Raw genomic sequence first — 106,777 nt, 5'->3', positions numbered from 1 at the left:
CCCTGGGTCTGTAAGGCCAAAAAGGCCTGGCGAGCAGGAGGGTGCAGGGATAGCCCCCGGGGGCCAGGGGCACCCCAAGTGGTGCTGGTGGCCCCAGGGCCTCTGGTCCACATTAGCCAAGCCACCCTCACTAGCCAAGTGACACTCAATAGCCAAGTGGGGCTCCAGTCCTGGAGAGGGACCCACTCTGCTCTGCGGGGCTGGCAGGAGCTTGGGGCTGGCGAGGGATGCCCGGGAGGGTGCAGAGTACCGGGGTGAGGGGCCGCGTGGGTGCGGGGGTACGCGGGTGCCCACCGTTCCGTGGGAGCCTGGTGCCACCTGGTGGCCACGGTCCGTGGCGAGCGGGTCTCGCCTGTGCTGGCCCCACGGCAACAGGCTCTGGGGCGGCTGGGGATGCTCGGGCAGCGACCTGCCCAGCCCCTCGGCTGAATTTATTTCCCATGCCGGCCAGTGCGAATAAATCAAACTGCACGAAAATGCCTCTGCGCTGGCCCTGAAAGGCGTCCCGAGAGCAGAGCCTGTGCCTCTGCCACAACCCAAAGACAAGCAGAAACCTCGCACTGACAGCCTGCCTGGGGCTTAGGGCTAACGCACAAAGTTTTTCGTAGCCTCCCCAGGCCGGGGAGACGGTGGGGAGACACCTGATCAGGGCTTGGCAGGAGGGGTTTTACTCCTGTTTCCCAAGCCCCAGCACGGCTGGGTGACCGGCACTGTCTGCCTCGGGCACCCTACGATCGCCGATTCGTGAGAGCGGTGGGGAAGCCTGGGCACGGGGCACCGACACATCAGCTTGGAGGCAAATCAGCCCCGTGACGAGCTGGGTCATGACAACGCCTGAGCAAAGCTTTGACTGAAAGAAATATATCATCCAGGGCTTGGAAAAGATTAGCAGGAATGGTTTGCAAGGGGGAATCCCTTCCAGCTGGAGATCCCTGGAGCATCCCACCATCCCTTTCCATTTGGGATGGCAATGCTGACCCGCGGGGTCAGCAGCGATGCCCCGTGGAAGCAGGGAGAGTCTGGGCTGAGGCTGTGAATGAGTGTGCCCTTGGGTCAATTAATTCTGTTTTGGAGCAGAAATGCCGCCTCACCCCCTATAGATAGGGTACAGCCCCGGCCCCGAGAGCTGGGGGTGGGCATTCCCAGCCCCTCTCCTATAGCTGGGGTAGAGCCAGCTGCATCCTGGCCCCTATAGCTGGGGAGGGGGAAGAGTGTTTCCCACCCTCTCCTCCAGCTGCTATAGCTGGGGACATCCCCAGTCCTCTGCCCTATAGCTGGGGCCCAGCCAATGTCTCAGCCCCTATAGCTGGGGACAAAGGTCCCGGCTCCCTCCCATAGGGAGTCAAGGAATAACTCTGTGCCAGTCCCTATAGCTTGGGGGACAGGGGTCTCATCCCTCTTCCTACAGCCTGGGTCTGACTGTCCCAGCCCCTATAGTGGGGGCTCCCACATCCCCTCCCTATAACGGAGTCTGGCTGTGTCCCACCCCTTATACCCACAGGGGAGTCTCAGCCCCCTCAGCTATAGGCAGGGCACACCTATACGGCCCCTATAACCAGGGGGGTCACAAATCCCTCCCCTATAGTGGAGGCACATCTGTACCCCAGCCTCTGTAGCTGGGAGGTGGGGTGACAGCCCCCTCCCCTATAGCCGGGGCTCACCTATACCCCAGCCCCTATAGCCGGGGGGGGTCACAGCCCCCTCCCCTATAGCCGGGGCTCACCTATACCCCAGCCCCTATAGCCAGGGGGGGTCACAGCCCCCTCCCCTATAGCCAGGGCTCACCTATACCCCAGCCCCTATAGCCAGGGGGGGTCACAGCCCCCTCCCCTATAGCCGGGGCTCACCTATACCCCAGCCCCTATAGCCAGGGAGGGTCACAGCCCCCTCCCCTATAGCCGGGGCTCACCTATACCCCAGCCCCTATAGCCAGGGGGGGTCACAGCCCCCTCCCCTATAGCCGGGGCTCATCTATACCCCAGCCCCTATAGCCAGAGGGGGTCACAGCCCCCTCCCCTATAGCCGGGGCTCATCTATACCCCAGCCCCTATAGCCAGAGGGAGTCACAGCCCCCTCCCCTATAGCCGGGGCTCATCTATACCCCAGCCCCTATAGCTGGGGGGGTCACAGCCCCCTCCCCTCTAGCCGGGGCTCACCTATACCCCAGCCCCTATAGCCAGGGGGGGGTCACAGCCCCCTCCCCTATAGCCGGGGCTCACCTATAACCCAGCCCCTACACTCAGGCCTCTCCGGCCGCGGCTGCAGGCGGCGGCCCCGTCCCGTCCCGCCTGGGCCGGGCCCTCCCCGGGGGAGGGCGCTCGGGGGCCGTGGTCCCGCCGGCAGCGCCCGCCATGTTTCCCGGCAGCCCGCCCTGTCCGCCGCCCGCCTGAGCCTCCCGGCGGCCGGCTCGGCCCGGCCCGGCGGCCGCCCGCCTCCGCCGCCGGTGAGTGTGGCCCGGCGCGGCCCAGCGGTCCGGCCCGGCCCGGCCCGGCCCTGCCCGCCGCCGCGTAGGCCGCAAAGCCTCGGCCTCGATTTCCACCGCGGGCGGGGATCGGGGCGCGGGGCCCGGCCGCGGGATGAAGGGAAGGGGGGGGGCGGGGACGGGCACGGGCACGGGCAGACGTTCCCCCCGGGACAGCCGCGGCCTTCGAGCGGGCAGCGGCTTGGGGCAGCGCGGCCGGAGGGTGACGGGGCGGGCGGGCGGCCTGCGGTTTTCCCGGGCCGAGGGGGTGGGTTACCCGGCTCGCCCCGGCCTGCCCGGCCTCGGGGTGCGGGGGCAGAGCAGCGGGAGAGGAGCGGTTCGGTTTCCCCCGCGGGTCGTTTCCCCCGGTGTTGCGGTACAGCCGTGTGCTGCTGGGCTCCCGCTGCGGGTCACCCCTGGGCTGCTGGCTGAGGGAGAGCTGAACTCGCCCAAAGTTGCAGCAGTCGTTGCCTTCTCTCTCCAGGGACACTCAAAATCAGAAGCAACTCCTGGAAATTTGTCAGCGTGTGGCAGCGGTTACCCACCCGTTACCTCCGCGGGATTCAGCCTGCCAGGTCCACTCCCAGAGAGAGGTCGGTTTGGGCTGGGAAGGACTCCTGGGCTGGTAATGGGAACACTGGTCTGAGCTCTGCAAGGGGACCCTCGAGCGCAGAACAAGAGATTCATATCGCCCAGCTGAGGACGAGGAAGAATAAACCAGAGCTGATCCACTTCCATCCCACGGGAGTGCTCCTGGGAGGGTAATTATTCCATGTTCCCATTGTTTTATTCCCTCAGCGAAGCAAGTTTTGTAGGAGTGTGAAAGAAAGCGGCCGAGTTAGCTGTGAAGTGGGGGATACTTTGTGCATCTGCCCTGCTGGGAGAAGGGAATTGCTGTTGGGGACTCCCAGTAGGAACTTCGTGTCTTTGTGCCCGAGCTGGAGCCACCTGCACCGCGTGGTCCCACAAACGACCTCTCCCCTTGTCCTCCACCAAAGCTGGCCTCGCTGCAGCCACGTTGTTCACACACAAAATTGGGGTTTGCTGTTGGGAGTTAATGCTTACGGTTCTGGTTGAAAGGGGTGCAGTGCAGTTTGGCTGGGTAAATGCTATAGCACAGGGGGCTGGAAGGGACTGGTTTCTGGGCGTGCGATGCAGAGAGAAATTATTAAGATTCGTTTTAAAAGTAGGTTTCACTGTGTCTGCTCTTTCCCCTGGGAAGGTGTTCCAGAATCACAGGATAAGAAACCTTATCCAGATTTCCAGCCTAACTATGGTAACGTTCCCCTTTATACACCAGCATATGTCGGGAAATATATGAGTATGTCAAAACTGAGAGTCAGTAGGGGTTTTTTTTGCATCACTTACATCATCTTCCTGAAAACTAAAAAAGTAAAACAGGCTTGAAATGAAAACAAATGCTGCTAAGTGCGAAATGTAACTAATTAGGCTGGCTGCTGGCCGTTTGAGTGGCATTCTTTGTTTCGGTGTTTGCAGGAGTCATTAGTTGTGCTACAATGGCACTTCTTGTTACCCTTGGAGAGCGGATCATTCGGATCTTACGTGCTTGTCTTTCACCAGGAGTTTAGGGAGCCTCGTGGTGTGAGGAGGGAGGTCCGGGAGCTGGTTCCTGTCAGCTTTTCAGCCTGGTTCTGGGGCAGCCTTTTGGCCGCTGAGCTCTGGGTGGCTCAAGGCCCCAGGACCTGGATCCTTGACTGCTTACGAGCCCTGAGTATCCCATGCTCAAGGGACTCAGGTTGCGTTGTCATGCATGTGCAGGAACTGGACTCTCTTGGGATCCTTTGTGCTCCTTCCCGATCAGCTGCAGCGTACAATGAACGAGCTCTCCGGCCCTAACAGCTGTCTCATTTTTATTCCTGTTTGTAGCTTGTCGCCTTGCAGGAGAGAGGATGGCTCAGGAAACAAACCAAACCCAGGTGCCTCTGTTGTGTACCACAGGCTGTGGATTTTATGGCAGCCCCCGGACCAACGGGATGTGCTCTGTTTGCTATAAGGAGTTTCTGCAGAGACAACAGAGCAGTGACCGGATAAGCCCTCCAGGTAGAGGATTTTTGTCTGAGAAATCTGTCTTTAAATGGGTGCCTCAGTGCAAACTGTGTTAAGCAGATGGGATAGAGCATGGTACTGGACAGGCCGCCAGCATATTTACTCCCTCCTAGAAAACTCATGTCTTTCTCTTTTCATGTAGACCCAAGCCTCTAAATCAAAGACCCGAGCCTTTGCACGCTTCTGTTCCCTGTAAGGGGGTCAGTTGTTTTCTTCCCAGTACCAGATGTTTGTGAAGTCCCATCCCAGTCAGCACCTTCCAGTGAGCTGTACAACTTCATTTGTGCTAACAGTGGCCCAGATTTTTAGCTATTACTTGCTCCCTGAGTTACATGCTGACTGCTGGGAACCATGACAAATCCCTGAAGTGAAATTTTACTTGGGAAGAATTTGGCCTTTTGGGTTTGTATAATTTTCTTAACAGCATTGACAATCAAAAGCAATGACATAAAAGGTTTGTTTCTTGCAGCCAAACATAGCTGACATATCACTGAGCTGGGAGGCAGCTAGGTACACAGAAAGGGTGCTCTTCCCGTCATTAGTAGGATTTTCTTTTGCTGAGAGTTTGTGCAGATGCCCTGTCTACAGACTTTGCAAAATCAGTGAGAAATGCCTTCTAGAGATCTTCCGCAGTTTTGTTCCTGAGTCTAATAATGGCTTTCCTTGAATTACCCACCCAAAATCTATATTAGGAACACAGCTCTTCCTGACAAAGGGTTTTTCCTAAAGACCCTGACTTAGATCCTTGGCTGACATAAAACAACATTTTTCTATTGAAGCCAGTTCCTTTCAGCAGATGGGGGTCTTGTTCTTGTACCTTGGAGAAGTTGCAGAGTAACGCTTGGTTCAAGGTTCTTTGGTAACTGCAGCACTTTCATTTATACTGATAGGAGGATATTTATGCTGATGCAGAGTTTGCTTTGCAATGCTGAGGAAGAGAAGGAGAATCAAAGAATGATGGAGGTGTCATGGGTGTCTGAAGTCAGGTTTTACCAGATGTTAAAAAAAAACATGCAGTAGTGGAAGGCATTTAGCGTGTAACTCCTGTGAATAAACCCTCATCCCTCAAAATGGAGCTCGCAGATCCTGAGGAGCTGAACAGATCCATAAACAAGGCCCGCAGTTCTCAGGAAGACGAGCAGCTGATTTCAGAGGGATGTTATGATCCTGATACAAGGACTTGTTCCTGATCTAATGTAAGAATAGCTGTACTGGGTCATGGGGAGATCCATCCAACCTTGGTGTGTTATCCCCACAGAGACCTGTGCACAAATTTGGAGGGGAGAGTACAAGAATAGAGGAACTGGGAGTGATCCCAACAGGGGTGTGCCCTACCAGCTCCTGGTAGGGAGCAGGAGGTTAACGCCTGCTAAAAGTGTTCATCCTGTGTTCTCCTTGGCTGTCAAGCACTCGAGGAAGTTGTTGACATTTTTAAGAGACTGTGATCTTCTTTCGTAGCACCCAGTGGTCCCAACAGCAGCCCCATGGCTTCAGATTCAATTGCAGGGCAGCATGCAGAGGGAGACTCCACACCTGAGGATGCGAAAGCCAGGTAGGGGCATAGTCTGGGGGAGAGGATCTGCCACCATACTAAAAACGAGCTCTGTGACACAGGGGTCCCAGAGAGGACCAGAGACTCATCCTTTGTCTGGCCAAGGGGATCTGTAAAGTGGGCTGGATCAAACATTGTTCATTGTGACCCTGGTTTGAAAGATTGAAATGTCCCTGATGATGATGACTGATGCATAGAGTCAGGTACCGGAGGGTCGGAAGTAAATTAAAACCTGTAGTAAATTCAGTGGCATCCTGGTTCTCTTGGAGCCAGAGCGTGTCTGTCACTAGCTGTGTTAAACTGTTTGGTTTCAACTCGGTCCTAAGTGAAAGCACCTGGAGATGATCCAGTCTGGAAGCTGTGACAGCAGGATTAGGGACCTCGGTCATGTTTGATAGGAAGGAAGGTAGTACTGCATTGAGCTCTACCATTGCATTGCAGTCCTGACTCATAACTCCGATTTCCTGTCCCTGGACTTGTTTGGATAGGCTCTTGCCTTGGCTTTGAGTTATAATTGGGTGGAAAAGGAAACTGAGATCATTACCGATTTATTCCATTTGTGTCTACAAGGAACTTTGATCCCAAATGTTAAGGGGGATTGGCCTGCTGTACTCCTGAGCTACCTCTGAGTATAATGAAATTAATTTTATGGGTTGAAGATCTGTCCCACATAACTGTTCAGCAAGAGAATACTTGTGTCTGCTCTATGATTTATTTGTTTGTTGCAAATGCCCCCAGTGCTCAGACTCCTGTGACCCATCAGATGACGGCCATGAGCATATCCCGAGAAGAAAACAGCAGTGAGACAGAAGAATTCATCAAGACAGAAGAAGCTGCAACAGCATCTTCCTCATCAGGTAGACTGATTGGTTTGGCCTTTGCAGAAGTCTGAATGACACCCGTGTCGCCAGTCGGTTTGAGCAGCAAGCACAATACTGGCCACTAACTCCAGGGGACAGTTGTTACCCCCTGGCAGTAAAGGTACACCTAGCAAAAGGAGAAAACAGTTTGTCTGTTTCTAAAACAGGGATGAGAGAAAATGCTGTGCCTGAGGGCAGGCCGATAGAGATTGCTTTGTGGGTTGAGGGCTGAGTAGCTGCCAGCCCTCGGCTCGCTGGCAGGAGGATAATCTTCCATGACGCCTATCCTAGTGAATGGCAGAGAGCCCGGAGCGGCCCACAGCCTGCTGCACGGCTGTTGCTGCCTGCAGCTCCTGCCGTCTCTCGAGAGAGGAAAGACGGATCCAGTGTAGTCTTGGGAGAGAGGAGACGTGTTTGTGATGATGCCCCGGGGGCAGCTGCTGGCCTGGTTGTTGTCCTCCGGTGTGATGGGGGGGCATAGCTGCCCCTCGGAGGGGAGCGTTAGCGCGGTGGCTTTTGTTTGCAAAGTGCTAAAGGAGCAGGGCTGTCGTTGCCCAGCGGGGTACATCCTCCAGCTGATGAGCTGCAGGGTGAGCCGCTGTGTTGCAGTGGAGCTGTAACCAAGTGACACTGCGTTTGAGACACTCACCTTTAGTTCAGCTGACAATTTACTTGAATTCAAAGCTAAAAAAACCCCAAGAGCCATTGGCTGTTAAAAAAACAGGCTGTAGGCACCGCACATGACTGTGCATTTTGGATTTGGTAATCCCTTGCCTGCACGCCCGGGAGACAATTTACAACAGGCAGGTGAGGGACTGTTTGGTGAAAGAGAGGCTTGGAAGAGCCTGCCCTTTTCTCCTGACTGTGCGATTTTTAGAAAGTTGTTTGGGGTCAGATCTGCAAAGCTCTCTCTGACTGTTTGTCTCCTTAGTCTGATTTTCGGTGGCCTGCATTGCAGGTGTGTATCTGCTAGCAGTTGGAGTTTCTACGTCCTGTTGACTTCTCTAACCTGCTTAGGTACTGTAGGAAATCCTGCTAAGCGTCAGTGACCTTTAACAATCTGGCTTTCAGAGCTCAGTTTTCCTTTTGGTAGATTAGAGACAGCGATGAGTATCTGTGTAAAGCATTCTGAGACCTACATATGAGGAACACTTACATAAGAGTCAGCAAAAATAATTAGTAGTACTTAAAAGGGGTTAACTTTTTTTTTTTTCCTGCAAAGATTAACTCTAGGCTCAGCTGTACAGTTGAGTTACTGTACATCAGCTAAGCCGTAGTGACTATCCAGATGCATGCTTAACCTATGGCAAGCACCAGGTAATTCTACTTAGTGTGACCTTTTCTGAGTGGGAGCTAAATGGCATCACGTTACCTTACCTGTGCCTTAGCTAAATATCTCCTTGGTGTTTCTGAGCCTTGGACTTGAAGAATTTGAAACAGAGAGAAAACATGAGGCTGTTTGAGGTGTAGATCTCTGTGGAACGAGGCAAATCTCACAGATTGGGGTGTGTTGGTGAGGTCAATGTGCACACAGAGGTGTCTGGCACAGACCCAGAATCGTTAGGGCCTTAAGCAGCTCCTGTAATAAACCGAAAGTGTTGCTTGGTTTATCAAGAAGGGTAGCAAAACTCTTGCCTCTCTTTCAGGTACCCTGCTTGAAATATCCCAGAACACAACTGAGGGCAAGACAGCTTCAGAAAAACCGAAACAGAAGAAGAATCGCTGCTTCACTTGCCGGAAGAAGATAGGGCTAACTGGTAAGACCCCTGCCTGTGGGAAAGCTTGCCGGTGGCCTAAGTAGTCTGGTTTCATAGCCCTGCAAACAGATCTGCTTGTGCTGTGGTACTGCCCGGGTGCAGAGGGTCGGTGTGGGTCAGCGGCTGGAGGTACCCCCCCAAAAGTACTTTACATCCGCAAGATGGAGAGCTGCAGGGAGGGTGTGAGGGGAGCTCTGGCCTGTGAACAGCGCTGTCCGAGGCAGGGCCTGGGGAATCTGCGGCTCGCTGTCGGGGTCCCTGCCAGCCCTGGGGTGCAGGGTTGTAGAACTGGATGGAGCCTCTCTGGTTATTTCTGCTGCTTGGCAGAAGCTGCTTCTAGAAGTAAAGGCAGTGCTCACTGTGGATCTAATTCTGCTCCTGTTCGAGTCAACAGTAGAGCTTTCATAATAGTGACATGAACTGAGTTAGACCCACACTGAAAATCCCACTCTGAGACTCATCCCGTTTGTTAATGCTACTTGACTTCCGCCAGTAGCTTCCTGAGAGCATGATGGCTCTCGGCATTCAGCCTGCAAAGCTGAAGAGAGAGGTGCTGGGATGGTGTCAGGTGACTGGTATCAATGGGAAAACTGCCCCTGGAAAGTGAAGCAATTAACTTGGCTGTGGTTTGTTAATAAAAACATTTAGTGTTTCCCTGGAAAAGTTAACTCTGGAGAGGTGCAGGTCACGCTGTTTTAGTGGAGCGCTCGCCTCTTTAGCTTTCTCTGTGTGTTCAGCAGCCAGGGGCTGCACACGCGCTTCTGTTTTCATCGATGTCAGCTGCGTTGGCAGAGTCCGGCCTGGGAGGTTTGCCCAGCGCCTGGCACTGTGGGGCCCAAAGTTGCTTGGAGATTTGAGGATGCTGTCCTAGAATAAATCTGGGGTTTTAAACCCAAGACTGGTCAGGGTACTCTGTGCCCAGCCTCCAGATCTGCAGGGAGGATTGTTTTCCTGGATGAGTGTTTGCTTAAGAGCTTCAAACTGTCAGGTTTCCTCTCCTTTAGGAATCAACTTGTGGAGAACTGTGAATTCAGTGCATTTAGGATAAAATGAGTTTTCTCAAATAGGAGTAAACTGGCACCTTGTAGCAAGGTGTTTGTGGTCTTTATAGCCTGTAGTTGGAAAGATGTGAAAGGAAAGAGCGTGATTCGCTGGTGGGGAGCTGATCTGCTGCCCTGCAGCAAACCCTCTTCCTGCCTTAGTTTCCCTGTGTGCTGTGATAACAGTAGCACTTCTGAACAGCATTGTCTCCAAGTGAAGTGACTAAATTATGAATTTTGAAGCCTAAATAGCTCAGAAGGGATCCTAACGAGGTGAAGGTTTTTCTGCTTTGGTGGCTTACTGCTGGTCAGCCCAGATGCTGCTGCGTGATGTGTGGGGAGCCAGGCTGGCTCAGAGGGCTCAGCTCCAGCTCAGGCTGCTTGCTCGCTGCCTGGGGAGCCTGGTCTGGATTAGCAATCTGGCACTCTGCAGTCCCCGGCATGTCCCTTGTCCCCGGGGAGTGCGGAGAGCAGCTGCTGTCGGAGCATTTCCCACTGCCCTGACAGCTGGGGCTGCCCAGAGCACGCGTGTGCTCACGGGAGCTGCTAAGCCAGAGGAGAGCAAAGAGACACTCGTGAGCTTTCTCCACCCTGAGACTCCCTTTCGCCTGTCAGGGACGGCAGCCCCCTCCCTTTGCTGACCCTCTTTCTGCAGTAGTGGAGTTTCCTGGCCTGGCAGGAAAGAGCGGGGGCCCTGCCGCCTTCCTGTCCGGCTGGACGGGGACTGACATGGCTTTGTCTCTCCGCTCTTCCTCCCCTGCAGGCTTTGACTGCCGCTGCGGGAACCTGTTCTGTGCCATTCACCGGTACTCCGACATGCACGCCTGCCCCTACGACTACAAGGCAGAAGCTGCCGAGAAGATCCGTAAGGAGAACCCCATCGTTATCGCTGAGAAGATCCAGAAGTTGTGAAGGGGGCTGAGAAGCTCGAACTTCAGCCAGGTGGCCTGGTGCTCCTCCCCTTCCTCCCAGCCTTCCTCCTCTTCCTCCCAGCCCCATCGGTGGTGCGATGGGGACTCCAGCAGCACACACAAACCAGCACCCAGACACGGGGACTCCTCGCACTTCTTTGGCAGACAGTTGGCGTTCCGTCTCTCCCTTCCCTCCTGTCCGACAGCCACAGCTCAGCTGATCTGTTCTCAACCGGCTTCCCCAAGAAAAAGGCACTGTCCTGCCCCGCTGCTCCAGTGTTAAGACCTTCAGACTTGTCTTCCGCCGGGGCGGTTTGCACGGCGCGGGCAGCAGGGCTCTGCCGGGCAGCTTTTCCCTTCAGCCAGCAGCTCCGAGCCCTGCAAACTGCCTGGGACTCACGGCTAGAGCCCGTGAGCAGCAGCTGGACTTTTTTCCCCTCCGTCCCACAGTCTCTTTGTGGTGGATGTAAAACCGGGAGCTGGGGAATTCAGGCAGCAATGCTGCCTTCTGCTCCTGGAGAGGTGTTTGCTCTCAGACGCAGAAAAGATGATTCTGTAGTTTTAACGCCCCAAATACCCCTCCTTTCCCTTTGAGACGCTGTTGTTGAAGCACCGGGGTGGTCAAGCAGCAGAATACTGGCACAGTAAAGTTATTTTGTGGCTTGCAGCGACTTAGACGTGCTCCAGCCTCAGGTCAGGACCTTTAGGAAAGTACCACTCGCTGCCTCCCGCCTCTCTCCGCAGGGAGGGAGCCAGCCTGCCGGGTTTGCTGCGCCCAGGGACGTGGCTGGGCTGCGAGACACCCTTGCACCAGCCTCCCGTGCTTCAACACCCCCTGAATAACTGCTGGCTGCTTCCCAAGCGAGGTTTGTTGTAACCCAGCGGTGCCTGCGCCTCTCCTCTCCCCTCTGCTCCCTGCCTTCTGCCTTACACGATTCTTTCTCATCAGGGTTGTGCACAAAACTCAGATCGCCAAACCTCCGCTTTCTTTTCTGTCCCTGCATGCAGGCGGATTGGGGGGGAAACCCTTCCTCCCCCATGGGCTGTGCTGATGCTCAGTGAGATCCTTCCTCCCCTAATGAGCACGTTGGCTCTGGAAAGTCACCCAGCTGCCTGCTCCCCCGCCTCGCTGCTTGTCCCTGTGGGATGAGAGGCAGGGCCTGATCCCCAGGGGACACTCGGAAAGCTGGACAGAGGTATTTGGGGCACAGGGAAAGGCACGTGGGGGGCTGCAGGGTACATGAAAAGTTACAAGGAGGGTCCTGGGGTGCCCAGAAGCATAAGTGGGGGCTTTCAGAAAAGCCCATGGAGAGCCCTGGGGAGCAGGGAGAGGCACTTGCAGAGCTCTGGGCTCACTGGAAGACTCTTGGAGTTCTCAGGGGTGCTGGCAGACTCAGGGAGGGCTCCAGGGTGCAAAGAAGGGCAAAAGGAGAGCTTTGGGGTACAGTGGACATGCTCAGAGGACTTGAGTGCCCCAAAAGACACCTAGAAGGCTCTGGGTGCACATAGACACGCTCGTGGAGGGCTCTGGGCTGCAGGGAAACCCAAATGCCAGGCTCAGTAGTGCTCCAGAAAAAACCTGTGGAGGGCTCTGGGCTGTTGGAAAGGGAAACCCAGGGCTCGGGTGCACAGCACAGGCGGCAGGTCCTGGGGCGCCCCGAAAGCCACCTCCGCCCCGCGCAGTGTCTGCACCTGCCCTGGGGGTTCCCCTCGCTGGGAACAGCTGGAGCGGGGCTGCGGCCACAGGGCTCTCAGCGGTCTCACGAGCAGAGAAACCCGGATGAGTCCCGGGGGAAAAACAGCAGCCTCTGCCCCACTTGTGGCTGTCCCACGCTTTGGAAGCGTTTCCCTCGGCATCGGCTCATCCAAGGGCAGCAGAGAGCGGAGCCGGAGGGACCGAGCCGGCAGCCGGGGGAAATCACAGCAGCTGCTTCCAAGTGCCGAGTTCCTCCCTCGCTTATGGCAGTTCTGCCCCTGTGATTGCGGGGGGGGATCGTGCCAAAGGCTTTGTTTTTCCTATCCAATTTCATCGAAAGCAGTGCTCGCCTACCGCGGAGGGATTTTCCTCAGGTTTTTGCTTCTGGGCAATATCGGTGCCACGGCCGGAGCGTGCGAGTGGCGGCACGTTTTAGTGCTGGGACACACCCGGGCTCTAAGAGCAGGGCCGGTGGCGTGTGACGAGCCTGGGTTTTGCCATCGAGGTTTTGGCTGAGAATGAGCCGTCACTCTCGGGGTGGGGTGGGGGGGGCGGGAAAGAAGCCGTGAGAAATTGCAACCACTCCTTTGCTTTGTGTTCACATGAAGGTCGTGAGCCCCAGGGGAGGGGAGGCAGCTCCCATGGGTGCAGCGGGAAAGCCTGCGTGGCAAAGGGGCAGCCGCCTGCTTCACCACCTACCTGTTCCCTTTTATTTCCTTCCTCTTCATAAGTGTAAATACGAATACAGTCTAGTTTGCTGGATGACGTGGGTGGTTTGTTATGGGCATGGATGTGTCACAGCGGCGCCGGCTCAGCTCTGGGTTCTGGGGTGGCTGTGGGGCTCCGTGTCTTGGTTTCCTCATGGATAATAACTACCCGTGCCTGGTACGCCCTGCTCCTGGCACCCAGACTCCCAGTTTCTCTTCCCATGCAGGCAGTAGCCTGGGGCTGTATCCGGTACCTCTAGACCCTGAAGGACCACAGAATCATCTCGGTTGGAAAAGACCTTGGAGATCCTCCAGTCCAGCCATGAACCGTTCCCAACTCCCCCAGATCCCTCAGCACTGGCTCAGCCCGACTCTTCAACCCCTCCAGGGATGTGGACTCCCCCCCTGCCCTGGGCAGCCCATTCCAACGCCCAACAGCCCCTTCTGCACAGAAATCCTTCCTCAGAGCCAGCCTGACCCTGCCCTGGGCAGCTTGAGGCCATTCCCTCGGGGCCTGGCGCTGGGGCCTTGGCTCCAGAGACTCATCCCCCCTCTCTGCCCCCTCCTGGCAGGGAGTTGCAGAGGGCCAGGAGGTCTCCCCTCAGCCTCCTCTTCTCCAGACTAACCCCCCCGGAGGCCCGAGGGGGCTGGATTCCCCCTTGGGGGGGGGAGCTGCTTTCTCCACCCGCGTTTGCAGGGCTGGAGCGGGGCCCCACAGTGCCTGTGACCCGGAGGGAGGCGGTGGGTTCTCGGCCTGGGCTCAAGCCGCCTCCCCGCCTCCCCCCGCCCCGTATCCATTCTGGGGGCACCCGGGCGGTGTTTGGCATCTGCATCTGGGAGGGGGAAGTGTCGTGGCCAGGCGCGGCCTCCGTGCGTGGGCCCGTCCCGCCGCGTCCCTCGGTGCTGCGCCCGGCAGCCATGGGGGCGGGGCAGCCCCGCGGGAAGGCCGCGCCGTTCCCCTGGCAACGGGAGAGGGGCGGGGCTCAACGTCACTTCCGGGAGAGGCGAGGGCGGGGCGAGGCGGGCCGCTGTGCAGCGCCGCCCCCGCCGCGGAGGTCCGCAGCGGCCGCCCGTCCCTTCGGCAGCCCCGAGCGCGGGGGGGCCCGGGCCGGGCCGCGGCGGAGCATGTCCAGGTACCGGGGGGGACACACGGGTCTGCCTCGGCCGTGGCGGGGGGAGGCACGAGGGTGCTCTGCGGGGGAGGGGGAGGGCGCACACGGGTCGGTGTGGGGGAGGGGACCCCACGCCGGTCAGTGCGTGGGTGCGGGGCGGCCCGCAGCGGCCGGGGGGGCCCGCGCAGGTCAGTGGGGGGGGGTGTGGGCCCACACCGGTCGGGAGGGGCCCACAGTGATCGCGGGGGGGTCCCACCGGTGATTGTGTGTTTGTGGGGGGTCCCACAGTGGCGGGAGTGAGGCCCGCGGCAGTCGGGGGGGCCCACGCCGGTCAGTGTGTGTGTGTGGGAGGCCGGCAGCAGTTGCGGGGGGGCCCGCAACCATCAGTGTATGCGAGGAGGGGTGTCCCATGCCTGTCAGTGCGGTGGGAGGCCCACGCTGGTCAGCGAGGGTAAGGGGGGGCACTCACCGGTCAGTGCTGGAGTGGTGGGGTTCCCCCACGGGTCAGTGTGTGTGTCTGGGTCCAACAGCAGGCAGTGGGGGGGCCCACACCAATCAGTGTGTGTGGGGTGGGGGGTCCTATGACTGTCAGTGGTGGGGGGAAGGCCCGTGCTGGTCGGCAGCTGGGGGGGTCCCACACGTGTCAGTGTGTGTGTGGGGTCCCCCAGCAGTCAGTGGAGGAGGGAGGCCCTTAGTAGTCAGTTGGGGGGGGCCCACGCAGGTCGGGGGTGGGGGGACGGGACACCCATACCAGGCAGTGGGAGGTGAGAGGCCCACCCTGGTCAGTGTATGTGGGGTGGGGGGGTCCCATGCCTGTCAGCGGAGGGGAGAGGTCCACGCTGAAGGGGGGGTGTGTGTGGGGGTCCCACTCGGGTCAGTGAGTGGGCGCAGCGTGGATCCCCCGCTCTGGCTGTGGGGTGTTTGTATGTGCGGCGTGGGGTGGGTGGGGGTGTGGTGTGGATCCGGCCCCCGTGCTGGCTGCGGGGCGAGGGCGGCAGGTGCCCAGGGGGGTGCGTGTCCCCAGCCGGTGTTGGGGTTCAGCCCGGCGCGAGCGTGACACACGGCGTGAGCGTGACACATGGCGCGTGCGCCGCCGCCGGCTCCTGCCTCCGCCTGCGTGGACCCACGCCCCGGCGTGCCCGTGCAGGTGTGCGGTCACCGGACACCCCCATCCGCCCCGGGTACGCCTGGTCCGTGGGACCAAACCCCGGGGGAGTGGGGGTGACCAGGGCTGCCATGTGCCAGGTGCGACGCTGGCCCTGGCGTCACTCTGGGTGGCCACTGGCCCGAGGAAGACCCGAATTGAGCCCTGGGCCCCGACGCACAAGGCCTGCTGCAGGGCCAGGACACGGTGCGTCCCTTCACTCTGAGTATTTCAGAATATCTCGGCATATTTCGGCGCCGCATGCCTTCTCCTCCCGGCTGGGCGGGAGGCCTCCCTCTTCCACCCTTTCCTCCCCTTTCCCAGCCCTTCGGAAGCAGATGGAGCAAATTCCTTGGGGTGTGGGCTGGTTTGACATTCCTCAGTGCGAGCCTGTGCCTAAACTTGCAGAAAATAGTTGCTTTTTTTTTTTTTTCCTCCTCTTTTCTCCCCTCTCCCCTTTTTCTTAAGGAGCTCGGCGCTCCTGCCGCATGCCTGTGCGGCCAGGCCTGTGCCGGCATCTGGGGGGGTCCTGGAGGGGCCGTGTCCTTTGTACCACCGACCGTGCGGCTGTTGCGGAGCGTGTGTGTGCGCGTGTGTATGTGAGCGATCCTGCGCTTGCCGTCCTCGCCTCCCCGGCGTGGGCCTGCGCGCAGGGGCTGCGCTGCCTGTTGTGGGGGTGTGTGGGCTGGGAAGTGTTGAAGGAGGCTTGTTTTTTAAGGGGGGGGGCATTCAGCATGAGTGTGGGGGTTCTGAGAGGTGGGTTTGTGCTCTGTGTGTGTGTTCAAGGCGGGGATGGTGAGCCCCTCGGCTCGGAGGGATGCGGTGCGTGTGTTTGCCGGCACATGGGTGTGGATTTGGGCAGAATTTGAGGACTGGGGGACACCGGGGCAGGATTTGGGGGTACAGAGCCCTCACTGCTGCCTGACCTGCCCGCAGGCCACCGCTGCTGCCCGCAGAGGGACGGATGGCGGCCGCCCCAGCCCTGACCAGCGCCTCGGCCCACGGCGGACTGCCGGCGGCAGCCGTGCCGAGGGCCAGCTGAGGACGGGGCCTCTCCGGGGCCATCTGTCTGATTTGGATACTCCTTCGCTCTGGGCCTTTCACCTCGCCGCCGTCATGAACGGGCTGTCGATCAGTCAACTCTGCTGCCTCTTCTGCTGCCCTCCCTGCCCCAGCCGCATCGCTGCCAAACTGGCCTTCCTGCCCCCGGAGCCCACCTATGCCGTGGTCCCCGAGCCCGAGCCCGTGGGCAGCACCAGCACCGGCTCTCTGCGTGGCGGTGCCACGGGGCGGTGGAAGCTGCATTTGAAGGACCGGGCGGATTTCCAGTACTCCCAGCGGGAGCTGGACAACATCGAGGTGTTCGTCACCAAAAGCAGCCGAGGGAATCGCGTCGGCTGCATGTACGTCCGCTGCGTGCCAGGCGCCAGGTGAGTCGCTCGTCGGCGCCACTGCCAGCAGTTTGACCCTGGTTGGCTCTGTGCTGGGGCAGTGCAGTGCTGGTGGGCATGGTGCCATCCTGCCCTGTCCCCTCCTTCAGCTGAGTGCCACCTCCTTGCCCCGGCCTGACCTGGCGCCTTGCTGAAGGAGCTGGCTGTGCCACGGGGCTCTGGAGGCATCCTGCAGGGCGGGTGAGCTCAGCTCCCAGGACCGGTCTGGCTTGTGACTAAAACTGGGAATGGGGTCAAACATGGAGCAGAGGCAAAGCTGGAGGCTGTAGGGATGTGGGGATTCCCTAGGCTGTCCTGCAGATCCCCCGCCAATGTCACGCCAGTGATGTCATGCTCTGGTTGCGAACTGAGTGTCTGTGAGTGCTGGGGGATCTGCTGGCCCCTCGCCCCGTGGTGACCACATGGATGGGTGAGAGCCTGCGTCGGCCAGGAGACACCTGTGGCAACCCAGGTCTGCATGTTTAGTCTAATTTGTGGGCGCATTTGATTCCTGAAGAGGAGTGAGACGAGTAAAAGCCAGGAGGTATTTAGGCACAACCTGCTACTTGTGACCCGCACGGGTCTGTAAACTGGCAAGCTGGAGAGGGGCAGCCCAGGTGTGGGATGGAGACCGGGGCCCAGCTGCAGGGGGGTATCATGTGGGGACAGGAGCCGCTCTCTGAGCCAGTGGCACGACGTGGGGGTTCAGGTGTGGAGAGAGGTCAGTCCCAAAGCCTGCAGCACCCCATACACACACCAGTATTCCCCCGGGAGCAAGGTGCCCTCCAAGGAATGGAGAGATCTCTGTGCAGGGGAACGCAGCCCACGTCTGCCCTCGGCTGGGTGAGGGCTTCGAACCCACTGAGTGGGCTTGGGGCGAGGGGGGGTGGCTCTCGTGGGGATTGGAGAGCTGCGTTACGGGAGGCCTCTGCGAGCTGCCCGGTGGGGACATCCGCTCCGTCCCTGCCTGCGACGTGTGTCCCCAGAGAGAGGAAACCGTCGGCGGGATTGCTCTGCCTGCGCATCCGCCTGCCTGCGCTCTGCCGCCGCGAGGCTTGGTGCTGGCCCCGCTCCCAGCTGGCCCCTGGGAGCGACTGTTTAGCCCAGGTTGTGGAGCTGGAGGGAAAGGCCTGGGCTGGGGGGAATCCGGCCCTCCCAAACCCCCTGGGGTATCAGGTCAGTCCTCCCTGCAGCTCGTCCTGCCACCACCTTTCTGCTGGGGCTTTCTGGGGCATCCAGGCTGGGACATGGTGGCTCAACCTGGCTGCGGACATCTCGGACCAAACCTCTCAGACCCCCCTCCCAGCAGGTCCTGCTCCCTCCCTCCAGCAGAAGAGAGCCAAGCTTCCATCATTTTGCTATTAGTGTTAATTTTCATGATTAACATTGTTTTTCCCCTTATGGTGGAAATTTCTTGTGCCTTGTCACTCCCACAATTCACTTCTCTCCCAGCATCTGGTGTCTTGCCAGACTCAGGAGAGAAAAAAATCCACTGTCAGAATTCTTGCTTGAAATCCCCATTGGGCAAACGGCCCCAAATTCTGAGCTTTTTACCAAAAATAGGCTCAAAAACTTGAACAGAATAATCTTACCTTCAGGCTGCCTGTTTCTGCTGGGAGCAAGCCCCTGGCCCTGGGTGGTGAGGAGGCTCTGGGTATCTCAGGGTTGAACTGGGGGTGTCACCAGCACCTTCCTTGGTGGCCAGAGGGGTGTTGGCCCTTCATGTCTTGGGGTTCAGTTTTCAGCCTCTGAAGCAGATGGGCTGGTGCTGCCCAGGCACATTCGTCCCCGAGCTGCTGGTGGGGCTGGGCAGCGTGGTGGCACCCGCAGCCGAGTCCACGATTAACCTGCCGTGCCCATCTCTCCCCGGTGCTGCAGGTACACGGTGCTCTTCTCACATGGCAACGCCGTGGACCTGGGGCAGATGAGCAGTTTCTACATCGGGCTGGGCACCCGCATCAACTGCAACATCTTCTCCTATGACTACTCGGGCTATGGTGTGAGCACGGGCAAGCCCTCGGAGAGGAACCTCTACTCCGACATCGATGCCGCATGGCAGGCGCTGCGGACACGGTGAGCAGGGCACCGGGCAGGGGGAAGGGAGGACATCCATGCTGCCGCCAGGAAAACCCTGCGGTCCAGCAGTCTGGAAAACAGGAAATCTCCCAGAGAGGGAACCCGAGCCACTTGTAACGGGAAGGGGTGGCCGGAAGGCAGCTGCAGGGGGAGCAGGCTGGGGGCTGTGGAGGGGCAGGGATGCTATGGGGGTATGACACTGGCACAAGCTGTGCTCCCCGTCTCGCTGTTCCCTGGCTGGGCCCAGCCCTGGTTCCCCAGCCCCTGACAGCTCTGCCTCTGCCCTGCCTGCAGCCAGGCCTGGCTCGCAGCGTGCCCCAGAAACTGGGGGCTGCCCCATGCAGCTGCGATCTGGGGTTCACAAACCCACCTGGAACCCTGCTCCTGGCGAGGGGGAGCCTTGACAGCCCCCCAGCTCATCTGGCAGCTCAGCCTTGGCTGCTGCCTGGTCCTGGTGGGGGTGCAGGGCAGCTGCTTTGGGCAGGAGGGACAGAGCCCCATTTCCCCCCACCCCACCCCAGGAAGCCTTGCAGGGTGCTGTAGCCAGAGCAGGGTGACCCCCTGTGATCTCCTGGCAATGTGACTCCGGTGCTTGGGCGCTGACCTGCCCTCTCCTCTCCAGGTATGGGATCAGCCCGGAGAACATTATTTTATACGGACAGAGCATCGGCACGGTGCCCACGGTTGATCTGGCCTCCCGCTATGAGTGTGCTGCCATCGTGCTCCACTCCCCACTCACCTCTGGCATGAGAGTCGCCTTCCCTGAGACCAAGAAGACCTACTGGTTCGATGCCTTCCCCAAGTGAGTGGCCTGAGAAGGGACCAGGGTCAGCTCTGGGGGAGCAGTGCCCAGACCAACTCTGTCCTGGATGCCAGTCCTGGCCACGAAGAGGGCTTGTGGTGAAAACTGTGGACCTGTTGCCCATAATAGGCTTAAACATGCCCATTGGCATCCTCTTGCCTAGCATTCGGTCCCCTCCGGGGATGTTGTAGCCCTCCCTGGGGTCACCATGCCCCTTCCTGAAGGCCATTCCATGTGTGCACCCTCTTGTCCCTGCATGGCATCACCTCCTGTCCCAGCGTCTTTGCCCACCAGCTTTAGGGCTGTGCCACTGGCCCCTTGCCAGGTATCACAAGCCCTGGGGATTCCCGGGACACCTCTCTACCCCAAGGGTAATTTCTTGGGTTTTTTTCCCCCCTGAGCAGACAGCAGGGGCAGGGAAAGGCAGCGCTGAGGTGGCACAAGCTCTTGCTTCGCCTCTCCCCTGCAGCCAGGCCAGCAGGGCCCGAGGGATGGTCCCTGAGCCGGAAGCTGTGGCTGGGAGCCACCAGCCCCCGCACTGCCCCCCGATGGCCTCACGCAGCCTTTGGGGCCGGCCTGAGAACGGCCCTGCTTCCACTCCACAAAGCCTGGCTCAGCTGATCCCGACGAAGGGAGGGCCTGTGCTCATGCTGTCCTGCAGCGGTTTCCGTCAGCCCCGCCTGGGTCCCTTGGGGCTGTTGTCACTGCTGTCTGGTCCTCGTCTGTCACGCTGGGGGAGGTCTTGTCCTGGAGCTCATCCTTGGCAGAAGCTCCGTGTCCCCATGCTCTGCTGTGATCAAAGAGTGTTTCCTGGTCCCTCTCCCCGAGGGAACGTGTTTGGGTGGGCAGGAGGAATGGGAGTGCCTTGATCCCTGTACTTACCCCCCTCTCTCCTCTCTTCCCCACCCACCTTCTTGGCAGCATTGAGAAGATCTCCAAAATCACCTCTCCTGTCCTCATCATCCACGGCACGGAGGATGAAGTCATCGACTTCTCCCATGGCCTGGCGCTCTTTGAACGCTGCCCCAAGGCTGTGGAGCCGCTGTGGGTGGATGGGGCCGGGCACAATGACATTGAACTCTACAGCCAGTACCTCGAGCGCCTTCGGAAATTCATCTCCCAGGAGCTGGCCAGCCAGCGCAACTAGCTGCAGGGTGCGGGGACGGGCAGGGGGTTCCTGCCTTCCTCCAGTTCTCCCAGTGTCTCTCCCCAGTCCCTGCTGCTGGAGGTGCAATGAGTTTGTACAGTCTCAGCTCCAGGCTCGGAAGAGAGCAGGAGGCCCTGGAGCGGACGGTGCGTTTCCTCCTGGACGCGAGCACAACTCTCCTCCCTCCTGGTGTCAGCCCTGGCGCTGCTGGCACCACCGGCCGGGCTGGCAAGAGATGGCAGCTCCCTCCTTCCCCCTTCCCCAGAAAGATGAGAGCCCACCCTCTCGACGGCATATCCTTGGCTTCGGACATGTCCTCGTCCCCTCTCCTAAAACAGCGAACTCCTGAGTTCCTCCTGGCTGCTCTGCTGCTCTGACTATAGCAATAAGGCGAGTTGGAGAGGGGCTGGGGGCCCGGCCCCCTCCCCGGCATCGCTGTGGGGCAGGATGGAGGAGGTGGCAGTTCCTGCTCTCCACGGAGCTTTCCCGGGATCGGCGCCGGTGGCGGCAGGGTGCCTGGTGTCCACCCCGTGGCTGGGGCAGAGCCGTGTCCCCAAGGGGAGTTTGGGGATACATGGAGGAGGTGCCGCCCCTGCCCTACACCCCCTCCTCCAGTCTGGCCCTGCTCTGCCTTCTCAGAGCCCTCCCTGTGTTCAGGTCACCCCTGGAAAACCTCCTCCGTACCTCTCGCTTGTGGCACGCTCGGCAAACGGGGCGAGGAAACCAGGCACCGAATAAAGAGCAGAGGTTTAACGTTTTACCTGTGTGCGCCCTTTCCCTGGCACCCAGCTGGGGGGGGACCAGTCCCAGCCCCCGTGGGGTCCAGTCCTCAGCTTTCCCCGCTGGAATTTGCACGTGGCCGGATCCCCAACACTTGTCACCCTCCTCTGGGGGCCAGGCAGCCCTGAGTTGCCAGCACGTGGGAAAGGAGCCATTGGCCTCCCCCCCCCCACCCCAGACCAGGCTGTAAAGGTCTGCTGCTTCGAATCAGGCCATGGGGACAACGGGGACCCCGTTCCCTCACCAGCCCATCCCGTTTCATTAGGGGATCCCCTGGGATCGCGGGGGCAGAGGTTGGGGGTGGACTCAGACCCCTTGGAGCTGGGAGGGCTCAGGTGTGCCTGTGGTGGGGGGACACGTCCCCATGGCCTGTCAGTGGACCAGGGCCAGCATTGTGAGGGGGACAGCGTGGTCCTCAGTGGGCAGGGTGGCCCTGGGGGGAGCAAATCATTATTTTTGATCTGCTTCGTGCCCAGATCTGCCCCTCGCTGCATGGGGACCTCTGCCATTCCTGGGGCAGGAGTGTGGGGCATCCCACCGGGACCCCTGTGAGGCTCCCAGGCACTGGCTCCCCCCTCCCTGTCACCCTCCTGTCCCCACCTCCCCTGTGCGAGGCCATGGGGCCCAGCGGGCTCATGTGAGGAGCGATAATCTCCTTAGGCGGCTCTCGGAGGGGCTCAGGGGCCTTGTGGTGGGGCCTCACCGCAGCCCCACGCTTGGAGCTCTCAAATGCGCCCATTGTTTGGGGCTGGGAGCCATGGGGGGGGCCGAGGCGGGGGGCATGGGACCCCACGCCCCTCCCACATCTCTCACCTCCCTTCGGGACCAAGGCAGGGTGCTCCAGTGGACAAGGGGGGACCCTTCCTTGGCACTGGGGCTCCACAGGAGCTAGAAGAAGATTTGGATGTTGGGGTTCTGCGTGGTGTCCCCCCTTTTCCAGGGGCCCAGGAGCCGGGATGTCTGGCTTCTCCCCTAGCATCCCCCCAGCCCTCCTCTCCCTTCCCCAGCTCGCCGCACGCAGCTGCTGGGTGATTTTAGAGCCTTTAGCTCACATGTGTGCGGGAAGCCAAAGCCACCACGGTCACCCAGCCCTGTTCCCCTCTGGCCCCGGCCCCGATTAGCAGGGCTGGAGCAGCCCACGGTGCCCTAATCCTGACATAGAGACCTTTTGTTTGCACCAAGGGTATTTTTATCCTCTTACTGCTGCCTGTTTCCTGTTGAGCTGTGGATGCTTTAGAGCGGCTCTGCATGGCCAGCGGGACGTCTCAGAGCTCGGGTTGAGTTTGGGGGAATGTCGAGGTGGCTTGAGTTTGTATTTATTGTGCCTCTGTTTTAAAAAACAAAACAAAACAAGGTGAAAGGACAGAACAGTTCGCCTGATCCCCAAAATTTAGACCCAGCTGAAGTGTACGAGATCTGGGTGAGCCGAACGTCGCTGGCTGCTGCCTCCATGGTGGGGAGCTGTGACTGTGACCTGTCCGTGTTAGGGATCAGGGCTTTTTGGGTCGGGATCCTCACAGCCCAAGATGGCTCAGGCTCTGTTCTCACCCAGGCACGAGCAGCTGGAGTGAGGAAGGAGGGAGAAGCACTAACCTGTATGTGAGCTGCAGGGTCCCCAGAAGGCATGAGCCAGACCTGCCCTGGTGGTCCTGGGTGCAGCATCCCCCACCAGTGGGGCCAAAATGGGCTGTGAGCCACCGGTCAGCTCTTCTGTCCCCACCACTGGTGCCACGGTTTGGGAGCACCAGGAGGGGATGGGGAAGGAAAGGGGCTGGGTTGGGGCTGGACCTGACAGGGTTTGGTGCCTGGAGGGGAAATCTGCCGAAACTGCAGTCTCAGCAGGGCGTGGAGGAGGGGAAAGGCAGAGTCAGGCCTCAGAGTGTCCCCAAAGTCCCTCCTGCAGCCACAGCAGAGAGGGGACAAGGCAGGTGTCCCCCCGGATAGTTTTAAAGTCCCCAGGCAGAAGAGCTGGACACAGGCAGCTCCTGCTGCCATTGCTACAGAGTCACGGGCACATGGCTGGGCTGGGGGGCATCCGTGTGTGCCTGCGTGTGCCCATGTGTAATGGCTGTGAAAGGGGACAATGTACTGGACTCCCAGGGTCCCATGGATGGGATACCCACTGCGATGAGCCCTACTGAGGCGCGATGCCGGCGTGGATGGGGCTGCAGCCCAGGCCAGGCATGAGGGACATCGGGCTCACTGGGTGACCGGCCAAAAGGGGTTTAAGTCTCTTTTGGGGCATAAATGGGGCTTTTGATGGCTGGGGCCTGTGTGCCACAGTCATGAGACCCCATTCACAGGCCGAGCTCAGTCATGGGATCCAGGAAACTGAATTAAAGCGTCTTAAGGGGCTTTTTTCCGAGCTCTGCCCTGATTTTTCACGTGCTTGTCATATGAACAAAGACGGTATAAAAGGGCAGAGGGGAAGGATCCCATCCGTGGTCAGGCTGGGGCGAGGGGTGGGTGCCGGAGGAGGGATGCCAGGGCAAGGGGCTCTGCACGGCGCCGGCTAAGATGGAGGGAAGGGGCCAGGAAAGGACAAGGAGAGGAGAGGATGCGCTGGCAGCAGCCCCTGGCTCTGCCCTGCCAGGTGAGTGAGGCAGCGACCTGGGGCCGGTGGGGGACAGTGGGGGACAGGGAGGGCACCAGGTCTGGGGGAGCAGAGCTCCTCTGCCCCCGCTCCTCGAGCAGCACAGATGCTGGGAGCATCCCGGTGTGCCCAGGGCTGCGCCCAGACACCCGCCGGCAGTTCCCTGCTGAGAGACGGTGAGTGTGGCATCGCGACACGGGGAGGAGAGAGCGTGGGGTACAGGGGGGCACCCACCACCCTGCCCTGCCGGCTGCGGGGGGAACAGGGGTGGCGGGTGCCCAGTGGGCCCTGGGGTCCCCCTGTGCCAAATTGGGTCCCGGGAAGGTGCCTGGGCCTGGCCTCTGTGGGTGGGCAACGATGGGACAGACCCACCCAGCCCTGTGCACACACATGCACACACCTGCACACGTGTATGTGCACACAGACGTGTGCTGGCAGACATGCACACGCATTCCCACTTGCACACGGACGTCCGCTGTGCACACGCGCACACGTGCGCACACCTGGGCACACGTGGATGTCCACCCCACCCCCGTGCACCCCCTGCACTGCCCTTTCGGACCCACGCTCCTCACCCCTCAGCTTCACACACGCAAATCCACACATCCACCTCCAGCCCCCCGCAAAACCCGGCGCCACCCCAGTGCGTGGTCCCACTCCCACCCTGCGCACCCGCCACCTCCCAAACTGTCCCTGGGGTGGGGAGAAGCAGCGCCGGGGCCGGCAGGTCGCACCAGGGAGGTTCTATGGGCTGGTTTTTACCCCCTGCAGATGCGGTGCAGGTTGGGGCCCCCTCGGGCTCCTGCTCTTTCCTCCCCTCCTGGCTCACGTCTCTCCTCCATCTGCAGGAGCGCTCGGCGGCGGGAGGAGTGTGGGGCCACGGCCCCCCTGCCCCCTGTGAGCTTCCCTTTGTCATCCTATGCCTGAGCGATGCCTGGAGGCTGGGACGGTGAAGGGAGGCCCACGGGCTGCCACAGCCCCGTGGCCACGACGCCTGGACAGCACATGCAGGACCACACACCCGGGGCCTGTCTTGGGGGAGGCTGGGAGCATCCTTGGGGGGCTGGAGCATCCCCTTGGGGGGGGTCAGAAACACCTTGGGGGGCTGGGAGCACCCTGGGGGGCTGGAGCATCCTCCCCATGCTGACCAATACCCAGTGAATTGGGGCTGGGCAGTTGGGAAGCCATGGCCCCAAGATGTGGATGGGGTTATGGGGTGTCATGGGGCACCCCTGGCCATGGGGGGCTGGGGGGTGATCGGGATGTGCAGCAGGGCCAGGGAGGAGTCTCCCGTGGGGGATGTGGACCATGGTGGGGTACCTGTGGGGTGGTACCAGGAGTACTGGGATGGGCATCACCCCACGCCCCGAATAGCCCGTCCCTGCGAAGAGACGACCCTGCGTGAGGACATTTGAGCAGCTCTGGGAAGCCCCTGTTCTCCCACCACCCCATTTCTTTCTCCAGTTTCAAAAACTACTGGCTGACGCCCCATGCTGTGGCCATGCTGGGGGAAAGTTCCTGCATGGATGTAGAGAAAATCTGTAATCACCACTGTGGAGAGTGGAAACTTGCTCCGGGATATGATTTTTTTAGTGATGCAAAGTAACAAACAGGGAGCAGAGGTCTGCAAGTCAGGAGACTCCTGCCACATGAGCATATCCGCCTGGTTTACTTTTTTTTTTTTTGTCTCTTTTACCCTCAAAACTCAACCCAATTCACCTGGCTGCGTGTTTATTGCAGGGTGGGAACTGGCTGCAGGGAGGCAGAGACTCCCCACAGGAACTGCTTTGCCTGCAGCTAGGCCTGTGCTGGTGGGTGGGGGTAAGGTTTTTGGGACACCCTCAAGCCCTGGTCGCCCCAGGGCTGGATCTGGCCTCCTGCCCTGGGGAGCAAACCAGGAGCATCCCCCATGGCAGGTCTGGAACCACGTTTCTGTGCCACATCCTCCGTCCTCAATTCAGTCCCTGCTGTGTTGGGGAGGCCCAGCACAGCATGAGGTCCCCCCCCGGCACAGGGAGCAGGTCCCTGCTGTCACCCAGCAGCAGTAACCGCCTTTGGTGGGGATGGGTTTGGCCCAGATGCGGTGGCATCCCTCTGCCTGGCTCTACCTGGAGAGAAGAGGGGCAAAAACGCACGGGGACATCCCTCTGTGCTTCCCTTGTCCCACGTGGGGACTCGGGGTGCTGTGACAACTCTGCCGTGTGCCCGAAACCTGCCCTGAGGTTGTTCCCCTCCTTAATTTAAATCAGGGCGTGTGGCCGTTGGATGTGAGCTGTGCTGGGAGGCAGAGTGAGCATCCACCGGGCGTCCCAGGGACAAGCCGCTGGGGAAATCACCTCATTTCTCTGCAGAGGGGTCAGGAGCTTTCGTGGGGGGAGATGAGGTCGATCTTGGGGATCATTAGTCAATCTGGGAGGCTGAGATTGGGGTTTTGGTTCTTGGCAGGGTTGGAGGGACTTTTTGGGGTGCTAAGCTGGGCAGGGCAGCTTGGCTTCCACCAGGATGGGTGAATTTGGGGATCCCTGTTCTCAGAGGGGCTGCTTCACTGTGCACAGGAAACCTCGGGACCTTTTCTAGTGCTGTTAACTGGGAGCTGAGTGGGCATCCCAGTTAAACAAGCTGCCCCTTCCCATGGGAGGAAGTGAAAGCATAGCCAAGATCAGCCTGAATCAATTTCGGGTAGTTTTTGCCATGTGGGGTCCTCCAGGTCTGGACAGAAATGAATGGTTTATTTTATATTATTTTATTTTACCAGCTTGTGAGTTCAGTAAGCATGGGGCAAGAATTATAAGGAAGGGAAATAATGTATCTGTGTGCATGGTCTTTCCACAGAATCCTCTCTATTACAGCTGAAGTTATATAAAATATATTTATCTATATCATAAAAATAAATACACTTTCTTTTTTTTGGGAAAGAATAGCTTGCTTTTCTAGCACTCGTGGGAGGCAGGGAGCTGGCTGGCAGGAGCGTGGGTTGGCGATGCTTAGCGCGAGCCCTCCCTGGGTACCTTGCAAAGCACCCTGTGTTGGTTGCGTGTTCCTGCTGGAGGGAAGGCTGTTGATTTCCTGGTGTTTCCTGCTTTTTAAACACTTTTTATCAATTATTCAGGCCTCTCAGGGCCAACAGCTGCTTGCCCCAAAACCTCAGCAGTGCTGGGGCTCCTGCTCACTCCCTGCCTTGTGCTGACCAGGCATGGTGGTGGGTTCCTCTCCTGACATCCTCAGATCCTGGACTCGCTCTGCTGGGACGCCGTGGGGGAGCGATGGGTAGGGAGGAGGCAGCATCATCATCTTTTTGCAGTGCCGTAATTGAAAATAAAGTGGCTTTCTTTTTTTTTAAGACTACTATGAAACATGGCTTTTGTGATCTTTCCCTTGGCCTTCCTTGGGGCCATGGACAACTCCTCCTCGTGCACTTTTCTCTACATCATCTTGTTGGCTCCCTGCACTGCCCCAGCGCTTTCCACCCTCTCCTCTCACAAGTGATGAGGCTTTTCTGGATCATCCCTTCTCTCTGGGCTGGGACTTCTGGCTCCACTTGATGTAGGATTTCTCCTCAAAGGGCTTGGTCGCTCGCTGCTGTCCCAAAACGGCCTCATCTGCTGAAGGTGGAGACTCCCTCCTCTGAAAAGGTAGGGGCAGAGCTGGGTGATTCCCAGGAGCTGTAGACACCGACTCGGCCCAGACAACTTGCTGTTACCACATGCCTCAGTTTCCCCCCAGGGAAAGGAGGGAGGGCCGGCTCCTCAGGGCAGGGGTAGTGCAGAGTTTGCTCCTCTGCGTGGCCTCACGCCCCTCTGCCTAGACCTGGCAGGGTTTCTGCTGCTTTCCAGAAGGCTGAGGCCGTGCTGGGAGCCGTGGGCCGCAGCGCAAGGAGCCCGGGGCCGTTCCTTTGGCTGCAGCGGGAGCGACCTGGGGGTGTTCTGGTGGAGCAGAGAGGTCAGGACGTGGTGGCTGAAGCGCTGGGCCCTGCACCCCCCTTCCCCAGCGTCTCCCCCTCGCTCTGCAGCCGGTCGGGGGGGAGCGGGTCCAGCGGTGTGCCCAAAACCAGCTGAGCTTGGGAGATAATTCTCGACATCTACAAACTGGTCACACGCCAGCTGTGGCTCCCGGAGGGTGACGGGAGCCTGACCTCCAACACCGGGGGCTTGTCCCCCTGCGATTGTGGGAGCCCAGGGCCACCGCAGGCTCCTTCCTGAGGGACACCCGCGCCGGGCTCCTCCCGCGGGCAGGCCGGTGCTCCAGGCCTGCAGCCGCCGGGCAGAAGCCGGACAGGCCCCGGCAGCCCGCGCTGGGGGGAGCGGAGGGCGGGCTGGGCTGGGGCTGGGGCTGGGCTGTGCTCGGGCTGTGCTGGGCTGTGCTGGGGCTGGGCTGGGCTGGGCTGGGCCTGGGGCTGGGGCTGGGCTGGGCTGGGCTGGGCTGGGGCTGGGGCTGGGCTGGGCCTGGGGCTGGGGCTGGGCTGGGCCTGGGGCTGGGCTGGGCTGGGCTGGGCTGGGGCTGGGCTGGGCTGGGCTGGGCTGGGCTGTGCTGGGCTGGGGCTGGAGCTGGGCTGGGCTGGGGCTGGGCTGGGCTCAGCGCTGGCGCCTCCCCCTGGCCGCCATTTTCCCCACACTCCCGCCGTTTCCCCTCCGCCCGCCCCCTCCCTTAGCCCCGCCCCCGACCCCGCCCCCGAGCCGCTCAGGCACGCCGCGGACAGCCCTGTGCGGGCAACGGCGTCGCGGGGGCCTCGTCGCCGGGCCTAGTGGTTTCAAGATGGCGGCGGGGCCGGCGCCGGCGGTGTGAGGCTGGAGCGCGTCGCTGCCGGCCGCGCCTCCTCTTTCTCTCCCCGGCGTCCCGTGCCCCGGCCCCGCTCCCCGCCCTGCAGCCGGCGGGATGCTGAGATCCACCGGCTACTTCCGTGGTATCGACTGCCCTTTCCTCAGCGCCGGGGGGCCGGGGTCGGGCGGGGGCCTGCCCTGCCGCCGGCCCTACTGCCACTTCCGGCACCCCCCGGTGGCGGCGGCGGCGACGCGGTGCGGAGCCTTCGGCGGCCCCGGCGCGGGGGTCGCGCTCGGCCACGGCGCAGGTACGGCCCCGGCCCGGCCCGCCGGGTCGCGGTACCTCCTTCCACGTCTCTGTCCCTCCCCGGCCTCTGCTTGTTCCCGGCCCTGCGCCGCCTTTGCCCCCCGGCCCTGTCGCTTCCCAGCCCGGCACTGCCCCCAGCAGCAGTGTGTCCTCCCCCTGGCTAGGACGGGCCCGTGCTCTTCCTCCTTCTCGTGCTTGCCCACCCTTCAGGGCCTGAATTTGCCGCTGACTCCTCTGCATGCCACCTGCGCCTAGGGCCCAGGGATCTCACCCTCAAGCCCCTCTCGAGTGGGATGTCCCCACGGGGGTCTGTCGGCATCATCCAGGCGGGGCAGGTGGGTCCCCCTTGCCCCTGAGCTATTGTGTCTGTTTCTGCTTGGCCCCACCCGGGGCTTTGGGCCCTCGTTTGTCACCTCTTGTTGCTTCTGAAGGAGGGTCTGAAGAGCCTTTTGTGCCCCACCGGGTGAGGGAGAGATGGGTGTCTCCTCATTGTCGTCGTTGGTGGGGTCCCACAGTTGTCATCTGACACAGGGGTGGTGGGGAGTAGCTTTCCAAAATGTCGGATTGCCCGAGGACAGCCTGTTTCTTGTCACCAGGATGAAGGCTGCAGAAGGGCAGCTCTGTTCTGATGCCTTTCTTTGTCCCTCCAGGCACCCTGGCTCACGTGGCACTGAGGTGTCAGGGCTGTCAAGAGTTGCTGTGCTGTCACTGCCCTTCAAGAGGTGGATGGGTTTGGCAGCTGGAGGGGATGTGTTCTCTAGTCCAGTTGCTGCGAGGCAGGTGCTGCTAGTGAGGTGTCACAGGGGGACTGCGGTGAGCCAGGCCTCCCTCCTGCTGATGAGGGACTTGAGTAAGGCATGGAGTGCTGCCAGGTTTCTCAAATAAAACTTGGCTACAAAAAGCTAGTGAGCTATTGTCCTCCTCTGTTCTTCCAGCAAGTCTTGTCGTTTTACTTACATTATTTACTGATCTGCTTATTTGGAGAGAAAGGCCTTCATTCCTCTCCTTAGAAGAGTGCTGCTTGATTTCTTGTTAAAACTTTGTTATTTCAGTTAGGTATACTTGCTAGTGTGTGTGATCTCTTGCAACCTGAAGCAGAAGTTGTTAAAATAAAGCACAGCTACTGGTTTTTCTGTGCTTGCTTAACCTTGGGTTATTCACAAGTGTGGAAGACTATTAATTTTTCATGTCTCCTGGTTGTCAGGTCAACTTACCACTGTGTTTTAATTCAGAATATTCAGGGCTGTCACAGACAGACAGATACAGTATTAGAAAGACAAAAGGTTTTGCCTCTTTCAGTGTTCTTCTGAATTTGAAAAGCTCCCTAGAACCTTTTAGGATGATCTTCTAGGTGCTTGATATGATAATTATCTTTCAGTATGCTATTCCTGTTTGTCTTTGAATATCTGTAGTGTGTCAGTTTTGGAACTAGATTTGCTCATTTGCCACCTGAAACAGATGCTGCTGCACTAAATAAAAACTGGTGCTGGTTTTGATTTTTGAAATGGGGAAGTGAAGGTTGGTCTTTAGTAAAACCTCCCGATGCACCTGGAAAGTGTGTGCAGCTTCTAATACTGGCTGAAAAGTGTTAAGGTAAGAGCTGAGTGTGAATGACAAGAGAGAAATTGTTAGGCCTGGCTTGGTGACCCAGGAGAAAAAGCTTGTTTTTTGGGGAGTGAGAACAGTTTACTTTCTGTGTTATGGCTCTTAGAGAAGCTCTGGCTTTTGAAAAACAAAAGCTGGAGTGTGGGTCTAATTTTCCTAGGTGAAGAGTCTGCCACTTGCGAAAGGAGCAGGGTTGGAAGGCTTAACTCCCAGACCGCTGCCTCCCACTCCCGCCAGCCGGCTCCGCGGGTGCTCCTGCCCTCTTTCCCAAACTCTTAGCATTTAGTGCATGACACAGCTGTCATAATCATCTGTAAATTCTGCCTCAGCTTAGTGTTGGGCTTCAGCCATTTTTTCTATGTTGATTTTGATTTAGAAATAAAAAATGAGCAATGAACCTGCTGCAAAACACTATCTTTTAGAAAAGACTTTAGCAGGGTTGCATAAGGTGCCTGATTTCTATAAGAGCACAAGATGCTTTGCGGTTCCTTTTTCAGCAGTCCTATGGCTTAGCTTCATCTGAAGGGTTCAGGCTGAAGTGCTCCTGTCTTTTCCTCTGTCTGAAGCTCCTCTAGCCTGGAAGGATGTATTTAAGATTTACACTAGAGGGTGTAGTAGTTTAGCTAGCAACCAGGCAACCATCTTCTCGAAAGCAGGTTCTCATCCAACCTAAGTTGCTCTCTGGCAGTGAAACTGCTTGTCTTGTTTTAAAGTAGCCTTGTAACAGTGCACTGGGGCGTATTTGACCTGTTTAATCACGTCACTTGATAAATAGCTTTAAAAGCATCATTTTTTTTGCCAAAGCAGGTGGTATCTACACCAAGAGCTACAGTGCAGATCTGTGTTTTCTGGGATAGTGCCTAGAAAAAAGGATAACATCTGAAGAATCAGCCTGCTAAACATATTGATTCGAGGCTGAAGTTGACTTTGATGATTTTGGATCACTGTAGTAACCCCAGAACTCTTAGTAGATCTTCTGTAGCCTTGAAAGTAGCTTTTGAAAACTGAGAAGTGGATCTGGCCTTGCCAGGCTGTGGTGGGAGAAGGCCATGGACATGTGCAAGATAGAGCAGAGAGGAGGTGAAAAGAGATTATAGTGGGGCGTAGCACTGTTCTTCTTTTCTTTGCCCCCCTCACTGTTCCAGATTTCTTGAGGAGTGTAATGTTCAGATGTTCATAATAGATGTTCCTTATTTTTCATACAAAGCTCTATGGTCCCAAACACTGGGAGACGGTGGTGGAAAGGCCTCCATGCCTGTTAGGGGATCATCAGCAGCAGGAAGACTGAGTTTTCCCCCGTTTGCTGCTTTTTGCATGTGGCAGGGATTCCTTCCTCATCCCCTCTGAAAGCAGCTCAGTAAATACAAACTTGTTGGGTGAGGAGGGAACCGGTGTGATGTGTCTGGTCCATAGGGCACGTTTGAACTGAGCTCTGAAACGTGTGATACTTCATGTGGGAAATCTTTTCCGGTGTCTTTGCTGCAAGTATCTGCCTGCATGGTAAAAGAGTGTGGCTACCTTGAGACTTGTGGAAATTCAAGACTGTCTGAAAGCTGAGGAAGGTGCTGGGTGGTAGCATGCACCGATGTATTTGCACGGCAGTGTTGGTGGGTTGAGAAATAGGACATGAGCCTGTGCAGGACTGGGAATTTGGAGATTGCAAATTCGAATCCTGCCTTGGCTGAAGTGCTTTTTCCATCTACAAAATGACTAAAACCCACCTGCTTCAGAGCAGGATGAAAAGATTATTGAATGCATGTGAAGTGCTTTGAAAGCATGCTGTGTAAGTAGGAGGGAAAACTGCCTTCAGTCCTAAAAGCATCTCTTCAAGAGCTGCAGAGGAAAAAAATAGGTCTCTCTTTAAAGTCTAGGTCCTGAGTACACTGAAAGACATAAAAGAAGTGTAATACATATCTTTATAAATATCTTAAGGAAATCAGCTCTTTCATTTACTGGGTTTGATAGGAACTGTCAGGAGATGCTTAAGAGTTGGATGTTTTTTGAACCCAGAGCAGAATGCTGCGTCCAGGTCTGGAGGTCTGGGTTCCTCTTTGTCTGCTCTAATTCTCATATTAGCATGAGATGGGCAGAGCAAGGCTTTCAGCACCCTGCCTTGAAATACTTAATTCTAGAGCGGTGCGTACCGACAATTGCTCTGCTGTTTTCTGGTGTGGTCCAAAGTTTGTGGAGCAGTGTTCTTGCTGCTCTTGGTCTTGGTGTGGATTTTCTATTTCAACGGGCAAGGCTTTGCAGATTAGATCTAGATTATCTCTGAAAGGTGACTGGATGAGTTCATGTGGGACCGTCCAGCGATGAGTCTTTCACCTCTGTGTGATTTACACTACCCAACCCACAAGTAAGCTGCTGTAACTCCGTTTGGTGCTTGTTTGCTCAGGTCAGGTGCAGAGAAATCCTTGGGCTTATCTCCCCTGCGTTAATTCTGTTGATCCTGTCACTGATGCAGGAAGACACTTCACCTTTCCCTTCTTCAAAGTCCAGCTGGAAAGCAACCACATGGGATGGCTGCGACTTGTATATAAAACACCATGTAAAAACGATACTCAGTAAAAGTAAAGCGGCTCTTTAAATGTTAAAACCCAACTTTAATCATCCTCAGCCCATGTGTCACCATAGGATCAAGGCTGTTATCTTCTTCACCTGTCAGCACTTTGCTGAGGGGTTGTGCATTAAACCCAGCAGTGTTTGGTGGCAGCAGCCTCTCTGTGCTCTGGGATTGCCTTTGTATTATTTAAACAGTGCTGGTTCACGCCATGTGTAGAAAGGATGAAAAAAAAAGTCTTTAACAGATGCGTTTTCCTTCCTGTAGTTGATGTTGTGCAAGATCAGCATCTTGTAGGAAAGACCTTTTATTACTGTATTTGCTACAGGGAAATTGGATGAGCAGAAATGGAAACTTAGGAACTGCCATCGGGATTTCTTCATTGAGAGAGGAAATCAGGTGGTTCAGTGTCCATCTCTAGTCCCTGAACTGCATGTCAGGGGTGTTGCTAAGGCTGCTCTTTTTTTTTTTTTTCTTCCATGTTTGTTTTTAGGATAGTAATTACCAAAATGTCACTGGTGGATGTTTTTTTTAACTGAGTTTTGAAATGAAGAATAGAAAGCCCACCTGACTGTGAGGTCAGGATGTGTCTTTTCATGTAAATCAGTGTCGTGGCTTTCCAGCGGTTAGGGATTTCTTGTCATTTGACTAAATTGTCAGTTATGGCAGTTTTCCTGTGGGTGGGCAGGTGCAGCCGCTTTATGTGTTGGGATTTCAGTGTGGGCTGGCAGGGTACTTCCGATTCTTACTTTCTGCAAGTGGGTGTGTGGCTGTGGGGAGACTTGGCCCTGAGCTTGCACATGGCTCTTCCTGGCTCCAGTTACAAACTGTGAAAAGCAGGAGGTGGGAACAAATCTCTGTCAAGCCAGAAGGATTCTGAAGGCCAAAGGTGAAGTGACCTGTGTGGGTATTGGAGGCCCTAACCTTGTGCTGGTGTTTGCCAGCTCCCTGGGCTCCCCTCTGTCCTCCCCAGGAGCCCTTTGTCTGCTCTTACAGGTTTTCTCTCTTCAGCGTGAAATATCTTACCTGACATTTAAACACTTCCTCTGATATTTATTTTTTTTCCTCTTGTCAGACACTGCAGTGCTGTGTTAGCACTGGAGAAGTGGGAAGCACAATTCACTAGTCTGGGGTTTCCCAAACTACTTTCCTGGGGGTTCCCTGTGCTGGGCGAGGCGGGTCGGAGGCGCCGGGGCGGCGTGTTGGCTCACGTAATACCGGAGAGGCTGCAGGCAGGCACCGACAGGCAGGGCCAGGCTGTCTGCCTGCCCTGCAGCCTCCTTCTCTGCTGGGACTGAGCGTGGGCTGCGGGGCTGGAGGAGTCGGGTGGCGTTGGGCTCCGGCTGGGGAACTGCCTGCTGGAGGCCCCTGTGGGATGAGGGGATTGCTGTTTGGGAAACCACTGTGCTTGCCAACTTGTGTTGCTCAAATTGAGTAAAAGCAACATGTACAGTTGGAGAGCAGAGGAAGTAAGATGTCAAAAAATCCCCCAAGATGAGAGTAGTAGTTTTAAGCAAGAAAAAAAAAAAAAAAAACGGTCAAAAAGCCCCTGTAGACACTTGAGTAAAACCCAATCCAACTTGGGAGTAAATGAGGGTGAAGGCGGGACTTTGGGTTGGTAAGTCCTGCCCTAATTATCTCTACAGCCCAGAAAGTGCTGTGTCAGCACATGGTCAGCGGTATTGTGCCATAAGCCTTTGCCGGAGTGTCTTAGCAGTACCAAGCAGATATTAAAAGCCTCAAGTACAGCATGAACAAATATCTGCAATATTTATTAACCGCGGGGAGCTCAGGTAATTCTTTGAAGTTTTTGCCTTACTGTGGAGTGAACTTGTGTTTTTGTGTGGGTTGCAGTACGTGAAGAAGCAGCAGTGAGAGAAGTGCCTTCTCCAGAGAGGCTTTCACGTGTTAGCCATTCATTTAACATGAGGCTTTGGTCCTCAGGGTTACATCTGCTTCTGAAATATATGGACTATGCAAAAAAAAAAGCTCTGCTTTGGAGGGTTTAGTTGCACAAGGATTTTCATTTCCCTGTGAGGTCTAGCCTTTTTATTAAAGAGAGGATCGGGGAGTGTGTTGGGTTCACTGATTAAAAGACTCTGCGGAGCTGCAGGTGTCTGAGTCGTAAAGTATTAATTCCTGCTTTTGAGCTAACTAAAGCTGGACATGTCTTAAAGCCAGTTTAATTCTTGGTTTTAGCCCTTCGTAAGTTACAGCTGAAGTTTTTAAGTGTAATATAGCTTGAAAGATGCTTTTCTTTAGTTTTAAACTTTGTTTTTCAAAGTGTCCAGTTGTAACTATTGAAATACTGTTGTGTTTTTTATTCTTAAATGGGAATTCTTCACCTGAAATAGTTAAAGAAATAAGACAGGTGTTGAGAAGATAACTTATCTTGAGCGAGCCAGAGAAAGGCTGGAAAATTAAGGGACTGGTGGGTGAGGAGTAGTGTTATTGCTTGTGATCATGCTGGTCAAAGTAAGTTTTCAAGGTGGAGTTGAATAAAGAGAAGACACCAGAATACTTGAAGTTTTGGGGTGTTTTTTCTTCTGCTTCTTTGAAAAGATTTGCTCTACTAATTAAGTTTGGGAGTATATCCTTAGTTTTACCTGTTTATACAGGAGATGTGGAAATGTTTTCTGGTCTATCTTTTTCTCAGAAACAGAAAAAGTAAGTCTCCGTTAACGTTTTTTTTTTCCCAAACAGAATTTCAACTTTTCTTATATATTAAAGCTAAAATGAGAGAGGGAATGGAAAGATCTCCAAAGAATCCAAACATTGAATATCCAGATTAATGTATCATCGATTTTAAAACGGTGAGACACCTTCTAGCCTGAGTGATGACAGGCTGTGGGGTCGGGGTAGCAGCCTGGGGAGCAGTCATGATATTTTGGGTGCCAGCCTTTGCTTTCTGCCCCTGTCCCTGGCAAATACACCAGTTAGGCTTCTTTCGTTCTTTTCAAGGTTATGGGATAAATGTACCAATGGTGTGATTTCCTCTTAGGAAAACATCACATTTATCACAGATCTTGACATGCTTCTGATGCCCTTTGCCTACTGCTGCTGTTTTAGCACCAGAGCTGGTGGGACTGTAAATCGCTGTGGTGAGAGAGGAATGTAAATGATGGCTTTTGCATGGGCCGGACTGTCTTATTCTGGCTTTTGCATCCTTGGATTTAACTTGGATTTAATATTAGTAGACTTGAGGACCTTTTAGATGCCTCTTCTGCTGCGGCAGAGACAAAACTGCACAAAGTTGTGTTTTCTTGAATAAAGTTAGGAGGTGTGTACTGCTTTCCTTGATGTTGCTGCTTTGAGGGGTGTGCCCTAATGTCCTCCTGTCAGAGTGAGTTTCCTACCCGTGTGAGTTGTTCCCTGATAACGCTGCCTGCTCGGGAGTGACACGACCCAAGCTGGACTGGAGCTGCTCCCTTGCTGGACTGAACGCGCTCGGGCAGGTCCGTGTCTCCTCTCTGACCACGGCGTGTCAGCAGTCTCGGGCGGCTGAGCTGAGAAAACGGTTTATGGTTTGTGTGAGGACGATGTCCAGCTGCTCTTGTCCCTCGGTGTGATCCACCTGTCCCTATGCTGGTTGTCACACCCTCAACCAGTTCAGTCCACCAGGACAGTCCTTTGCTGGTACTGAGCGCTTACCTTGGCTCACGACATCTGGTGAAACCGTACCCCGGGTTTGTCACGGCATCTTTAAAAATACTGCGGTGTGACAGGTGACTGAAATTTTTTCAGCCTTCCTAACATAAGACTTTCTTTTCTCATATTTGCTTCCTTTTTTCCAGTAAAGTAATGACCATGTTGGTTCATGTTGTACTTCGATGCTGTGGCATCAAATACCTCTCATGGAGTAACAGCTGCAAGGAGTGGGGTGCATGAGGAGAGGCCAGCTTGGACTAGACTGGCTGTAATACCTCTCAGACCTTGCTGCCCTGATGTCCTTAGACTAGCACAAGGTTATCTATGCTTTTAATACTTAAAATAGTAAATTCAATTATTAAAATTAAAAGAGAAAGAAGGAGCAAAAAGAAATCATTAGGACCAGGGTTATATTTGAAATTGAATAAACATTTCTCTTAGCTCCTCTTACCTGCTCTCCTAACCCATTTACTTTGGATAATTATTTGAAATGTACTATTTTAAATCTCAGTGTTAATTATTTCCAAGTGGTTGGATATTATATTGTTAAATTAATTATTGGAAATTTGCTGTGGGTACTCGCAAATGGGGTCTGCCATTTCTTTTGCACTGTTTAATTCTGAAGAGTAGCAAAACTCAGCTTGCTGGTAAAGCCTTTTTGAAACATTTTGTTCTTGAGAAACCACTGTCTCTTCTCTGAAGCAGTAAATGAAAAGCTTAAAATAATTTTCCAATGGTGATATTTTTTCTGTAATCGCAAGGTTGTCCATTTGCTAAGTACTGACACTGTAAACACCGGCAAGCTGTTAAGCTAATAAAGCTGTTCTGATGACGTTAAAATAAAAAAGCCTTTTTTTTTCCTCCAAAGAGGTCCCCCAACAGGTTTTACCTTCCCCATCTCCCGATGAATGCACCTTTGTTGCCAGCTCCAGGTGACCCAGGAAAATGGGTGACTTCAGCAGCGGTAGGTGTTGGAAATACTGTTTTCTGGCCTGTGCTGGTCCCTCTGCAGCTTGGCCAGCAAACCCTTCTGTTATGAGATCCTAATTGCCATAAATTTGAAAGTTTCTAATTTTTGCCTCCCTTTTGTTTAGCAGCAGCTGCTGCTGCTTAGTGACTCTATTATATCTGGAAGGAAGGTAGTTGTCATCCGTGTCCCACAAGTGTGCAAGAGCTTGACTCCTCTTCCAAACCCTGCAGATGTACAACGGCCAGTATCTGTCACGTGTTTGGGCTTTTCTGTATTGAAAGTATCTGAAGTATGTGTTCTGGTGGGGTACTTTCAAAAAAAGACATCTTTTTCTCCAGAATGATTCACTGTAAAGTAAGTTTTAACATTAAACAGGTGAGCTTGTACTCCCATTATTCATTTAATGTCAGCCTTTGTTTACTGCCTTTGCCTGTTGCACAAACTAGAAGGACCAGTGTACAGCAAGGAGTCATTAGCTTATAGAAGCTCTGTAATAAAACAGCTCCACCTGTTTCTCAGAACCAACATGACTGAAACCAGGAAAAAAAAAAAGTCAACCTTGTTTTTTTGGAAGAACCTTGTTTTACACTTCTGTATACTCTGCTGAAACGGTTCATTTAAGTGCAGTTCATTTTGGTATATTCTAAAGTAGTTCTAGGTTAAGTAAATTGTTCACTGGGATCCTATGTGAATTTTTAATAACTTGTTTTGTATAGTGTTGATGTTAACTTCACCTTTCTGTGTCTCAGGAGGACACTGAGGTACATTAATTTATTAAAATAGTTTATATTTTTAAAAAGTGTCCTGATAGCAGTTTAGTTCATAATCCTATAAGGAGTTGTCATCTCAAGTCTCATTATCTCGTGATTCTCAAAGGACAGCGTAGACTCTCAGTGTTACATCCATCCAAAAAGAGTTATTTCGCTATGTGGTGCCTCTTATTTTGCTTCAGCAGAAGTATTGTGGACATCTTGTATATCAGAACAGCAAAACCAATGTAGTTCATCTTGTGGTAATCTTTCTTTACGGCATGGGTGTTCATATTAGTGTTTGAAAAGCAGAGGAATAAATGCAAAAGCTGAAGACTACTCCTTTGACTCTTGTATCCAGGTTGTAAGAAGGGGCGTGAGGGTGTAGCTGGGTGCCTGCCTGTGTGGCAGTGGGCTCAGTCACCCCCAGATCCTTTCCTCTCCTTGGTTCCTAGGAGTATAATTAGACGTCAGAAAAGGCAGCCTGATTTCAGATAGTGTATTTAATTTCTCTGACTTTGGGCACTTGTGTGTATACGGCTCACCATATATATATGTGTGTGTATATATATATATAGTTATATATAAAACTCCCTTCTGCTTGTGTTTCCATTATATTATCTGCAAATGCATCATGGCCAAAGGTGACAGTCCTGATTAGTATCGTGGAGCCCACTTAGACAAGTGTCTTTCATGGAAAGGTAGCCTTTGATCAGCGGCGCTTGGGTAATCCATCAGGCCTCCTACACACCTACAAAAGAGCTCTTTCATGACGATAACTCAAAGCCTGCTGGTGTTCTCAGGGTTTATAATGTATTTTTACATCTGGTCATTCCATTGAAAGAAAATGTGCAAATTGGTTTTATACTGTAGATGAACATCAGAATCAGACACCAGCTTAGGTTGTCTTCTACTTTCTCTGTATCCTGATATATTTTAAATAGTTTCCTTTTTTGCATGGACAAGATGTCTTTTGTGTAGTTTGGGGTTGTTTTTTTGGTGTATTAATCGATTGGTTTTTTTTTTTAATTTTGGCAAGTCTTTGGATCCACACTCTGTGTTCTTGCCTCTGTTTGTTTATGGGCCACCTGATACTTTTCTCTGCACAAATTACCAGGCTTTCAGCTGTTCCCTTAACAATGCTTGTGCTAAGTTTTAGGTCTCCATTTTGAGTTAGAGGGTAATAACTGACTCCTCCAGAATTCACTGCACTGGTCTTCTCTACCACTATAGAGTTGATATTTCACAAAGTGGTGAGAAATGAGGTGGTGAGTACGGAGGGCTCTCTGTTCTTTATCAGCTGTTAGGCTAATATTTATACTTAGTTGTTTTGATAATCTGTTTACATATACTAGCCTTGATGGCAATGCTGTTTGCGTCTAGGTTTGTTCCTGTTTTTTCCTTGTTACTTGCATTTCTTTGTGGTTTCTTTTTCTGCCTGGGCTCTGGGTATCAGTCTGTCTGGCATCTGTCATCAGCTGGGATGTTCTGGTTTGCCACCTTCTCCCTCCCTCTTTCCCCCAGGGTGAGAGCTGTGCTGGGTGTTTTAAGGGGGCAGAGCAGATGCTCTTTGTGTCTTGGTTGTAAAGCACCTTGCAATAGGTCATGGGGGGCTAGTTATAGAAATATATCACCTTGTTCCTTTTTCCCCACATTTCTGGTCCTGAGCACAGCTCAGGCTGTCCTTTGGAAGATGGTGACATCATACTGCGATTGCCCAGAGTCCCTGCTCAATCAGGAGCTAATTGGTTTGGAAAGAAACTTTGCAAACCCAAGGGGGTGAAAAGTGTTTTATGAAATCACTGCCTTTATTTTAACCCAGTCTCTATTATTCTGCTTCCTTGGAGGCTAGTTCTGCCAACTGCTAGACAGATTTGTTTCTTATTACCAAAGGGAGCTGTGCATTCATGGATCCTCTCAAAAAAAAAAAAAAATCAGAGAAAAAAGTCAATCTTGTGAGAATGGTAGAAACGGCTCCTGTAAACATTGTTAGTTTCTGGCTTGCAATAAATTCTCTCATCCCTCTTAGACCTGAGAGGGTTTTTGTTTCCCCTGTCTTTTATCTCGCTGCGTATTGTTTTGATCTTCTACATATACATGTTGGAAAGCCAGTTTTACTACTAGCAAAGAACAAAAAGTTCCTCTGGAATAGCAGCATCCAGAGACACTGATAAAACAGGGATTGAAAACTGTTCAAAGTCAAAAAAGCAGTCATTAACTTACCTGTAGCTCCTGTTAGCTTGCTAAATGCAGTCATCTTTATTGCTGGGTTCTTCCATTACTGGTTTAATTTTTCAAGGTGAAGTTATTTTCCTGCCTGTTCTTTGGCACTTTGTCACTGCACACATGTGTGAATGAGATCCTTTTCCCTTTTCACCATGAGTTGGAAAGTAGGTGGAAGAGTTTGAGATACCATGGCAAAAAGTAGAGCGCATTTATGCTTGTGACAGTTGCTCCGATGTCCTTTTTAAGATGCATGTTATGAGATGAGCTTTAAGACTCTCCAGTTGTAAGTTGTCCCTTGGACAGGTTACTTTGGCATTTCCATCCAAATTCCATAGGGAACCATCACTCTCCAAAAGCTCTCCTGTAGAGCTGTGGTTGGCAGAGCTGTGCAGCGTGCTCAGAGCGTATCCTCTGTAGTCTTAGAAATGCCTGGTAAGGGAGGCCACCAAAGGGGCTTGTCTGAAAAGACAAACGTCAGAAAAATGTTCAGGATGTTTCATGTTCATTTCTTGGTAGTGGTTCTGTGTTGGTTGAGTTGTGTTGCCTTTGTACTTGTAGTTTTTTTCTTACTAGCAGCACTCAGTTTGTCAATCCAAATAAGACTGGTTTTCCTGCAGCTGCCATGAGAAGTACTGAGCTTTGAGGAGTATCGGTTGCTTTCAGTGGGCTTTAGGCATTGGCCTCAATAAGTGAGAACCTAATCCACAGTTTTCGTACTGGAATCCTCTTTCCTCCCTTGGTCACTTCCATTGAATTGAACAGATAATTCTGTGCAAACTCGGCTCCTCTTGATCCTAATACACTCATCACTCTTTGGTGCCCTGAAGAATGTTTAATTTATAGAGCTTTTCCATGAGTAATAAAAGCACTTTGTTAATAGATGTTTAGTCCTCAAGACCCAGGAGCAGTGTGTAAAATCTAGTCTAGCCACACACCTGGTGCTGGCCAGAGAACATCACTGGTGGCTTTTGCTATCAAATGCTTATTATGTGGTGACAAGAGCATGGCTTTTGGTAGTGTCTTTCAGTATTGGGTTTTGATGAGAACAGACCTTAAAAAGACCTTATTTTAAATTCTACTCCAAAGAAAATTTTACCTAAATCACTGGTGGTAAATTATATTTTCTTTCTCTTTTACAGAGCGAGGCTATGATCCCTACAATCCAGAGCTTCCGAGGCCCTCGCTGGAGGCAGAGGATGGCACTTTGGCTGACATTACAGATGTGACACCTGGTATTCTGGAGCTGGAGCTGGTCAACAAGGCCATTGAGGCAGTCAAAAACGAAGTTGAGAGAGAACAGAAAAAGTATGAGGAACTGCTAGAAACAACAAAGGAGTTCAGTGCTTCAGAGGCCTCCTCTCTCATTTCAAATACACCTGTGTCAGCTGCTGGGTCACAAAATGATTCATTTACCTCCTTAGAGTATAATCCAGGTAGCTACAACTTTAATAATAACTCAGACTACAACCCTACTCCTCTTGCTGCTGCTAGCCGGTCAAGTAAATACACTTTGGATACTTCCCGATCTAAAGGTAGCCCACTGGAATATGTTCCCAAGGCTGTAGTACAGAATAAAAAATACAGTAGCACTGTCACTAACAATAAATATGTGATTGATGACTCTAAGCCTTCTACAGACTTGGAATATGACCCACTTTCAAATTATTCAGCCAGGCTTTTGAGCAAAGCCACAACAAAGGAGCCAAAGGGGTCTAAAAGGGGTAGGGTGTCTAGTTATGAGGAATCTTACTCTCCTTCACGAAAGAAGCTCTGTGAAGTACCTGATGACTATGAAGTGTATGCCAGATTCTCTTCCTCTGAAGATGAGGCTGATGTGGATTATAAGCCAACTTCCGTTAGTTCACAGTCAAAAGCTGGTTCTGAAAGCGAGTCAAATGACGGGTTTTCTAACAAAGAGCAGAGCACCAAACTGGATGACTTTGCTTCCCAGGATAGCAAAGAAGCGGCAGCGCAATATGGCATGGAAGACCTTCAAAGTTCACAGAAGAATCTTGCCAAAAACTTATCAGACAAGAGTGCAAAAGCAGCAAAATTGTGTTCTGGTAAGAATGACCAGGAAAATGAAAATAAAAACAAAGACTCAAAAGACAAAGCAAAAAGGAAGAAATCAGATGTTAGTAAAACACCTGGCCTCAGTGAGGCTGGTAAGAAGGAGAAAAATAAAAATACAGAAAAAGACAAAGTGCTCAAGAAAGAAGAAAAATTAAAAACCAAGAATGAAGATAAAAACTGTAGAGATAAAAGTGTCAAAGTGAAAACTGATGGGAATTTAAAGAAACCTGAAAAACAAAAGTCAGAAAAAGTGGATGGGCTTAAGAAAGAAAAATCCAAGTCTGCCAGCAGTAGTTCAGGGAAAAGCAAGAGTGAGGGTCTCGTCAAGGGCTCTAGCACAGAGAAGCTGGGGAGCAGCAAGAAAGACTCCAAGCTGAAAACAGCTGATGTGAAAAATGGTAAGGAAACCTCTGGTCATAAAAACAAAGAGAAAGGGACTAAGACTCCAGCACTGGAGCGAAAGAAAGACAAGATCAGTTCTACAGAAAAAGGAGATCCAAAGAAGGGTCGGAAGCAGCAGAGTTTGAGTCATGTTGACCTGTTTGGCGATGAGAGTGGAGATGACGATGACAAAGGCCGGCCTTTGCCATCCACGTTACTTGACGTGAGCTCGGACTCAGATGGTGATGACTGTGGTTCAGACTCTGAGAGTGAAAATGAAGGGACAAAGAAAGTGAAGCGCTCTAAACTGTCAAAGTCATCGTCGTCTTCCTCAACATCTGATGACATTGATTATTCCATCCTTGAGAAGGACTTGGACTTTGAGTCAGATCCAATGGAAGAGTGTCTCAGGATTTTTAACGAATCTACTGATGTGAAAACTGAAGACAAGGGAAGGCTGGGGAAACAGGTAATGCTGGTTTGGGTTGGTTGGTTCTTTCACCTCTTAAGTGTGAAAGGATTCTGGTTTAGTGGTGTTGCTTATTTCAAGTAGCTGAAGAGGGCTATGGAGGGCGAGTCCATATGTTGGGAGAATCTCATCCTTGTCATGAGTGAGTGCTTTGAAGAGTTTGCACCTGAGTTTACTTGCTGGATTGAAAACTGTTGGGAAATGTAAGGATTCAGTGACCTTTTGTGTGGAAGGCCTTTAGCTTTCAGGGTTCTCAGTTATTTCTGTCTCCATCTGGCCTAAGAACTGTGGTGGCCTGGATGGTTGGAGAAAAGGCTTCAGAGAGTATGTTGTGGGTGTTTCAAAGGTAATCCAAGTTTACTAATCTGGGCGATGCCTTCTTGTTGCAGCATAGTTTGAGGAATGTAGTAGCAGGTAGAACCAGGATAACGTGGTGGTGCAAGTAAGTTGATGTAGTTGGCACTGGACTCTTTGGAAACTCCCCAAATTACTGTTAACTTTTTAAAAATTCATACTACAGGTGTCTTATGAGGATCTCTGGATGCCTTGTAGGTGGTGCAAATAAGAAATGGAGGGTAACATTTCTTCAAAAGGTACAAGGAGTTTCAGAATAAGGAGGTAAAAAGACAACATTTACATAAAAAGACTTCGGTCAGTGACTGTGAGTTGGTCCCCGGAGGATGCAAGACCCTCGTTTTTGAAGATTGAAACAGAACAGAGCAAGTGTAAAAGGCTAGAAAGCAGCTGCTGGCAGTGATCCTCTAACAGCATTTGAGGCAGGGAAATAGGAACAGACAAAACTCATCCTTCCTCTGCTGACATCCGGGCTCAACTGGGCAGCAAGAGCAAACCCTCGATGCCAGGAGCGCTGCCTGTGCACGGGCAGGATTGTTTGACTTGCTGTCAAACCCAGCACACCCAGGTTTGTTGGTTGGGATGATTTTACATGTGTACAAAGCAGGTGTTCAGGGAATTGAACTGGAAAGAGCTTTAAAAGCGAAAAAGGTGACAAATTTGGCAGTGTTGAGAAAACACCCCAAACTTGTATCGAGCATTATCCATCTGGCACATCTGACCGCAGTGCAGAGGTATCAGTGTTGCTGAGTCAGCTGTATTACCTGGGAGGCCTAATGAGTCGCGGTGACAAAATGAGGTGCCCTCTGTGAGCTGGGGGAGAGGGGCTACCAAGGGATGTGTGTCTATCCAAGGAATTACTGAGCGGCTTCAGCTGCAGCTATCCTGCATCCAAAAGATAATGGAGGTACTGGGACGCCGTCAGGGCTTCCAGTGTGTTCTAGTTTAGAGCCCTTCAAACACAGCAAGAGTCCCTCTGGGATTATTGATCCAAAGGAGGGGCAGGGGGAGTGCAGCAGGAACCGTGCAACTGCATGGTGGGAAGGCAGGTTCTCCTGGTATGACCGATTGTTGACTTTTATTCTAAGACCAGCGTCAAAAATTGGTGCTGGTTTTCAGGCTTTTATTAGTTGGGTGGGTGAGGTGGCCATGAACAAAATTCTTCCATTCATGACCATCTGTATGTGGAGGACAAAGTGAGCCGGGATCTGCAGCGTGGGGACCAGAGCTCATCTTTTGAAAAGAGTAGCTGGTCTATTAAAGCTTTTTGCTGAACTCTCTTGCAATGATGTCCCCAATCTGTTCAGAGAGAAGTCTGTGTTGCTGACCAGTAAAGACCTTTTTTATGCTCCTATGAAATGCCTTGGTAGAAGAAAGTATATCAAGCAGTTCAGCGTAATGATTTTCTTCTGAACTATTAAGCTTTACTTGATATCACTTGTTTAAAATTCAGCTGTTCTTTCTTCAGTGTTTAGTATAATTCCCAGTGAGGAAGGAGCACTTTATTTTTGGCTTTGTTTCTCCAAATTGCTAAATTTACGTGAAAATAGTTTAAGGGCACACAGTACTAATCCATTTAGAGCTTTCTATATATACAGGGTGATTCAAAATGGACTGAATTCAGAAAGTGCTGAACCAGGGGCTGCCACTCACTGCAAACAGTTAATTCTGGCATGGAATGGCAGTGTTCAGCTGTCAGCAGCCACATGTGTTTCTCTTGCATGTGCTTTACCTTATATCCCTGCACTGAAATTTAATTTCCCTCTGTTTTGGAAAGGAAGGAACAGGCATTGCAGCGCAGGGGTCCTTCTTTGAGAGATGGGTGCTTGTAAGTAGGTATCTGCTTCCTCACTGCATTTCTGGCTGGTGGGATTGGTCACGGGGAATTTTTTTGCTTACAGAATAATTTTTTAGATGCAGTCTGTGTTGTTTGGTCTCAGTAATGTGCTAGTCCAGAGGGAAGGTACGTGTGGGCAGTGCGGTACTTTTCCACCAGGAAGGATCACTTTGTGAGAGAGTTTATTGGGGATGTAACTGAATTAACAGACTTACCGAGTTCCTAGAGAGAGAAGTGATTCAGTGTGAAGTGCTCATCCAGAATGCCCTTGTGGTGATGAACACAAGCTCAGCCTAAGTGGAGCCTGAGCTCATCCCCAAATCCAGCCTTCAGTTCTGTCACTGAATTTCTAAGAGATTGTCAGGCTCGTCTCTGCTCAGAGCTTTGCCAGGGGTTGTGCTGGGAAAGTGAAGGCAAGATTGACTGAAGAGCAGCTAGAGTTCTGAAAAATAAGCTTGTGTGGTGTGTTTTGTATAATTGAACAGCCAAGTCAAATTCAAAGAAGATTTTAAAGTGGTTCTCCCTCACCCCTGGGAGCAAGTCTGAGATGTTAGCTCAGAAGCAGCTTTAGCTGGAGAGGTTCTGTTACTTCCTCCTGGGTTTCTGGCCATGCAAGTGTGTGACCTGGGAATTTGTCACCTCAGTCTTTCTACGGATACGGCTGTATCCAGTTACTGGATGAAACTGTACAGAACACTTCCCTAAATGTGGAGTGGGGGCACTGTGGTTTGGTGTTGAGCAGCTTTACAGGACCTGCTCTGGCAGCACGTTACACAAAGGCAGGAATGAGTCAGCTCCCAAGTTCTTCCCCCAAAAAACCCCTGAAACCCCCTGGGTTTTAAGAATACCCTGAGAGGTGAGGTGTGTGAGTGACTGCTTGGGTGGCAACTGTAATGCTGCTGTTTGTTGGTTTCGTTGGTGGCTTTTAGGTTCAAAACAAGGTTTGTTGTGGTAGTTCATGGCTGACCACATGTTGTTCTCACCTGCCACCTGCAAGGACTTTCTGTTAACCTAAAAGGAGAATTTTCAGAGCTCATTGAGAAGGGATCTTCAAGTCTGTTCAATTTTGGAAGCTTGTTATTTTGTTTTCCAGATGTCCAAAGAGGAAGGAAATGAAGAAAAGGCAGAAGATAACTTAACTACCTTGTTTCCTGGCCAAAAGAGGAGGATATCTCATCTTGTCAAACAAGGAAATGTAAGTGCAGCTTTTAAAAGCAACAGTTTAGATTTTATTTTTTTTTTGAAGTGAGGATTTTCTGTCCTGTTACAACACTGGAAAGTGGTGCAGTCCCAGTTTCAGGCAGCAGCATATGAGTTCTTTGTGCTGGAATCCGTCTGTGTCAGATTTCTTTCCTCCCCTTCCTGATTTCTGAAAAATGTGGTTAGGCATTTGTTACAAGTGGCAGCAAAACTCCAATAAAACCAAAGGTAAGCTGTGGAAGAGTAAATGGATTCTGCACCTTGTAACTCACTGGGATAGATGGAGAATTTCATTTTCTACCGTATAGCTTCATTCAAGCACTTAGTTAAAAATTAGTTGGACACAAGGTCAGTCTGTGTCTGATAGTACTTTGCTTTGCCTTGAGGACCTGAAAGATAGCTGTAGGAATTCTCTCAGATGTTTAAAACCCATTACCTTATCTGTTCTGAATCAGCCAAGCTATCAACAGTATCTTGTTTCACAGTTGCTTTCACAGTTTTGAAAATACTTTCAATACAGAGGAGAAGAATAAAAAACCGACAAGACATCCTGATTTATTTTTTTTTTTCTCACTGGGATTTTAATTCATGTGTTCTCTGAGGGTTTAATGTGTTTCCCTCCAGGTGCTGAGCACAGATTAGTCAGTTTTATGTTCCAGCAGGGTAAGAGTAGAGCCTTATGCACTGATTTGAGCTGGGTAGTCCAAATTAATTGTTCTTCCTTTCCTCTCTGCCTAGAAAAGGCTTCTTTGCTTTTAATAATTTGAAGCCCTGAGGTCAGTACCATGTGTTTTATTTAACTACATATCTTCAGCCAGTTCATGTGTTTTGATAAGGGCCCTTTCTTCCAAAGTGAAGAGATAAGAGACTGAAGCAAATGGGTTGGAAATTCATTAACTCAAATATTTATTGTAAATAGGTGCCTTTTAGACATGTACAAATCTTTAAATACATTTTTCTTAATGTGACAGCTGATCCCAAAATGCTTTCCAAAGTTGTGAGTCCCAGCACAGCCATTGCATGGGCAAACAGAGCCGATCTGGTGTGCTCAGCAGCAGCTGCTGTGAGCACACACCGGGACGTGCGTTCCCTGGGGGACCTCAGCTCGGCGCTGCTGCCAGCTCTGGTCAGGAGGTGCCGTAAGACCTGAACTGCTGCTTTTATGCACGGAGTTGAGACCTGTGTCCCTCCCAGTCGAATATTCACTCAGTCTTGCTTGTGATTTATAGCTCGAGGACTGAGCAAGCAGAAGAGGAGAGAGCTGAGTTGTAGTTTAGTTGCCGGGGGAGATGGTGGGCCAAAGGAATTGAAGGTGAGGCAGAAAATGAGTGTCCTGTCCTGCTCGGAAGTCTGTAATTATAATGTCTGACTGCACTCAGTTCGGTATCCAGAAGCTGGTGTCAGCATCAGAGACAAGGAATGCAGGAGGTGCCAGCTTGCCCCCAATTTGCGGTCTCAGAAATGCCGTGTTACACGTGGGCTGTGCGAGTGCACCCTTCTCTGAAGAAATTTCAGGAAAGAAGGCCTGTTTCTCAGATTTCAAAGGTTATTAAGTAGTGTGGAGAAGTTTGTACTACTGCTGCTTTTCTTGTACTTCTGCTAGAAAACTTCTCTCTTTGCTGACATAATTTCTGGCACCTTTCCTGCAACCTAAATTTGGACATCAAAGAAAATGCATGTGTAACTTGTTTGTGCTAGTAACAGCTGAAGCAGTGAAATGCCTCCAGAAGTAGGCAGGGGCAGAGCCTGTTTAAAATTCAGAGCCTAGTTTATGTAATTCTCTAGTCCCATAAATATGTATATGTGAGAATTTTAAGTAGCTACAGGAACTACAGACCTGAAACAAGGCTGCTGAGAGGTGGGGAGCTGCTGTAATGCAAGGATAGATGGGATCTGGTTCTTCAGCGTGGGAAGGACGGAGGGAGAGAGCTGTAAAACTCATCATAGTGTAGCAAAGGGGAATGGAGAATAGTTGGTCACTTTTTCATTGCAATAGAAACCAAAGAAGCATGCAGTAGGCAGCACGGAGCTAGATTAATTTTCTAGTGCAAGACTGTAGAGCTGAGACAGAGTCCAGAAGTGGGTTAGACACAGTGATGGGGAACATCATGCCATTAAATAAGCAGTTCAAATACCACCTACCGATTTAGGAACATGCCAGAATGCTGGGAGGCCTTGCCAGAGGGTGAATCATTAATGTCATGGGTTTTGGTAGGTCACTCTAAATATTTTCTTTTTTTTTTTTTTTTTTTTTTTTTCTGGAAGACGGCTGGGATCTCTCAAACACCTTTGCTGACAGAGAGGTGTTGAGGGAAAGAGACCTTTCTTGGGTGAATGGAAGCCAGAGGGTGGGGATTGAGCAGGTGGATGTGCTGGCTCTCAAACCTTTTTGTCTGTGCAGGCAGAGGTCCCGAGCAAGCCCGTAATCCGGCCGTACCGTCCCCCCACCGCTCAGGAGGTCTGTTACCAGAGGATCCAGCTGGCTCAGCAGCAGGCAGCACAGCTGGCTGTGGCCGTTCAAAAGGCCTCTCTTTCTTTGCCAGGAGAAAAGAGGAGGATTGCTCATGTGCCAAATGTAGCCCTTTCTGCAGCAGCCAAACAAAGTAAGCCAGCAACGTTATTTGTGATCACTTTCCTGTCCTCCCACCTGTTAAAAGATACTGCCTTCTGTTTAGATTGCTCCTGAGCAGATGTGAAACCACCAGGAGATGTGTAGCATTGGCCATGACTTGAAGCTTTGCTGATAGTGACCAGTGGAAGGTCTTGCCCTTGAAAAATTCCATCCTGTTCTGAAAAGCAACAGACTAGACATACAGCCTCGTTCCCCCATCTGTCTCACCCAGTCTCCCTCACTTCAGTGTTCTTTTTCTGTTTCTTCCTGGGAGCATGTTTACTCCACATTTGCTCTTCCACTTAAGCCTTCAGAGGCGGCAGGAACAAGAGGGAAGTACTAATTAATGCTCATTGGTATCCCTTTGTAGTAGAGCTGACGTGATGGGCAGTTAGTGCACTGTAGCTGACAGGGTTACCTCTTTAAACTCTGCTGACTCAGTTACCCCAAAACAAACAGAAATGAGGCACGTTTCCTGGCAGAAGGTTCCTTCATCCTTGCCTGGAAGGTGGTAAAATTACCCAATTTGTATCCCTTTGGAGGCTTCCATTCGAAAAAATCACATCTTGCAGCATGGGCCTTTTATAGTAAGTTCATTCTGGCAACTTGAAGCTCAGTTGTAGGATTTCTACCTAAATATGTTTTCTGTTTCTCGTAGACCTCACGAGTAGCAAGACGACTGTTGCTGGCAGGAGTGTCACACCTTCCAATGACTCTGAAGCACCCACCCTTTCTCTGAAGGCTTGCACCTTAGCTGGAATGGCTTCAAAGACCACCAGCACCATTGTGCCGAAAAGGATAGCACATGTTCCCTCCTTACAGGTAAGAGAAATTTGGAATCTGAATCTTTCTGATCGTTGCAAGTTGAGGGTGGTATGTTTAACCATGCTGCTCCAAACTTCGCGCTCTCTGAAGAGTGGTGTTTTGATTAGGTTGATTAAATGGGTTTGTTTCTTCCTGTGGTTTTCCTTGATAGCATTGTATAAAAAATTAAACACTTGAGGTGTAGGAGCTTAAACAGATAGAAATACTTAAGGGCTTCTCTGATCTCTTTGAATATTGATCACACATCTTCTGTTTGAGTCTTCTGTCGTGCTGTCTGGCTAGGTGTGTCGCTGTTTGTGTCAGGAACTTGGAGCCTCTCGTGTTCAAAAGGCATGGCTGGATTAATGGCCTGCCCAGGCTTTGTGGGCTGTACTGACGAAGGTGGTTATGAATAATGTCCCGCAGTGACCTGTATAGTTAAAATGTGATCATTCAGACCTCAAGCCGCTGTTAATATTTGAGAAAAAAGCCTCCTCTTTTTTTTTTTTTCCCCCCCTCCCCGGGATACCTGCCTAGCCTTTGGGTACTTTTGCTATGAGTTCCTTAGCAAAGAAGTCTCTCCTTTCCCGATGAGCACTGGGAACGCGCTACTCACTAAGACAATTCAAAATAAAGTTCCTCATGTAGCAGCGTGTGGATGGCATAAGAAGCTGATTGCTGGAGTGGATGGCAAGGAATGTGGTTAGTGTTAGGATTTGATTAAAGGTAGCTTTATTGATGATATCTTGTGTCAAGGTATGTCATGACATGCTCTGATTATTTCTATAAGAGTGAGAAGTCATCTTCTTTCCCTACCCAAAAAGCCACCATAGTAACATATAACTTGAGGCTGATTAAAAATAACAGAAACAACTGAAGGATAAAATATTTACCAGTGTTATAGAGGTTCTTAAGGGTTGCGTATTGGAAGTTGAGAAATATATATGTAATGAAAAGGACCAAATCCCCTTGAACAGGACATCAAAGTGGAAGTCTCATGAGGAAAATGGGACCTCTTTCATAGAGACGGGACCGGTTGCTCCCCTTTGAACTTGATCATAACTTCTGTAGAGCTGTTTTTATTACAGATTGCAACAGATGGTTTGGTTAATGGATATCTCTTGGGCGGGATGGAGAAAGAATGACAAACCATTGGGTGCTTTAGAGGTGAACATACAGTTTCTTCTCTGAAAAAGAGGCAAAATATGTGATTCGGGGGATAAACTGGTTTTAAATGGAAAACTGCAGTGGTAGGTTGTAACTTCGTCCAACATGTGGGTTTTATGCCTGAAGAACATGTCGTTCAATTTAAGAGGGGAATCCTTTCAGGAGCATCCTGATCAGCATTAAAAAAAGGAAGAAGAAACCCAATGCAGTAAAGCTACAGGAATCCCACAGACAATGTGATGATATAGCTGGCTGCCAGCCTGGCAGGAGTGGGCCTTCCATTCTCTCCTCACAGCCAGAGTCCCAAAAAGAAAGCCATATCTGTTGTGCACAGAAGTGGTGTCATGTGTTCATGTCTCCAGTTGGAAGTGTGGTGCTTGGTACCATCCTAATCTTGAATCTCTTAATGTAAATGTCGTCCTTTTCATGGTCTGGAATGCTTGTACGTGTAAATGTAGTGTTGTGACTAATCACTGGGAGACCTTGGCTGCTGGATGAGTGGTGTAATGAACTGTGGTTGTTTTTGAAGTAGTTCAGATACTGATGGTGACACAAAAGCTTCAAGTGGTGTTTTTAGTACCAAAACTGATGCATGTTATGTTTAGCTTTGAGCAGATTTTCAGAAAGGAAGTCATATCACTATTAATAACGTAGGAAATGAGAGTCTCAAAGCAACATACTACTTAAACCCTGAATAGCCTCTTTCTCTCTCCCTGTCTCATCTCTAGAGCGCCAGCTTACAGAGGCCTGTTATTCCCACAGAATTTGGTGCTAAAGTCCCAACAAACATTCGTCAAAGATATCTCAATCTCTTCATTGATGAGTGCCTCAAATTCTGCTCCTCCTCCCAGGAAGCGTTTGACAAGGTCTGTACTGATGCTTGCTTCTTATGAATAAAGTCTGCAGCAGAGAAGAACATCCTCTGCCTTGGCTAAAACCTTCTAAAATTGCAGCAAACCCAGAAAACTCATACACATACACATGCAGTTCTGCAGAGGAGACTGGCATTAAATAATTCTAGACTAGACAGCAGAAAGTGTAATTCCAGTGGGGGTTTCCAGTAGGAAATCCCATCTTTCCCTTCATCAGAAAGCAGGCACAATCTTTTTAATAAGCCCTGAAGAGGGACATAGGGGAATGTGCCTTACGTCAAGCTGGACAAAAAGGCCTTTCCCTCTGCTAGAGCAGCAAACACCTCCCGGAATCTAAATCTTCAGCAGAGGTAAGTGTTTGAGATAAATGTAATTGGTAAAACTTGCTGCATATGAACTGTGAGGCTTTTAAGGAGCCTTGTAGCAGTAGGGAATAGTATAGGAGGATTTCCAAAAGCAGAGTCGAGAAGGTAATGTGTTTTATTGGAAAACTTTGTCCATTGATGTCAGTTGGGTATATGTGGGACATTGTGTGGTGTGTTTTGTAACCAAAGCAGATGCCACAAGGATTTCTTTTGTGGGGTTTCACCTTCACAGCTCTCTAGAGAGAATGTTCCTGTTGTATCCAAGGAGTTCAGACTTCCTTTTCTTGCCAGTTAACATCTTGCACTGCCACTGAAGTGGGGAAAACAGGCCTTCCCAGGCAGCTCCAGAACTGCTTTGTTAATCTGTCAGGGAAGGTTTCACATGAAAAAGCTTCTTCCAGCACTTCGTTTAACATACAGCTTATTTTTTTTTTCTCTTACTCACCTAAGGCGGCCCCAGAAGCAGTACGTATTTGTGCCATGTTCCACTTTATTACTCGATGGGCATTTTTTTTGCTATCATACTTGGATTCTGTATTTTAAGAGCCAAACATTTATTTTCTCCAAAAGCAGTAGAGGAAAGAGAGTATGTAGTAATGAATTGCATTGTTTGCAGGCTCTGTCAGAAGAGAAGGTGGCTTATGAACGTAGCACCAGTCGCAACATCTACCTGAATGTGGCAGTGAACACCTTAAAGAAGCTCCGAAGCCTAGTGCCCAATTCCCCGTCCAGTACGAACAGTACGTACCACGTTTGTGGTTTAATAATCGGAGCCCTGCTTGGATTAGAAGCCACGGAGAGAAACTTGTTGAAAAGACAGACCCATTTCTCAGAAGCATTATGCTGAAAGGCAAACAGCTTCAGTTAGCTTTTTATAGTCTGGCAAGCTTTAATGGGCCTTCAAGAGGCAAGTCCTGCAATGCTTTGTTGGCTGTCTGAACCTAAATGGAGATAATGCCACATGGATTTTTTTTTTTAGCACAAGTTCTTTAAAATGAAAAGCCCCGCTAATGGAGTAACTTTCACATGATGCCTTCAAAGTGATAGACTCGTCCATCACCGCAGAAATCTGTTACACACATTAAGCTTCAAGAGAGAAACGAAGAGGGTTAAGACATTTCATTATTGGCTCTCGAGAGGGTACATTAAACAATCAATTTGTGCTGTTCTTGTGAATTTTTTTTTTCCTGGTCTCTTCCCTTTTCTCCCCTCTGTCTTCATTACCTTCATGGCCATTAGTCAGAGCGGCTGAACTTGGGAGGCTGGCCTCTAGGAGAGGGCTGCCAGTTAATGATTAGTAAAAAGCACCTATCTGCCATTATCTGATGTGCTGAGCATATTCTAGAGCTCTGAAGCTCCTTTCTAAAAGAAGTTGAAAGATTCTGCGTGGGAGGCTGGTCTGCAGGGACCTAACAACAAAGCTGCTCACTGTGGGTGGGTGATGCCACCGTGCAGCACATGACTGGGTTGAGTTGCTTTGGTGCTCAGTCCTCTCTTGCTTTTGGTCAGTAGGAGGGCTTACTATGCAGAGTAAGCAGGTAGAGCTACCAGAGTTTCCAGGGGAACTGTAAAAATGTCCTTGCTGCCCTTAAAAAAGTTGCAGTGGGCTGACAGTGCAAACAGAAAGCTCCTTATAGTGCTGGAATGAAAATGCTAGGCCACCACCTTACACCTGCCAATTTCTGGAGCAGGCCAAGAATTCAAGAGGATAAATGCAGTCCTCCTTTTGCCGATGTGTAGTGCTCCAAACTCTAGGACTAAAGTAACTTACTCAGCTGGGTACCTGATCTCTGTCCTGTTTTGCTTCTTCCCTCTTCTCACTGCAGAGACAAGTAACAAGAAGGTGGTGTCCCATGAAGCTGTGCTGGGAGGCAAGCTTGCTGCTAAGACAAGCTTTACTCTAAACCGGTCAGGGAGCTTGAGAGCAGAGGATTTAACAGGTAAGACGCTGCTCCTGCAAGGCTGTAACCTATAAATTATAGCTGGAGGTGCAACGCTGTGACTGGGGAGAGCAGGATCTGGCCGATGTATGAAGTGCTGTGATTTGTCTGTGGGCCAGTGTTATGAGTTATTACCTAACTGCAGCACCGTGCTGCAGAGGTGCTTAGTGAATGGTACAACAGCCACGGAGCAGCTTCCCTGCTTTGGGCTGTGAGCTTACTGATGTAGTCTGCGTGGCTTTGATGTAGCATCAGTAACTGTTCAGAGCTGCCTCTTGTGTTTTGGGTATTACTGACTTCTGGGCTTTTATTTCTGTCTGGATTTTACTTTAACTTTCTTGCCCTGAAGCAGTACTTTATAATGTGCCCATCAGCTTAAAAGGCAAACTTACAAATATCTCTATCTGCTCTACGGGGCTAAATTTCACCTTTGTGAATGTCGTAGTAAGGTCATATCGTAGCCAAAGGGTTGTGCCACAAGCATTATTCATGTTGGCTGAAATCAGTTATGGGTATTTTGGTTGCCAAGAGATGTAGGCAAATTGTTGAGGAGATCAGAGGAGAGACAGGGAGGCCACAGAGCAGAAGGAATTGACATGGAGAAAGCTTAAAAGGGCCTGTATAGCTCAGCTAAGCAACATCAAAGGGTATGCAGCAATATTGGAAGGGTTTAACATAGCAGTGAAAGAATAGATATTGAGCAGAGTGCAAGAAGTTATAATTATTCTGTAAAATGAAATGAGCAGCCTGAAGTCAACAGCAGGAAGAAAGCTTCAGATAATTAATTTTTTTACCTAGCTGTGGGTGGTCTTTGAGGGGTATTCTTTAGGCTGTGTTACAAATTATCATTTAAAGCATTTAAAACATTAAAATGGGAGAAGTCTCACGTTGGTAATAAAAAGACCGTTGGAGGAATTCTGTTTTGTCTGTTTTCCAGACTTAATGCTGGTTATTGAAGAGGTTAAAATGAGCTTGTGACTAGATTTTTAAAAACGCTGCCCTGATACCTGTTTCCCTGTCAATCCTGAATAAAGGCAGTGGAAGCAAGTTCAGAATAGTGAGAGTCCCTGCCAGGAGGCTTGATAAAGCAAAAAACAGTAAGAGAAACAGCCCCTACTTAAGTGATCCGGCTTCAGCATTGTCTTTGTGTGCAGGAGCTGCCTTGTACCGGCGACTGAAAGAGTATCTCATGACTGAGGAGCAGCTAAAGGAAAATGGTTACCCAATGCCTCACCCAGAGAAGCCTGGCCGTGCTGTCCTCTTCACTGCAGAGGAGAAGAAAACGATTGACTGTAAGCTCTGCTGTCCCTTTTATTCCGCAAGGTTTGCGAGATACATTACAACTGGAGATGCCTGCCCTGCTTGCAACTGGCCTTTTTTGTTTAAAGATGTTCTTTGTTTCTACATGGAGCTGTTTGCTCCTGTTTTGTGATGGGTCTCCTTGGCTGTGACCTCTGGACAGGTTGTGGAGGAGAGGAGTGTGGTTGCAGAAGTCTGATGTGTTTCTAGAGGACGAAATTCTTCAGCTTGCGTGTCACGGGAATGTTGTTTTTTGACACAAGGTTTGTACTTTGTGGCACGTGGAGCTGTGAGGCTGAGTGAGATTTCTAGCTGCTGCCAAAGAATAGGAATTGGTCAGGTTGCCTTCCTGGCCCAGCTGCCTTCGGCCACCCCCTGTGAGGGCATGTGTTTTGCACTTGCTCACAGGTGCAGGTTTTGAGTTGCACTAACTTGGAGGCTGCCTGCTGCTGTTGCAAGGGAAATGGTTGGAGAGAGGCTCCCGTTCAGCATCTGATGACACTGCCCTCTTCCCTTTTTGTGTCTCGGTGCGTATGAACTGCTGTTATGGTGGGATATGGACCGACACTGGGCCAGGCTGGTTTGGTCTGCACAGTTTTCTTCTTGATCTCTTGACAGAGCTGGGCCAAGTAGTTCCCAAAATTCCTTTTTGTAACTGGCCAAATTAATCTGCCAGGTTTCCTCAGGACAGGATGGAGTCATCCTCTGTCTGAGTTTTCTGAACTCCTGCAGCAGGATTTATGCTTCTCAAATGCTTATTAGAGCAGGCTGAGGTGCAGCAGGGATAAAACACATACTTAGGATATATTTTGAGGTGCCTTGCCACACTCCTCTGAGCATCTCTTTGGAGAGACCTTGTTAAAGTGTGTTAAGTGCTCATCCATGTTAACACCTTGTGTCTACATTTGTCCTGTGGTTGCTGAAGCAACCTGTACGAAAGCTCCCTTGCATTAACACTGTCAAGTACTGTATTTGTTAGAGCCCTTTTCTCCAGTTAACGCCAGCTCCTTTATACAGTTCTGAGATCGTGTTCCTGGTTCTGGTTCTGTAGTTTCCTGCAGATGTTTCAGGATCTTTGAATATGTTCTTGGTTAATTAAGGCTATTGCTGGTATTAACAAATGCTGTCACCATGGTCGGTGGACAAAAATGGTCTACACTGGTGTTCTGCAGAGCTGGGAATGTGCTAGCAGCTTAAATGCTCACACGAGAACTCAGGGAATTTCATGGAGATCAGAAGCGTGATAGTCAACTCCTTTACTGTGGCTTTTTGCATCTCCCTTCCCTGAATTGAGGGCAGTACAAGCACAGATGACAGGAGGGAGGAGTCTGTAATTGCCCCCCCAGTGGGCTAGGCTGTGCTGTAAGTGTTCTTGGTTTTAGATGCTGGAGAATCTTTAGCTGTGCCTAGGAAGAACTCAGATGTCGTTTGGAAGTGACAAGTCCCAGATCCCCTGGAAACCAGGCTTGATTAGCTATGATGCCCAAAGAATGACTTACTTATCCTGTTTCTTAAAATAACTGTGTTAGAGTACAATGTAATAATTTGCTGTGGATGGAGAAACAATGCAGCAAATGTTGATGTGAACTGTGCTGAAGCTGATATTGTGCACCAAAACCACGAGGGAGTCTTGTGTTTGCTACAGCAGTACATTTTCAGAGGGATCACTGTATCTTTATGGGAGTTTGAAACCACACTTGGAATCTTTTTTAACAGGGGAAGTTTCACCGGTGTTTGGGGATTGAGTGATTCTGAGTTACTTGTGCTTTGGCCAAGTTTGACAAGTGAAGGATTTCTAGTGACCTGACTCTTGCTTCTCTCTTCTCTTAAAGCCTCCTGCAGGATTTGTTGTCGCTGTGGCACTGAGTACATGGTCTCAGCCTCTGGAAACTGCATTCGCAAAGAGGAGTGTGTCCATCACTGGGGAAGGCTCCGCAAGCAGAGAGGTACAAGCTCTTCAGAGAGGGCTTAGCCACATGCTGGCTGTGCTCTAGCTCTGAATGCAGAGTCTGCCTCGGGTTTGAGTTGCTGTGGAACATTTTGGGGCTTGTTGCGCTCACAGGTTGTGACAGTTCCTAGTTTTGTCACTGGGTGGCCCCGCTGCTGCTGAAATAACCTTGCAAAGAGCTGCTGGGAAGTAGTGGTACAGTCCCGAACATGTGACACTGGGGCTGGAGCAGAGGTTGTTCATCTTACAGTTTAAAAAAAAGTAGAAGAAAAAACAAACCTTCCTGTGCCTTTTGAAAAAAAACCTCAGTGTTTTTAGGAGGCTGACTTGGGAGCATGTCTGTCACTACCCAGGGGAGTTTACTGGTGTTGATTGAATTTGCATCAAGACACTAACCTAGTCTGAGTTCTGCTGTGGTTTTCCATCAAAGCATCCAGGTGGCTTCTGGAGTTTGGCTGAGTATGAGAGACTTAAACTCTTCAGATTGCTGTATACAAATCCATACTGATTTTTCCCCTTTGTTTGACATGTGGTTGCTGTGCTCATCCAGGGTATCTCTGCATGTGAGAGCTGAAGTTTAGCTTGCTTGTTAACAGGACTTCTCTTTGACTCTTATCTCTTGCTCTTTCAGTGCCAGGTGGATGGGAAACTCATTACAGCTGCTGCTCGGGAGCTGTGGGTTCACCAGGCTGCCAGGTTGCTAAAGTAAGTTATTGAGCAACACCTTTTTATTCTCAATGCCATTTGTCCTCTGCTTACAGTGCTGATGGCTGTGTAATCATGGCTTAAGCCTTTAGAAAAACGGTGGCTTCGCTTAAGGGGGGAAAACAAGTACTTCTGAAATATCTTCTGCTATGCAAGTGTTTGGCAGGAAGGAGGAGACTCAGCTGTCTGGAGTGAAGTGGTTCCATTTGTTCTAAGCAAATGCTAGTGAATTCAGCTGCCCAGCAGAAGCTCATATATAGACTTTTTTAGAGAAGCATTGAAGAGGTGAAAAATAAGGGACTTCCTTCTAATGAGCAGGCTTGGGGCCTTGATAACAGTGTGCCAAAACCTTTTTCCCATTTTTTTTCCTTTCCCAGATGCCCATGCTAAAGTAACTTTCTGCTGTAGGCCAAATCTTCTCTTAGTTTTGTTTACTGCATGCCATTTGTTGTATAAAGGGGAGGAACCTTCCCCAAGAGCCTGTTCTAACTCGTAAGTATTACTTCTCTTGAGGAGGGACTAGGGGAAGGGATCCCAACACTAGAAAGCAAAATGGAAAACCTGCTCAGGAATGGAGTTTTGGCCCTTTGATACAGAGATGAACGCTGTTTGGGATACCTTTACACAGATTTTTTTTTTTTTCTTCCCTTAGGCAAGAGAAAAATTGGCTTCCCAGCCTGGCATCACAGGTCCTCTTGAAGTGTTGACTGAAGGGAACAATATGTCTTTTGTCTCTTCCTCGGGGCTTTGGGGATGCTCCTTGTCACTGGTTTCAGTGGCATTTTTCTGTTTGGCAGCTGCCACGCAGGGGCATGATGCAGAATCAAGCGAGAGGGGATCTAAAAGTGTCATGTCCAGTGGAAGGAGCTCCCAGAGCTTATCTGTTATAAGAGATGTTCTTATCCCACTGTTTGAAAGACCTCAAGTGATAATAGGCCAGCAAGGCTGGCTGCAGGTTCTTCTGGACAAAAGACAGAGTTGGGAAGTGAATGCTGGGGCAAAATCCAAGACTTGTTAAAATAAGAAGAATTGTCTGTATAGGCACCCTAAAAGCTTGCCCTGTACAATCTGAAGCACAGATGGGATCAGGCAGGCTGCTACTTCTCCTGTTTCTTTTTCATGTGAAATTAGGATGTCTTTTTAATTAGCGTTCCAAAAAACATCTAGCAGGGAAGTCTGGAGAAATTGATGGGGCTATAAAAACATGACTTCTCCGCATGTTTTTGCATGGCTGTTGTAAACCATAAAACCTCATGGCCTTTTAAGAAACATACAATCTCTCTAATAGTCTCCTACTCAATGAAGCATGCTGCCAGTGCTCCAGGGCTTAGGCGTCCTTTTGCATCTGCCTCCTAGTTGTTGTGCTGCTACAGATCTCTGTTCTGGCTTTCTTGATTTTTATTTATTTATTAATTTATTTTTTTCATCCAAGTGAGCAAGTTTCACAGCATCCTTTGGTAGATTTAAGGTTGGAACCCGCAGCCTGCTCGGGATGAGAGTATGCAATTAGATATTGGGATGTCTGGGCTTCTGGAAGCACAGTATCTTTCAGCTTTGAAGGAAAGCATTGAAAACGGCAAATATTTGCAGCAAGAAACTGTTCTAAGTAACTAGATCCGTAGCTGGTTTGAAAGGCACCTCTGTGTCTCTTCCAAATACACTGGAGATGTGCCTGTCTGGATTATGCTGCAGTTAGCCAGCGTGGCAGGAGATGGCAGGATGGAGCTGTGCCCGTACCTACGGCTCCCCAGTCTGGAGCTGCTGTTCTTTGTGATAACTGAGTCTGCTGCTTTCTCTGCTCTGAAAAACAGAAGCGACTTTTCTGCCCTCCTCTCAGCAAGGAGGAGTTGAACAGTTACAGAACATCAACTAGTGTAGAAAAACACCTATAGTGTGGTTTGGTTTGTTTTTTAATTTCCTTCACTGCCCAGTTACATTGTAGTACAGAGGGATGGAAGGAATTAAGTTGCAAGGGAAAGGAACACTTACTCTCTGTTGGGCTGGTAATCTGCTCTACCCATTTCTTTAGGAAAACAGTCAGATTCGTGGGCATAGATGCAGAATGGATAAGTGTGGCGTCTTGCTCCTGGGAAACAACAAACCGTGTGGCCTTTGAGCAGTGCTGGCTGTGGATACAGGGAGAGATTGGATTCAGTGTTGGCCCAGCTGCCTCTTAACTTCAGATAATTCAGTTCTCTGGCTGCACCTGCAGTAGTAACCTGTGCAGGAAAATATGCAAATCCTTGCTTTGGTTATCCCTCTGCCTGCAGGTTTTAGCTTTACAAGTGCTTCAGTTCTTCATCCCTCCAGCCTTTCTATCCTGAGATGACTGAGGACAGGTTGATTCCTTGTAGGGCAAGATCTGTGAGAAGCACGGTGAGAGAGGCTGTACACGGGTGTAAATACACTGAGACGGAGGGACAGACAGAACTTAAACAGAACAACCCCAGTGGGGAATACGGGAGAGAGCGTCACCTCTGGGTGTGGTGCTGCAGGTTTAATTTGACCTAAAGCTGTGTTAGTGGGCAAAAGGGCAGTCGCAGCCTCTTCCTTGCCCTCGATTACGTGTTCCTGCTTCCCCACGGGTGCAAGGAACCGGATCAGTGCAGTCATTCAGTTTAAAACTCCCCCTGCAAAGAAGTCTTTCAGGCTGACTGAGTAGAGTGGGATCTGGGGCTGCGGAGGAAGGGAGAGTAGGAGTGCCTATTGCAACAGCAGCTCAGTCTTGCATTGGCTTAAACCACTTGTGAAATCGCTCCCTGAGTTTTTCTGATAGCTCAGGGAGCTCTTCTCTCTGGATCTTGTTGACCCTAGAGCTTTAGCTGGGGATAATGAAGAGTGGTTGGAAATACTCTCTATTTATTGCCTCAAGTGCTGGTAGGCAGTAGCTCCTGTTTGTCTGCAAACTCTCTGGTTTTGGAATATGGTAGCTTTTATATGTATACAGGCACCGACATTTTCTGGTACTTCATTACTCGAGTTTCTCTTGCTGTCTCTGGGCTATGATACACCTGATGCTAATGCTCAAACAGGGATGTCTGGGATTAGAATCCTGCACCTGGGCATGTTCTTGGCCACAAGCTAAATCAGGAATCAGCAGCTGGAGTTACATCAGTGACCTTTTCAATTTGGAGTAGAATTACTCAGAAAATTGAAAGCTGCTTGTCCCTAGATGTGTGATGTCTTGCTCCTACGTGAGCTGTCAGTATGGTTCCACTAGCCCTGATCTGGCTTTGGAATCAGGGTTGTGTGTGGCTGTGTTTGCTGTTGTGGTGAACTTCTCAGACCAACTGGTAGGCAAAACTTATTCCTCATTAACCTTTAGAAATGATAAGCCCAATCCTTTTTGTTTAAGTTAGAGGTTCTGTCGAAGTGGACTTTTTGGATTCTTGCTCTTACCATCAACAATTGTCCCCTTTTTAATTTTTAAAATTTTTTTCTTTCTTTAAGCAACATGTTCATGATGGGCGCAAGGAGAGCCTTGATGGCTTTGTGAAGACTTTTGAGAAGTTGCCTACGACCGATGGCTACCCTGGAATCTACGCATTAGACTGTGAAATGGTGGGTCCCTAATGATGGGAATATAAGCAAAATAAAGCTTTTTGGGGAAGGCTGAGATTGTGGTACAAGTGGCTGAAGGAAGTCTCTGTTTCCTTACCATCTTCTTTCCTTTCTGCTGTGGACTCTAAATGATATTAGTCCTGTACATTTAAATTAGTTCTTATTAATGAGTTTTAGCAATGTGTGTTTCATTTGGGAACTGCGTGCACCCTTGAAAAGCTGTAGTTGGCTGGCTGATACGGAGCAGTGTTTGTGGACTGGCCTTGCTACAGAGATGTGCTGCCTTTTGGGAGCCGCAGCACTTCAGCAAACGGGCCCGCTGACACCGTGCTGTGGTTGGCAGGCACTTCTCTTCATGTCTGCTCTGTTGATTGCAGTGCTACACTAAGCAAGGATTGGAGCTGACAAGAGTAACTGTGATCAACTCTGACCTGAAAGTGGTATATGACACCTTCGTCAAACCGGACACCAAGGTGGTGGACTATAACACCAGGTAAGGACAGTCTTCCTTGGGTCAGAGGGCTGTGCTCGCCATCAGGAACTGAAGGGGAACAGCTGGGAGCACTTATTGAAACTCCACTGACCACCACATCCTAATGGCTGAGATGCTTTGGGCCTTGAGGTGTTCCTTTAGTGAAGGCAGCCCTTTCTGCGCTTGCTCTGCAGATTCTCAGGTGTGACAGAAGAGGACCTGGAGAACACAAGTATCACCCTGCGGGATGTCCAAGCCGTCCTACTGAACATGTTCAGTGCAGATACCATATTGATAGGGCACAGCTTGGAAAGCGACTTATTTGCACTAAAGGTAACACGTGTGTCTTGCGTTTACATCTCCTCTGGTTCTTTCCAACCCTGGTGTGTGTTATATGCCTCCTTTAAATGTAGGAACTGTTTATTTCGAAGAACCAGGAGGATACAGATCATGTCTTGTCTCTGAGCTTGTGCGAAGTTGGCTGTGGTGTAAGAGCAAAGGGAGTGGGTCATGTGTGGCACTTGTGGTGTCACCCCAGCTTTTAGTGACTGGTGCTGCCCAGGGTGACAGACCTCTCTGGAGTTGACTGGGGAGGGTGGATGGAGCAGGGCTGGTTGGAAGGACTGATCTCAAATCACTCACCTTTCCCCCCTGCCATATAGTCAAGAATCCTCCACTGGTGTCACCATCCTTTGATTGGCCCAAAGATGTGCTCAGCCAGGCATGAACAGGGGAGGCTCTGGAGTCCCTTGTGCCTTCTGGATGGCCACAGTAGCCGTTTCAGAAACAGCACAAGCCTCTTTGTTGTCTCTCTGACTGGAGATAATTCTCATGGTTTCTCCTCTAATGTTAAAACGTCTGTTTTCTCTGAGGGAGGCTCTCTGCCTGGTTTGCTGTGATTTGTGGTGTTACTTTGATCAAGCAGTTTTGACCTTTTATCTGTCTTGTTTCCTCGTCAGTCTGCCCTGCACATCTCGGCCATCTCTGCTGTCCTGCGAGGGAGGGCTGTCCTCTCCCTTTGCACTCTGAACATGAATCCCCAGGGGCTTGTCCAGGGTCACCACTGCAGCAGGCAGGAACTGAGTCTTTAGTCCGTGCTCACAAGCCAGAGCTTCCTCCAGCCATTCTTTATCACACAGCATCTTCGATGAAGAAGCTGTGGCTGCCAACTCACAGCGATGGTTTGGAAGCAGGAGGTTTTAATGCCTGCAAAGCGCTTTACCTCTCCATGGCACCCTTTATCCCAGCCTCTCAGAGTTCATCATCATCATAAAAAAATTATTTAGAGTTTTATCAGCACAAGATGACTGTGTTGGCCTCTTAGAGGCATGATTTTCTCTTAGCATTGCAGACACTGCCAAGAGAACGAACCCGAGAGCAATATAGCAGAGCATGACAGGCGGTGGCATGTCAAGTCGTAATGTCTGAAGGCTGTGGCAGTAAAGTTGACATCTCGCTAATGGCCATGGCAAGCTCCAAATGGTGATAGCATTTCAATTTTTATTTAAAGCTATATTATCCTGTTTCCTCAGTCTTCCTGATCTACATAAGTAATTATCATTGTGCCTGGGTGGATGCCAAACTTGACTGCAGTCTAGGAGAGATTATCCATAATGTTGGCAGTTTTATACTCCAAAGAGCGTAGCAGGTTGTTTCTGTTAAACTGCAGCTGTTCTCAGGCATTTACAGAGCTGGGCTATGAAACTATTAATGACGAAGTTACGGATTGTCATGCAACATTAGCTGGTGCCTAGGAAGAGTCGAGGCAGATGAGACTGGATTATCAGGGTCCTATCTGAGTCATCCTGTGTCGAGCCTTGCAGAGCTGTCTTTTGGTCAGGCATACGGGTTTATCTCTAAGACCTCACATTTTACTCCTGTACTCAAGATGTGGGACTGCCTTCATCCACGTTCCTTTAGCTCTCGCTGAACATGTATTCTTGGCAACAGACGATTAATCTTGTCTTAGCCTGAGAGTAATGAATTAGTATTTTTAAAAAGCCAGCTTACCCGATGTTTATTGTTTATGGACTCTGTCAGATGAGGCCTTTTGTTCCACCCCAGGGCCCCTTGGTGCAGGGTAGGTGGCAGTTGACCTGTTCAGCATCCTCAGTGTCTCCAGCATGATGACACTTCATACCTAGAGAACAGCAAACCTCTCCTGTGTGCCCAGGCACTTTGACCCAGACATGGGACCAGCCAGGGCCTCCCTCTCACCCACTGTGTAGTTCCTTATGCCCAGAGTACGAGATCTCCTTGTCCTGTTTCATCCTTGCTAAGCCAGTGCTGGTTAAAAACTTCCTGTTGACTCATTGCTGACAGACGGGAGGTTTTCAGGGCGGTTTGCACCTTGAAGGTCAGGCCTTTTCTATAGAAGCAGTGTGATGTACAGCGGGTTAGGTACAGCTTTGACTTGCACATCCTTCCCACTTCTGTCCACATCTTGAGAAGCAGTTGAAAGGTTGTTACAAGCTTTGTGGGGTCACCTGGTTCCTTGGCTTAGGTTTTCATCATCAAAGACACTCAGAGGTATGCCACCTTCTCCAGGCCAGGCTGTTAAGGATTACCTCTCCTGTCATTTGAGTTATACGAACTGAATCAGCCCTGAATTTCTGCTGCTTTGAATGTGCAGCTGGGCAGAGCTTTGAGGTCAGGTGTGTTGCCCGGCAGAGCACTGGGAAGCCTGTGAGCACGCACCCTTCAAGGGGGAGTCATCTTTGATTCAGCCAGAGCCTGTTGCAAGACTGGTTGGGTTGGAGCTTGGTGACAGCATCACACAGCCTGAGAGGCTGACCAGAAGATTGCTTTAGCATGGTTAATCCTAAGGAGTGTCTGTCCCTGTGGGAGAGGGAAAATAAGTATGTTCCTTTCCTGCTTCCTCCCTCCAGCTTATCCATGGCACAGTGGTGGATACTGCAATCGTCTTTCCCCACCGCCTGGGTTTGCCTTACAAACGGGCTCTCCGAACGCTGATGGCAGACTACCTCAAGCGCATCATCCAGGACAATGGTGAGACCAAGGAGGAGCTGAGAGGGAGGGTCTTGCGTCCCATTCCACCTGGATGTGGGCTCCTTGGACCTGCCTTCCTCTGCTCTCCCCAAGCCCAACCCTCTTGCACCTAATCTTTTTTTCTTCCTGCGTAGTGTCTGGCAGTAGCTGTGAATGGCCCAGCATATGAAGTCTCTGCACAGACAGTTTCAGTGTGAGCTCTGCTCTGAGTGAGGGCCAGCAGCACTTGCTTTTGCCCTCTCTGTGCCTAGTGGGGGCCAGAGGAGTGGTGTGAGAAGGCCAGAGGTAGCTCTGTCAAGGCCGTGTCATGCCCTCCCTTCTCTCTGGCAAACTGAGATTGACATGTTCCTTTTTGTCTTCCTTGAGCACATTGTAAACATAATGCTGGGGAAATTGAGGCCTCTCTGGCCTGCTACTCCACAGCCTGAGGGCTTACAGACTAGCGGGACTTCGGCCCTTAACTTGAACAAGGGAATGGTGTCAGGCTGAAGTCCAGCAAAAAATGTGTTTAGTGTAAATTTGTCCACTTCAAATCCACTGCTGTGCCTCAGGGTGATCCCAGATGTGCCTGTGGTCGCTGTCGGTGTAGGGCAGACCCTCATCTCAAAGCCTTCCCCTCCCCAGGCTCTGTGCTGTGGGTGCTGGTGTGGTGACTGCCCTCCTTGTCTTTCTGTCCCCAGTGGAAGGGCACGACTCCAGCGAGGATGCCAGAGCTTGCATGGAGCTGATGGTCTGGAAGATCAAAGAAGATGCTAAAGTGAAACGATGACTTGCGCTTTTCTCTCTCCTGTTCCTCCTCCACCTCTTTGAAGCAGTGCAATAAATGCTCAGAGTAACACTGTCCACCTGTACGCAGCAGCATGCTACCCCAGGCTCCCCATGCACTCGCAGGTATCTATGGGACTTACGGAACTGCTGCTGGCGCAGCTGAACGGCACCAGCTCACTGCTTGCAGGTCCCTGTGTCCAGATAGTGGCTCTCAGATCCTCTTTACTCCACCTGAGGGATACTCTGTGGTACAACAATTGCCTTGTAGGCATGGCAAGGTGGTTTTGCGTAGCGCAACCAGAGAGAACTTCTTGGTTCCTAGGAGAAGCTATTAGAGGTAGGTTGGATACGTGCAGAAGGATATTTCTGGTTCAGTTAAAGGTAGATTTTTTTTTTTATTTTTTTTTTTAATGTAACTTAAATTGCCTCTGTACTCCAATACTGGTAGATTCCTGCAGTGTTTGGAGATGGGGGAAATGGAAGAAGGTTGGGCGGGAAGCAGTAAAGTGAGTGGATTGTGTAGCTGGCGTGTGAATGGTGAGCAAGAGGTGGTGAGAGCCGAGGATCAAGCCATCCAGGAGGAGTCCCACTGTGGAGGAGAAAGCCAGAGCTGCAAGAGAGGGAAGCTGTCTCTGAGAGCAAACATGTGGTGGGAGCAGCAGGTCAGAGAGGAATGAGATGGGGTCAGGGGAGTTACTGCCTGCTGCGACCCAGGCGATCTCTTCAGTGAGGGCTGGTGTCTTGGCTCTGCAGTTGCTGCAAAAGGAGGAAATCAAAAGTGTCAGACCTTGCCCAGACCTCGCCCAGACCTCGCAGAGCTGTGTGTGTAGGAGTGAGGCAAGGGACAGCGGGGCTGGGGCAAATTGGGCTCCCAGAGCCAAGCAGCAACCTGCAGCCCTCCAGGGGAGGAGCCGTGTTGGGGAGGGCAGTGGTGAGAGCAGGCATCGTGTCTTTACGGGTTAGGACAAGCTGTCTGTCCCCCGACCCTGAGCTTCCAGCATGTCTCTGGCAAGCTTGTAGGTAGGGATCAAAATTTTGGGGGGGGGATGTAGGTGCAGCTAAGATTGCACCTAAGGGTGGCCCCTAGCAGTCTACAGGATTCTCACCAGTCTGTCCCTGAGTGCTGGGACTCAATGCAGGCAAGAGCAAAAGCAATAGGTAAAAACTACTCTTTTAAACTAGTTTACATGTTTGGGTGTTTTAAGAAGAGCGGAATGCTCAGTTGTTGTCTGTCTGGCCCCCTGGACAAAATTAACTGTCAAGAGCATGTCTGTCACACTTGGGGTGACTGGGGCAGGAGCACAGGCAGACTGGGTGACTCTGGTGGCCTCTCTCTGCCCAGGCTCTGCTGATGTCGGGGGAACAGCAGAGGTGATGGAAATAGTCCCTGGTGGATGAGGTTTTTTAGCTGAGGTCCGGGCAGCAGCTCAGCCCCGTTATTAGAGCAGCGACCGCTTCACCCCTCCAGCGGGACTGGCATTGCTTCCCCGCGGTGGCTGGTGGGGTGCTGGCCCCCGTGTCCCTGGCATGAGCTGGCTGTGTTGCTCTGGTGGCGGTGGGACAGGGGAGCTGCTGGGTTTTGGTTCCTGCTGGAGCTGGGTCTTGCTCACTCCTTTGTACCGCCGCTGGCAGTGGTGGCCTCAGAGTTTGGGGACGTGTCCCCTGGCATGTCCCGCTGACCTGTCCCACCTCCATGGCGGTGGGGAGGTGTGTGGGGCTGGGCTGTGTGTCTTGGGCAGGGGTGTCCTCCTCAGGCCCCTCGGCGTGGGCCGGAGGGTGCTGGGACATGCACAAGCCCTGGGAGTCTTTCCCTGTCCCACTGCTGTCCTCGGAGGCGAGGATGTGGCTCCCGGTGCCAGACCTCTGCCAGGTGCTGCTGAAGCCACGGGGAGAGCAGGGCCTGCGGGGGCTCCTGTTCTCCCTGAGCCCTTCTGTGTTTCCTCTGCAGTGGCACAGGCTCCCAGCCTGTTCGGTACCCCAAATTTTGGGCCACGCAGGTTCCTGCTGCTCGCCCAGAGCACCGCAGGGCACATCTCATCCTGCTCTCCTTGCAGCCCCAAGCGTGGCAGCCGCCTCCTTCCCTGCCGTGGGGCTTCCACGTGAAGCAGCCTCAGGACACCTTGTCCCCCTCTCCCATCGCCTGTGGGGAACGGGGTGCTGTTCCTGCCCAGGCCGTGGGAGAGATGGAGAGAAAGTTCAGTGCTTCCAAACCAGGGAGGGAAGGTTTGTTCCCGCTTCTGCCTCTTTCCCATGTTTATCCCCCCATTTATCTTCACGCCTGGCTGCAGCGACGCAATGTACTGGGAGCAGCCGATCTACAGCGCAGCCACGTTCGATTTCAGAGCTGGCTCTTGCCTCGAGGTTCCCCCGTTACTCTGCAGGCAGCCCCAGCTCCCCGGCCCTCTCCCGCCGCAGCTGCCTTCCCTGGAAAAGCCGACACGTTTCTAACGTGGGTGCGGCGTGTGGGGTCCTGCGCGGGGAGCTGGTTGCTTGGTTGGACCCCACTGCCTGGGCTTGGGGAAGCAGAACATGGCTGCAGGATGTGCTCCTCCAGACACGAGTCTGCCAGGCCAGGGGACCTCAGTCATTTCCCTTTCCTTTCCCCACTGGGACCCCCTAAAATGAGGTTTTTGGAGTTGTGGGGGGAAGGTTGCCTGTCTCGTGGGGTGTTAGTGGGGAGGCAGCCCGCTTCCCCCGCGCTGGCGGCGTGGGTCAGGGCAGGTGTCAGCCACCCAGGCTGCCCTCACCTCCGCCCCCCGGGCAGTAACACTGTAAAACCCAGAGGTCTGTGGCTGGTAAGAGGTTTTTGGGTTGTACATAACTATTGTAACCTGTAACTTTTTGTAATTGTTTTTTAATAAAAGAGTGTTGGCTAGACGCATGCTCCTGAGTCTGAGTCTGCTCTGCTTGGGGCCGGGTCGGGGAGGACGGGTGTTGGAGCCATCCTGGAGGCAGGGAGGGCCTGGGCAGGCTCTGGAGCATCCCTTCAACTCGCAGCCACTCTTATTTCCTTGTGTCCTCACACAGTAGAGCCCAGCCTCTTCGCAGCTCTCGAGGGTCTGTGCCTCTCCGTGGCACATCATCGCGCTGGAGTGAAACCACTGGGACTCGTCCAGCCCAACCCCCTGGGACTGCGAGATGAGGCGATGCCGCAGGGCCCGGGCCCTATCCTTGCCCTGTGCAAAGCTCTCTCGCCCCCCACGCTGTGCCCTGAGCCCCCGGGCAGCAGCGGGGCAGGTCCCAGCTCCTCTTGTCTCCAGCCCGGAGCTGGGGTGAAAGCCCAGGAGCGCTGGCACCCGCCTCAGCATCCTCCCACCGCCTGGCCGGGCTCCCCAGGAGAGCCCGTATCAATCTCACAAATGGGGCAGGAATTAAAGTGCCAAGTGAAGGAGCTGATTCAGCACGGAGGAAGAGGTGAAGGTAAAAAGTTCAAATAAAAAAATAATAGGCTATTAGATGACCTCACTGGCAATGTGTTTTATTTAACGTGCTGGTGATGGCAGCGGTTACTTAGAATGCTATAAAAGTCACGGCTGGCGTGTGTTCTCGGCCACCTCTGGGGTGGCCCTGAGCTCTGGCATAACCTCCCTGGTGCCGTCCCTTCCCCTGCGGGGGCCCCTCTCCTCCCACAACGTCCCCCTCTTGCATGTCACCCACTGTCAGGCCGGCAGGTTTTGAGGGTTTCAAGAGCCCAGGTCGCAGGTGAATGCCGCTCACCCGGCCTCGGGTGTGCAGATCCACACACAGATGGACAGATGGACACTGGTGCCACAGGTCTGTGTTCAGTATCTGTCTGGGAGGTCAGACTTTTTTTCCCTGGGAAAACCTCCTCTCCCAGATGCCGACACTGGGGCAGCACCAACAGAAACGGCAACCTTCGCTCCTTTGGGATCCTTCGCCTCTGCCTCAGAGCGCAGCCCCTGGGCTTGGTGCTGCCTGTGCCCCGCCACCAGCTCGGCTTTTGGAGGCTGGAGCTGAACTGGGAGAAGCAAAGGAGCAGAGAGCCCCCCGTGCTGTAACACAGGTCACTCACCTCCTGAACCCCTCGCGGAGGCTGCGTGGGCACAGCCAGCTCCTTCAGGGCGAGCTGGAATTTGGAGAGGTGACACAAAGTCAAAGGCTGGGAGAAAAGGCTCGATTTCCACCTGGGGTGGTGCTGGGGTCTTACAAATCCCCCCACTTTGTTCCCTCCCTTGCCAAGGGGTCCAGCCCCCGTCCCCACACGCTGTGCCTGTATCGATCTGCGGAAACAGCCTCTGGCCCCTGTCCCAGTCTAAGCCCTTTACCAGTGAATTGGTGCCACTGGGCTGGCCATGTCCTCGCAGCTGTGACCTGCTGGCTCCCTGATGCCACTGTCAGAGCTTGTTTCAGCTGCAGGAGGAGGGTCCCTGCCCTGCTCCTGCCTCTGCTGCACTGGTTGCAGCTCAGCTTTTCCATGGCTGCTCCTCTCCCTGCCCACGGCTTTGCTTTCCCAGGCAGGGAGGGAATTTCCAAACCCAAATCAAAGCAGCCTCCTGCCTCCTTGCAAAGCGGGGGAGAGGTTATGGGCAGACCAGGGGACTGGCTGGGCACATGGGGTCACAGAGTCATTCAGGTTGGAAAAGCCCCTCGGGATCATCGAGTCCAACCCTCAGCCCGACTCTACAAAGTTCTCCCCTACCCCACATCCCCCCACAGCTCATCCCAACGGCCCTGAAACCCCCCCAGGGAGGGGGACTGCCCCCTCCCTGGGCAGCCTGTTCCACTCTCCAACCACTCTTGCTGGGAAATATTTTTTCCTAATGTCCAGGTCATTACATGGTCTTTTTCTGCAGCTGAGACCGGGCAGCTCATCACATGTAACCCTGCATTTGCAGATGCTACCAGGGTTTGCATCAGGGCCCATCTCATCCTGCAGCATGATCCCCCATCAAGGGGCATCTGTGTGTCACCCCCTGCCACCGAACCACCCGGCGCAGGTCAGAGGTGACTCTGGTCATTGATTCTCTCTTTGAAAACCTTTTTACCGTGGTTTGTCCAGAACCTCCAAGCAGGCGAGGGCTGGGTCTGAGGCAGGGGGGCGAGTATCCATCATGTGTTGGGGGTCCCATAGCTTGTGTGTGCAGGCAGGAAAGCTCCTTATGCAGGGACACTGATGCAGTGAAGCCCTTTCTGCCACAGTCGATGGGGACCGGGACCCCATGGCAGCCCCCATGCATCTGTTCCCTCCACCCTCCTCCTCACTCCAGCCTTTTGCTTGGCCAGACCCAGGGTCGATGCCCTGAGCCCGGGTACCTCAGCTGCTCTGCTCCGTGCCTCAGTTTCCCCCAGGGTGGCAGCGAGGGAATGCCTGTGCCCCCGCCATGGACCTGGACCCCCCAAAGTGCCCTGCAGTGCGGGGGGGCTGCGGGGCTCTGCAGACATGGGGGTTCCTGTTCCCAGCCTTAAACCTGCAGCAGAGGGAGGGGGTGACACTGATGTCACTGCGGGGACCAGGGTCCTCCTGCACCCTCCAACCACCAGTGAGAGAAGGGAACTGGCCAGATTGGAGACCAGGGGCTGGCAGTGGGTGAGAAACAGAGTCCCCACCAGTGACCCTCCCTGTCCCCTTCCCAGCACTGTCCCCTGGCCTGAGGTGGCTGCACAGTGACTGGGAACAGAGGAAGAGGAAGAGGAGGGTTCGGGTGCTGAGCAGGAAGGAGGGCAGCACCCAGCTGGTTAGGCAGGGTTGGGGGGGAAGAGTTTTTGGGTGTTGGATGCAAGTTGTGGGTGCTGAGGGCAGCACTGACTCCTGCCACAGCCTCTGCGTGGGGCAGTCCTGGTCCGGGGGCTCACAGGAGGCAGCAGCCATGCCTGCAGGCAGGCACGGACGCTGCCCGCCCATCGCACCGTGACGGCCCCGCCATCGCGCCTGCTGGCAGCCGAGCCCGGACCAAAGTTTGGGGCATTAATGGGAGCCCAGGGAGGTGCTGGCTCAAGGCTGGGGGCTGCCCGTGGGGCTGCTCCCAGGCTGAGAAACAACCCCTGTCCCACAGGGAAACATTGCTAAATTATTATTATTATTATTTTCTCCAAACAAATGGGGCTTTGTAGCTGCTCGGCCGGTTGGAACAGGGCACCTGGAGCTGCTCGGTCCACAAGCAAAGGTAAAAAACCAGGCTCAGAGGTTTAACTCTTCCCTGCAAGTGCAGCAGGCTGCAACAGGATCCGGCTGTCGCTGCCACGGGGCAGCCCCCACCAAGGTCTTCTGTGCCCAGCGAGGGGGACGCGCCGGGACGGTCACTGCGGCGCCCGGTGGAGCATCCTCTGCCCCGGCGCTGGGCTGTGCGCGGCCTCCCGGCGCTCACTTAATTGCACCGGGGGGGGTTCAGCTAATTGCAGGGGGCGATTGATTGGTAAAAATGTCATTTTCGCTGGTTGCAGTTGCCAGGGTGACCCCGGCCGTTTTCCACCAGTCGAGATTATTATTTCCCGTGTGCCCGAAGCCACCCACCACATGTCCATGCAGGGGGGACACTGGGGTGTGATGTGGAAATCCTTTTCCTTCCTCCGGATCTGTCCCACTGCTGCCAGAAGCAGCGAGTGGCTGTGAAAACCGAGGGGACGCGGAGTTTTGGGGCCGGGGCCTGTCCCTGCTATGTCCGTGTGGCCACTGGCCCTTCCCGGCGGTGCCGGTGCCGCCGTCTGAGGGTCTTGGTGGGCCGCAGTGCTGCGTGTGCTGCCGGGGCAGAGGGAGCGGGTAGGGGATGGCAGGTGAGGGCAGAACAGCGGAATTTTCCAGGGCCAGGCACGAGCCCCACGCCGTGGCCGTGGCGGAGGAGCTGCTGCGGGAGAGCAGGTGTGAAAGGCTCCGGGAGCGGGAAGGGAGAAACTCCACCTGTGTTTGGAGAGAGGGGTTGGGTTAATGTTAACGGTCATGATCCGGGGCTGCGAAAATGCAACAGATTGCTCCCAGCGGGACTGGTCGGACCCCACCACGGTCGAGAACGGAGACTCCTTGGTCCCGGCCCTGCTCCAGTGTCTGCCCCGCTCCCACCACTGGCGTTTGCTCAGACCAGGTAACCGAAACGTCCCGTCCCGCCCGCTGTGACCCAGAGCTGAAACCCTCTTGGCAGCCACTGCTTTTTATTTCAAAATGACACATGCTGCTGTTCACCAGCTTTGCATGACAATTAACAATAACTCATTAATTTGGCTTCTCTCACAGCACCAGCGCCTTAGGCAAGGGTTGGGTGAGGTTTTCCCCTCCCTTTTCAGGAGGTGAGGAGCAGCCCCGGGATGGGGGATGCACCCAAGTCCGCACCCCACCGCCGCGGGTCAGGTGCTGGCCGGTATCACCCAGCGCCCCGTGGGGACACGGGGGTGTGGGGACACGGTGCAGCTGTGTTGTTTATGGACCTTGAACGAGTTATTCATGACTGCGCAGTAAATGCTTTATGGACTGTCGGGCCAGCGCTTGGTTAATTGCCTCTGGGTTTCTGTGGTTAATTGCAGCGAGCAATTAATCTAATGACGGCCAACGCAGGACCACTACAGTGGGGCCTCTGCGGGCGTGCGGGATGAGTGCGGGGCGGGATGGGAGAGCAGGGAGACACCCGGCTGGCTCTCATCTCGTTAGCTGCTGTCACTAACGAGGCGGCCTCTGTCCCCAGCTGGGTTTGCAGTCCCAGCACTGTCACCTCGGGGCTGCTCAGAGGTGGCGCAGTTCACTTGTGCCTTCGGCCTCCTCTTCTTCAGCTGGCTCCTGCTCCCACCTTCCTCAGTTTTCAAGGTACAGCTTGAGCCCCACTGAGCTGCTGCCAGACCCCAGGGGCTCTGGGGGGGACAGGGCACTCCCCAGTGAAACCAGTTCAGCCCCGGTGTAGCCCTCGCCACCCAAACCTGCCTGCCCTCTGCCTAAACTCTGCCCTGGAGATGCTCGTGCCCACCCGTTGCCCTCAGACCCAGTTTGGGACCACCTGCCTCTCCACTGGGACGGTGGTGGGGATGCCCTGGCTGTGACTCTGTATCCCCATCCCCTGCAGATCCCACAAGAACAGCTCCTGCAGCAGCAGCTCCGGGTTGTTTTGAATCAAGCCAGGCCAAGATGATAAATCAGGGCAGGTTCTGAGCCGTGCCCAGCAAGGAGGGGGAGCCCTGCGGGGTGCCCAGCGAGGGTGCCCTGGCAGCAGGCAGGGAGAGGCAGGCAGCCAGGATGGGAGGCGGGCAGGGCAGGCAGGTCCCTGCGGAGGCCAGGGCTGGAGGTGTGGCATGGGCTGTCCCCACGGTCCCTGCGTGGGGCAGGACGGGTGGCAGCAGTCCCCCTCGGCGCGGTGGTGGCAGGAGCTCGGCGGCTGCTCGGTGCTGTCAGCAGGGCCACAGGCAGGATCGGTGCAGGTACGGGGACCCAGGGGGGAGCGTGGCACGGTGGCACCCCCTCCGTCATGGCAGCAGGTCCCAAGAGCTGCTGTCCTCCCCCTCCTGCTCAATTCAGGGCACCCATGGGTGCTGAGTGGGACCTGAGTGGGCAGTGGGGGGGTGGGGGGGCTCACTGACAGCGGGTCCTTCGGGGCTCTCCCAGGAGCTGCATCTCTCTCTGTGGACCCCAGGGAGAAGGGGGGAGCCCCCCTCTAACAGAGCTGCCACTGAAAGCAGGGCACGGAGGAGCCTTTTGGGATGGGGGAGCCGCCTTTTCACCTGGAGTCACATCAAAGCAGGTGGAAAAATAGAGTGAGCGGAGGGAAACTCACGGCCTGGGCATGTTGCTGGAGCTGGAGAAAATACCCCAAGAGGCTTTAATGATCCACCCGGCCGGCGCGGGGGTGTTTCCGGCGTGACGAGGGCAGGAGGAGGCATGAGCCGGCTGCTGCCAAACGCACCCACCCACCCTCTCGTCACCCGTCCTCGGGCCGGTGTCACCAACTGCTGTGATGGGGCTGAGCCTGGGGTGACACTGGAGCCGCAGCAACCAGGGGGTTGGCGGCGGGGGGGTCCCTGGGGTGGCGGGGCCCTGGCTGGTAGTCAGGGACGCTGCAGTCAGATAAACAGCAGCACTCACAAGGCTGGTTACAGCAACACACACCAGCCCCAGGCAGGGGACTGCGGCCGGGGTCAGGGTGGTCCTGTCCCCCCCCCGCCTTTTATTTTTTTTTGTCTGGGAGGGAGCAGGAGGGGCAGAAAGGAGACCAGAAAGCCCTGGCTGCAGGTGGTGGCTGTGTCGGGTCTGGTAGGTGCTCCCAGGGAACCCAACATGTCTCACACTAATTCCTGTACTGAGCAACAACTCAACATTTATCCGGAGATTTCAGAAACAAAACCGTCACAGAAACCCCGCAGCAGCGGGTCAGATCAGCGACCGACATAAATCTCCACGTGTTTCACTAACCTGGGCCAAACCCTTGTGGCACGGTGCCTGCTCCTACTTAAAACTGGTTTATTTGTGTTCAGCCACACAAACCTCCGCTAGCCTAAAACTGCTTTTTTTTGGGTGAGAAAGCTCTGCTTTGGCTCTTGTTAGCACCCAGCAGCACGTGGCTGCTTTACAGCCCAAGCCCTCGGGGACCAGCGGGACGGGATGTTGACCAGCGGGACGGGATGTTCCCCACCGGGACGGGTGGACCAGCTGGTTCATCCCAGGCACTGAGTTGGAGGAACATCCCGTGGGTTAATAAATTATTGCTGGTTTAGATGGGGTGTGGAGCAGTGGTCAGAGGATGTCTTGTGCCTTTGACCATTGTTGGCCCTTTCTGGCCCCAAGAAGCTCCAGGCTGGGGCTGGTGCAGGGTTTGGCCGCCCGCCCGCATGGCTGGGGCTGGCAGGGCGCCCGGCACCCACTTCCAGCCTCTTCCCGCCTACTCTGAGTGCAATTTTTATTTCTAATTATTGAGGCGATGAGAGAGGTTTGTCAAGAGTTCTCTTGGAACCAAGGTTTCTTGGATGCCTCCTTAGAAGTATTTCTCCAGTGCTCCCTTTTTTTTATTCTCCTTTTCCTCCCTTTTCCCCCTGCTCCCGGGCTCTGTCAAGAGGCTGTTTTCCCGGCTGCCTTTGTGCAGCACTCAGCTCCACAGAGCACCCCGCATCTGCCAGCTGCAGGTGCTTAATTAGCTGTACATTCGTTTGGCATCAGCCGGGAACAGGGGCTCGTTGGAGCCGGTGAGCGGTGCGCGGAGGGGCTGATGGTGGTTGTCACTGGGTACAGTGGGGCTCAGAGATGCCAGACACAGCGGGGACATGATGGACAGTCAACTTCAGGCCTGATCCCGAGCACAAGAAGGATATTCTGAAAGGATGACCACAGACAAAACTAAGGTCTTCCTGTGCATCTCGGCGAGACTCGGGGCGGGGCAGGGTTGGACCCTTTGGTTAAAGCGATCGCACCGTTTGCTGGTTTGGAAGCAGTGAGCCCAGGCAAACATCCTGGCGCTCATCGCCGTCAGCCTCAGCTTTAGTACTGATGTCTTGGAGCAAGGATCAAGGTCAGAAGATGTTTTGAGTGATGGGTCAGGGCCTTGAGGGCACTAACGGGTGTTAATGGCCCTAAGCAGCCTCCCCTGGTACCTCTCCACACCCGCCCATGGGTTAAGCTCAGCCCTGGGGTTCTGTCCTAGCCCAAGCTTTGTTGCAGGTGGGTCTGACTCCAGCTTGGCCACATGCCTGTGCCTGGCCATGGACCCAGCCCTCTACCCACGGACTGACTTTCTGGCTTGGCCCCGGAGCTGGTCTTGTCCCAGTGAACCCGCCCAGCAATCACTGAGCTATGTCTCACCTTGGTCTGTGTCACCAGACCAGATCCTGACCTGTGTGTTGACTTCCTAGCTTGAATCTGGACCTACATCATCATAAGCTTGACTGGAGATCTGGGCTCAGGTTTGACCCCAGCTGCCACCCCTAGTTGCCCATGGCTGGGGACTGCAGGATGGACCGGGGCTGGTGAGGCCCTTGTGGTGCCCTGGCACAGTGTTGGGGACGGGGTCACAGCAGGGATGGTTACCTCCACCAGTACAAACCAAGGGGCACTGGCTGGCTTAGAGGGGTGTGAGCAGGTGGCTCAGAGTTCCCCATTCTGGATGCCCTGAGGTTCATCTTGTCTCCTGTTGGATGGTCTCTAAGGTGCAGGTGCCTCCACTGAGCCTGTACCCCTTGGCCCATTACTGTCTAGGAGGAGGAGGTACCCCTGCGTGGTCGGGGGGTACCCAACCTTCTGTTAGGAGGAGGCAGGGATGTGCCTGCTAGACTGCCAGGAGCAGGAGATGGGGGGCAGTTTGGTGTCCCCCCTCTGTCTCTCTGCACCCAGATGCAGCCCAGAGCTGGCTGGCTGCAGGGAAAGATGGCCCAAGCTGACAGCTTCACCAGGCTAAGGACACGAGTGGGGTCACAGCAGGAGATGAGAGACTTGCATTTCTCTGTGCTAAGCCCTTTGCCACCTTATTTTGCCCAAACAAAGTGGGAACAGCCAGTCTGGGACCCAAGGGGCTTCTTTCATCTGGGTATGGAAGAAATCTCATCCCTCCAGGTATCCCAGCTCTTCCTGCTCCCTTATCTGTGTGACAAATGGTAACTGGAGCTGTGAGATGTAGCACAAGTGTCCCACCATGCATAGCAGCCCCCTGCCAACCCTTTCTTCCTTCTCAGCCATGCTGTGAAAATAAAGATGGGCCCCAAATGTGCTGAGTTTATGGGTGTCATTTAGGCTCCAAGTACGGTGCCAAATGCTGAGTCCTTAGAGGTAGAGAAGGATGATGTTGTGGATCAAATCTTTTTTGGGGCAAGCTCACGGACACAGGTGCTGTCCGTGTTGCTGTTCAGGGTCTCTTTGACTTAGGATGAGGTGACCAGCTTGGGCCCAGCTGGTGGCATCCATGAGCATCTGAGGGCAGCATCATGTATTGGAGCAAACCAATATCAAATTTGTCTTGTAACAGGAGGAGGAATAGGGACAGAAGTAGATCCTTCAGTGAAAGAATGAAAAAAAGAAAAAAGTGATCAAAGGAATGAGATAAAAAATAATGGCAAGGACAGACTTCTGTGTGGGATTATTTAATAATAAGTTAATTAATGCTTTATAGCTCACTGACTCCTTTCATGTAAGGATCACAAAGCGCTTCACAAACATTAATTAATCTTCTCTAACATCCCTGCAGGGAAGGTCACTGAGCTACTGAGCGTAAGGGAAATCTTGTCATTGATGAAGGTGGCTGCTCTCTAGGCATGACGGATGCTCGGGTGTGATGGCAGGATGGGGAGAGTTTCTATTCCTTGTTGATGTCTTCAAATGATTTCCCATAACTTCCTCAGAGAGGAAAAATGTCTTTGAGATGTCATGGGCAGCTGGGACTGGGCGAAGGTGGGCCTGAAAGATGACCCATGCCAAAGCCACTGAGCATCCCTGAGGACACTGGGAAGGCAGGGGATCTATCCAGGCAATCCCCAGAGCCAATGCCCACACAAGGTTTGAGTAAGTGTAAGACACCCATAAAGGGCAAATCTGTTGGAAAAAAAAATGCCCAAGTGAAGTGGATTTCAATGCAGATCTGAGCTGTGGCTGGTCCTGCAGAAGGCAGGGCAAAGAACTTCAGGTGTTGAAGGGAGAAAGATGTTTTCTGATAACAAATATTCAGCCTGAAGTCACTGATCTATGATGCCCAGACGGCTACAGAGGACTGTGTGTCAGTGTGGGGCTTTACATCTCCAGGGTAGTAAAAAGGTCTAAGTCAGTTTGCAGCTCTGGGGAAGCCAGCAATCCCCAGCTGTGCTCAGAAGAGTGTCCCTTCTCCACCTTGGAGAGGTGAAGGGCCCAGCTTTGTGGTGTTGGAACATCTGGTGGGATCATGTTGTTGTTGTTCAAATATCTGTGGTTGTCCTTGTTCCTAGATCCTGGCAGCGGTGCCAGCATGGCTGAGCAGGACCCAGCCTCAGGCTCCTTGCATGGAAAGAAGCAGCTGCCAGGTCAGTGTCCAATAAGTGTGTTCTCGGGGTTTTTTTTCTTTTTTTTACACAGTTCATGAGAAAGCTGAACGTGGGGCAGGGTTGTGAGGTGGGGAAGAAGCAGGTTTGGGGTGAAAAGGTCTGGAAAGATGGACCATCAGCTGGGATGCAGGAGTTGGGAACATGGCTGGGATGTCCCTTGCTTGGCAGTATCTGCACTGGGATAGCAAAAATGAAATCAAGAGAGGAACAGCCAGTCTTCAGAATAGCAAAGACTGTGCTTGGAGGAGTCGTCTTTCACCTGGCCTGATTATACTGTTAAACCAAAACCTGAGCCCAAATGGTTAGCCTGAGGCTCAGAGGGGAAGTGTGTGCTGCAGTCCTACATCTCTGGAAGCTTCTGGCCTCCTGCCCCCTCTGTCCACTCCATAACCCAGCTGACCCCGAAGATCCGGCTCTGTTCCAGCAGCTCTCAAGGTGTAGGTGCACCATGGAAAGCCCATCTCACCAGCAGTGGGTCACCATGAGCCCAGTGGCACCATCACTGGTCCTTGTGTACTTGGAGACCACTTGATGGCCAGGGCCTGACTCTGATGACAGCTCGTGGATTTCCACTTGCTTTTCCAGCTTTCACCTGGGAGGTGAGGGCCAACGACCGAAACTACCACATGCAATTCAGGAAGAAATTTGCTTTCTGTCTGACCAAAAAGAAGTATGCGGTGAGTCAGCCTGGGCCAGGCCTGAGCCATTTCTTTACCCAGCCCCTGGTTCCTGAGCTGGTGGTGGTTGGGGGTGACATGACAGAGGTGCTGAAGTGATTTCCAGTGGAGAGTCACATACATAATCCTCAGCAAAGAGGAAGGGCTGCTCCCTGCCTGGCGACCCAGATACCCTCTGAGACTGCCAGACAAGGAGCAGAACTGTATGAAGGATACTCTAGTCTGAGGGTCAAATCAAATTAAATATTTTTTTGGAAGTTTTGATCAAAAAAGCCCAGATTTTTTTTTCCCAGCTAAGTAGTGACCATCTAGCTGGGGGTCAGTTAGGTATGCTTTAGATTATCAGGAACAAATGATTTTGTTTCAATTTTATATGTCCCTTTGCTCTAATAAATATCTTCTTTTCCTTATGGCTTTGGTAAATTTTTAAAGGCATCTCTTACGCCATGAAAAGTTATAAAGTCCTAAAACCACCAAAACGTTTTGGGCATTTTCAAAACACATCCTTGATTTCCTGTGGCTGACCTCCCGCTGTGGCTTTGACCTGCCTTCCTTCTGCAGGGCAATGCCATTAGGACAGCCAAGTACAACATCTTCACCTTCCTGCCACTGAACCTCTATGAGCAGTTCCACCGAATGGCCAACGTCTACTTCGTCTTTGTCATCCTCTTACAGGTGAGATGGACACCAAGGTAAGAGCAAGCCTGTGTGAGACTTTCTAGCAGAGGAGGGTTGTCTGGGGCTTAGAGTAGGGGACTCTGGTCTAAAATGGTGTCAAGGATGCTGCTTTTTAGTGGTGTTCATTGTCTTTCATGAACTCTGAGGGGTTTAACCTACATTAAGTTTGGTAACTTTAAACTTATTTGGTTTAGATGGATGTGAAGCTCATGTAGACCACACCTAAATAGAAATCTTACCCTCCGAATTCAGGGACCCACATGCATTTCACACATCCACTTTAAAAAGTGGTGGAAATTCAACAAAACAGTTCTCTGTAGCCAGATGTTGATTTGATTCTTCTAAGATAGATTCCAGCCGTCTTCGGGCACTGGCTGGGGAGGGGAGCTGGGAGCAAGGGCGAGATACTCAATCACCTCAAGTGTCCCAAAGTGGGATGAAAGTTGTGTCAGTGGTGTGAAATTCTCCTTCTCTAGACCTTTCCTGAGATCTCCACAGTGCCCTGGTACACTCTGCTGTTCCCCCTGAGCTGCCTTCTCACCATCCGGGGTCTACGAGACCTCATCGATGACATTGTGAGTATGGGTTGGAGTGAAAGCCTGTGAGTGTTGGGTGAACTGAAAAGTCTGGGAGTTGCTGTCATTCGTCATTCCTGAGACACCATCAGCTCTTCCATGTCCAAAATGCTTCATATTTCCCCTTGGGAAGGATGTGACCAGCCAGTTGCTTTCCTTGGGGTCTAGAACCCCATCTCTGTCATCTTTAATATCTTAACCAACGGCTATACTCCCAGGTTAGCCCCCAGACATACCCAGGGGGGATTTAGCCTCTTTATTCATCAGAAGACATCTTCCAATTCCTTCAGAAAGCAGATCTTGCCCTGGGGCTGAGGATACAGACTGTAGCATCAAGAAGGATGTTTTCATGGGACAAAGAAGTCTGGAATGGCCCATCCCTTTCTTTTGGCCTCTTTTTTTCTCTCCTTTGTGCAGGGTCGTCACCAAAGTGACAGAAACATCAACAGCAGGCCATGTGAAATCCTGTCTGGGAAGAGGTAAGGGGCTCTGTGAAGCTGTACCCCTGTTTTCCAGGCCTGTGTGGATTGAAGGATTGTCTCAAGTGCTGAGCATCCTTGAGCAGACCAGCTGAGAAGGGTTTTGGAGGGACTGTCCCTGGCTCTGCAAACTCCCCTCATTTCCCAAAATCTGCTGCAGGTCCAGCTGTTCACCTGTAGGGATGATTGTATTCCAGTCACAGACGTCAGGTCTAAACCATCCCTAATTTTCTGTGATATTCTGGGAGGAAGGTTTCCTTGGCCACATCAGTTCCTCCACATCTTCGTATCTATCCCACAGTCATAGCACTGCTAAACACCGGTTCGAGGAAGGACAAACATTTCCCACCTGTGGCCAAGGGGTTGAAAATCCCTGCCAGCCATAGGTACAGGAGATGTGGATGTGACAAATGCGTCCTGTGCCATCCCTAGTGCTCAGCTGTCCTTCGGTCATGCAGACGGGAGGCCACCACAGTGGCAGAGGAATCAACAATCTGGAGATCCCATTCATGCAAGAAGCGGGGACAGACACAGGCTGGTCCAGAGGACAGAAACAGTCACAGCCCCATTCCCACCGCTCTGTGAGGATAAAAATTTCCCCCCCTAATTCTCCTGCAGCTTCCGCTGGCAGAAATGGCGTGACATCTGTGTTGGGGACATCGTCCGCCTGCGTAAGGAGAATTTCGTCCCGGTGAGTGGTGCCCCAGAGCTGGCTGCACACCAGGTGCAGTGGCGGGGGGGAGTTTCAGCAAGGAGGGGCTCAGCCAGCTGCTCTCTTCCCCATTTTTGCTCTTCAAGGCCGACATGCTCTTGTTGTGCAGCTCGGAGCCCAGCAGCCTGTGCTACGTGGAGACTGCTGAGATCGATGGGTGAGGAGAGGGGCAGGGGATGGATATTGAAATGAGGAGCAGAGACACCCCAGCCAATGGCTGAAGCCTCCAGTCTTGGGGACCCCTGGCACTGGGGGATCAGGCATGCTGGGAGGGCTGCAAGTTCAGCAGAAACCATGGGATGTGGGGATCATCTGAAAGCTAAACCTACAGACACGCCAGAAATGGAATTTGAGCCCAAAATTTTGAAAATGGGAGCTCAAAACCACTTTTGAGGCTTCCACAGCACAGCTTGTGACCTTGGGCATCTCTCTCCATCTCTTGGCTTCCTCCCAGCCAGGTGGAGGACAGCGGTTGCCCATCCCTCCCGCCCCATCTGCAGGATGATTTAATGGCAGGGTCTCTGGGCCACGGCTCTCTCCCTGCATGAGTGCTCAGTGTTTGGCATGACAGGTCCCTATCTCACTTTTCATTGCCATCACTCATGTGCTCACCCAATAATTAATGGCCGTCTCTGTCCCATGGGTCTGATAGCAGAATTAATAGCTCTGTCACCCCATAGGGTTGTTTTATTTTTCCCTCCCTGGCTCTTGTTCACAGGGAAACAAACCTGAAGTTCAGACAAGCCCTTCTGGCCACCCACCAGGAGCTGGTGAGCGAGGAGAGCATGGCTGCCTTTGATGGTGAGTCTCCCAGACAGGCAAGGATGCGGCCATCTCACCAGGAGGGGATGGGCTCAGCCTCGGGAAGTCTCTGTCCGCTCAGGCACCAAGTGCCATCAGTCCAACAAGAGGTTGCACTTGCTCCTGCCTGCAAGGAACCAAAGACCTTGCATGAAGGCCCTTCCCCAGCAGAGTGGCTCTGTGATGGGTCCATCAGGGTTGTGTATCTTCCCCTGACCCTGGATCTTGATTTTCCCACTGAAATCAAGTGCCTGGCTCCCAAACCCGAGCTCAGACCCTGGATTTTTTCCCCTTTGGTTCTCCATAGGACACACACTGCCCTCTCAGAGACTCTGGGGACGAAGGGGGTTGTGTTTTATAACCCAGTGCGGTTCCTGGACTGAGCATCCTCCCAGCATTTCAGGTTGTCCCCCCAGCTTAGCCTTAATTTAGAGCATCTACATCCCAACTGCGTCTGGAGATACCCTGACAAAACCTGAATCTCCCTGAGATGCCCCCTGCACAGCTCTTGGGAGGGGGCAGGCATGGGGGGTGAGGGAAGCCCTCTTGTTTCCCCCAGAGCCATCACCTGAATTGTGCCCTCTGCTCAAGGGAGAGTGATCTGCGAGGAGCCCAACAGCCGCATGCACAGCTTCACCGGCACGCTGGAGTGGAGGGGTGAGACCTACTCACTCGACAGCGGAAGGATCTTGCTGCGAGGCTGCAAGCTTCGCAACACCGACATTTGCTACGGCTTGGTTATCTACGCAGGTGAATGCCTGGGCCCGGATCAGGAAGGGCAGAAAACACCCAGGTCCCCAGGGATTTTAAGCTGCCCAAGCACTTCTGGCATCAGCAGGTCCCATTCTCAGCTGATGCAAAGTGGGAGGACCTACTGCTGTAACCAACTCCCCAGAAGTTTGTCCTAAGCTTTGCTGGCGTTTGTCTTGCCGGCAGAGAGATGATGTGGTGGTGCCGAACCTCTACTCATCCCAGATTATATTTCACCTGCATCACATCCTGGATCTACTCCACTTCGTGGCCTCTTGCACAGTGCAGCTGAGGGCTTGGCCATGAGCAGCTGTGGGTAGAGGGGAGGGGTAAGAGCTGGCGTAAGCAGCACTTCTTAGAGTGTGCAGCCACAGCTTGATTAACCACTGACCAAGGGATGAGGTTTTCAGAAGTGGGGAGATGTTGTGGAGGAAACCAGCATCACTTAGCTGCAAGTCAAGCTTCTGGGGGCTATGGACTTGTGGTTTTACTTCTAAAATGTTTCTCGTCCAGGATTTGATTCCAAAATTATGAAGAACTGTGGAAAGATCAAGCGGAAGAAAACCAAGCTGGATCGCATGATGGACCGGCTGGTGATCATAGTGAGTGTGGTGCAAACACCTCCTGCCCTGGCCCACTGACCTCCTGGGGTTGCTCACAAGTCTTCTCCTAAGATGCTGCTTGCTTGGATGATGCTGATTTTCTTAAGCTTGCGATATTTTGCTCAAAATATCTTGGGTTTAACATGTTATGGTCACATACCAACTGGTGTTCCCAGGAAGTGGTAGTTGCTGGGTCTGGAGCAATCTGCACTGTGGTTGTGTTGCTTAAACCCTGGACACTGGCAGCTCTGAATCCTCAGCTGTAGAGCTGCCCCTTGGACCAGGGAGCTGGAGTATCCAGGATCTCTAACCCCTCCTGGTCTGCTTTATGAATCCATTACTGTGCAGGTCCAAGGAGGTGGCTTGTCCTGAGGGCCCTGCAGGCTGTGGCTCAGCATGGAGGATGGAGGATGGGAGAAGGAGAAGCCTTTTCTCTGTGGGAAGCAAAGCAGCCCGGTCATAACAAGGAACCGGACGGCTCTTAGTCCTGTTCCTGGTGGTTGATTGTCACCACTTCTCAGACTGGCCAGCAGCATTCCTGTTTGCTGGTGCTTCAGCGGGAAGGCTGCAGGACACCCCTTGCCCAGGGATATGGTGTCTGAGGCGATTAGGAGGGTGGGAAAATTGGTTTTTGCTCTGTGTGTGTGTGTTGTGGATGTGTCAAGCTGAAATACATGCTGCAATCCTTCATCTTGGCCCAGGATGAGCTCTGAGAAGGACACCTTTCCACAGGTTTACAGCTAAATGAAACAGTCTGGAAGGGACAATGGTTGGTCCTAGAAAAAGAGTTTGGTGGGCTCTGTGTGATGGGGAAATTCTTGGCTTCCCATCTCAGATCTTCCTGGTGCTGTTGGTCACATCGCTCTGCCTTGCTGTTGCCTCTGGGTTCTGGGCCAGGATGTTCCAGGAGAAGCACAGCTACCTCTCTGCTCTCTACAAGCACACAACTCCCGCCCAGCAGGCCTTCTTCAACTTCTGGGGCTTCACAATCCTCCTGAGCATCATCATACCCATGTCCATGTATATAACGTAAGAACGACAGAGCTTGGAAGTGATCAGAGATCAGTACCCCGCTCCCTGTCCTTGGCCATCACCTGGCACCCCAGTTTACCGCCACAAAATGGGGCTGCACAAAAGATCCAGCCGTGACCCAAGTCATTCCCATGTGTTCCCCTAGCCCTAAGGGGGTAAGGATGGAATGAATTTTGTATCTTACAAACATTGACGATGTGCTTTGAGGGGAAAGCCAGAAAGGAGATGCGGAGACACACACTGATGTAGGAGATTGTGGGCAGGCTGAGGATGAGACTGATGAAGGTCTGAGCAGCAGCTGGGTGGGGAAGAGAAGGGCACAGCCATTGTGAGCCAGCAATAATCACAATTTGTGCTGGAAGAAGCAGTTTCCAAACTTTTGAGCCCTCCACTGAAGCTCCAGATCTATGAATTTCTGTTGTCAAGGGCCAGGTTTCCAGAGGGGAGCCCAGTTGCCTGGGACCAAGTGAGCTCTCAGTCTGGTGTGATGAGCCTTCTAGAAAACTGGCCACAAACAATGAAAACCCTCTTGCTTCTCCCAAGCTCAGAGCAGTAGGTTCCAGGTTGGGAGTTCCCCTCTGCCCTTTCTTCCTGTGTCAGATCCCCAAATGCCCCTGGGATATGAGTAATGTGTTCTCCTTTCCCAGCATAAGTTTTCTTCTATCTGACTCCCTAGGTTTGAATTCATCTATCTGGTGAACAGCTTTTTTATCAACTGGGATCTGGAAATGTATTACGCTGTCAAGGACATTCCAGCAAAAGCCAGGAGCACTAGCCTCAATGATCAGCTTGGCCAGATTGAATATATCTTCTCAGACAAGACTGGCACCTTGACACAAAATGTTATGAGCTTCAAGAAATGCTGCATTAATGGGATCATCTATGGTAACTTTTGGTGGATGCAAACTTTTGGTGGATGTAGAGACTCATGAGTGAGGTGAACCTTGAATTTAGGCCACTTTGGTTCTTTCCACTCCTCCTGGCTTGCTAGGAAGCTTGAGGCCTGTGGATTGATCTTGGTGGTCCAGCGTGTAAGCAGAGGCTGTAGGAATTCAGCTTGTTCTCATCTCCCGTGCTATTGGTGCTTTGCAGGGGCCACCACACCTGTGGTCACATCTGTCTCGTGCTCCCAGAGTCAGGGCACAGTTCTGCCTTCCTAAAATGGATGCCTACCTTTCAAGAGACGTATCATTCCCCAAAGTCAGCTGAAATCAGCTAGGTCTTCCCTGATACAAAAGGGGGCCTGGGCTTAGGAGCTCAGCACAGCTACATGGCAAACACACAGTCTGAGTGAGGGGGATCCCACCTGGAATATCTGGCTGATGCTAGCTCACGTATCCAGGACAGGGGGTGGTGGGCCAGCGAAGCCCATGGATTTTAATTTTCTATGAAGGTCCTGGAGAGAAAAAGGAGGTTTTGCTTTTCTTCTTTGCATCATTTTCTGATGGATCTCCAGCTTGGTTTCCAAATCTGGGCACTGTGAGGCTTTCAGGTTGCCTGTGGAGGAGGCAAAGAAATTATCATTTCCCTTATGTTGTTTCTTTACAGCGAATGCATGTAATTTTTCTTTGCTTTTTTTTTTTTTTTTTTAACGATTGTTTGTTTTTTCCCTTAGAAACTTGAGAATCGCCAAGTCCTTCCTTTTCTTATTGCTATACTTACTCGAGCTCTCAGCTGGCTTTTGGGAGCTTAATTAGAGAAATTTAGCAAGTGGGGTGGGCCAGAGTTTTAGCATGGAGCTCCTTTTTCCTGAGATAAGTATCAAGCACTTGAGGCAAAAGAGCAGTGATAGAAGCAAAGGGGAGGGGAAAAAAATCTAGCAAAGGTTTTAAGCAGGAATAAAACCAATTTTCCCCTGCCTGATGTATCGTGTTGCACCTCTGTGATAGCAGCGTCGCCATAATTCCACCAGTCTCTGGCCAACTGCAGAGTCTCCCAGGAAACATGGATGAAGGCTAGACCTGGATTTTTTATATTAAAAACATGTAGGAAGTCTGGAACCATCCAAGAGCCCAATAAGTCAAACATCCTAACAGAGCCTGGCTCACAACCAACACCGAGCAGATGCTGGAAACCTGATCCTTCTTGCCAGTCTTTTGGCCACCCAAAGCAGCAGTTCCATCCAGAGGAACTGCTCGAAGCCCCTGCTAGAGATGCCCCCTGCCAGTTCTCTATTAATTGAATTATTTTTATTTTGACAGGTACAGGCAGAGGCCGTGAGAACAAGAAGCCATCGGTGCGTAACTCTCCTCTCCCATGTAGCGTGGGGCCAGACGCTGCTCCTCATCGGGGCCAGTTATTGCTTACACTGGCAGCAGGACCAGCCTTTTGTTTTGGAGCACAACTTGCTTACAGTGGGGTCCCATGCTGTAACAGAGAGGAATGTGCTTCCTTGGGCTGGCGAGTTTGCCAGTTCTCAGCTACCAGTTAAGGACAAGGGAACCAAGATTATAAAAATGCAGTTCAAAATTATTAGGTTTTTTTTAATTCCCAGTCTTTTTACACTCACCCTCTTGGTGTAGGCAATGCAGAGCTCGGCTTACCAACTCTGATCTGGATTGGGCTGTGCCAGCACAGGGTTGCTGTGTGGCAGCAGAGCCCCGTGCTCGGTCTCTCTCTCGGCCCCCTGCAGACTGCCCGTGCCTCTTGCAGGGGTCGGCGTTGACCTGGAGCCATCATGGGGAGAAGACGTTGGACTTTTGTGACGCGACGCTGCTGGAAGCTGCCTGGCGGGACAGTGACCCCGTGCTGAGGGAGTTCCTGAGGCTGCTGGCCCTCTGCCACACTGTCATGGTGGAGGAGAAGGGTGGTGGGTTGGCCGCGGTGGTTGACGTGCTCGGAGTGGGGTTGAGGGGCTGTTCAAGGCATTGAGGCTGCGATGGCTTTTTCCATGGCCCAGCAAAGCTCTGCTGTGGGGTTGCGGGTGGTGTGAGAGCCTGGGGATGCTTTGGGACACTGTTCCACCATCACAGACGTGTACATTGGGGTTTGTTTTAAAGCTAATTAGTTGGAACAGAAGCACAGGGGTGATAATCCACCCATGTCTGGGCACTTGTCCTGCCCGGGGCAATGAGCAGAAGAGATGAGACAAGCAGGACTGAGTTTCCCTAGCCTGGTGGCTTGAAATTTAGGGTCTCCATACACAATGTTGATGCGGGGCAAGAACGAGGTGTTTCAGATGTCCAAGAGTTGCTTGATTGGGAGTCTCTTTGTCTAACCCATACTCCTCTTTTGCAGATCAGCTGGTTTATCAGGCAGCTTCACCAGATGAAGAAGCACTGGTGCTGGCAGCCAGGAACTTGGGGTACGTCTTTCTGGCCCGAACACAAGACACCATCACCATCAGTGAGCTGGGGGTGAAGAGGACATACAAAGTGCTGGCCATGTTGGACTTCAACAGCGATCGCAAGAGGATGTCTGTCCTGGGTGAGTGGGATGGCGTGTCTGAGGGAGGTTGCCCTCCAGGAACACTGAGGGTCCCTTCCATACCCAGCCCTACAAGGGATGGCACTGGGATGGCTGTGATTTGCCATAACTAGCACAGGGAACTCGCAAGGATTGTCCTGGCCATCCCTACAGTTTTGCTCACCCCGATACCTTGGTGAAGGATTTGAGCAGCCAAGAGAGAGCATGTAAATCAGGGGCTCAGAGGAGGTGGGTGAGGAACTGACAGTCCTTGAGGCCTGATCCTGCCTCATGGTGGTGCAGATCCAGGGGCAATCCTGTGCTTCCCATGACTGTGAGCAGAAAAGCATTAGTGTCCCCTGTGTTGCATTCTGCTGCACGTCCATTGCACAGGGACAGCGATGAGTGGGAGCCGTCTCTCTGGGTACCTAAGTTGTCCTTCCTTTCTCTCCCAGTACGAGACCCCCAGGGCACGATCCGACTCTACACCAAGGGGGCTGACACAGTCATCCTGGAGAGACTGCATAGACGAGGGCCCAATGAGACCTTCACCGAGATGGCACTGGATGTGAGTCCCACACCGGCCTGGGGCGGAAAGGGCTGGTCTCCCTGATACTGGCTTTGGGCTGGGTGTTCTGGAGTCACCTGCTGCTCTTTCTCCCTCTGGCTTCAGGACTTTGGTCCTTCTTTCTTCCTTCTGGGACAGGGGTTAAGAGGGCATCAAATCCACCTTTGGTGTTCTGCATGGACCAGTTGCATTGCAAGGATGCTCACAGGGATCCTGTAGTATGGGGGAGGGAGTCAGAGCCCAGATGGTGACCCTCAGATCCTGGAGGGTCTCTGGATCTGCCCATGGGAGCATCCTGGCTGTGCAGCCAGATGCCCTGGTCCGCCGTGAGATTCATCCTGGTTAAGGGAAGGGAGACCTGATGTCTTGTCTCTGCAGCGCTTTGCAGAGGAGACACTGAGGACTTTATGCCTGGCCAGCAAGGAGGTGAGCGAGGTCGAGTACAGTGTGTGGAGCAGGAGGCACCACGAGGCCAGCGTCCTGCTGCAGGACCGTGTGCGGGAGCTGGACAAGCTGTATGAGGAGATGGAGCAGAACCTGCAGGTGGGATGAGGCTGGGGTTTAGGAGGAACCGGCTACGCTGGTCCCACGGAGGGCAGGAGTGTGGGGTTTGGCTTTCTGGGATGAGGGAGTGAAGTGTCCAACCCAACACCCATCCCCTGGGTGGGAGGGCAGGTGGAGTTCCTCCTCAGGGGTGACTGTGAAATACCAGTAGACTGAGTTAGAGATCTGTCAGGTCGTGGGCAAGGACCCCTGGTTGGTTCCAGAGGCAGTTCTCACCTCTGCATCTTTGCCTGCCCGATGTCACAACACTCACTCACCCTCCTTCCAGCTGCTTGGGGCCACGGCCATTGAGGACAAGTTGCAAGACGGCGTCCCTGAGACCATCCAGCTGCTGAAACTGGGCAACATTAAAGTGTGGGTGCTAACGGGAGACAAACAAGGTCAGTGGAGGCAACTCCAGGCCCCACCAACACATTTCAGCTTCTCCCCATACCAGGACCAGAGAGGAGATATGAGATCCTGGGTGGACAACAACCAGGTTCTGCTGTTCCCTCTAATATAAGTAATAGCATGTCCCACAGATCATGTCACCCATGAGGAAACTGAGGCAGGGGAAGCCATCTGCACGATGTCACAGAGCTGGAGCAGAGCTCCCAGCAGCTGGTGCCCATTGAGGGCTGTAGGAGCCAAGAGCTGGGGGCTGCCCTGGGATGGGGGGGCAGCACCACGTGGCCATCGGCCACTGACACCTGCGTGTTGCAGAGACCGCAATGAACATCGGCTACGCGTGCAAGCTGCTCACGGATGACATGGAGATCCTGGAGGAGAAAGAGATCAGGTGAGGAATCGTGACCTGGTTCAGGACATTGTTGTCCCCACTGAAGACACCTGAGGGCGTAGGAACATGCGCAGGCTGGGCAGCACTCGACTCTGCCAGAGATGCTTCTCCTTCCCTGTCCCAGCCTAGATGTCCATGTCCCTGTCCCAGCCCTCATCTGCTGGTGCTTTTCCAGGCCTCCTCATCTGTTTCTGCCCCTACATCACTTTTCCCTGCAGGCTTTGACCAGAAAGTGCTTAAGCTGCATCTCCAGCCTCTAGACCACAGGGTCAGAGGCTGATTTCTGATATCAGCGAGCCCTTGGGGCCCCCTCTTCGTCCCCCCTGTTCCCACCACTGGGCACCAGCTCCACCTCCCTGGAGCTGGCCCTGAGATGGCAAAGACCAACTGTAGGTCTCAGTCAAAGCCAGACAGCGTGCCCAGTGTCCCCAGCTCAGCTTCAACCACCCCTTCCTCACACAGCGAGATCCTCAAGGCTTACTGGGTGAGCAACAACAACCTCAGCAGCAGCGAGGAAGCCCCGTGCAGTGGCCTCCTCTCCCAGCAGTGCCCAGAGGCTTCGTGCCACAAGAAGAGAGCTCTGATCATCAGTGGGGACTTCCTGGTAAGGTGGCACTTGGATGCTCTTCTCTGCTCCCTGCCTGCGCTGGCAGATTGCTGCTTCTGCCCTGGTGCTGTCAAAGTCCTGGGTGGCACCAGCACACAGAGGAGGTGATGCCCCTCCTGCCCAAGGGGTGGGAAAACCCCGTTCTGGGCTCAGGAATGAAGAGTGAAGAGGGGGACGACCTCGCACCGATCATTTGGTGTTGGGGGTCTTCAACCACACCTGCCCCAACTGGCCTCCTGGATGACGCAGGCTGGCAGGTAATCACATGCTCTTCTGGCCATACTGGGACAAACTGGCCTCATGGTCACAGTGCCTGCTGCATGATGAACTTGGAGAAAACAGGTTGTGTTTTTGTAGCACCTACAAGATTTAAGAGCATTGTTGAGGTGCTGGGGGCCCTCATGCTCTGAAGGCTATGGGTGAGGTCCCAACCGCGTGTGCTCTCCCCTAAGGACAAAATCCTCCACACGGGAGAGGTGATGAAGGAGAAGGGACGGCTGTGGCGGTGGCTGGCTTGTTGCAAGGCTACAGGCTCGCAGGACCGGGACAGTCTGGTGGAGAAGGCCTTTGTGGACTTGGCCACCAGCTGCCAGGCAGTGATCTGCTGCAGGGTGACCCCCAAGCAGAAAGCCCTCATCGTGCAGCTGGTGAAGAAGCACAAGAAGGCCATCACGCTGGCCATTGGGGATGGCGCCAACGATGTCAACATGATCAAAAGTGAGGCTCAGGGCAGGGGAGGGTGTGGGTTTCAGCTGGCGCATCCCGCTGGTGGGGAGTGGTGGTGCCCCATCTGCCATCTCCACCACTTCTCAATCTCCTTTGAGGTGAGGAGCGGGCAGGGAAACCCCCAGACAAGTTCCCCGTGTTGCTGTGCCAGAAGGGGAGCAAGAGGCACAGGACCAGGACCAGCCTGGGACAAGAGCAGGGTGGACAACTTGCTTTGATAGTGGGGATAAACCTTGATGAAACTTCAAGCCCCAACCTGGGCAACTGGCAGAGACATCCCTGCCCCTCTCCAACAGCCCTGACATGGGGCTGTGCTCTTCACACACCCGACCATGCCTGGCAGGTCACTCCTGCAGCTGTGGCATGTGTTAGAGGGGACCTGTTCCCTTTGCCCATCACTCTGGGATTCACCCTTTGCTCATCAGCCTGGGAGCAATCCACAGGGAAATCAAGCACCCATTCCCTGAAAACCTCCCCACCGGCATTTCACACCCTCCTGTCCTCTGCAGCTGCTGACATCGGGGTGGGCATCAGCGGGCTGGAGGGCATGCAAGCTGTGCAGTGCAGCGACTATGCCCTGGCGCAGTTCTCCTACCTCCAGCGCCTCCTGCTCGTCCACGGCCGCTGGGCCTACCTCCGCATCTGCAAGTTCCTCCGCTACTTCTTCTACAAGACCTTTGCTGGCCTCATGGCTCAGGTCTGGTTTGCTTTCCACAGTGGATTCACGGCTCAGGTGAGGGATGCTGCCATTAGCAGGGCTCACATCCACCCCGTGGAGGTCTGCACACCGATGTTTCAACCCCTCCACTGAGGATCCCATGCAGGTCTCGTGCCTGGTACTGCCTGATGGGCACGTGTCCATATCACTGCCTGGCTGAGATGCAACTGGTTATCTGCTTTTTACCTGGCTGGATTGGGAAAATCACCCTGGGGAGATCTGAGATGTCCTTGAGTGCTGCAGCTCAGTCTTGGACTGACACAGGGAAAGATCTCATGGTCATTAAGCTGATTTCCTCCAAAATGGGAGCTTCTATCCCAAGGGCCATCAGTGTGACTTGACCATCACTGTGTGGCTCCAGCACGGCCCCACAGCCCGCTGATCCTGCAGATGATGCTGGGCTGATGCAGAGCCTGGGGCAAGTCCATGGGGATTTCTCAGAGTTTGGATGTGAGTCTTTTAGACTCACCCCTGGTGCCTGGGCATCCTTTCTGAGTCCTTCCAAAGCATCACTGAGCTCACATCTGCTTTCTTCTCCCTCTAGCCTCTCTACGAGGGCTGGTTCCTTGCACTCTACAACATTTTCTACACCGCCTACCCCGTGCTGTCCGTGGGCCTTCTGGAGCAGGTATGGGTTCACCAGGCTGCATCCAGCCCCTGTGCCTGGAGCTGCATCCTCAGCAGGTGTGAATCAGCCCAGCAGTCATTGTGCCCCATCTGCATGGCTCTTTGTGCTGGGACAGGGTTCCAAGCAGCTCAATGGGCATTTGGAACTCACCACTGGTCCTGGCGTGCCTCTGTTCTCCATCACCCCAGAGCAAGCAGGTGGAAGAACTCACTGCAGCTCTCCCAAAGGGTGTGTTGGGTGGGGTGGCCCAATCCTGCTCCCCAGTGTGGGTGGGAAGGGTGATGCTGGGTGCCCTCCCGGCAGGATGTGAGTGCCAAGAAGAGCCTGGAGTTCCCTGAGCTCTACGTGATCGGGCAGCAAGATGAGCTCTTCAACTACCGTGTTTTTGGTGTCACCCTCCTGCACGGGGTCAGCACCTCACTCGCCAGCTTCTACATTGCGCTCTGGGCCTTTGAGGACCACATTGGTAGCAAGGCTGTCGGTGACTACGAGTCCTTTGCTGTCACAGTAGCCACGTCGTCGCTGCTGTCGGTCCTGGTGGAGGTGAGCACTGATCCGCCCTTCCCCATCCTGTCCCAGAAGCAGATGTTTAGGGACTGCAGGCCTGGGCTCTCTGACATCATCCCCAGCAGCTTCGTGGCTGGGGGTTGATCTCCCTTGGGGTGGGAGAGGAATTCAGGACAAGCTGCTGAATGGAAGAGGGTCCCCACAGCCTCCATGAGATGCTGTGTGCTCTGCCCTCGTCCCTGCAGATCATCCTGGACACCAAGTTCTGGACGGCATTGTCCTTCCTGATGGTCACAGCCAGCCTGCTGCTCTTCTGTCTCTTCTCCTTCCTGACACAAAGCATCGAAGCCTTCAGGATAGCCCCTGCCATCTTCTGCTTCCCAGGTGAGATGCCTCAGGGATCCCCATGGTCCTTCCCTGCCCCAGCCAGGGAAGCCCAGCCTGGACTTGGTGCTACAAGCTGTTTCCTGCCTTGTAGATCATCTCTTCACTGCCACTTCTCAATCTTGCTGTCTTGATTTTTGGCTCCAATTTAGGTGCTATCTCCTCTTTAGATCCCTCAACACCTTCACAGGTGGGGGCCTGTCCCCCGGCAGTTGTTCCCTCTGTTCTCTCCACCTTCCCTCCTTAAAAACACTGACTTCTTGCATTGACAGATGCCAGCCTGAATGCCCTGACTGACCCCTATGTCCTGCTCGTGGTCCTGCTGTCCCTGGTGGTGAACACCATCCCCTCTCTCACCATCCACTTGTACCGCACCATCATGGGCAAAACCACCACCCAGCAGGTGAGGGCTGTGCAGGGGCTGGCGCGGCGGGGGTCTGCCTCCTGCCAGCATCGGTGTCCGGGGCTGATCAGGGCACTACTGGTCAGGGGAAGGGTGAAGTTCCCCAGGGAAGCCGCTGCCTGGACTGTAGTGGTGGGACGTGTCACCTCTCCTTACTGGCAGCACTCAGCTGGTGGTGGACTCTCATGACACTGGTGCCCAAGTCGCTCCAGGGCCTTCTCCCCAAATTGGTTCATGGGTCGACAAGGCCCTGGGGCAAGAGACCTGCTCCAGCTCTTGGAGAGGGTCTGCTTTTGGCTGCAGTAAGGAACCGGCCTCCAGGACTCCCTGGACCTGACACTTAGAAGGCACTGAGGTCCAGTGCAGGTCTTGGTAGAGCTCATCCCTGTCTGGGTTGTGGGTTGTATCTTCCTGGTGGTACAAAGAGGTCCCAGATGACAGCAGAGATTGAGATTGTGCTCCAGAGCTCTGGGAGCTTTGAAGACCCCCAGAAGGGTCCACACATAGCACATCCCATCATAACGACTCAGGTCATGGTGGAGCTGGGACCCAAACCATGTGTCAGTGGAGGGTGTCCCTGCATATCCCACCTTGGGGTGAGGGCTTGCCTGGGAGGTGGTCACAGCCCTGATCTCCCCATCTCCTTGCAGAAGATCCGCTTGAAGGCCAAGCAGCAGCCGGAGCCCTTGGTGGAGCTGCGTGCCCATGTCCCTCGCGGCTCCTTCCACCGCCACTCCAGCTATGCCTTCTCCCACCAGGAAGGCTACGCCGGCCTCATCACCCGCGGGGACAGCTTGCGTGCTGGAGCCACCCGCAGCACCACCCCAGGTCTACTGCAGCCAGAGATGACCCCAGCTTTGTTGTCCCTCCCCAACGCCTCTGCATAGCTGCCCTGGCTGGCATCAACCTCCCACCATGCTGGGACAGGGGAGATGCCATCAAGGCACAGAACTGGGTGGCTTCCTCCTTTTATGGGCATTTTTTTTAAATCTTATTTGGATGGTTTTAAAGCATGGGAAGCCCCTGTGGCTGCAGAGGCTGGCCCAGCTTGGAGGGCTGCTGCTCAGGGTGCAGAGGCCTGGGACGTGTCCCGCCAGCAGCTCCATCTCCCCATGCAGTGTGTGCGTGGCTTTTGCAGGAGCCTGTAAAGCCATGAAAACCAACCTCTGTCACCATATTCAGCCCCTCGCCCCACAACTCCCCGGCTGGTATCCCAGGTGCCTTCCCTCTGCTGAGCCCCCTTGGAGCCAGCGCTTCCTCCCACCCAAGGCTGATCCTGCTTCACGTTGGACACACAAACTGCAGCTCTGCTGCCCCAGGCTTATTATCCCACCTCTGAATTAATAAAATGCCCCGATACAAGACGAGCAGTGGGGCTGGGTGGTGGGTGCAGCCTCTCACCGCAGCTCACTCCCTCCCCAGGGGCTGAGCTGCAGCGGCTGCATGAAGACCCTCATCTTGTTTTCCCACAGCTGCAAGGAGCGCGGTGCAGAGCCAGTCGCCCTCCCCACACAGGGCTGGATCCGGTGCCCGCGGCTTTCACATGCGTCAACCCAACAGATCAGACTCGAGCGGCGTAATTTTAAAATGATGCCCCCTGTTTTCTGGAGGAGGACCTACATATCATTGATTACCTGCAGGTTTTTCTTCTCCAGCCAAATCAGCCTGGCTTCTCACAGCCTCTCCTCAGCGTTCCCCACCATCTACCTCCTTGCCTTTGCCATCCCTGCACAAGGTGCACATGGCAGTGGTGTCTACTATGTGCCATGCCCCATCTCCCCAGCAGCCGTGCCCCACTTGCCCCAGGGCTGATGTCCACATCTTTGGGGACAGCTCTTTGCTGCAAAGCCCTGAAAAGTACTTCTGGGGGGAGGGCAAAGCATCGGGGTGACATACATCAGCTCAGCCCAGCGGGCACAGGAGCACGTCCTGCAGAGCCACGCTTTGTGGACATCGGCAGCAGATGCTGGAGAAGTTGTGTGTGAACAACTGACTGGTGACGAGATCACCCTTTTTATTGTTTTTATTTTTTAATTAAAAAGACTTTAGCTTTTCTTTCCTCTCCTGTAACTCTCTGCTATGCCACCAAAGGAGAAAGCTGCACAGAAAAGTCCTGTGGTCCCTCGGTGTGTGCCACCAGCTCTGTGCCACCTGCCAGCACTTGTGCCATGGGAAAACGCACAGTAGGACAAGATATTTGGGTAAATAAATAAATCAGGCATGAGGGCTTGGGCCTGCCTGCAGCACACACAACTTGATCAGTTTGTTTAACAAGTGCTTTGGCCTCATCTACACCAAGTTTGTGAGAATTAAAGTGTTTTCTTTGGGCTCTGGCCAGAAGGGTGCTGGATGGTGCCAAGAAATAAAAGTATGAGGCTTCCTCTGGGAAAACTCTCACCTCTGCAACGACCAGGTGGAAAACAGGGGGAAGAAACCTTTCCCAGCTGCCTGGCCATGATCCCCAAATCTACCTCCTGATGCTCTCAAGCCAGGTCTAAGGGGGAGGAGCTGAGATGGTTAAAATGGGGCTACTCCTCCCCAGCAGCTCTTGTCCTGACTGAGCAGCTCCTGGAGCAGTGGAGCTGCATCAGGAGAGAACTGAACCCTGAGCATCACCATGGGACACACACACACCCCAGGATGAATGACTAGAAAATAATTTATTGAAGAAACAGAAAGCTGCAGAAATACAACACAGTCATGACCAGTAGAGGATGAACAAATAGAGATTAATTTTTTTTTCTCTCTTTTAAAACCTGTTGACAGGCTGGAGTTAAGTTTCCTGGTAACTTCCCCTGCATGAGTCATTGCAAAGAACAAGAAACAAACTCCAGAGCACACAGCACAGTTTGGATAAAGTGCCTGACACATAAGACTCTTTTAATTTTTTTTTTTCTTTTTTAACGTTTGCAAATAGCTTAAACAAATATAGTTGCAAGACACAGAGGAGTAACAATTGCATTTCGCTGTAGAGTAAAACCTATCCCATGAGAGTAACAATGAAGCAGCAGAAAAAAAAAAATTTCAATTTAATTAGGAGGAAAAAGTCATTTTAAAAACTCATAGATGCGGCCCTCAGACCGTGTGGGATGAGGGCGAGTTTCGCCTATTGCTATACAGAAAAATGAGCAATGTTTTCTGGAGGTGGTTGGACTGGCAAACCCAAGGCTGCGGGTTCTTCCTGGCCAGGTCTAATTCTGTCTGACTTCTTTTTTTCCTTTAGACATTTAAGGGGAAAAAGAAAAAAGAAAAAACCAAAATACCCTTTATTTTGTTCTTTGCATTTTTAATTTCCTCTCTTTAAAAAGCCCAAACAAAGACGTAAGAAGAACCAGATTCTGCGTGGCAGTGTCTGCAGGCCCAGCCCCATCGCCGGCTGCCAACACCACCTCGGCCGCAGGTGTCCTCTGAGACAAGGGAAAAGGAGCCGATGCAATGCGGGGAGCACGCGGTGGTGATGAGCCTGGCTGGCCAGCGCGGTGCTGGCAGCCAGCTCAGCCCCATGGCAGATTCACAGTGCCCAAAGCAGGGTGGGGAAAGAGGTAATGATGAGCCGATCAATCATCTTCCCCACCCAAACCCCAGATGCTCAGGAAAAGGGATGCGTGGTGATTTTTTTGGCTAAGCCATTCCTTGGCACAGAGAAACACCCGCTCCTGGCCCACTCAGTGCTGATGTCCCATCAGCAGAGCTGTTGTTAGAGCAGGGGAAGCTCAGCTCTGGCTGTGCCATCGCTGGGTGACAATGGCTAAAACCCAGCTGGGTGTCCCTGGGAGCTCGTGCTCCTCCTGCTCGCCCAGCATGATGGGAACAGTGCTGCCCTGCTGCCAATGGTGGGTCTTCAAAGCGCAAAAGCCATCGGTGGAAAACTTCCACCCAAGGTAGTGCCAGAGTGCCTGCGGGACATCATGGGTAATGAAATGACCCAAATCCCTGAAAACTGCCACAACTGAAGTAGAACATGTGACCAGGCTGAACCAGCAGGTCTCACTGAGAGATCCCAGGTTCCCTCCTCTTCCTCACCCTCCAACTGTCCACTCTCCATCGCCCTCAGAAGTGCCCCTGGGGTCCCGGTTTTGTTCCCGCTCACCACAGCACAAAAACATCCTTCAGGGGCAACCCTGGTTGAGAGAATTGTCTTTAGGACAGAGTTTGGATTGTCATTACCTGCAGGGAAAAAAAATATCTTTGGTATCATGGCAAGTTGCTCCTCAAGGCATTTTGGTTGATGTGGGCAGCAGGCATGGCCAGATCCGGTGTGGGGCAGGGCTCAGCCTGCCTGTGGTTGATCCAGCGAGTCCTGGTGGGCTAAAGGACAGGGGAGAGTGCTCAGCTCTTGGCTTCTCTGGGGTTCCAAAGCCACTTGATTCATGTCCTGTGATGGAAACCAGCTGGTCTCTGTAAGGTTGAAGGACTTGTGACTGTGGGATGCATCCAAGCCTGGTGAGACCTTCTTGAAGTTGGAAATGAGGTCTTGGCCTCCAAAGCTTCTCATGCTGGAAAAGGTCTCATAGGAGGAAATGGGACACGGCAGGGATGCAGAGCTCCCCAGAGGACAAGAAGGTTAGTTAGTAGATGAATGGTGCTGCTGGAATAAACATCTCTTCCTAAAACATGTCTTTAGTCAGTGGACCCTGGAAGACCTCATGTCTTCCACCACCACTTGTACTGAGCATCTCAGTGCTGGCCACAAAGGAGGCAAAGGCTGCAGGGACACCACACTGGATAATAGATGCAGATTAAAAAAAAAAAAACAACAAACCCCCTTTTGGGGGCCCGAAGAAGCTGAAATCTCCTTTCTCACAGTGGGCTGAACTTTGAGGCCACCTCTAGTGACAGAGGCTAGATGGAGTGGTGAAGAGGCTTGAGAGGGATGAAGGATCAGCATTTTAAGGTAAATGCTCTGATAATGGTGGGAAAGCAGAAAGAAACAGGTACTGCTGCCTCCTCCAGGCCCCCATGACCTTCCTGACCTCCAAAGACTTTACTCCTTACTGCTGCTCTCCTCCCATCTTTAAGCAAGGAGAGGAGGAGGAGCAGGGGGAGGAAGGAGTAGGGGATGCAGCCTGGTTCAGGGCAGGCTCTCTGGACATTTGCAGAAAGCTCCCTGGCTGTCTAGGGCAGGCAGGAAGACCTTCCAAAGTCCCCCAAGACCTAACAGTGGCCAGGACCTCTTCCACGGGCTGGACTCTTCTTCTTCCCCCTTCAACCACAGCGGGTGTCTCTGTGCAGGGCAAGAGCCAGCCTGGGTGACCCGGGAAAGCCTGGCAGGGGCAGACACTGTGCTGTGTGGTACCTCTGACCCCAAACCACATCCCTGGGGAGAAAAACCTCCGAAATGGGCCACTCCAGTCCATCCCTGGGTCCAGTTGGGCACTGATGCAGCATCATCTTCAGCGCCTATTTCCATGCAGAGCAAGAGCAGAGGCAGGTCTGTGAGGTGACCCCAAGGATGGGGACTTGGGAGCATCACCTGGAAAGGTCTCAGCCCCGGGGGGATGTTTGGGGGTCATTTCCCTTGTCTCAGAGCACACGAGGAGCCCTGTGGCTTTTCCAGCTCAGGTCATGGCAGCTGATTGTCTCTCCTTCTCTTGTCTGCACTTGGGATTTGACCCACAGAGCTGGATAAAGCAAAAAAAAAAAAATCCCCAAAAAACAAACCCAAAGCACAGCAAAGAGCCAGGCCCCATGGCAACTGATGGGACAGGTAGGGAACGCACGCCGGGGTCCCGTGCCCCAGATACCCTTACCCTGTTTGCCGGGCACGGGGCCACATCATGTGCCCCGTCCTCCCTGGGGGTCCTGTGAGCAGCCCCTGCCTTCCCGTGTTGCTGCCACAGGATTTTCAGCATGAGGAAAGAAAGAAAAGAGGCAAAGGAAGAAACCGAGGGGATAAACAACAACTCTCCCATAGTTGCATGAGTTGGAATAAAACATGATCCATGGAGAAAAGTCCTCATCAACCGAAAACTCATGGACAAAAAAAGCACAGTTTGTCCCCTCCCGCTCCCACCCGACCACCCCTCCCCGAATAATTATTACATTACTTCAAGAAAGAGTATATTTTTTTCATGCATAAATCAAATTCTCATCTTGTCTTTTTTTTTTTCTTTTTTTTCTCTTCTTTAAATTACATTTGAACACAGAACACATATAATAAATACTCTTGTACGACATGACTCAGAGAAAAGTAACACATCTGAACGCAAAGGTATCATCATTATTAGTTTTTCTTTTTTTTTCTTTTTTTTTTTTAAAAGGACTTGTTTAAATATGAAATCTGTAAACTCCAAGGGTCCTTTTTTTTAATCTTTCTCTCTCTCTTTCTCTCTCTCTCTTTCTCTCTCTTTTTTTAAAATCGTGAAACTATCCAGCTTTCATTTCCTTAACATTCAATATGTCTCCCATTGAACGCATCAAAGAAATAAGAACATGCCGTCTTCTGCAAAATTATAATTTAACAGTATAAAGCTTCAAGTCACAAATTCCAAAAACTAGCTAAGTAATTTTTTTTTATCACATAAACTATACATTAAATATTTTGAGGTATTTCAGAGAACATTGTCAAAGGCTTGTAAGGTCTGTGCTGGGTGGAAAAGAAGGCTTTCTCCTGCATAGAGAACGTCTTTGGTATCACAAGCCATGTGGGTATCGGGTAGAAGTGGGTTGGAGCAGCCACGGGGTCGGGCAAGATCTGGCCAAGGCAATAGTGTGGAGGGGGAGAGGGGGGCCGGGGAGGGGATGGGGTCGGGGATGCTCTGACCTGCTCTGTCAGTTTGCCCAATGGGATGCAGGACCCTGCAGAGGCCCCAGCTGGGCTTGCTGTTACCAGGGGTGTTGGCCCTGGGCAAGTTTGGTCCAACTCAGAAGGAGATGCCTCGGCTGGAGCCTGAACCAAGTAGGTACAATTCAACCCAAGATTTCTCTAAACTAGACATTCTGGAGATTGCTGTGGAAAAGCATCCTCTCTGGTGGGTCCTCCTGTTGCCTTTTGCTAAAGCCGAGTGTTGGAGTGGGGTGGACCTGGCTGCGCCCATCTCCTCCAATGAGCCAAAAATATCCCTCTGGGGATTTGGAAACAGTTCCTGCCAAAAAGCTTCACAGCTCCAAACCGTTCCCTAAAGGAGGGGTTTGGAGGAAGCCCAGGGCGAGGCGTTCTACTGATCCTACCTTTGTCTTTCCAGACAGAAATGCCAAGAACCCTCCCTGCTCTACCAAAAAGGGAAACCAAAGCTCAAGACTGAGCTGAGCAAGGAAGAAACACCCCATGATGAAAACCACACCTTCACCTTGTGGGCTTCTGTAGGGTCCCAACACTGAGGGCTGGTGAAGGACATGGAGCAAAACCCTTCTCGAGGAGCGATGCCATGATACCCCAAGAGAAGGGACCCGGACACCAGGTCAGTGCTCCAGGGGCAGGGGGGGCTGGGTGGAAGGACCCTGCACACCACGCCAGGTTGGGGGACACAGGGACATCCAAGAGGGGTGACCACTGGGGAACCAGCACCTTTCCTGCAGCGGGTGGCAAGGGGGATGCTTTCTCTTCAGTTAGGACAAGAGTTGGGTTCCTTTCCTTCACCCCAACACTCAAAGACTACAGAGTTGCCAGAATCCGTCCCTTTGGAGAGCTGAGGTAATAGTGAGTCTTTAGGATCAAAGCACTGGAGCAAAGAAATGGCCACACACCTTTGGTACAAGAAAAAGGCACTCATCTACCACGCTGCCATCCCGGAGTCGCTCGCTTGCCTTCTCCCTCGCTCTCTGGGGACTTGATGGGGCTAGGGGGGGGGGCTAGGGGCAGCGAGGGGCTCTTGGCCGGGGTGGGGGCTCTCGGCCGGCCCGTCTGCGGGGAGCAGGGAAAGTGGCATTTCCAGCACAGACCAGACAAGGCAACAAAATCTTTGGTATCAGACGTGATTTTCAAATCACAAAAATTGAAAACTCAAGTGAGGTAGCCTTTATTCTCGGGTTCTCACTAGAAATGTCATTGCATCCTTGAGGGCCTGTGGCATTTACTCTTTTTTTTTTCTTTTCTTTTCTTTTCTTTTTTTTTTCTTTTTCTTTCTTTTCCTTTTTTTCCCTTTTTTTTTTTTTTCTGTGTGTTTTTCACTTCCCAAACCAAGGCCCCCTTCCTGGCTTTTCAGCCCTTGAGTACTACTCGATGGGGTTCAGGAATCCACCACCATCGTCACCACATCACGACAAGACAAGAAGAAACAACATTAGGGGAAAAAATCAGTGGTGGGGAGCTGGGTCCTGGGGGGGATGAGATTCACTTTGCCGTTAGTTTTTGGGCTGTGGTTGGCAAAATACGCTGTGGCACCTGCCCCTTCCCATTCCTTCCCTCTCTCCATCCCTCCCTCCCGCCCTCTCTTTCCAGCAATAAATTGGTTTAGTTTGGTGTGACCATGTCCAGTCTGACACCCCCAACCCCTCCACCGCCCACCTACCCCAGGAGCTCTTTGGTTAAAGACGTCCTCTAACCCCGCCAGTGACCGCGGCCAGTCAGGGCTTCATGTGCAGGGGTTTTTTCTTTCTTTCATTCTTTTGTCCTTTCTTTCCTTTTTGGGGTGCTTTTTTTGGGTTTTTCTGGTGAACACATACTTTTTTTTTTTTTTCCTTTTTTTTTCCTTCTTTTCAACAAGGTGCCTTCCTGTTACACAACAGATCGCTCTCAAAGTAAAGTGAATCGAAGAAACCATAGCGCTAGAACACAGATGGTACTATTTTACCCGCATAAATTCAATAGTGTCCCTTTTTTTTTTTTTTTTGGTTGATGGTTGGTTTTGGAGGAATTTTTTTTTTCCCCAAGTGGTGGGGGAAGGAGGGGACCTTGCCTCCCTCTCCAACCCCAAGCCTCTCCCAGCCCTTCCCCATCCCCGGCAGCACCTCCTGCTCCTCCCGAAGACACCCCAGGCTGGCAAGGAGCCCATGGGGCGGCTGGGATGAGGGCTGATTGTAAGGGTTTGGCCTCGTGATTGCTTTTATATATGGCACAAGTCACCATCGAGAGCTTGGAGGAAACGATCATTTTGAAGCTAGTACCATTGCTCCAGAAATTCGCGTTTTAAGGCAGGTTGTTAATTGGCACAAAAAAAAAAAATCTGGCGTCTTTTTGGTAAGTTGCCGGTCTTTGCGTTGAGCTTGTTTGGTTGTGGTTTCTGTTGTTATTCCTTTTTTGGAGTTGTTTCTTTCCCTTTCAATCTCGTCAGGGAGATTTCCCCCTTCTCACACCCAGGGCTGGATTTCACCACCAGATCCCTCGGATTTTTCTTTTCCCACCATACACCGATGTTAGTTCCCAGGAGGGAATTTTTTTGTGGTTGTTTTTTGGTTTTGTAATTTCTTTGGTAACAGAGATGAAGAGGGGGTACGGGAGGGGGCAATAGTGTCTGTCGAGGGGTGGATGGGGCAAGACACAAAGCCAACAAATCTGCTTTGTCTGTGTCCATTCCTCAACCGAAATGTGAACCAGAAATCCAGCAATGAATGGTGGAGCCAGTCACCAGGAAAGATCAGATCCTTCGCTCCAAGTCTCCTCCCGTCTCCTTTCAAACATTTAGTATTTTTAAATACCCGATTTCTGTAGCTAAAATGTGCTTCTTTGACCTGCTTGGGCGCCAGGCAACGCGGTGCAGCCGCGGTCCCCCTCTGGCCGTGGCGTTGGGGGATGCTCGGGTGCATGGAGGCGGGCGGCCACGCCGAGGCGTCTCCTTTGCCATGGAGTTTCTCTGGGAGGGATCCGGGCATGGGCGCTCTTGTGGGTTGGGGTGCGTGTGTGCATGGGGGGGGTGAGGGGTGTGGGTGCTCTTGGGGGTGTCCAGAGAGGAGGGGGGGTCAGAGGAAGATGCCTGTGGAGGAGACTGGAGCTACAGGAATGCCCTTGACCAGATTTTCAAGACCTTCAAGGGAGACAAATGCCCATGTGTCAAAGGCGGAGAGGGTCTGGCTGCCTTGGAGGGGGGAAGTTTCAACAGCCAGAGAGCTGGCAGGAGCCCAGTCACCCTCCAGGCACACAGGGACCATTTTCCCTGCTCATCCCCCTTTGAACCACAGCGGGTTTGGCCCTGGTTCAGTGGGGTTGTGCCAGCCCCATGACTCCACCTCTTGTATCTCCCCCACCTTTACCCCTCCACCGTGGAAGCCGTAAGGGTAGCTGTGGCAAAGATCACAACTGGGGGTGGGGTGGGGGGTCAGGGGGTGCCCCTCTCCCCAAAGACCCTGGTGGGCATGAGAAGACAAGGTTCTGTAGTCCCCGAGGACCAGGAGTGCTTCCAAACAGCACCTCACCCTCTCTCTCCATCCCACATCATCCCTTGCTCCACAGGGTTTTCCTCTGAGCCCTCCTGGGGACAGAGCTGACCTGGTTGCAAACCCTGTCCCTGCTCCATGAGCTGGGAGGACGTGGCAGCAGGATGTGGCACGAGGTCCACATCCAGCGGTGACGCCCAGCTGAGGATTTGGGAGGTCGATGGACACGCTGCATCCAAAAGCACCCACCCCGGTTGGCTCAGGGCATGAGTGTGAGTCTGGGGTTGGCTTTGTCATGAGGAGGATGTCCGGGAAGGGGCAGGGAGGGCTGGGGGACATCATGCTTTGGAGAAAGTGCTTGTAGAAGAAGAGGGGACTCCGGGGTTGGTGCCTGGCTCCTCCTGCCAGCGGTTCATACACCGCCGGCGGGCATTCATGAAGAAGTTGCTGACGGTGTTGAGCTCCAAGCCCAGCTGCTGCGAGATGGTCATCTGCATCTCCTTGGATGGGCGCTTGTTCTCCTTGAAGATGGCGATCAGGGTGCGGCGCTGGAGGTCCGTGAAGACCAGCCGCTGCTTTTTGGGCTGCAGGCTCCTGTCTTTCTGCTGCTCTTGCTCTTTGCGTTTGCAAGCTAGATGTTCAAAAGAGAGAATAGGGCCATTAATTGGTGCTCACCACTCTGGCCCACTTGCACATTGCCTGGCTGCCTCCCAAAAACCAGGCCCTCCCCTCCAGTAAACCTGTTGGCTTGTTGCCCACCACTCCCTAGGCTACCTCCCTCCTCTTCCTCCCTGTTCCTCCTGAGTGCCTGCTGAGATGGGATGACATCCTCTTACAACATCAGTATGAGAAAAGTCTGGGTGAAGCCCATCACCTCTTCAGATGCCCAGGAAAACCACAAGTCCCAGCATCTCCAGCTGACCCTGGGACTAGAGACAGAGGAAACTCCTAGGCTGACTCTGGTCCCACAGCCTGACCACTGGGACCTGCTCCATCCCTAAATTTTGGAGGTCATCTATCAGCCTCCCTCCCTTGCTGCACTCTGGTGTGGTCTCCCTCACCTCCTTGTCACCTCTGCAGATCTCACTGGAGGACTCAGGGAACCAGTGTCTCTTGGCCACCACATCCAGCTGCCACTTCCGAAACACAGGGAAGAGCCAAGGACAGGGACGCTGTGAAAAGGCTGGTCTGCAGCCACAATGTCCCATGGCAGATG

General features: G+C 52.6%; 5 protein-coding genes across 5 annotated transcripts in view; 4 read left to right on the top strand and 1 right to left on the bottom strand.

Moving 5' to 3' along the window:
• The first annotated feature begins 2,323 nt into the window (after positions 1-2,323).
• On the top strand, positions 2,324-13,106 carry LOC141970999 (AN1-type zinc finger protein 5-like). The gene is made up of 7 exons (XM_074928032.1): positions 2,324-2,443; positions 2,946-3,222; positions 4,349-4,522; positions 5,987-6,080; positions 6,819-6,937; positions 8,587-8,697; positions 10,501-13,106. Exons 3-7 carry the CDS (start codon positions 4,372-4,374, stop codon positions 10,647-10,649), a joined length of 624 nt encoding a protein of 207 aa, XP_074784133.1. The 5' UTR covers positions 2,324-2,443; positions 2,946-3,222; positions 4,349-4,371; the 3' UTR covers positions 10,650-13,106.
• Positions 13,107-14,055: 949 nt separating this feature from the next.
• Positions 14,056-21,520, top strand: ABHD17A (abhydrolase domain containing 17A, depalmitoylase). Its single transcript, XM_074927810.1, has 5 exons — positions 14,056-14,184; positions 16,244-16,737; positions 18,616-18,810; positions 19,436-19,615; positions 20,537-21,520. Exons 2-5 carry the CDS (start codon positions 16,424-16,426, stop codon positions 20,760-20,762), a joined length of 915 nt encoding a protein of 304 aa, XP_074783911.1. The 5' UTR covers positions 14,056-14,184; positions 16,244-16,423; the 3' UTR covers positions 20,763-21,520.
• A 7,377-nt stretch (positions 21,521-28,897) lies between these two features.
• REXO1 (RNA exonuclease 1 homolog) lies at positions 28,898-69,669 on the top strand. Its single transcript, XM_074927870.1, has 16 exons — positions 28,898-29,200; positions 42,097-43,880; positions 47,165-47,266; positions 49,673-49,874; positions 50,541-50,704; positions 52,582-52,719; positions 53,707-53,830; positions 54,917-55,030; positions 56,185-56,322; positions 58,162-58,275; positions 58,909-58,982; positions 62,433-62,543; positions 62,921-63,036; positions 63,210-63,348; positions 65,904-66,024; positions 66,705-69,669. Exons 1-16 carry the CDS (start codon positions 29,008-29,010, stop codon positions 66,791-66,793), a joined length of 3,723 nt encoding a protein of 1,240 aa, XP_074783971.1. The 5' UTR covers positions 28,898-29,007; the 3' UTR covers positions 66,794-69,669.
• A 4,018-nt stretch (positions 69,670-73,687) lies between these two features.
• Positions 73,688-96,197, top strand: ATP8B3 (ATPase phospholipid transporting 8B3). The gene is made up of 28 exons (XM_074927694.1): positions 73,688-73,829; positions 79,621-79,695; positions 80,302-80,393; positions 80,955-81,068; positions 81,548-81,646; positions 82,064-82,125; positions 82,744-82,816; positions 82,924-82,994; positions 83,556-83,638; positions 84,230-84,388; positions 84,902-84,990; positions 85,826-86,019; positions 86,699-86,907; positions 88,224-88,258; positions 88,675-88,831; positions 89,260-89,448; positions 89,883-89,995; positions 90,374-90,538; positions 90,828-90,939; positions 91,262-91,337; positions 91,800-91,941; positions 92,397-92,661; positions 93,180-93,403; positions 93,933-94,016; positions 94,320-94,559; positions 94,769-94,907; positions 95,180-95,310; positions 95,961-96,197. The coding sequence occupies exons 1-28, from the start codon at positions 73,688-73,690 to the stop codon at positions 96,195-96,197; spliced, it is 3,771 nt and encodes a 1,256-aa protein (XP_074783795.1).
• An 8,092-nt stretch (positions 96,198-104,289) lies between these two features.
• The window catches only part of ONECUT3 (one cut homeobox 3), a 24,845-nt gene continuing 22,357 nt past the window's right edge, over positions 104,290-106,777 (bottom strand). The window contains exon 2 of the mRNA XM_074927740.1: positions 104,290-106,192. Coding sequence (XP_074783841.1) covers positions 105,900-106,192 — 293 coding nt within the window. The 3' untranslated portion in view covers positions 104,290-105,899. The remainder of the gene's footprint in view (positions 106,193-106,777) is intronic.

Source organism: Athene noctua, chromosome 27 (genome assembly GCF_965140245.1).
Source record: "Athene noctua chromosome 27, bAthNoc1.hap1.1, whole genome shotgun sequence".
Classification (NCBI taxonomy): domain Eukaryota; kingdom Metazoa; phylum Chordata; class Aves; order Strigiformes; family Strigidae; genus Athene; species Athene noctua.
The sequence above is the reverse complement of the archived record's forward strand: the minus strand, read 5'-3'. Positions and strand labels throughout refer to the sequence as shown.

Excerpts from the sequence above, each read along its gene's own strand:
- LOC141970999 (XM_074928032.1), top strand. The coding sequence starts at position 4,372 with ATGGCTCAGGAAACAAACCAAACCCAGGTGCCTCTGTTGTGTACCACA. Across the intron at positions 6,081-6,818 it reads CCTGAGGATGCGAAAGCCAG|TGCTCAGACTCCTGTGACCC; the intron begins GTAGGGGCATAG and ends AAATGCCCCCAG. Across the intron at positions 8,698-10,500 it reads GAAGAAGATAGGGCTAACTG|GCTTTGACTGCCGCTGCGGG; the intron begins GTAAGACCCCTG and ends CCTCCCCTGCAG.
- ABHD17A (XM_074927810.1), top strand. The coding sequence starts at position 16,424 with ATGAACGGGCTGTCGATCAGTCAACTCTGCTGCCTCTTCTGCTGCCCT. Across the intron at positions 18,811-19,435 it reads TGGCAGGCGCTGCGGACACG|GTATGGGATCAGCCCGGAGA; the intron begins GTGAGCAGGGCA and ends TCTCCTCTCCAG. Across the intron at positions 19,616-20,536 it reads TGGTTCGATGCCTTCCCCAA|CATTGAGAAGATCTCCAAAA; the intron begins GTGAGTGGCCTG and ends CCTTCTTGGCAG.
- REXO1 (XM_074927870.1), top strand. The coding sequence starts at position 29,008 with ATGCTGAGATCCACCGGCTACTTCCGTGGTATCGACTGCCCTTTCCTC. Across the intron at positions 29,201-42,096 it reads CGCGCTCGGCCACGGCGCAG|AGCGAGGCTATGATCCCTAC; the intron begins GTACGGCCCCGG and ends TCTCTTTTACAG. Across the intron at positions 43,881-47,164 it reads AGGGAAGGCTGGGGAAACAG|ATGTCCAAAGAGGAAGGAAA; the intron begins GTAATGCTGGTT and ends TTTGTTTTCCAG.
- ATP8B3 (XM_074927694.1), top strand. The coding sequence starts at position 73,688 with ATGATCCGGGGCTGCGAAAATGCAACAGATTGCTCCCAGCGGGACTGG. Across the intron at positions 79,696-80,301 it reads TGGAAAGAAGCAGCTGCCAG|CTTTCACCTGGGAGGTGAGG; the intron begins GTCAGTGTCCAA and ends TTGCTTTTCCAG. Across the intron at positions 90,940-91,261 it reads GCTAACGGGAGACAAACAAG|AGACCGCAATGAACATCGGC; the intron begins GTCAGTGGAGGC and ends TGCGTGTTGCAG.